Consider the following 120,384-nt stretch of genomic DNA (forward strand, 5'->3'; position numbering starts at 1 on the left):
GAGACGGGAATTTTAATCAAAGCTAAACAAATGATTGAGACGGAGCGATTACAATTACCCACGTATCTACTCACTTAATCATCACAAACTAAGATCAACCCATATATTCGAATGATCTAAAAACAACAATCCTAACCCAAAAACTACAAAATTATCAACAAAAACAACTCAATCTACAAAATATGAGCTAAAAATGACACAATTCATCGAAAAAAAAAGTACCCTTTTCAAGATTCTTAACATTCTTAGAAGAAAGAGTGATCCTAATCTTATGAAGTTGCTCCAATGATTCTTCCATCCCTGCTTTCGCTGGCTTCGCGTACGCCATTTTCTTTTACTTTGCTTAACTAATTCAATAAAATCGAAACAATTAAGAACAATTATAATTGGGAAAACAAATTAATTAAGAAATTAGAGAAAAATGGGCTGGAAATCTGGAATAGTTACCAGTATGAGAAAAATTAAGCTCCGGCAGCCACAAATCTGTGTTCAAATTGAAATGTTGGAGAAAAAGGAGGAATTTTGGTGCATAGTTTTTTTATATGGGGACTTTATTTAGGGTTAGGGTTTTAGAAATTGGGCTTTTTTTGTTTGTGGTTATGGGATGGGTTAGTGATTTGGAATGTGGGACTATGTAGGGGGTTTATTGGTTATTTAGCCCGTAAAATAAACGGGTATCAAATTATCACAAATTCTCATTTAAGACGGGTATTATTCGTCTAAGTTTAAGACGGGTCAAATATATACCGAATCACTCCACTTGTTGCCTCCATCACATCAACTATGGTCAGAAGAGAGGGTTTCTTGGTTTGTTAGAAGGTCAAATGAGGAGTTGGTCGGTGTTATGTGATAATGCCAAAAGTTTTGTCTTTATTACCATTATGTGGTAGTATTTGACCCCTCTTAACTTTAAGACGGATAGTGCTCGTCTTAAGCAAGACTTACTCCGAAATTATAGGTGCAGTCCGTATTTTGTTCTAAACCTGTTTTATTTATGGGCTATGTTTATTGGTTGGGGACGATAAGATTTGAGCTAGGATAAGTATGAAAACAACAACAACAACATCAGAGCCTTAATCCCAAAATGATTTGGGGTCGGCTGACATGAATCATCTTTTCGAACCGTCCATGGGTGAACGCACGCCTTAAAATGCGAATAAAAAAAGGAAAGATGAAAAACAAAAAGGAAGAACGAAAATGTAATGGAAAGTCAAGGTGAACTTAGGGGTTTTTAAAATCGAATTCCGTCTTTCTTTTATAAAAACTTAAAATTTAAATCGAGAGAAAAGATTAAAACGATTTTTAAAAACCGAAATAGAGTTAAAGATCCGGAATGAACCAGGTAAAATTTATAAGAAAGTGGTTGGTAAAAAAGTGTAATAAAGGGGAGAAAAATAAATTAATTAATTACGTCCAGTATGAAAAATTCGGTGAAATACTAGCGCATGTTATAGCAATCTGTCGTTTACGTCACTTGGAAAGAACTATTCCCACCTAGTCGATGTTTTGTTTCCTGTTTCCTTTGTCATTCTAGTCGGGTTTTGTTTCCTTTTCCTTATTTGGAAACCTGTGCGTGTGAAAGAAATGTAGATTCATATACACTTTAAACATACTCATATATGTCTAAATTAATTTGTCATAAAATTAAAACGGATTTTATGCATGCAAACAATAATATAAATAGAAGAGAAATCACATCCTTACAATGGGTATTTCGGTTTTATGGGCACAAGAGAGATCACCTTTCTCTCTTGTTCTTGAGCTTATCCTTATGGAAGAACAAAGATCTAAGTATAAGATCTCTCCCCAAGCTTTATACCCAAGGCTTTCACTTAATTTGATTAATATTACAAGAACTAGTATAATATTAATGTGGTAGAAAAATTGAACCAAAAACATTTATAAACACATAAATGTTTCGGTTTTATGGAGGAAGAAGAAGAGAGGTATTTGTCTCTCTAGAATTCTATATTTTGGATAAGTAGTTAGAATGAATAATACACACATTACATTATGGTGTATATCAAAAATAAGAAGAAAAACCAAGTGGTTTTTCTTCTCTAAAAAACCGGCCAAGAGGAGGTGGAAAGGAGCCAATGCATGGGCTCATTTGTCTTCACAAGGTGAGTAGGCATGCATGGCTACTTTAGCTTTTCATCATTATGTTTTCTATTTAAAATATCAACACAATTTAACCCTAAAACTCCTCTAATATTTCGGCACTTATACTTAATATGGAGTCCATATTATTTTTGTCAATTGTCAATATGTCACATGTCACATGTCACATAAATTTGTTATGTATTTTTAACACATTAAAAATCAACGTATTAATAAAAATACGTCACATACAAAAATCGACTTAGTAATTTCATAATTACTTGTGCCAAAATATTTTACCAATTTATAAATCACAACAGATTGTATTTATAATAATTCATTCAATTCCGATTGTTTCTTTAAACAATAATTTCATCCGAGTAATGATACAATTCAATTACTCGGATCAGTATCTCATTTAATCACATTTCAATTTGATACGTAAATTTTACTTCCAAAATCGTCAGTCAATTTTCAAGTAATTTAATTAACTCGCAACGTTATACGATTAATTAAATAATCAATTAAGAGTATTGCCCTTTAGGTATGACCTAGGGGGTCAACTGATCACCACCGTCACACGACAGTAATGTCAAACTCTAGTCAGCCAATCATTACCGATATATGTTGACCAGTTGACAGTAACAATATTACTTCCCAATTGTATTCTTTAAAATGAGATTTAATAATGATATTTAAATCATGTGATCGCACTATTGTTGAGGACACATTTCCCAACAGCGTGGTCTTTATTCAATTGTGTGTGGAGTAGAGTGTTGAAGCAAAAATGGCAACAACACCAAGCACCTAGTTACCCGATTTTTGTCCTTCACCAAAATCGAGGCCCAACTCCAATTCCGTCTAAGTACACGTGCCATTTTTCGGCCTAAGACTCTTCTATGATGAGTTTAGAGCCTTTTTGTCTAGGATCTTATGTCTTGAAGAGGGTTAAATCAGGTGCGACAAGGTCAATCAGCCGGATGGTCCCCCAATGGACACGGTTTGAGAGAAAGGTGCAACCGTCGCTTTCAAGCTTTCTCCTTTTGTCTAGGCAAGCTCCAAAGGATCTTTTTTCTGCAAGTTTGGGTCTTATACTCCTTATGGACGAGCCCCACCAGCTGCCCAAGAAATCCTTATAAGATAAATAAGCAAAGCATGCCAAAAGGAAGCTTGTACAATTAGCAACAATCCTCTTTATGTCATTTGTCTTGTAGCTTTTGTAATTTCAGCTTTGTAAGGTCATATGAGCCGTTTTTCTTGGAGTATTAGGAGACTCTTTTGAGCCCTTAGATGCCACTTTAGATGTAGGGCTAGGATTGCAACAAAGACTCTATTTAAGGAAGCTCTCACCTAATGTATTTTTCAGATTTTGATGAATGAAAATTAAGAGTGACCACCATATTACACTTGCTCTAATGATATCCACAATTGAAATATTTTATTTTTAAAATTCCCATTGACAAACTCAACAATAAGAACCACCATATTACACTTGCTCTACGACTATTTTTCGTGTGAAACATTACAGATCATTGGATGTCTTTTTACAAAATTAAGATTTATAAGGATTTTCTTACATTTGTAGTTTCGATAGGGTAAATTCTGATCTTAAAACACAATCAGTTCATTGAAAACTTTAAGCACCCTAAATTATATAGGGAGTACATCTTAGTGGATACATGTCATATACCAACAAATATATAAGGATGTAGCCAAGATATAAATGCAGTCGGGGTCGAATTTTAAACATTACTTTGTAAGTTTAGAAATGTTTTTTTATTGTTGTTTAGATACAAGTACATATTTTTAAAAAAAAAACAAAATACATATTTATTTGCGAACAAAAAATCTACACATACAATGAAAAAGTAAACATTAAAGTTCGCCAATGAGGATAATATTTGTTGTCATTTTGAAATATTGGACTTTCAAAAAATAAAATTTAAATTTACAGTTTAGCATAAGTGTCTTTTTTAAAGTAAAGTTACCCATCCGTTTTACTTTTATTTAGAGCAGTGCCTTGTGACACTATCCAATATCCACGGGACAATAATCGAGCCTAAATTTTGTAAGAAGTAAAAACGAATAGGCCGTCGAAGCCCAAAGTGTAAGAAGTTTTATCAAATGAAAAAACTTCAATATAAAAAACATGCTTGGTTGAATAAGCAAACCTAAATTTGATTTCTACAAGCCTAACAACTTAACCACTATACTACATGCAATTTGTCTTAAAAGCTACTCAAAATAAATCATAAACCTACATTTATTTAACCTTCATAATAATTAAGTAGTATAAGCAAAAGCTTACATGAAGGCTGAGTTGACACAATAATATTTTGAAACTTTATTATTACAATACGTTACATGGACAATCATAGGTCCATTGCTTTATGGAAGAAGACCAATATTAGAGACAAGAGTAGCATAGTTTGGGTCCGTATCCTTGACGTTGGCGTGAACAATGATCTTAGCACGTAGGGAAGCACTATTTGAATAAGTTAACCCCTTGTCCAAGTATTCTTGAATTTTTTCAAAGTCCAGATTATCATCGATGATTTGTTTTGTCTCACATGCAACAAATGCCTACAGCAAAACAAAGTACCAAAATTAGAATGGGTTAATGGGAGACAAAATGATTAATCAACGTAAAATCATCTGAACGACTTTTCTAACGTGTTAAGACTAATTAAAGAAATACTCGGAAGATTTTTTTTCTCTAAAATATGGTATAAATGAGTTGACACTACATTTTTTTCAATTATTTATTTATTTTTTTTAAGTTTCTTTACCCAGACTTTTAACGTGTGTTCTTACTTTTTAGGGCACACATTTTAAAAAAAAAATTCAAACTTACCCTGTTGGGAAATGTGTTATCAGCAGGTGCATGCCATGCTACAACCCAAGCGCAATCCACGTTTGCAGCATTTTTTCCAGTGTACACTACAGCCGCTTTGGAACCAAAAGAGTTTCCATTCCAATGGGTAAATATGGCATGATCATTGGGAGATATTGTCGTCGGAAAGTGCCCAACATCGGGAGAGCCTGACCAATTATGGGATCGATGTAGAGTCATCAGGGAATGGGTCTGGTTATTAATCGTGGCTTGGGTGCCATTCTGAGACTTTTTCACCGTTTTGTCGCAAACCGAGACATTCTGCTCTTGCATCGTAGCCATACCTAGCTTTAATGGTAAAATCACACATGCACATAAAATATTTGTTAGTAGAAATCATTTGTTTTCAAAATACCATTAGTAGTAAACAATCAAATAACTATTTATATATAATTAAAGATCATGAACTTGGTCTAATTCTATGCACCTAAAATCATTTTACCTTATTATTTGTGGAAGATTAAAAAGATATGCTTAGCTTGCACTAACCATACGACAATCCAAGTCACTTATATAGTGTCTTGGCTCTTATCTAAGTGTAATTAAGAATATTATAAAGTAGACTCGGATTCCAATTTACATCTATAGCGTAAGAATTTTTTAATGGAAGAATGTGATTCTTCTCTTTTTCAAATAGAATTTCTCGTGGGAAACTTATCGATTACCATTGGTCACCATGTTGAAGATAATAAAATTCTCCATTCATCTTATACTTTCCCATTTTTTTTTTTCAAAAGAATTATCATTTCATTTCAAAAATTTGAAAGGAAATTACAAAGTTTTGCAAGACTAACCATTAGAGTACAAGAAATCAAGACTAATTAACCACTAATAAGCTTTTAAGAACATAGCCACTTGCTTAGTAGAGAAAAGTTCCAGACAGAAGTATCTTTAATGTGGAAACCTCCTGCAGATGATGGAGAGGAGATCTCTTTCCAGCTCTTGAAAACCTGTTTCTTTTCACAAACAAGAATGCCCCTGATTTTTTTTTTTTTTTTTTTTTTTACAGATTTTATTAATTTTCTTAGTAACTTACCGAGGGAGTAAGATGCTATTGCACCAAAATTTTCAATCCCAAAAAGTATAGAATTGAGGAGCTGAATTTTCTCTCTATATGACAAAAGATGGTTAGTGCAGTGGTCAACAGTCTTCTGAATTTTAAGAATAAGAGAGTCAAACATTGCAGAAGTGAGCCTTTGGATAATGATGAAGTGGACTTGCAAGCCCTTCATTATGGTAAGGTTTTTCCTCTTATTAGCTCTGTTTTGTGTGGGTTATATTCTCTTATTTATACTGCTTGAAGAACGGATCTTTCAGAATTCAGCTGGTTTGGGATGGGCTGTCAAAAACAATGACAATATTGGGGCTGTCATTTTCACTGGTATGAAGTCAAATATCTATGCAGAGTCTGCTACTCAAGCTGAAGCCTTATGTATTCTGGAACCTCTTAAATAGGCTAGGAGTAAAAAGCTTCATATATGTATCTACTAGGATTGTTTGCCGGTCATTGCTCAAATTTTGGATATTAATCCGGTTACCATTAACACCAAAGTTATTTAAGGGATATTGTAAGCATAGGTTGTTATTTTCATTGTCTTTCCTTTAGTTATGTTCCTAGAATTTGTAATAAAATGACTGATAGACTAGCTAAAAGAGCCATTGTCCACTGTAAAAAAAAAAAAAAAACTACATAGGAAAGCAACAAATTACACTTTTATAAACCAAAATTACAATTCAGAAATATATTTTCCCCCCTTGAATAAGTTCTTCATTTGAAGACAAACCATGCATGGGGTCGAATATTGTGGAGTGCACCTAGCTTTTAGGGCCATAATTGCACAAACCTAACTTATGAGTACTTAGATCAACTGTTTAGAGGTTGTTCTACTTTAATCAAAGGTTTTGGGTTTTGATATTTGAGAATGTAGCATTATTAAAACTCATGAGGGAGAGCTTTAACGGCTCAAATCCGGACCATATCGGATGGTCTACTTACAAATAATAACAACACATACCCAGATCACTAGTAATCAAATAAACTGGAATTAATCAAGAAATTCATTGTCTACCCATCAATTGATGAAGGATGAAATCATTAAGCTACAACAACCAAAGATTAATTTATTAAAGCATCAAACAACAAATAATGTTACGTGAAACCCTAACGTCATCATGATACTGACTACAGATGGATCTAAAATCATTAAAAAAAAGGTTATTTAATAGGAATACTCCAAACTATGAGTGGTCTTCTCAAAATACTCCAAACATCGTTTTATTTCAAAATATAACCAACTATTAAGCCTTATTCTCATAATAGTCCCAGGTGACCTACTACCTGTTAATCAGGTCATCTTGTAAAAAACACTCATTAATATCACCTTCCTCACCATGAACAACCAAACATCATTATCACCTTCAAACTCCAAAAATTAGCCGACAACAATCAACAATGCCATATATTGCACAATTATAGGCTCAGAACAAAAAATATTTTGTAGACCATTAAAATGTTCTTATCATTGTCAATACAAAATTTTAAAGTTATTATTTAAAAACTTTGTTTGATACAATACTTATCACAACTAACAATACACATGACAACAAATTTTGACACCATTATTTGAACACCATTAACCATCATTACAAGCAGCACACAGCTACAAATCACCAACACCATTACCAATGGCCTTCTTCACCTTGAACCACCTGTTGCGGTGGCGAAGTGGTCAGATCTTACTTGAGATGATTGATTAGCTATTAACTTAGTTAGAGTTAATTAATGATGATGAAAAAGGAGGAAAACTTTAGGAGAGAGGAGAGAAAAAGGGGAAGTTGCAGGTGCGGAGGAGGAAGATGAATAAAATTACAGAATGTACCAAGAGTAGGACGAAGCAAAAGAGTTGACCTGCTACTTCAGGTTAAAAAAACTGCAATTCTATTAGGAGATAAAGGGCGTAATAGTTGAGTATAATACGAGTTAAATTGTACTTTGGAGTAATTTTAGAAGACTAGCAATAGTATGGAATATTCTCATTAACCTCGAATTTATAGGTTTTTGTTTTTATGTCATATTTCTCTTATATTAAGAGTTTAAAAAATAAACTGCTATTCATTTGTGAATTTTAGCATACGCCTTCTTATATGTATATAATCAAGTTTAAAATAAAGTAGACTTTAAGTCCAATTTTCTTGTAAAACATCACTAATCATTGGATGTCTTCTTACAAAATTAAGCTTCGTTAGGGATTTTCCCTTTTTTTGGCAGCAGTAAAAAAAGTGTTTACACAGTACAAATCTGACTAGAGTCGGATTCTAATATTTCATTATTTGAATAAGACATTAAATTAAGGATGGGGGTGGGGAAAACAAAGTAGGCTTCTTGAGCGGACGATCGGAGTTTGTCAAATGTTGAATATTTCTTTTCTCTTCTTTATTAATTGAGCTTCGGAGGAATACCTGCCACAAGACACACTTACGCCACGAATACGTAGAAATTTATGGGAGAAAGATCTACTTGAAGAGCAAGTAGACAAGCTGCGTCTTGGAGATTCATCCCCTTGGCTATAATCCTTCTTGGGAGTGATTATTCTCCTTTTCTTATTCTTTTTCACACGATGATTCAAAGGGTACCTGCAAACAAAGGCGTACTAGAGCCGCACCGAAAATTATCAAGCGAAAAAGAGAACATCTTACACTTTTTAGGAGAAGTTGAGAATAAGGATGATTGACAGTCATTAGAAGTTTAGAACCATCCTGAGTTTTAGGGCAAATTAAAGTGGCACTGTCAGACACATGAGGAATAGGCAGGCTTGAATCATGACCGGCAACCCTAAAGGGTACTTGGAGGATTTGGATATCCGGAGGCGTGGTGTTGTCAAATAAGGAGGACGCACTCGAATTTACGCATGGAACAACAGGTTTAACGTTGATAATATCTAAGGGAGTCATGTCTTCTTTCATGGTTACCATCGTCTTAGATTTCCTTCTTTTAGGACACCTCCTCCTCTTCTTCTTCTTCTTCTTCTTCTTCTTCTTCTTCTTCTTCTTTCTTACATATTTCTTTTGTATTGCCTCTCTTCTTAGTGGTCTCAATATATTAAGGATCCAAAAAGTAGCGATTGACAAATCCTTTTTATGATAAAAGCTCAATTGTTTATCTTCAAGGAGTTTTTGATAAAATTGTCCAAGGATCCTTAAACGGAAGTATCTGCCACCCTTTTTAGAGAACGAAAGAATTGACTTAATAGAAACATGCTCATTATTCTTTAAACTACTGCCCAAATCCATGCCACTATTACTAAGAGCATCCATCACCTCCAAATTCATCCTTTCATTATACTTACTTCTCATATCCGATTCCACACTACGATTACTTTGGTCATCCGATACCTCTATGTTCACACTCTCGAAATCCTTAAAACTCATAAAATATTCTGAGGCACGAACCTCCTTCTTACCGATCTTATCCACGTCAACCACATGAGCAACCTCCAAAACTCTTTTACCATTATCTTTCATGAGAAGATGGGCTTTTACCACATCTAATTCCCTTATGACATCCTTAGCTTATTCCTGGGTTCTACCATCAATATCGCATCCACTTCCGAAAACCTTTTCAATTTCATAAAAGCAATTGTCCTGCGAAATAGAGCCTTAACATTCCGAGGAAATGTATCCAAAATCATGAAACACAAATCCACAGCAGCGTGATTTTCTTCAAGTTTAATGGCACATGCAGCAAGATTGGAATTAAGGAAAATAACAAGGTCACAAACAGATTGAACATCTTCGCCTCCAATAACTCCAATACTCAAACTTAGAAGTTTACAAGCTTCGTCGTAACAAGCTTATATTTGTAGTTTCGTTGGGAAAATCCTTAAAAGACAATTAGTTTATTGAAGGGTCTAATCAGGATTATACAAGTACATCTTATTACATACATGTAATATACCAATCACAAATTCTCATTATAGACGGACACTATCCGTCTATACGTATAGACGGATACCATTTTCCCTCACAAAATATCCATTTGCCATAAAGTGGGAAGCACATGGGGGTGCCCCACCTTGTCCCCCTACCCATTTTATTAGAGGTCTTTACCCGTCTGTTCGCCCCACCCGTCTATACCAAGACCTATTGTATACCAATAATTAATATATTTTTTGTGTGATTTTAATTTGTACTTTTAGATGAAATATATCTTTTATGTAAATCGTTCATTTCTATAATTTGGTTGTTTGTAGGGAGAAAAGCTAATCGAGTCACACATGAATTGGCACGTCATGGTTCAACGTGCATATGAAAGGTCATTTGCTCCGAGAATTTACCACTTTATGTAGTTGAAATCGTGAATTTCGAGTTGAATGAAATGATATAATCCCAATTTGAGAATTCCAAAAAAAAAAAAAAATAGAAAAAAATAATTAGTCCCAAATATATGCCAATGAAATAGACAAATGAAAAAGTTCTTATACCATAATTGTTCTTATTTTATTTAAGGGTTATTTAATATGAATACTCTAAACTATTATGCTCTTCTCAGAATACTCCAAACTTTGATTTAACTAGCAATATACTCAACTATTACCACTATTCGCTTTTAATAGAATTGGATCATTTTTAACCTAGAGTAACAGGTTAACCTAACATGGGACCCATAACTTATCTTCTTCCACCCAACTTTCCTCTACTGCTCCTGCATATACCCAACTTTCTCCATGTCAAAATTTTTGATGCCTAATTCCTTCAATACACTTATACACAGTAAGAGGATTATACATCTGATGTATTACCTCCAATTCTATAGTTTTTGAGTATTCTAATCAAGTTTTTGAGTTTTATTTTAAAAATTTTGAGTTTTACTATAAAGTTTCTGAATTTATTCACTTAAAAATTAAGCTCTAAAAAATTACTTCCTCCATTCAACTCCACTCTACCTATTTGTATTTTGCACAAATATTAAGAAGGGTGGGGTTGGGTGGAAAATATTGTAAATAAATAATGAGGTATAATGTAATTAAGTGGGGTATGAGTGGAATATGGTGGAGTTTGATGTAGAAGTAGTGGGGTATGAGTGGTAAATATTGTAAATAAGTAATAGAGTATGAGGACAAAATGGTCATTTGGCATTCTTTTTTAGGAAATAGGTAGAGTGGAGTTGAATGGATGGAAAAGGAAAGTTGGTAGAGTGGAGTTGAATGGAGGAAGTACAATAAAACTCAAAAATATTACATATTAGTTTAGTTAAATTTGAGTTTTGACGGAAAAATTATTAAAATCTAACTTATAAACTTTAATATGCTCAAAGAAATATAAATATGCTCAAAAACAAATAAAGTTTGAGGCAATAAACTCAAAAAAAATACATATATGCTCAAAAAATAAAAAAATTGGATGTAGTACATCCGATGTATGTTCCTTTTTCTCACTTACACACCACGTTAACCCCTATTTCAATTACAATGTAAAACTCCAAATTCATCTTCTCCGTCATACTTAACTTTCCTCCTGCATTTTTTTCAGTTTAAATCCTCTTTTAGTTCATTATCATCTCTCATGTTCAAACCCAGGATGATGCCAACCATTACTTTGACAATCAAATGTTCGTTCTTCACCTTTGCATCCTCTCCTCCCATGCTTCATCTATAAAGAGGTCACCGCCAATTGTGCCTCGCCTTTTTAATGTTGCCGTTGTGTCTCAATTTCCTGCTGTCGACCAGTTCTGCTCAACAGTCCTGCCCCTTATTATCTTAACAATAGTCCTGCCGTTGACCGTCGTGTCCTCTTCTTTATCATGCTCAACAATCATGCTCTTTGCCATCGTCTTGTTACCCCTCCACCAACATTTGAGATACATTTCTAAAACCCTAGATCCCCAAATCAAGTTGGGGGTATATATTAATTCGGGTTTGGGGGATCGTAAGTGGCGTCATTATGACGGTCGAGAGTTGGGCTTAGGCGGTCTATGATTTAATTGTGCGTAAGTGGTTTTCGGCGGATAGTGGCGGTTGTGGTGGTGATTTAATGATGATAAATTGATAATGGCAGGGTGTGTATGGGTGGGTTTGTTAAAGATAATAAGGGGTGACTTGCTAAATAGGTAGCCGGTTATCCGAGTATAATCTAAGAAGAGGGGGCTAATACTATAGTTTATTGTGAGTTAAATTGAGGTTCAGAGTATTTTGAGAAGGAGAGCAATAGTTTAGAGTATTCTTGTTAAATAACCTTTTATTTAATGATTTATTTATTAAGTAGTATAATTAAGCAAGTAGTGTACATGCACTGCGAGCTTACATGAAAGTTTAGGTTACACATAATGTTTTGATCCTTTATTATTACAATACGTACATGGACAATCATAGATCCATTGTTTTATGGGAGAAGTTTAAAATCACAGACAAGAGTAGCAATGTCTGGGACTGTGTCCATGATGTTGGCCTCAACAAAGATTTTAGGATATCGTTTGCCAAAAGAAGAACTAGTTGACGCCACGTCCAAGTATGGTTGAATTCTATCAAAGTTCCAAAAATCATCAAAGGATTCTTTTGTGTCACATAAAACAAGTACCTACATTAAAATAAAGTACCAAAATTAGAATGATTGAGGGAAACATATTGCAACTTAACAAAATGTTTTGATACAAATTTTTAGGTAAGACCGTTGTTCTAATTAAGTTAAGATGACAGAAATAACAGATGTAAATAATAAAGCAAAAATTAAAGAAGGCCAGATTGTTAACTAATGATGTGATGATTTAACTTAATTAAGACAATTTTAAGCAGGTTTCGTGATTTAATCAACGAAGGATGTGAGGACCATCTCAATAAAGATCTTAAGATGATAGTTAAGGTTCAATCAAAGATTCTAATATTATATACTAACGTAGGATCTCCTTTTTTAAATATGTGCATAAAATAAAAATAACAAAATCACACTTGCCCTGTTAGGATGTAGGGGTGGTGTGTTTTCTGCAGGTGCATGCCATGCCAAAACCCACAAGCAGTCCACATTTGCAGCATTTTTTCCAACGTACACTACTGCTCCTTTAGAGCCAAAAGAGGTTCCCTTCAAGTGGGTAAAAGTGACGGAATCATTAGGATATATTGTCGTCGGAAAAGTGCCATCAACGGGAGAGCCTGACCAGTTATGGTATCGATCTAGAGTCATCGGGCAATGGGTTTGGTTAGTCATCGTGACTTGGGTACCATTTTGAGCCTGTTTCACTGTCTTGTCGCAAACCGAGACATTCTGCACTTGCATCGTAGCCATATCTAGCATAAATTGTAAAATCACACATGTACATAAAATACTTATTACTAGTTGAAATCATTTACTTTTAAAATGGCATTAGTAGTAAACAATCAAATAACAATTTAGGTCATGTTCTTTTGAGCCAAATCGAGCTTAATTGAACTAATTGACCTGTATGTACTGAACTGAGTGAAGTAAACTAAAATGAATAGAACTGAAATAAAGTGAGCTGAACTGAACTAAAGTGAGGTAACGTGAATAAGAGTTGAATTAATTTGAAAAGAACATGACCTTATAATAAAAGAACATGAACTTGGATTAGTTCAATGCAACCTAAAATCATCTTACCTTATTACTTGAAGATTGAGAAGATGTGTCTTGCTTGCAGTAACCATACGGCAATCCATGTCGTTTATATATAGTGTCTTGGTTGTTATCTAAGTGTAATTGAGCATATTAAAAAGTAGAAATCAGAATCTAGTTCCTACTGTCACTTGCTATAAAAAAAGAAGAATCATATTCTTCTCTTTTTCTAATAGAATTCCTCGTGGGAAACTTATCGATCACCATTTGTTTATGCTCGGTCGTCAATTCCCTTGCGATTGAACATTTACCATGTTGAAGAACTTAAAATTATCTTAATTTACAAAGTTATATTAACCCCATTTCGTATTTCTTTGGTGGGTTAGAAATTGGCTAATCGAAACGAGTGAAAAAAGTAACAAATAACACGTTATAAGGCTTAATCCTTGGTATCGTTGATGCGGCCTGCTTGTGCTTGATCTCAATCTTCTAATTTAGTCACAACTAGTTTGGATGCCCGTGCGTTGCAACGGGGTAATTAACTTAGTAACAAAAAATTAGTTATAAGGTCTTAATATTTACATCTTATGTCTAATCATTTATTTAGATATGATCAAAAGTCAAAACATCTTGTTTAAGAGACGTAAAAGTTCTTGGGTTGATACTTAAGTTCCAATGATGCCTCATATTTATAATCATAAGACCACCACATCTTATGTTAATCTTTCGATGTGGGACAATTCTATTATTTTTATATAATCCCACATTATTTTTCAATGTGGGACATATAACATACTAAGAAGTACACAATTTTATATATGTACAAATTATATGAAATCTATACATTAATGATAGCATTTTTACCACGAATCAAATTATGTTATTTCCATAATTTTCTTCATGATATTTTTTTGCCAAATGAAATGTAAAGTTTTTATATAAAAATTAGAAACATCACTTGAATATAATATAGGAAATAAATATTATAATAATTAAAAGATTTTCCACTTTATTTTTTACATCAAAATATATTAATCATAATACTTTCCTAAATCAATTTTTCGGATCACCCCACCTTATGATAATTTTCTGATGTGGCACAATTCAACTATTTATATGTAGTATATTTATCACACCTACATTAATTTTCAATGTGGGACAAATAACACACGAAAAAGTACACCATCTTTTTTGCATCTATTTCGATATCCAGCCCGATTTAATAATGAGAAAATATTATGCTATCTATTTATATTCGTACATTTTTTTTCATTTTTTTGTCATAATTAAAATATGTACAAATCATATGATTTAAATAACATTTTTTTCCTAACACAACTTTTAAGATGTAATTGAGGTAGCAATAAAATGTATAAACAAATTCAAAATATTTCCTTTTTCCGGTGCGATTTTGATTAATGGTTAAAAATTATGATGTGTTTTAGTTACTCAAATGTAATGGGACATAATAATTACCTATATTTGAAAGTTAAAAAGATTTAATTCTACTATTTATCAAAGTAAAAAAAAAAAAAAATCATTATTGATTTGTTTATGGATTCAAGATCTTTTTATGCAACACTTGATTGTATTATAATTCATAAATTTTCTATTTTAGTGCAGAGATTATCATTATATATGACACATTAATAACCAATTAATGTATATTTATTAGCACCCATTTTATTTTTTAATTATAATTTTGTCTTAAATAAAGTTATTATACTATCGATTGTCTTAAAAATAAATATTATAATATCACTAATATAGTAATATATAATCGCTTTTATAAATATCTACGTGATTAATATTTGTATGGTATTATTGTAAAAAAGGTTTGTCGTTAATACAAACTCTTATAAGAACTCTCTAAGATAATATTTAAGCGATTAAAAAGATTTTGAATTGATACCCCTAAGTTTCAAATATGGCTCCTATTTATAATCATGTGATACCCCATCTCTTGATAATTTTCTAATGTGGGACAATTCAACTATTTATATGTAGTATAGTTACCACACCTACATTATTTTTCAATGTGGGACAAACAATATACTTAGAAATACACCATCTTTTTCGCACTTAATTCGACATCTAACCCAATTTAATATCTAATTATATAATTTTTCAAAAAAAATTTATGTTATTTTTTTGCTAAATGAGATGTATATGTTTTTATATAAAAATTATAAACATCACTTGGACTAAGTATTAAAAATATAAATATATATATCATACCGTGGAGATAATGAAATACTCTCAAGAGCTCTCCAAGACCATGCTTAAGATACTCAGAAGGTTTTGGGTTGTTATTTAGGTTCTAAGGATGTCTTCTATTTATAATCATATGATCACCCACCTTATGCTAAACTTTCGATGTGGGACAATTCTATTATTTATACGTAATATATTCACCACACCAACATATTTTTCAATGTGGAACAAATAACATACTTAGAAATACACCAACTTTTTTGCACATAATTCGACATCTAACCCGGGTTAATAATAATGAGCAAATACTATACTCCTTCGATTCAAGACCAAATACAACATTCATTTTTTTACACTATTCATGAACGAATAGAATCTTTATGATTCCTTGTATATGTAAGACAAAATGTGGTTATCTGTGATTTTATTTGATTCACCTAAGTACAATGAGAATACCAAATTTTTAAATTTTTTATAATGTAAACTTAAAGATATTTACGTTGTAATTTATGTTTTGGAAAGTGTGTAAATGAAAATGTTGTATTTGGTCTTGAATGGAGGGAGTACTATTTATTAATATTCATATGTTTGTTTTTAATTTTTTTTTATCATAATTAAAAATATATACAAATAATATGATATTATATACTAATGCTAGCATTTCTTTTACCAAGAATCTATTATAATATAATTTTCATAATTTTTTTTATAATACTTTTTTGGGAAATGAGATGTATAAGTTTTTTTTATAAAGATTATAAATATCACTTGAATATAATACATAATATAGAAAATATATATATCATACTGTGAAGATAATGATATAAACTCTTAAGAGCTCTCCAAAACAATACTTAAGAGACTCAAAAAGTTTTGGTTGGTATAGAGGTTCCAATGATGACTCCTATTTATAATCATAGGATCACCCACCTTATGTTAATCTTTCGATATGAGACAATTCGATAATTTATACGTATTATATAATCAACACACTAACATTGCTTTTCAATGTGGGACATATAACATATTAAGAATTACATCATCTTTAATATGTGCAAATCATATGAAATCTATACTCTAATGAAAGCATTTTTTGCCACGAATCTAATTATATTATCTTCATAATTTTTATAACGATATTTTTTTGCCAAATGAAATGTCAAAGTTTTTATATAAAAATTAGAAACTTCTCATGAATATGAAATAGGAAACATAGATATAATAATAATTAAAAGATTCTCCACTTTATTTTTTATGTGGAAAATATTATTTATGAAACTTTCCTAAATTAATTTTTGATGATGTGGACGCTCTAAAATTGCTCGAAAAAACTCTCTTTTATGTATATACTAGTATTGGTGCCCGGCTTCGCCCGGGCTACCTCTACTTACCATTAAATTTTTTTTTTCATAAAATAAAATTACTTACAGTTGCATAACCCATAAATTTATCATTATTATATTTTTTTTATGACATACCCTAAAATTACGATGAAATAAATTTGGAGACAAATTAACTACTCCCCCTATTAATATTTTACTCTTATTAATAAAATAATAGTAATAAGTAATAACATTCCGGTATTTGCCCGTAATCATTGTTATTTTCACTACTCCCGCCGTAATTATTGTTACTGTTACTACTGCCGCATTAATATTGATAATTTCACTACTCCCGCCGTAATTATTTTTACTTTCACTATTGCCGCATTAATATTGATTATTTCATTACTCCCGTTGTTGTTTCTGCCACTTTCACTAATTTCGCTGATAATATTGTTACTTTTACTATTCAAATGAGTGATTACAATCATATAACTACATCCAATGTTACTACAATTCTTTTCTTTACTGACAAAATTACTTTTACTACTTAGACATGCAATTTTAAGAGGATTATATATTTATATAAATATATTACATATGTGCATTAAATCAAATCGAAAGAATTATGCAATATTATATATTATGGAATCTAACTTGAATTATTTATAACCTATTTATATTATATTTTTGTATGTTAAATAATTAACATCTCTATACATCTAATCAACTATAAAGTTTAATAAAATTGCATAGATTTTAAATTTAATATATAATTTTATGATGATAATAATTAATACCATAAGTGTGCATGTTTATACTAATTAATTATTTTATTTTAAGGAAATTGACCATCTTCTAGTCTTCTATAAATATTTAGAAAAATTACCAAACATCTTCTTTCTTTTAGTCTCCTTGAAATTAACCAACTTAATTAATTATTTTATTTTAAGAAAATTGATCGCCATCTTAATGAATTATTTTATTTTAAGGAAATTGACCATGTTTTAGTCTCTTATAAATATTTAGGAAACTACCAAGCTTCTATATAATTTAATTTTAACCCAAACTATATAATATTTGCATTGAGATCCCTTAATCGGGTCCATCACACGGTGCTAGTGATTTAAAACTATATAGTATAATTAATTTGTATAACTTTCTTTAATTACATTGAAGTCCCTTGGTTTCTGGATTTAATATATAGTATTGATTGATATAGATTTTAGCAATTTTATTATCAACAAGTTAATAATAGGATTGCTCATGGTATAGCCACCGCTATACCTTAAGTTAAGCAATCTTTTTCCTTCTGACAAAAAAAAAAAAAAAAAAGTTAATTTATCAACATACCCGATAGCTTCCACAAATACTATCCTACAACTAGTTTTATAATAGCTATGTACAACCGCGTCAAAGTTATCGAGCTCTCACACAAAGTTATTGAGTTATTTTACTAGTTATTGAGCTATTTTACGAAGTTATTGAGCTTAATAGTTATTCTGTTAAGCTCAACAACTTTGTATCATAACTCGATAATTTTGTTAATATAGCTCGACAACTTTGTAACAAAGCTCCACAACACTGAATAAGTTGTATATACAACCGGTTGTATAATACATTAAGTGGATAGCTTCTTAGTACCTTAATTTGTTTGACCCTTATTTAATCAAAGACATATGTACACGGGTTTGATATTAAAAATTAATAGATTAATTTGGTCATGTGAATTTATCAACATTTAACTAAAGTCCTCTAAATATCAGTTTACGATCATTGTCCATTTACAAATCCTTGTTTTTACCACTGTACCTTTTTCGTTTGGAAGCATGGCAAGCAGCCATGTAATCAAGTTCGAATTTTCAAAGCCGAGAAAATCTCGGTGAAACACAAGTATAAGTATATAATAGGATTAATAGAAGTCTTAAAGCTAGTAGTCTTAATATTTGTATTTGGGGAAGAGGAATGGTCACATCTTCACCTTCCTAAGCTTTACCCCTTCACCTTCCTACCTCTTCACCTTCTTGGCTTCTATATAAAGCCTTGCCTTGAAGCTTATGAAAGACACACAAAATAGAAGATTATTGTGCTAATTATGTTTAACATGGTATCAGAGCCTCGTTCTTGAGGTCTCTATAAACCGCTTCCGCATTCTTACCGGTGGGTGGCCGAAAATTTACACCCACCGGTAGGATTTTCAACCACAAATAATAATTTCTGTTTTCTAAAAAAAAAAAAAAAAAAAAATCGTCCACAAATGGTGATGTCAATTTGACAATCTCCTCAAGCTGATGGCCAAGCTTATTCAACGCATCAGCATAAGCATCTTGAATGTTCAAGTTCCCAATAGCATTTGTCAGAGCTCGTCCTTGCAGATACTCCATAGACAAGTAGTATGTCTGTTTTGGATCAGTCTTGTGAAAGTGAGCATAGGTCTCGTTCCATTGCTGAGTTAGACGATCACGAACACTCTCAGCAGTGGCATAGAACGCCTGCTCAGGCTCAAACTTCAAAGGGAAAAATGAGGGGTGAATTTGGCATGATAGTTGATATTGGACGCTATCTCAGTTGGTTCTTCGGACAGTGGATGTGCCTCAGCTGGAATTTTTGAAGCAATTCCATGCTTCTGTACACCATTCACCGTCTTCTCAGTTCCCATTGACAGCAGTCAAAAGCTCTTTTAATTTTTTGGAATATGAAATGGCAGTCAAGCAGGCTCTTCGTGCCACCAGTAAGAAATGCACCAGAGTCGAATCGATTCCTAGTTTGGTCTGTGCATCAAATAATTTACAAGATAAGCGTAAGCCACCTAATGCTGAAACCCAAAATACCCTTGATTTTTCCACTGACGAACCAGGGAACAACTCTGATAGCTTAATGCAAAATGTCCCTCCCGTCTTTCCTGAAAATGAAGTGATTGATGTACCACCTATTACTATTGTACCCTCATCAGAACCGAAAAAAACTGGCGAGTTACGCACTGAAAAAACTGGCAAGTTACGCACTGAAAAAACTGGCGAGTTACGCACTGAAAAAAACTGGCGAGTTACGCACTGAAAAAACTGGCGAGTTACGCACTGAAAAAAACTAGCGAGTTACGCACGAAAAAACTGGCGAGTTACGCAAGAAAATTGTCTGGCGAGACCAATACGTACTGAAAAAACTGGCGAGTTACGCACGAAAAAACTGGCGAGTTACGCAAGAAAATTGTCTGGCGAGACCAATACGCACTGAAAAAACTGGCGAGTTACGCACGAAAAAACTGGCGAGTTACGCAAGAAAATTGTCTGGCGAGACCAATACGCACAGAAAAAAAATTGGCGAGTTACGCACGAAAAACTGGCGAGTTACGCAAATGAAAAGTGTCTGGCGAGTCCTATACGCAATGAAAATTGTCTGGCGAGTCCTATACGCACCCCTTACCACCCTGTGAAGATGAGAAGATTTTCCGAAGAGAGATCGAGATGAAGATGTTTTTTTTTATTGATTATGCTTTTATTGTAATTCTCCAATCGTAAAGTTAAACTTATGTCTGATCGCCTTTACGATTGCGGGAGGGTAATAGGATTAATAGAAGTCTTAAAGCTAGTAGTCTTAATATTTGTATTTGGGGAAGAGGAATGGTCACATCTTCACCTTCCTAAGCTTTACCCCTTCACCTTCCTACCTCTTCACCTTCTTGGCTTCTATATAAAGCCTTGCCTTGAAGCTTATGAAAGACACACAAAATAGAAGATTATTGTGCTAATTATGTTTAACAGTATATAACATAAGAAGACGTAGGATAAATTGCGGCACCATTCGGGGTATTTTGTAAGACCTAGAAACGGTAGGATACCGGAAATAATTTTTAATCACATATTAATAGGTCGTATTAGACTATCAGCGGACGATTTATATAAAATAACAAAGACAATGGCCTTTAGAATTTATTTATTATAATTAAAGACGAGAATTGACAAACAAAGAAAAAAAAAACACAAGAACAAAAGACGTATATAACTTGACACATAGAAACTTAGAATAAATGTAGATCGTGATCGTGCATGGTTGCTCTAGATTCTAAAGGCCGGAATGCCGGATCAGACCGGAGCAGAAGCATTTTCCCCATGGTTAGCGACCTGCATGCAAACCAACGAACAACTTCTCGAGTAAGTATATGAACATTTACATTTTTAATTTATTTTAGTTTTATCTTGTACTATCTATCATTACTTTAAAAAAAAGGTAAATAAATAATTGAAACGGAAAAATGTATAAATTACTAAATTGATAGTAGTACCTGGGAAGGTGTTGGTCCAAATAGAGTAAAACCAATACTCGGCTTCAAGTTGTATGAAGTAGGAGACATTCTCACAATCAACAATGTTGTATTAAAAAATTAGATTTAATTATATTTTGTGTGTTGTGGTAGTAGTATTTGGAAATAACTCATTTGTGTGCCTCTATTTACAGAGAAACAATATAGCAGTACTTAGACTTGGCATATGGGTCAATTGAATTTGGTTATTTTGGTTTTACATTCGATCGGGTTATTTTGGGTTGGGTTATTTGGATAATAATCAGTTTGAACTTTGAAAGAATAAATATTTGGATCGGGTAATTTGGCATTGGAACAAGTTCGGGTGACGGGTCAGGTACTTGAGTGTAGAGGTGGCAAACGGGTCAATCGGATCAGTTTCGGTTCGGGTTCTTTCGGTTTATCTTTTTTTTCGATTTCAGTTCGGTTCAATTCAGGTTGAATTCAGTTTTTACTTTTAATCGGTTGTAGATATTTCGGGTTGATTCAGGTTCGAGTTGGGTCAATATCGGTGCAAATAAGGTTCGAGTCGGGTCAATATCAGAGCAGATGAGATTCGAGTCAGGTCATAATCGGATCAGATGTCAAAGGATTAGGTCTTTATTCAAAAGATTGGATATAAGACGAATAATTTTTTTAAAAAAAGAAATAAATAATGTTTTTTTTTTGCATAACTACGGTATAATATTAATTCATTGACGTCAAAGGGGTGACACTCATGTACAAACAGACACCCTAAATGTGACGCTTAGGTACAATCGGGTCATTACGGGTTTCAATGTTGAGTTTCTGTCATCAATGTACGGGTTGAAATCGGTTCAGGTATATATCGGTTCGGATTAAAACAATTCAGGTTGAAACAGTTCGATTCATTCGATCTTGGGTCTATTTCGGATATTACAAATTCGGTTCGATTTCGAATCAATTCAGGTCGATTCAGGTTTCGGGATAAAGTTCAGTTATACCTTTCGGGTGTATGGTCAGGTGTCGATTCGGGTATTTTCGATCGGTTTTTCGGATTCGGTATAATTTTACCAGGTCTACTTGAGTGATATCAAATTATTTGAACAGTGATATCAAATTATTTGAACAATAATTCCAGAGTTCATCTTATCTATCAATACTACTAGCCACAGGTTGCAAACCACGTGAAATTGGCTTAATCTATTAACTCCACTAAGCTGGCACGTAGGCCATATTTTATGGGGCTTAATTTTAGCTTACTTCAGTCATTTTAGCTCTATTCAATTCAGTTTAGCTTTTCTATTCACAAATTAATTCTTAATTCAGTTAAGTTTAGCTACAATAAGTTAAGTTCAGTTCAGCTCAATTAAGTTAAGCTAAGTTCAGTTCAATTCAAACAGTTTCAGTCCAAACGAACAGGATCGTAGAGCTGATTAGGGGCAGTCCAGGTTAATCTTGACCCCTGGACGTAAATCGGGTTGCATGTGGACGAGCCGGGTCTGTTGAAACCCAATTTGATAATAATGATTGTTGATAATGTCTAAGACGAATATCTCGTTGTTTATTTAGTTATGTGGCTCTTAATGTTTTAATATTATATCTTGGAAGCTCTAATCGTGAATGACAAATTAATCTCATTGTTTATTTACTTATGTGCTTCTTAAGTTTAATTTTATATCTTGAAAGCTCTAATCGTCAATGAAGATGACATGGAATTACTTTTTTCACATTTTACTCTTTCACATCCATATTTTCATTATCTTTCCATATCATACCCTTTCTACTAAACTTAAACAAATTAACTCTGTACCTTCTTCCCTAAAACCGAATCAATTTCAATAATGGATCATAATTCTGCAATTAGTGAACTAATTTAGTTGTTTAGTAAATTAATAATATGATTTGTTAAAATTATTAGGGTTTATTAATGACAATTAATATTGATAATTGTTTAGCAGTTATTATCAATTAGGTATTATCAATTAGGGTTATGATACTAAATTCTTGCAAATTGAAACAAAAAATCCCAAAGATAAACCTCGTGCAAATTGATTAAACAATTGGTCTCCCTTGTGACGGGTTACCATTTGTGACGGATATTTTGTGAGATAAAATGGTTACAAAATGGGTTAGTGGAGAAAGGGGACCACGTGAATAGTGTTGCAGAGAGAGAAAAAGTGGGTACATTGTGAGGTAAAATGGTATCCGTCTTGCCATTAGCGGATATGGAGATATGTCATGTCTTCAATGAGAATTTGTGTTGATTAAATAACATCCAAACCTCCTGCAAGTATTGTTACCTACAATTATACAACATTATGAACACATGCTGCCAAAGTAGCAAAGTATTTGCAGGAACCAAAATTGTTTAAGGCCGACAAAGTAGAAAAAATTTTGCAGGAGACGATACGCCCTTAAGGCCTTAACAATATGAAAACATGCCGCCAGTTAGTATTTTTCTTCTAAGTCGGTAATAGCTCTACCCGAAACATCAAAGTAATTTGAAGGAAACAAATTTGGGGAAGGGAGAGTAGAGGGAGGGCAATAATGGGGTCAACCGAGGTCGTCCGGAGTGAGGCGAAACGGGAAGGGAGTTGAGAAAAATCATTTGGACAAGGGAGGGAGGAAATGACAAGGGCATAATGGTAAAAAAAAACGTATGTGAAAGAGTAAAATCCGTATGTGAAAAAGCACAACCCATGATTAAAGATGAAGAATATTATAGATACAGTTATGGTGTTCTCAAAGATCGTTAAACTCGTATAATAAATACTAAGTGCTTCAAAAGTACTATTTAGTAAAGGATATTTTAATTATAAATTATAAACAAATTGGTTACGGAGGATGAGAAATGAGAGGATTTTTTTAAGATGGGGGGCAGTAGTGGAAAAAAAAGCGAAAGAGTGCAAGATGTACTGTAAAAGTGTAGGATTCAGTACTGAATATTGTTACGAGGTCTACTCTGTTCTTTGGTCCTAAATTCAGTTAAAGGTCTTGACATGATGTAGGAAGACAATCAATTGGCACAATTTAAATCTCGGGCTTCAGGTAAACCGAACGAACCGCCTCTGTGCATAATTGCACATCGTTTACTCATAACAAAATTTTAGCAGACGTTTTAAGTACATAGTAAAGTCCGACCAAAAAAATGGGATACCAACATTGGTTCTCAAAGCAAGACGGGGGTGTATCAAGCGACGTCAACCAACTCGACATCGAAGACCAACCATGCATTGGGTGGAATCCCGGGTTGTGAACCTTCAGGGCCATAACTGCATAAAAACGGATCACCATTAATCAAAGAAACTAGAATTTATCAAGACATTCATTGTTTAACCTAAAATTGATGAAGGATGAAGACATTAAGATCATGCTGATGGATCTAAAACATTAGAACACGATAATTCCTTCAAACGTCCCATTTCCAAGTTGTTAATGTGATTACACAAAAAATAATGACTAACATAATAAATTTCTCAAAAAAAATGTCTATTTCATCAAAATATCATTAATAACATCATGCTGATGGATCTAAAAAGAGTAGTTAGTAATGGATTGAAAATCTAGAGCTCATTATAAAAAAAAAAAAAATAAAAAAAAAAACAAAAGATTATGAATTTTTCAAGCACTAAAGGTTTACGGGCCGAGGACCCTGGGTAGAGGTGGCAATCGGGTCAGTCGGGTCGGGTTTGGGTCGGGTCACATCGGGTCGGGTCATATTGGGTTCGGGTCATATCGGGTCGAGTCGGGTCGGGTCGTTATCAGGTCGGGTAATTTCGGGTTAAATGATGTGTCGGGTCGGGTCGGGTTTGGGTCGGGTTTGGGTCGGGTCCGGTAACTTAATCGCATTACTATAATTTTTTACCATTAAATTTAGTTTTTAACCTATTATTTGGTTTAATTAATTCATAACTAAGTCAAACATATCATTCTAAACACAAAATCACTTTCATTTTGATCAAAATTAAGCTTAATAATTGTCGGGTCATCAATTTAATCGGGTCAGTATCGGGTCGGGTCAGACTTGCCAGGTCTAACCCTGGGTACTATATATAGAACTGACCAGCCCTGACCTCGGCCATTTGGCCATGAGCTAATAATTGTTGCTGACATTGTATCAAAATGGTCGCAAAATTCACAATACCCTTTAAAACCATTACTTAACGGTTATGATCGAGTGACAACAATATATAAAATCGCGGATACAACAGCAACAGAATTGAAACACGTAAATCTTACTAATTTAAAAAAAAAAAAATATGTAAAAAAAAATCGTGTTATAGTAAAAATCATCATGAGAAAGTGAAGTTATTGGATAATTCTTACCCCATTGCAGGTGGAATGGTAAGCCTTCTTTTATCTCCAACACGCATTCCTGAGAATCAGACGGTATATCACAAATACGAGCATAATACAATTGTAACCTCAATATAAAAACAACAAAAAACACAAAGGACTAAAGGATTCTATCATACCTTCGACACCGACATCCCACCCCTTGATCACTTGTCCAACACCTAAGCAATGAAAAACTATTAGGAGAGACACAATATAAACTTGTCCAACAGTATCAGACTAAGGCATGAGTTTCACCTAGACGGAACTTTAAAGGACTTCGGCCAATGTTAGAGTCAAAGATTTCCCCAGTCTTCTTCAGCTTTCCAATATAGCGTACACTTATCTGCACGTTCAAGTAAGAAGATTACAATGATCACACATTCACACAACATACTTCATTGTTCACAGCCCCATAGAGAAGCCTTCTTGCGTCCTTTTCATGAAGTGTCACATCTTAGTAGCCTAATTCTACACGACCGCAGACAACGAAATTTATTTAGTTCACAGAACGGTAAATTGCTAATTTGAATCAGAGAACGTTTTTTAGACCGGAGAGTATCATCATAAAAACATTTTTGTTACATATCCAAGAACATCGTTTTGCAGTAACTAGACATTTTTTTTTCTAAGTTACCTTCTTTCCAGGTGATGCTCTTTTCCCGGTTGGGTTACCCATTTCAATCTCTTCTACAATAAGCCCATTAGAGTAAGTTCGAGCTTTGGCTGGCTTATCCTTCGATTGCTTTGTATCCTTAACAGCTTCAGGCGTCTTTTTTTCTACCTTATCCCCCTTCTTTACATTTGCAACTTCACCAGCATTTTGGTTTGTATTTGCCACCGTTTCATCTATCTCCACCTTAGCCTTTTTCTTTTTCTTGTTCTTCTTCTTTTTCTTCTTGTCCTCAGACGCATCTCCATCAATTGCATCATCACCCTCACTGGTAAAAAAAATCAGGAACATAAGCCCACAGATACGGATCCGCCGGTTAATTAACAACGCATAGGAAACACTCCATCATCATTAGCTATCACGTAGTAACAAAATTGAATTGGCAATTTGCCACAGGGCAATTAGTTAACCCGTGGAACAATTCCTTAAACCAAATTGCAGAACCACAAAGTTCATACAGATCACCCGTTCTGAAAGAACGAGTCACCAACAGGAAGTAGAATATATAAACATATCCAAGCATGTTAGCAGATAGCTGTAAATTTCCAACAGTAACACCTTGCTTCGAAAAAGGATTTGGAAGGGGAAGGGGATGGGGTGGAGGGGTTAAAATTTCTTCTGTAGGTAGGGTAAGAGGGAAAAAGCTCCTTCCAACATACGAAATATTTGGATAAAAACACCATTGCATCAATCTTCCGTTTGTAGGTAGGGTAAGAGGGAAAAAGCTCCTCTTATGGTTGAAATTATTCTGAATGCACAATGAACCTTGCCTCGCAACAATTTAGTAATGACTATTGAAGTAGAGAATAATCCAACTAACCTTTTTGGTTCTTGATCTTGATCCATGGCATCAATCTTCCGTTTCAAATTGGTAGCAGATTCAACATCATCCTCTTTTTTCTTTGTCTTCAGTTTGTCTGCTGTTTTACTTCCTGTGCTTGCTTGAAGTTCAGAAAATCTAGATTTATCATGACCTGACGAAGATATCGGAAACCCATCTTCATCTTCACTCTCCAACTCTATGTCACCAGTATTTCCCTTGACAACAACTTGTAGTTGTGCCTTCCCATCATCCGTAGACGTGGGTAACTCTTTCTTCTTCTTAACTTGTTTCTTTCCACTTTTTTTACTTACAGGTTCATCATCATCATCCTCTATCTCCTCGATAACAACTATAATTATCAACGGAATATATCAGAAACATGGAGGCTTTCTTGATTCAACCACAATAATCAACATGCAATCAACATATTATGATACCATTTTTGGTAACTAAAAAATAAGAAATCAATTATCCATGATTCACAATTAAGTACGTTGAGAAACAAATACAGCACCTACAACATTACAGAATGAACAGAGGGCTTCTAAGCGGGGAAATATGCTTCGTCACTCGAAACAGCAGGCCACAATAAGGCCATCAAACAGCCTTAGTACTTAGCAACATTACGATGAAATTTCTAACAACAGCCAACCCACTGCACAATCGCAAGTAGCAAACCTGCTACATGCAACATAAATTTGTCCAGATAATGTTTCTGAATATCCCTACAAAAAAGAACACGTGGTACAGCTATGGGTTGTCACCACATGAAGCCTTTACACAGTTGAGACAACAGCTAACAGAAGAGGACATACAAAAGCTTCTTTTTAGTGGAGAAAGATTAGTAACCAAGTCGTAAAGCTCTGGTGCCAAAAAACACGGGAAGGGAAAAGCGGCCTCAAACAGAAGAACTGATTTGCACGCTACAACAACAACAACAACATTACCCCAGTGCCTCAATGGCTCCCGCAAATTGCGGGGTAAGGGGGGGTCGGATGTACGCAGCCTTACCCTTGTGTTAGCAACACAAAGACTATATTAATAAAAACTAAAATATTTCATAGCGTAAGATACCTCCTTTGTTGCGAGCAGGTGGTGGATGCATGGGCATGTCATCATCATTGATGAAATCATTCTCATAATCATCTTCAGACTCAAATTCACTATCTTCTGACTCGGTCTCAGCAATATCTTCTCCACAACAATCACTAAGGATCCTTGGTTAAGGAAAACTTTTTAGATTTTGTAATCAATAAGACAATAACCCTAGAAATGACCTGATTTCTGTTCGAAGACAGCCATGTATGGCATCTTAACAAGTCCAGTCATATTAGCAGACTTCAACAATGCCTACCAGGCAGCCTTACAAAAGGCCACTAACTAGACAAGGGTGAGGGTGGCCAATTTCGAATAAGAATTCATTAGGTAGAAAATAAGAAATATAAAAGGATACAGTTCGCAATCCTCATCATCATGCTGCGGTCTTTGAACATAGCCAGAGAGGTGAATGCTAGTTGGCCCCTCAACGGAAAAATTCACATCTTCCTCCTCGTCAAATTCAAGGTTCAATGAGAAACACTCCGATTTCCCCGGCAACAAAGTGCAAAGAAAGATTGGCTTCTTATCTCCCACATTAACCTGAAGTGTGCTCTTCTTTGATGATGAGCCAAGTCCCAATGTCGCCTAACAAACAGCAAACAAAGAAACAGCTTATGCACAGAACTGACTCATCAAATCCCAAAACTCACAGCAGGTAATTCAATCACTTTCTATAATGACATGAGCCAAAGTTACAGCTTCAAAAGCAAAACAAATTGACCCACAGCACAAAATAAATCCATTGGACCGTGAACAAACTCATCTGGCAGGAGCCAGATGTAAAAGCCTAGTAAGTTCATCATAACGAAGGCGAGTAGGCACTCTTGAAAAGTGGAGTCCCAATACCCCACAACTTTCGATACAATTCCGTAAACATATTACAATATATATTGAACTTTCACTAATTTGGGTATGCCTCCATATACAAGACCTCATTATCTCACACAGTTGACACAGAGTACTAATTACTAAAGGTTCTTGACTGGAATATATTAACACTTGATTTTATCTCAAACCCCACACCGTATTTTTTCCAGCTATATCACATTCATACAAGGTAGATAGACAAGCTTTCAAGATGACATTTCAATTTTGCAATTTGAAAACCCGTCCGCCTCCAAAGATCAAATCTTTTCCCAATTTCCCCACAAAACAACACAATTCATATATCCCTATAACTTCTATACAATCATATACTACAAACCCAGATATATCACATTCATACAAGGTAGACAGACAAGCTTTCAAGACGACATTTTGATTTTGCAATTTGAAAACCCGTCCGCCTCGAAAGATCAAATCTTTTCCCAATTTCCCCACAAAACAACACAATTCATATATCTCTATAACTTCTATACAATCATATACTAAAAACCCAGAAAGCAAATTCATACAACAAGAAATTAATCACCCTAACAACAATATCAGACCTAAGTAAACAAAACCCACAAGGTAAAAATCCAACACTAAACAAAAAAACCAGTAAAATACCTGAGTTAATATAAGGGGCCCACCCAATTCTTCACCATTCAAAGTGAAGGGTTTTCCTGGTTTCACTTCAACCCCTGAAATTCAATCAAACCAACAAAATTAAATAAAATTAACCCATCAATTTACAAACAAATTGAATATAAATAACATTATAAACTTAGAAAATGATGCAAAATACAAACCCCAAAATGTCATTTTTGTTGAAGAGTGTAGAAGAATTTGTTGGCGAAAATTATGAAAAGTTGAATGTCCAAAGTTCTAAAACCCTACTTGAGCCCTAGTCAATTTTTTTTTATTTTTTATTTTTTTTATGGATTATTTGTTTAATTTTTTATGGCCATGGATTTGATTTTTTTTTGGCCCATTAATATTGGCTCAGTAGATCCACATAAGTACTAGGCTACTAGCCCATTAATAAATCTAGATGCATAGTGACCCGATCCGATACAATACGAGCTTGACATGGCGGGTTTGGGTTGAGACAGTTTCATTTGTTTACTTTTATATTCTTTCTGAAAAATAGTTTAATCAAGGGTAACCAAATGATTGGTAATAGACCTTTAATAGGGTCGGGTTTGGGCGGGTCAATTCACGTTCAGTTTATTCGAGTTTGCAAGAATTTGGGTCGGGTCGGGTCATTTTGGGTTCGAGTCATTTTCGACTCAACTATTACAAGTTATTTATGGATAATAATCAGTTTACAATAATAAACATTTAGGTCAGGTACGGGGCGGAACAAAGTGGTCGAGTCAACTTTATCAGGTCTAATTGGTACAACGAATATTTCAAAAAATCGCTTTATTTTCTCTAACATAACTACTAAAAGAACACGATTTATATTATTATCCTGGTCATGTTGATAAGTAAGGAGTATGTCTCATTATAAAAAAAAATTATATGTTTCTTCATATATATGAATTTTTAAGTTTTACACCTATAAAATAATTTCCCTCATGCAAAGAACAAGTAATTAGTTAACTTTTCATGCCATATACATTGTGTAATTGTTTAGTGTTTACGCCCTTGTAGTGAAAGCAACATCCATGACAACGAACACATAACTCTTTATTGCATAATTAAAATTGCAGTTGTGTGTCATCTCACCAAGACTTAACCCATTAACATTACCGTCATATTTCCTCCGATCCACACCAAATGTAATATAGAAAAAAAATGGGGTATTTAAGAAAAAGTGGAAAAAGTAAAGGTAAAGAGAGAAAAAAAGAGGTGAGCCATGTAATTGAGGGTTTAATTGTGGGATGGTATGTGGAGTATGTAACGACATTTTGTGTAAATATGAAATGGGTATAAGAATAACTAGTTTTAAACCCGTGCAAAATTGCACGGGTATGTATTTGGGCCGGTATTAATGTTTTTTGATGTATTTTTTTTTTTTTTTTTGCATTTCTATTGTACTTATCTAGTTGGTCTAAATCAGCGATCTACATAATTAATGTTTAAACTTGTTACAAATACTTGTTCACGTTCAATGGTTTAAGAGGAAATAACAAAGGATATATTTTTTTTAAAACATATCGTATTATCTAGTTTTTAAAAATTATGCATGTAATTTATTCGCATTATATGTAATTCAATCCCGTAATTAAATGTACTTCCTTCTCGTAATTATGTATTTTTTTTTTAAAATTATGTAATTCATTTATTTGTAATTAGTTTCATTTATTCCGATTTGTAATTCATTCCGCTTATATGTCATTAATTTCATTTATTCGGAATGTATAAAATTATTTCATAGTATTATTTCATAGTATTTCTTCTAAGACGGAATTTGTCGCATATTTGTATAGCCGAAATTCTGAAGAAATAAATACATTGCACACTAACGGGTGCCACCATAACATGTATTTCCAAAAAAAAAAAGTTGAATTAATGACGTGGCACGCCCTGGATTGAGTATTGTCTTCTGAATTAATAAAGATAAGATTTAGTAATGTTGTGGGCCAAATAAGATATGTTATCTTTGGTGTGGATCGTCCGTTTTAGGTAAGCGTTACCTTTGGTGTGGATTGGAGGGAGTACTTCATTAATCATTATATATAACTTCCATAGCACACATTTACAATACTTTAATCAAAAGTAAATAAATAATTGAGACGGACAGAATAACTAATCCCTGTTTTTATGTTTGTATATATAAGCTCTACATTTCTACACTAAGAAAACACAACAATCAATTATTCACAACTATGTTGTACACGACCGTAGAGTTGATAACTCTAGCAACATCAAACTATCACTTCCTCTTTTGTTTTTGCAATGTTATAATTATTTTTCTTCTCATAGGGAGGAGCTCGAAATTGAGCATTTCAAGCTCCGTCCATAATTATAGGGAGGTCAGATGTACGCCGCCCTCAAAAAATGTGGACGTTAGAAGCAATACCCATCTCATCAAAGATGTTATTCAAGAGAGGGGAAATGAGAAGGATTCCGAAGATTGCAAGAAGGGATATGATAAGGAAATTGCGAGACTCGACGATGAAGAGGAAGAAGAAGATCAAATTGTAAGTGATGATGAACTAAGGAAAAAATTTGAAGAGTTTATTAATAAGGTTAATAAAGAATGGAGGGAAGAGAATTTAAGGATTATCCATGCATATGAATAAACTTACAAAACTCGTTACTGTGTCAATTATTTGTTTACCCTTAATTAAAATACATCTCACTTAAATATAAAAGGTAAACAAATATTGAAACAGAAAAAGTATTTTAGAATCATGGTGGAATTTACAATTTCATATATACATGTAGATAATTATACTTGTAGCTAATACACATAGGCATATCACATATGTAGTTTAAAGAAAGAGTCTTCACTTTATTGAGATAATTTGTGATTAGGAGTATAATGGTGTGAATCTTAATACCAAGTTCTTTCGATACAATATTTTAATTGTTTGTGGTATGTAATAATAAGTTTATTTCCCTGTTCTTTTATTCAGGGAAGATTATTATTATTAATTTGCTTCATTTTTTTTTTTTTTTTTTTTTTTTTTTTTTTTGACGTTTGGTTATACATTCTTAAATATGCGAGACAAATGTCATGTGCCATTCACTTCCATGAGAGGATCGATAAAATATTGTTTACAATATTTTCTAAGCTGAAGTAAATATAAGTCGTAGATTACTTTTTGGAGTTGCATTATGGCCTTCCCTTGTTAAACGAGTTAATATCAATTCACAAGTTTGTCTACCTACCTAGCTAGTTTAGAATCTTTAGATCCTCCAATTTTTTTTTTTTTTGAGTAAAAATATGTATTCTTATTTCTTATCGGTTAAGGTTATCAGGATACTATGCCTATTCCTAATCGTACTAACATTTACACTATTTCATATTGGAAAAAAATGTATTAAATTTAATTATTCAAACATCTAATAAACCCTAACTCATCCTTTGCACCCAAATGCTTATGTTGTTGGTGAAGTGGAGCATATTTGGTAAGGAAAACAACAGTACCTGAAACAAACTCCACCAAACCACCAAGTGCAAAATAAGCAAATTTATTTTCCTTCCGAGTCATTTGTTTTTTTTTTATTACTTTGTATAAATGTGTATTTTAATCAAATATAACGAATTAGAGAAAGTATTTAGCGTTGTAAATACGACACCTGTTTTGTTAAAGGTTATGTTCTCCGACACAAAGTTTGCCATTGCACTTTTGAGATGGTTGGTGAACTATCTATTCTCCCAAAATTTTCATGTATTGTTACTTGGAAACTTGGAGAGTTGGAGTAAAGCATAAGGTCACTTTTTTAGGCAAATGTAAAGTTATTGTAAAATAATGTGCTAATTTGCATAATACAAATTCTCATTTAAAACGGGCATATTCATTAACCCCAAATTAACCCATGCAAATAACTTCCATTACTTATCTTGTTTGGCTTAAAAGTGCATCAATGTATTTTGTTGACGGTTTTACAATGTTTAATTGTGAAACGGTTTTATGAGAAACTTTATTCTACTCTAGAGAATTAATATAAGTAAAATTTCTTTTCCTAGTGAAATATATGTCTCCAATCTGCAAATTGTTGGCAAGTTAGGTGAAAATTAATTATAGAGAAAATATATTGATGAACATCAATCTATCATCTATGTAGCTTTGGCTTAAGGTCATGTACTGCAGTCCCAACTGCTCATTTATGAAGGTTGATGTAAAATGTTTCTTGTGTCCTAGTTTCGTCCCTTAATAAAAGTGAAAAGACAATTGGGAATGATATTTTTAGATGTACGAAAATTTTATGAGTTGAAATTTACATCTCATACAGTTTTTCTTTTAAATACGCATAATGAGCATAAAAAATAGATAGAATAATAAACAGAGTTTAAATAGTCACAAATTCGAATTTTTTTGGCAAATTGGTGTTTATTAGCAAAATAATTAGGGAGTTGGGGTTGGTTTGAAACTATTTAGACTTATGGTGTCCACGTCATCAGTTTTTATTTTTTTTCAAGTTTTTATGGTATGCCGCTAAGTTTTTTAGCGGCTTACTATTTTTTTTTTTTTTAAACTTTTTTTTTTTTTTTTCTGAAAAAAAAAAAGTGAATAGTAAAGCCGCTAAGAAACCTAGCGCTTTACTATTCATTTTTTTTTCAAAAACCGTCACCTTCTAACACCGATGATGTGACCTATTCTAGAAATGAATAACCACCAAAGCCGCTAAGAAAGTTAGCGGCTTCCCTATTTCTCTATTTTTCATGTTCTTTATGACATTTATTATCTAAAAAATGACAAAGAGACAAAGCCGCTTAAGAAACTAGCGGCTTTTGCCTAAAATTTGGAAAAAAATGAAACCGATGACGTGACACCATAAGTCTAAATAGATTCAAACCAACCTCAACTCCCTAATTATTTTGCTAATAAACACCAATTTGCCAAAAAATTCCACAAATTCTCATTATAGACGGGGATATCCGTCTATAATAAGAGATGGGTCGGGTCCCTCTCACAAAGAGGCAAGTGGAAAACCAAGTAGGTTACCATTTAGCCTCCACTTGCCTCTTTGTGAGAAAGATCCGACCCGTCTCTCATTATAGACGAATATCTCCCGTCTATAATGAGACTCGCTGTTAAATAGTCAAATTATGAATTGAGTGGTGCTTGTGTTTTTAAAATAAATATCTAATCAACCTTTTTGCGCAAGAACTTGTACTAAACATCAAATGCTTTAATACTAATAGAGAAAGGATAATTGATAAGGATATGGCTGCTTCCTGATTGGATATGACATTATCAAAAAAACTAAACCCAATATTTAAATTATGTGTTTAATTGAAATTTTCTAAAAATTGAATTTGGTTTTTCTACTTTCAAGTTTGGTATATTATTTATCGTGCCTGCATAACATTTTGTTCAAGATGTCCTGAAATATACAAATAGTACGAGTAAAGTTTGATCTTTGTATATAACCCAAGAATTTCAAATCAAAATGTCTAAGATAAAATATTACTCCGTAAATATCACAAAATCTCATTTGTGACGGCACGTATCCGTCACTTTGGAGTGACGGATATCATTTTCCCTCACAAATGACCCAAATAGAGGAGAGAGGGAAGTACATGGGAGTGCCCCCACCTTGTCCCCCCTATTCGTTTTGTGAGTGACATTATCCGTCACTTGCTCCGACCCGTCTTCAGCAAGACTAATTGCGTAAATATATAGGGAGAAAATCACAATCATTGTTAATAAGTTTAATCTAGCCAATATTATGTCATAAATAGTTGCTATATACCCCGTATGTAATTGGAGCATTTTTAAAGCCTCAAATTCACAAATAGATCATTTTAGCCACTTTTTTTTTATGGCTATGGGCCATTTACATGTTTTTTGGACCCGTTTTACACAATATTAGTGTAAAATCGTTTTACAAAAGACCAGTTGTATTTACTCCGACTTGTAAATCTCAAAACCGAGTTATTACCATACTTTACATAGACTTGTAAATCTCAAAAGATGCACAAAATTTACACTTATCCAACTATTTTGTGTAAAGACTTGAAATGTGAATGCAAGACTTTAAAAAGTTGGTTGACTTGAAGTTGCATATTCTTGGAGCTTTCCAAAGAATAGTATATTACCCAAAAGCAAACAAACAAATTCCCCAAAGAACATTCAACCTTAAAGAAATGAGTAATTACCAAATAATCACATGTTAAACTATCATTAGCTTCCACACTACACTTGTTTCTTATAAACTTCCCTTAGCTTTCGGAACAAAGAGCTTCTTTAACACACCTTTCCCTTTTCAATTAGCATTCCTTACATATATAAGACCATCCCAAACAACATAATCCTTCATTCTCCAACTTAACACTTCACTTCTTTCTCAATCTCGCCCTCGCCCTTGCCCTTGCCCTTGCCTTGTTTCTCAACTCCTCCGAAACATGTTAGAATCCGCGGTAGAAGTTTTAGTTCAAGCTACGTCAAGTTCTCACTTCGTCTTTTGCTTTTGTAATGTGATCATAGTTCTTCTTCTCATTGATCGCTCTAAACGGAATTTGAATGCTAATTTAAGCGATTGCTATCCCTTTCCGGTGGCTTTAGAGTCAAATGTTATAGTACAGAATGATGACTACAACAATTATGCTGAAGCAACCAAGGAAGAAACTACTACTACTACTACTTCTACTACTAAGTCCACCTTGGAAGTAGTAGTGGAAATAACGACAACGAAAGAAGATGGTCATAAATGCGAAGACAATAGTGAGGTGAAGGAAGATGGCGAAAGGGAAGCAACCAAGGAAGAAACTACTATTACTTATGCAAAGTCCACCCCAGAAGTAGTTGCGGAAATAGTGACAACAAAAAAAGATCATCATAAATGCGAAGACAATAGCAAGGAGAAAGAAGATAGCGAAAAGGAAGAAGAATTAGAAGAAGAGGAAGAAGACAGTGAAGAGCTACGGAGACGTGTTGAGGAGTTCATTAACAAGATTAACAGAGAATGGAGGGCAGAGAGACTACGGACGAGCTACGAATATGACCAAGAATGAAGATGGCCTCTACGCTGTCGCTAAGCCAAAAACCCACTTTTTTCCGTTCTTTGACTACTTTGCATTCAACATCATAGACTGACTAGTACTTGTGTTGTATATGATGGCTCATGTTAATAAGTTAATTAGAGAAAGTTTGTTGAGAATAAATCATGAAAAATAGATGTACAAACTCACATTTACCATAATTAGAGTAAAATCTTCTCAACAAACTTTCTCTAATTAACTTATTAACATTATTCCAAAAACATTTGGACGGAAGAATGTGTAACACTGACATGCCTGTAATTTTCTGGGAAAATGGGAAAATAGAAAAAACCCTTGTGGTAAGAAGCAAAATACTACGCTTACCGGACAAACGCCGAGACTTTCTGTGAACCCAACTAAAAAGGTGAAAGTTTTGATTCAGATACGATGTAAAAACTCAAAGGGCTAGCCAAAAAACTGCAATTTCAGATCCAATTTTGAAGTGACAGAATCCTCGCCTTCGTCTTCATCCATGTCCATTTCTGGCTCCAATAATTTTGGTTCCGGATTAGGCGCCAATTTTGAAGTGACAGAATCCTCGCCCTCGTCTTCATCCACATCCATTGTTGGCTCCAATAATTTTGGTTCCAATTTTGAATTGCCAGCATCCTTGTCCTTGTTCTCGTCCATTTTTGGCTCCAATTTTGAAGGGACATCATCCTTGTCCTCACCCACATCCTCATCAAACTCGCCCTCGTTATCATTACCTTCCTGGTGATCTCGGTCAAAGTTGAAACTACCCAGCAATACCTAATAATTCAATACAGACATTACCATAAGATGTATCCAGGTCAAATCACTTCATTTTCGTTGTTCTTTATGTCCGACATTATAGGACTTAGATAAATTTATAAAAATCAAAGATCAGTTTTCCAGAACACATTTTCTCATGTAAGACGGTAGCTTAATAAGGTTATCATGAGACTAACCTGTATTATAAGGTACTTATTTTTTTGATATTACTATGGGTGGGAATCATAGTTCAGTTCGGTTGGTCTCACAAATCACAGTATAATGTTTCTAGGAAACTGTCAAGCAATAGCATCTTTCTAAACCAACATATATTCAGTGTAAAGGTAAAAGGTGGAGCGAATGAAAAAGCGACTATGAATGTTTACCTGAACAGGGGTAGCAGCAATAAGTAAACCAGCAAGTATCCCACCCAGGACACGGCCATCTGGTCCGACTAAGAAGACACTGACGCCTCCAGTTCTGGTACCCGGTACACCATCATTGAAGGTGATAAAAGATCCCGACAAAGATATAATATCAAATCGACCCTGTATATCAAAAAGGGGTAGATTTAATACACACAAACGGGAAAAAAAAGAATAACAAGGATCCGGACTCTTCAGTTACATCTAGATAACTAGGTTCCCTTAGAAAGATGTAACCGAGTTTTTACATCATATCAGTGAAAAATACAGGCATGTCAGTGTTACACATTCTTCCGTCCAAATGTTGCTTCTTACCTGACCCTGAGGATCCGGTGGACAGGATCCGTCCACCTAGTTATCTAGATGTAACTCGGACTCTTCACCTGACCCTGAGGATCCGGTGGACAGGATCCGGACACGGATCCGGACACGGATCCGGACATGGATCCTTGACGGATCCTTCTATGAGAAATCGGTGTGAGAGTGTTGTTTTTAAACTCTGTTTTGTACAGCAGCCCTATATCAAGAGTGATCTTGACATGAATTTTAATGCTCTAATAAAGTCTTCATTCATGTTAAACATGAAAAAACTACTTTTCCTTTCTTTTCTTTGACTTTTTTAACTAATAATCAATTTATTTTCAAATAAATAAAACATTAGCCGAGTCCAAATTCAAATTAGGATCCTCGTATCCGAGTCCTTGTTTTTTAGATTTCAAGGATCGGACCCTCGGATCCGTGTCCGTGTCGGATCCTCGTATCCGAGTCCGAGCATCACAGGTAAACAGCATTTGGGCATTTGATTTAGTCTTTTTTCCGAAGGTTCTTCGTAGGATGGTAAAGGTCTAGATCATGTTCGATCCAGATCCGTGGAACACGAGGTCCAATTTAATTCGGATCTGGATCTGAACCCGATCTTGGACTTGGGATCAGTGAGATTTTGATTATTTTGTTGGAGCTCGTAGATCTCAAATATGAGATCAAGAGTCAAGACATCTGTTTCACCGTCTATGAATCCAGATCCGACACGGATACATAGGACCCAAACTTTACGCATCCGAATTCGACCCTCGGTATCGGATTCAGACATGGATCCATAGGGTTTATAGGATCCAAGTCATTAAGCGGATGTGAAGAGGGTCGAGGATCCATTGTAATCCTTACGAGAAACACTATACAAAGGCACAGTAATATGACAATCCATTAAAAATTATAAGAAAAAGCTGGCGTACTTCATGTGTTGCAGTGACTCCAGAACAGCCAGGCTGACGAATAGTGACCTTTGATATCGAACCAGTAGCAGAGAGAACACATATACCAGGCATTTCTTGCTCAGAAAATGATGCGATCTTCATTGCGATATCCTGATGCCATAGAAGTATGAGTACCTTAGCATAATAGATAAATAACTATCCAGATAAATGAAACTTGCATTTTATTGTGAATAATTCGGTTAACATCTAGATAACTAGGTTCCCTTAAAAAGATTAAACAACCCTCCTATAGAAGTATAAGAGCATATAGTGAGAATTTAGACCAAAGTTTAAAGAGAATATTAAGCTGAACGCGAACTGTGTTGAAATGATAACATACCTCTCCTGCAGGCACAATCATCATATAGGGTGCGATGCGAGTACCACATAACAGAGGACCTGAATAGTTTTAAACCAAATCCAAATGTAATCCATCATTATCTCAACCAAATTCAAGAAAATATAAGAACACCAGATATTCGGTGACAGTATGGTCATGGAACACTTGCACCTGAGAGTCTCAGATCAATAAATTTTCAGAAAAAAAGGGAAAAAATTTGGAATTTTATCAGATTCAATCTCATTGAGACATTAAGTTAACCATTGAATTAAATTTTACCGAATTGACCACAATCAAAATTAGATTTTGATTCAGTGATAAATTAAGCCGTTCTCAGGCGCAATGAGACTCCACAAAAGGAATTGAAAATTTTGCACAAACTCTCACATTACACCAACACACAACAAAAGGCAGACTGTCAGAACAAACAATTTTCTAGAAAAATGAAACAATGCTGTAAAGCCAATTATAAAGCAATAGCTACCTTGAAACATACGTAGTGGTATAACCATTGTTTCTAGAATTTGACTAGTAGTACAGGATTCTAAATCTTTGATATAAGTACTCTAATTTCCCAGTGGTAGGTGTCCTATATATAGTCAGAAATGTGGAAACTTCATCAATCGTTCAACACAAACTGGGTAAGAGATCAAGAAGATCCTCAAAGAGGCGATAGCTTAATCAATTGAATCCCGTCAATATTATTTGTAGAAGAAAATGTACTTGACGTAACGTATCAGCCTTCTAATGATATATCCAAACAGGGTATGTTCCCGTTGCGTTCAAAAAATTGAAATATAGCCGTTACATTTTTTTTCGCCAACATAAAAGAAAGTCGAAATTAATGCCACGGTAACCGATACCTCAAAATACTTCCGATATTAACGATATTTCCACGAGTTAACCCATACTACCTGATACCGGCTATTTTTTTTGAAGAGAAAGGTATATAGGCACACTTGTATATGGTGGGTACGTATCTTTAAAATGGAGGTCATAACATAAAGAACAAAGCCGTCTAACATGAAAAATAACTTGAATTTTTACACTAAAAATTAGTGTAAAAACAACATATATGATGATTTTTTTTGGAATGATTCATGACTCGACAGTAGTCCATTGAAGAGCAGTATGTACATTCCAGCACATCACAATGCCGATACTGCATTAATACATAACCTCGCCCGGTTTCCTCTTTTTATCCAGATTATTTGACATTTTTCATTTCCCATGAGATTCCAATGCACAATTTTACAAACCAAAGTTTAATATCTATGAAAAAATAAGGCTTGAGAAAGAATGATAATTCCTTTTCAATTTTCAAGGGTAATTATCATGAAAACTAATATTGTAGCATTTTCAGTAATCTCTTAATCTTTGTGCAGCATCCTAACTCCTAAGACGACTTAAAACATGAAACTAAGGAAGTATTACGTGCAATTTCGTTCAATTCTAAGATCATTTTGAAATCTCCATAACTAGCTTCCAGAGGAACATGTATGACATGTCTTTAAAGAAATTTCAAAACCGACAAACAATGCATTTAAAATCATAAAGAATACATTATGGTCAAATATGGTCAGGTTATCCTTATTAAGCAAACAATTACACCCCAAATGCAACCATCCATCCTGATTGTAAATTAGCCAGGATACACAACAGCTTTCACTTAGTTTTAAAAGCGAGACCCTTTTATGGATTTTAGAGAGGTTAACATGTAAATGAGAAACAGTCAGAAATATAATTGTAAATTGAAGGACAACTCAAAGAATTAGAAGAAAAATAATTATGAAATTGCATAGCAGTAGCCAGTATGTCTTGCTTGGTGCATTTTATCTATAGTCTATACTGTGTCTAATCTATAAGATGTACGGAGGCGTTTTGGCTAGTGCCACACGAACCCAATTGGGAGCTTTTTGAAACTAAGCAAATCTGGTAACCCAGGAATATACAATATCAGCATCTCGATTCAAATATAATATCTCCGGTCTAACTCTAACACAAACATGATCACATTTCTTGAAAAACAAGAATATAATAAAGGCCTAATCATGGTACCATCCTGAAATCTCCCACGGCTAACAAATTCAATAACTACTTTGAAAGATTCCTAGAACAACAACAACATCAGAGCCTTAATCCCAAAATGATTTGGGGTCGGCTGACATGAATCATCCTTTAGAACCGTCCATGGGTGAACGCACACCTCAAAATGCGAAAAAATGAATACTCTTACTCTACTCGAAAGCCAGACCTTTCACATATCATTAACATCAATATGACATATAAAGAGGACGATATAGACCCGCCTAAACACAAACACGAAACTGTATTTACGCTCTGTAACAAACTACCAACAGCATTAGCAAACTTATGTTCAGGCTAATACACTAGTCATAAGACTGAGTAATGATCACCAATATGCAAGCAGGGAAGTTCCATCATTACCTAGATTTTCAAACTCATAGCTTAAGTGCCATCTTTATTGATTGGAAAGGCCTGGCTCAAGCTGAAATCGACAAAGCGGACCTCGGCCGCACCCATCAGGCATTCAGGCCAATACCCTCTTAGGCTTAGCCCTATTCCTCTTCTTCTACTCCTGAGAAGAAAGCTGCCATGAATTTAGCTAAACTCAAATCCCACAAACAGCAGTAAAACTCAAAATCTAATTCAAATCCAACAAACAGCAGTAAAACTCAAAATCTAATTCACTAAAACTACCTTATAAATAAAGATGGAAACTTGATCATATATCTGCAAATATAAGGCATTTAATTTAAGATCAAAACCCTAAGAATGTGAAACTTTAGCAATTACAATCAAAATCAAATCAATAAATAATCAAGAAATTAACCAGATTAAGATGGAGTACAGTTATCAATTGGATAGAAGTACAGAAATTATTGAAATCAAATTAGGAAAATTTCTTACTTGAATTCAACAGACTAAAAGATCCCGCCTTTTTGTATCACCCTATTTATTTGCCGTCTTTGATTTATTTGCAAGGTCAAATACCAGTCATGTTTTGAAAAAATGAGCGGTACCACGTAAAATTCGGAAAAACCCGGAGGGGTAGGCGACTAGTGCGTCAATCGAGATAAACGGTGTGAAACGATTGAGTCAAATCGGTTGAAATAATTTATTTTTTTTCCTTTTATTTTCATACTCCCTCCATTTTTTTTATTTAACCCCATTTCTATTTGCACGATTATTAAGAAAATCGATTAAAAAATGGGAAAGTAATGAAGGAGATGCAGCAAGTGGACCTTGTTAATAATAGAAAATGGATTAAAGAATAAAAAAGTAATGAAAAAGTAATGACAAATATTATAAATACACAAGTGGGATAAGGATACTTTTGTCATTTGGATGTCTAAATAAGAAAAGAAGAGAAATGAGGTGAAAAGAAATAATTTGCCAAAAAGAGAAAATGGGGGTGAAAATAGGAAAATGGAGGGAGTAAAATATAGAGGAAGGATTAGAGAGTCGTGAATATGAGCACGTACTCTCATTACATAACCCCAAACCTGTTCGGATTCGGTTAGAAGTATCCTTTACGATTGCGTGTCTAAATGGCAGATTCGTCTATTTTATGAAAAGAAAAGAAAAAACAATTATGTTTTTTGGTCTAAAATGAAGTATCGTAGTGTCCTACCCACACTGGAGTGTCGAGTGTAATATTGAAGTCTCCACGGAATGTAGTGAACACCAAATCACCATCTTATTCAACTCTCTTCGAGCAACTAAGCCACTACCCACACCCAGATCAACCACCAGAATTGCCTGCCGCTGTCGACCACCACCACCACCATCTCCCAAAACCATTCTTGATCCCTGATCACCACCGCTTTCCCCCCAACCATTACCTCCAAGTCTCCAACAGGCAACAATACGAAATGATGATCAATGAACCAGCAGAATTCTGAGTCCATAAAGATTCTGAGAAGAAAAAGATTAAAATCCTTTATCAACATGAGACAAAGAAAAGTTCAGTTTACTAAATGCTCTATTACTTACAACTTACTACTTACAAATATCCAGATTCAAGAACGAACAAACAACCGAAAAACATGTTGTACTAGTGCAGGAAACACGAAAAACCCAAAATTTAGTTAAATGGAATCGTTCCCTGCAAAGATTTTTACATTGTTATAATTTCTATTGCTCTCTCTAAGTTTGTATTTAGGGGGGCAAAACCGCTAAAAAGCCAGCTTCTCTTTCCTCGAATGAGTATTCTATCTCTTCACTATCCTGGTGTGCGAGTGCCGGAGTTTTCAGAAAGTAGTTTTAGTTGTCTGATGATGGAATCGTCTTTGAAGGAGGCTGGAGAAGAGTGTCAGTGTGTCACTAGTGGCTATTTTATCCTTCTTAGTGACTGTTTTGTTGCTGTTCTTGTGGAATATTCTGCTCATCAGAATATTCTCCATTTGCTGTAGATGACGAGGTTGAAGATATGAGCGAGAATGGGCTTCTAGCAACAGCAGGTTCGGATTCACGACCATTAAATGAGTAATTTTTCATGGGGAGATTAGCAATGTCCAACGCTCTCTTTGCTACAAATGCAACAAAAGGAACATTACTTTGATTTGCAGCCATAAACAGTTAAACCGTGTAAAAATACAAAGAGACTGTTTCAGGATGACTCGTAATGAAAACTGAGTTGCCTACAGTCAGCTGCTCGCAATACAAGAATCATGAAAATTATAGGAGTCATTTTGTTTTATTCAATAATATTTCAAAGCCAAAGAACAAGGAGTCTCCAGCTCAGTGAAACTATATGATGCAATTTCAACATGTGAACAAAAATCAATAGATGTCCCTGTTGTTCAGGAAGTTACACCAAGAAGGAGGGCCGACAGGGCTCGACACAAGTTTTCCCATGATGAACACTATAATGTCAGAGCATGAGATAAAAATGATGCAAGGGCAGGTGTTGAAACTGTTGCAACAGCAAGAATAATATAACTGACAATGGATTATAAAAACATACCAGTTGATTGTGCTGCAGAGTCGTCATTGTTCTTGGAAGGACGGGAATTTGGTGTTCCTCTGTTAGACTGAGATGAACTCGGTCTAGGAGTCTGAAGCGTACTTCCTCCAGCAGGAGCTCTTTTATTGCCTCCTCCAATCGATATTCTAGATGATTTCTTCAGATTCTTTAGAGAGCTTGGTTTAGAACCGACAGGAGCTTCTTGTTCTGCGGTAAGTTGCCCTTGAAGTTTCTTTTGTTCCTGAATCAGTGATATTCCTTGTTAACTTCCTTCTCAGATTGACAATATAGCAAAAACAAACACGCATAACGAAAGTAGAAAAAACAAATTGAGCTTAAATCCTTTCAGTATACCCGGTGCCGTTTCTTTTCTTGGTCCTTTTCCTCTCTGACAGTGATGTACTCCTCCACCACTGAAAGCAAAGGACTCTGATAAGAGACAAACAAAATATTTAATCGCAGAGTTGAATCCTGATAGTCACTAGACAATCTGAGAGAGAACATTATTCAAAGGCAATATACTTGATACTTACACCATCATACAAGAATGTGTCCGCTCTTTCATTCTCCCAAGTTATAATTTTTGCAGTCAATGTCTCCGCCATCCCTGTGTAGCAAAATAAGCATAGTTTTAATAAACTAGCTCAACTAAAGGATTGCAGTGAAAATTTAAGGCTGTAAAACAATCATTGATTTAATTGTTACAAACATATATGGATTAGCCAGGAAAGCATATCCCTTGTACACGACGAAAGGTCGTGATTTCATACGTATGTCTGACTGTCTACAGGAAGAATTTGTACAGCTACACCCCTGTTATCTAACTAGAGGTACTTCAAATCAGAGACCTTCAACCAGCCAGCCTATCCGGCTTTATCTGGATTACCGGGGAACCAAAACTAGAATATGCCAATTTTATGTTGATACAACAAGGGAAAAAGGACTCATTATCATACACTCATACAAAATTAATCACATTGTTAAATTTTAAAAGTGTGCACAGTAGAACAGCTTTATATATTGAAGCTTTCACTCTCTTTTAGACAACCACAGCCCCAAATGTTGATACACCAATTCTATGTTGATTCCTCGAGCATGGTTTTTGCATATTAAACCTTTCACGCTAATTTAAGCTACTACTACTACCGATAATAGCTGTTCCTAACAGGTCCTAAGGCATTTTCACCATCACAAATGATGCACACTCAAAATCTCTCAATGGTACATTAGAATACTTCTTTCTGTCCCTGTGTCCCAGCAAAAAGTTTATTGCTTTTGGTTCATTTTTCACGTACGCACATGCAAGTAGACTAGGGAGTTCCACAATCATTCTCCAACCTCCGCCACATAAAATACATGAAAAGAAGACAAAAACTATTGGAGGCAACCATGGGAGTATACTATAATGCATCTCACTTATAGGGAACAAAGTAGTTTACACCTTATGCATAGTGATATGGTGCTTACCAGGAAGCTTACTAGCCAAAGTACGGGCTTTTTCTGCACGCTTGAGTATGAGATGAGAACCTTTTCCAGTATTGTAGCGGTTTTCATCCTGAAGTAGCATTTGTAATTTGTTGTAAACCAATGAAACAGGTGTAGCATTTAGTAGCATTTGTAATTTGTAAACCAATGAAACAGGTGTAGGGGCATAAGATAACATTAATCCAAGCTATACCAGATTGTATTCTTCTAGCCACTCCTCTTCCTCACGAGCAGATAACCACTTCTCAACTTTCTCCAGAATTTCCTTGCGGCTGAATGCTTCCTCTTTTACCTTGCCGATATCTGATTCAATTTGTTCGAGGACAGAAGCAGGGTCCACAGCTCCTAAAGTCAAGGATTATACATTATGGTAAGACAGGAAAGGGAGATAAACAAACAAACAGATATATATTGATGTAGAAAATGAGATACCTGATTCTATTGCCTCAATGAGGTGTTCAGTTTCGGTATCAGATTCAAGAACCATATGTGTCTTCCGACAGATTTCCTCCAGCTCTGCCCTCTTCCCGAGGACCAGTTCCTTCAACTTACTTGATTTCAGCTCTTCCAACCTGCAAACTTCAGCCTCAACCTGCAAAATAGCAATATGGCATCTGAGTTTTCGGAAAACTATAATCCTTTGTTTAAATACAAAAAGAAGATTGAAGGGGAGCAGAGGGAGAATAGAGAAATCGGAGTTTTCCTCTAAATATTTCCTATGTTGAAGGGATATCTTTTTAGTTCCCCCTTCAGATCCCTCTGATCCAACTTGCTAACTAAATAAGGGTATCTGCCCCTTTCCCTCCAAATCCCCCCATCCAAACAAAGGGTACAGTTTTTAAAACAAGAACATCGAGACACTATCTCTGCAGCATACGTGTTTAATGAAGTCTTCTGAGAGCATGTTGGCTCCTGTTATCTCATCTTCTGATGCAGCAATATTACAAGTGACATTTTGAAATGCATGTTGCTCCTCAACTGGGGTATCCATTAGATTCCAAAGCTCCAATAGCATGGTTGCAAGATCTTGGAGCTGTATTATTGTAGCGGGGAGTGAAAAAAACAAGCAAATAAGATCCTGAAGAATAAAACATGAGAACAATTACAAGAAATTGTTTGGAAGAGAAGCGTTATATGTACCCTTTGCATCCTTTGGAGTTTTTGCTCCCGCAACCTCACAATGGCACACTCAAGTTGCTGAAGTGTTTCAGTACTTATATTACGTGTTTCTTCTGCATCAGCTAAGCTGGGATGCAGTTCTCCTATTGTTTCCTTGAAGTCAAATCCAAGGACAGAGCACAAAGAGCTCAAACCACTTAAATGTTCAATTACCCGCCTAACACGATTTCTCTGCAAATTAAAGGTTGCGATCATAAGTTTTGCAGAAACTGTTTCCTAGACAAATTACCAAGCACACCAACAAGACCAAAAGGCGAGGGAACAATTAATCAGTTCAAACGCACCTTTTCCTCTTGTACGGACTGTAACTGTGTTTGCAATTCTTCAAGCTTTCTTAGTGAAAGTTCATTTTCATTTACATCTGCCTTGGATAAATCGACACCTTCTGATCCATATAATTCAGTTGATAACTTCTGAATTTGTCCAATGACCTCAAGAAATTGTTTTTTCCTATCTATTTTTCGATTTCGCATATGTTCTAGCTGTGGAGTAATGACACTAAGCTCCTCCTTTAAGCTACCAGCCTTTTGGTCACCCTGAAATGGCAAGCACAAACGAGTAATTTCATTCTCATCTCAGTAGTAGCTACCATGAATCCCATCAAAATCTTATGAATCTAAACTTGTAGTTAACATACCAAACTTCTTGGCAACATTCTAAAAAGTTTCTAAAGCTCCTAGCAAGGTTGCAAACACGTACCACACGCTTACCTGCCGAAAATGTACTGGCAGCTCTCCAATGGCAGAACAAATGGCTGCGAGCTCTGCCTCTGAATCAGCAATAGCCTGTCGTATCTGAGCTCTACAACGGTTAGCTTGATCAACTTTCCTCCTGTATACATCTAGGCACTCTTGTTCAAGCTCAACTAGCTGCTTATCCCTAGTGGCTTCAGATTCGCCAACATCATCCCATATTACCTTATAGGCCCGTATACAAAAGGAACAAGATCAATCTCCAATGAGAAAAATAATAATGTAGATACATATAAGCTGACACTATACCTGAAGTTCACATAGTAGAGATTCACAAGTAGATTCTATTTGTTGAAGAGGATTCTTTCGAATATTAGCCATCTTTAAATGCTACTTTAACCACAACCAGCTATCATCAATCTACAGTAGGATTGCAAGTAATAATTAGCAAAACTGAACATAAACAAAATGATAAATTCCCGCTTTGTTTACTTGGATAATTAAAACATACATATTGACGACTAAAGAACAACACAGTGAATTTAACTGCTCATACTTATTAACCTGGTAGAAAAACAATCCAATTTCCATGAAAAGTTGATGAAACGCGTTAAGCCACTAAACAATAGTGAAATCACCAAAAAAATTTACCAACAATTCGCACTACGACTGCAGATAGTGAATCAATTATAAGTTATAACACTCCGTCTGTCCCAATCATCTGTTTACTTTTTATATTCTTTGTGAGAGGTATTTTAATTAAAGGTAAACAAATGATTGGGGAATGACCTAAATTTTGTTCTGCGTACACCCAATTATAACAGCAATTGCTTAGCTATGCCTAATACTATAAATCAAGTTACTTACCATCTTATAACCCTAAACCCCTAAACACGACATACGAAAACTTAGACGAATGGCATTGTTGCAGATCTTACATTACACATAAGGACGCACCAATGACCTTAAAAATACAAATTGTGTGTCACGTCACGTGTAAGACCGTCTAACACAAGAATTCATTATCAATCGGCGTAAAAATACTCACAACTCTTAATGACATTGAGCAACGCATTAAAATTTCCAAGAAACACAATTCCATCAACAATTATGCCTACAGGCTACATGTAGAAAAGAACAATCCAACAACAAAATCAAATTACCAAAACAAGAAAATTGAAGATATAACAAAACATATCTAATAAATCACAATAATCAAACCTAATTTCCGATAATGTTTCGAATAGCTACGCCAAGAAATCGCGATGTTACGGAAAATCCCTAATTATAAAATATGAGGAATTAGGGTTTCTGCGATTCGAAAATAGCTGAATTGAACTAATTAATTAATGGTTTAGTCGAAAATCGACATCAATAACGGTTGGGGAAAGGAATTAAAGTAAAAATAGCAATCGATGATGAAAAAGCAGAAAGCGAATGAATATGTTACCTTGAAAATTAAGAAATAATGTTGCCGAAAATCGGATGATGATGATGATGATGATGGTGATGGAGGTCCAGAAATGATGAATGATGATGATGATGATGAAAGAAGAGAGAGAAGGTGGTTAGGAGAAAGTCGACCGTTAAAGGTGTGAGGAAGAGCCTCAGGTTGTTAGGAGTATAACAGAAATACGAGGGAAACGCTATTTTATTCTTATTATTGGGTATTTTCTTACTCATAAAAAATAAAAATATTAAGGTGTTCAAATATTTTTTATAGATTGACTAGATGCACTCGAAATCGACATTTTTACCTATAAATAAATATTGAATGTTGGGAGGACTATTACTTTCTTTATTTCATTTATATTGGCCATGTTTGGTAAATAACATATTGACCAAATTTCAGCATATTAGAGTGATTTAACATGTTTGACTTACAAATATGTTATTTAGAGCGTTTGGTTAATGACATATTGAAATAACATATTGGGGGTCCAATATGCTATTTTGCAATATGCTGCACCTACCAGCATATTGGGTTAGCGGATTAGAAAGAAAAAAAATTGTCTTCTTTACCCCTTAAAAAATACTAACTTTCCTTTTATATATTTAATAAATAATTTATCATATCCTTATTTGTCATTTTACAAAGCATGTAAACAATCTGCTAATCTAAAATCGGCAATTACCAAACACCTCTAAAACAATTCTGCTAAATAAATCTCTAGTCAAACTTGTTAAATCATTCTGCTAGTCAAATCTGCTTTCTAAATCTGCTTCTGCTAATATTAATCCGTTGTTTACCAAACAGGGTCATTGTCTCATTTGAATTGAGTAGTTAATATCGACTATTTTTTTTTCTCGCAATATATAAGGCTATACCTACTATTTTATAAAAATAATTATTTAAATAGATGAAATGTGAAGAATTTAACTATGTAATTTTACGTATATTTAGAGAGACTACTAATGATCAAAATTTAGAGAGTAAATAAGTCCAGATTAACTTGTTTGTATACTTGATTTTAGATTAGAATTTGGCCCAGCAATAGCAATAGGGGTTCTTATTTTTGAGGTTATCAATAAGAACCCAAAATAAAAAGTTCTTCTATTGCAACTATAAGGTTGTTCTTAATTTTAAGAATTAAGTTCTAAAATAAGAACTTGGTTGTTTATACATGGAAATTTGAGAACCAAACATGACTTTGAAAATTGTGAATACCAATTACATATTTAATGAAATGTGACATGACAAGATAAGAACTTTATGTAGAGTTCTTCTATTGCTATTGCTCTAAGAGATTGTGATACAGTCATACACTCCCAGTTTTGTGACAAATTAAAGTTTGTGCTATTCTTCACAAGTGTTAAAGTCTTGGTATGGAAAAGGTCATAAATGTTAAGGATCACCTAAATCCGAACAAAAACCCAGTTAACCCGTTTCCAAGATTTATACATGCATGTCCTAGTACACGCATCACAGTAGAAGTAATAAAGATCTGGCCTTGCTAAAAAGGAGGAGTTCGGATTCACCCATACAAAACATGAATTATTAATTACTACTCTCTCCTTTCAACACATTTGTTATTTGTTAATCATTATTATTTTTTTGAGGTATTTTAATCAAAAGTTAAACAAATAATTGAGGTGGTGAGGCGAACCACTAAATCAGTAATAAGACTTCGTAATTCTTGACTCTTTTGATACTCTTTGAAAGACTTACCAACTACAGTACTCTTTGCTACATCCCCGCTGTTTTAACTGTTTCTTCTTACAGTAAACTTCAAGAACAAGACTTTAAAGTCATAATCGTAATATATTAGGAATTCAAGGATGAAGGATTGTAACAAATAATTACAATTACTATAAAATTACTGCTGAAACATTAAAAAAAAACCTGAATTAATAATATCCTAATTGGAGTAAGACGATATTAACCACTAATCACAATCGGTAATGAAGCTTATCAGCCTTGCATTCGGCCGCAGAAAACAAAGTCTTGGACAAAGACTCAAGTTCGAGTCCCTTGAAATCAAACGGACAAGAATGCAACTCTGGGTACCTGTGGGATCCACAGTACACCTCCCCACACTTGCACTCAAAACCCGTCAGCCCAACCCGTTTCTTGCAACAACCACACCTCTTCTTCATTGTCTTGCCCTCATTAGCAACCTTAGTTTCCACGTCGTCTTTGTTGTTGTTGCTACGAATAATAGTAGTAGTATTAGTACGAGTTTGTTGTTGTTGTAGGGGTGTTTGCTTGAGCGAATCTCGGAAACACTTAGAACAAAGATTGTTTTGGGTTGGATTCCCAAAGAATCCGCATCCGGTTGCACATAGAGGTGGATCGTTCATGTTACTCATCTTCTCCTTTGTTTAATTAATTAAATCGCTTGAAAAATACAATATATGATGATCGACAGCGTACGCTTTGTTATGTGTAGATAATTTTGGTGTGAGACGTGCTGTGTATATATATAGAGGTGAACTTTTTTTCTTGGAATACAAGTTAGTTTCCTAATTCAATCATGCCTAGCAAAAATAGGTGATTTACGCTATACTAGAAGTTTCTTAGCTGAAAGCTAAAATTATATTGATGAGGTAAAAATGTATTTATACAAGTATAAGAGTAGATCTAAGTTGAGGTAATTGCTAAAACTATAGAGATTTACAAGAGATATTATATCCTAATAAACTAGGTATAAGAGATAATAATAGTGTGAACAAGATATAACAAATTAGGAAAAAGAAAGTACAAGACGTAATCCTATTATGAATTCGAATATCTTCTCAAATATTAGAACTTTCATAGCTGGGCGCTAGGTAGCACCAAAACGGACACGGACACGGACACCGACACGACACGGACACGGCATCTCATGAAATTTATGACACGGGACACGTCATTTAAATTTAATAAAATGTATATTTTATAGTTATTTATGTGCGATTTTATTTTTGAAAAAGTATTTGAATATTAAATTTAAATAAGTGAAGTTAAAACTTGACGTTAATTATAACTCATTCTCATTTCCAAAACCAAAAACCAACTTATAATCAATCTATTTCGACATCTCATTACAAGTCTAAGAGCATGTACAATAGAGAGGATTTACCCTCCTCTTAGCATTCTCTCTCATCTAAGAGGAGGTCCTCTCTATTGTGGAATAAGTATGGAGTATCCTCTTAGCAAGAGGATGAAGAGGACTTCCTCTAGTTTTAGAGGAAGGAGTACATTGGCCCTTGTGCCCTTCAACCAATCAATTATACTCCCTCCACTTACCTATGTTCACCCCATTTCCCCCTTTTGGCAAATTACCTATCTTCACCTCATTTCTATTATTTCCTTTATTAGTAAAGTAAATGACTAAAGTGTCCTTGTCCTACTTATGATATTACAAAATGTGCCATTGCTTTATGGGCCTAATTTTCTGATTAATACACTAACCCATTAAGACTAACCCAACCCAATTCTAATTAGCCTAATGACTCCCTCCATATTACCCAACCCATTACCCCAACCCATTACAAATTTCCCTCGTCAAAAACCCTACATCCCCATCTCTAGAATCTTCCGCCATTCTTCTCCTGCCTCACTAAAAAAAACCCTAACTCTCCCTATTCTCTCTCTTTGCCATTATTCAGATCTGGTTTTCTCACTAAAAAACCCTTACTCTCCCTGCTGCCTCTTCTTCTTTTCTCATTCCCTCACTTCCTCTCCTACTGTATTCTCTTTTTCCTTTATTAATGTCGAAAAAAAATCCTCTTTTACATTATTCTGATCTTCATGGCTACATTGTTCAAGATACGGAGGATGGGTTTGACGGTTGTGATGTTGATCCTTCTGCGTTGTTCAAGATCGAATATAATGAAGTACTTAATCAATCGTTTTGTCTGACATATTCACTACATAAGAACAAGGTTAGGTGACATCCTTTATAATGTTGTGTTTATATTTTTCATTGATTGATTCTGGGAGCATATTCATAGATCGTTTTCATTGATTGTTTCTGGGAGTATTTTCATACTCTTTATAATGTTCTGATTATATTTTTTGTTACATGCAAAGGAGAAAAAGAGAAAGAAGGAAGATGCAGAGGAACACCAGAAGGAAGTGAAGCAGAAAGTGGCTTTGAAGGAGGAAAAAGAGATCGGTGAAGGGGCTTTGGAGGAAGGGAGTCCGGTTGAAGAGAGGGAGTTTGAAGATCCGGGTCAAAACTCCCAAGATCCGGGTGATTTAGGGAGTTTTGTGGATACTGTTCTTGAACACGATGATTTTGTTGATGAGCCTGATTCACCTTGTACAAAGTACATGAATGCTTATCTGAAAAGAATGTTTAAGTTATAAACACTCATCTAAAAGGGATGATTTAAGGCAAGAGGCACACTTATTGCATCTAAGTTTGCTTATTTGCCATTTACATGTAAATGAGTAAGACATTCCCTAACTATTGCTTCATCTGCAACTAAATTTCTTGGTAAAGTTCCTGCCAACCTTTGTGCTTTTTTCTTCAGATGTGGTACCTTATAGTTATTGTGCCCTTTTAGCTTAATTATCTCCAACATACATGCTTGTAGACTAAGCCAAACATCACTTAAGCATTGTGCTGGTTCTTCATCCCAAGCGTCCAACACATTGGACACCAACTTATCAACTGTGCTTGCTCTCTTTTTTGTTTGCAATGACCGTATTGAGTTAAAAACCCAAGTCTAACACATTGAGATCCGGGTGAATTTGGTGGTTGTTGTGTCAAACTAATGTTGAAACCATTTGAGTTAGCTGCCATTAGAAAGTCAATGTCATTACCCTTTATATGTGGCTTTGCATTATCCTGCTGGATGATGATTTCCTTGTTCATTGATGCTGGCCATTTATTGTGAATGGCTGGGATCACCTTATTTATTAGCATATCCTTAGTCACTTGTTTGTTTATTGAAGCCACTGATTTGGTTTCAAGAGTTCCAAACAGTCTGTTTTTTTGAATTCCTTTTATTTGGATCTTGGAAGGTAAATGGAAATATCCCTATTTTTCCATCAAACAAAAGGTTACCATCTCCATCATAAATGGGTCTTGAAACGGCAGCCATAAACATGACTTTAGTGATGAAACTTTTGCTTTGACAATGTCTATAAGGATCAATTTCTTCACTCAATAGAAAAAACTTAGCTCCATCTTGTGTGATATAGAACCATTTCTCATCAATATGGACTATATTTCTCATGTCCTTAAACTTCAAAGAGTTTGATATCCTATCATAACTCAACTTTGAAAGTGAAAATATTAACTTGTTGAACATGTTCTCATCAGTCAGACTTGAGTGCAATGCTGATGTGTGGCTTCGAAGTTTGCCTTGTTTAACCCAATTGAATATTGTTGTTGCTGAGACACCAATAGCTTCACCAAATGCATGCAGTGATCCCCTTTCTCCCATTGGTGTAGCTAATATTCTGTCTATTGGTACTTCAAGTGTTTCCCTCCCTTTTTTACCTTTAATTCTGGAATTCAGCTGCAAAGCTTCACCATCTTCTCTTTGACGTTTAGCAACCCTCCATACTTCAAAGATAGTTTTCCTGTCTACACTATATTTTGCTGCAAGAACGTTCATTGAGCCTCTTATTGGTTTGCCATCCTTGCTATTCTCGAATAAATAGCATCCTATTCTATGTCTATCATCATTTGATAGATTTGGGCCACGCATTTTTTGATTAATGTTGGTAAGTTTTTTTTCTATTTTAAGCTTTATTTTTGCCGCTGATATTTTATCATTGAACTTGTGACTAACAAATTTTTGAAGTGCAGATTATGGCAGAGAAGAAGAAGAAGATGGAAGAGAAGAAGAAGAAGAAGAATATGTAAGAGAAAAAGAAGAAGAATATGTAAGAGAAGAAGAATATGGAAGAGAAGTTGTATAAATATGTAGGCTAGGTTAGTTTTTGGAAGAGATGTACTGTAATATGCTTCACTGGAAGTTTATGTAATCAGACATTTAGGAACCCAAGGTTTTTGGGGGGAAACATTTATGACAATTTAAATTTCCCACTCCTTGTATTTTGGAGGGAAATGAAATAATTGAAGTGTTGTTAATTAACTTAACCTTGTATTAAGCCTTTCAGTTTAGAAGCTAACATCAAGCCCCACTTGCATGCTATTGAATACTCCCTCCATTCAACTCCACACTAACACTATACCATTTTCATCCATTCAAATCCACACTACCACTTTCCTTATTTGGCAAATAATATCCCCATTTTATCCTAATTAAAACTCAATATTTACAAAAAATGCCATTGTTGGCCCACATTAATTTTCCATCAAAACCTACCCTAACCCAATCCAACCCACTAATAATTCCCCTAACCCAATCCAACCCACTAATTACTCCCTCCAAAAAAATCTGAGGCCCACCCCCATATACCCAAAACCGTTCAAAAAATCCTAGAACTACCCACATTTACTCTATCCCCTCAACTACCCATTCCTATTTACTCCCCTCTTCCAGATCCTTCCCCATTAACCCTAACTCTCCCTCAATCCTCTCCCTCTCTAAATTTTCCCCATACACGCCGCCTCCTCCTTTTTCTCTCTAAATTTTCAGATCTGAGTTTCAACTTATACAAATCTCTTCTTATCAGTAATTATTCTCAAATCTTCATCTTTTTTCATGATGAAAAAGCCACATGCAAATTGTTCCAAAGAGTGCTTGCAATGCGTTCTTGATTGGTACAGTTTTGGTTCATCAGATGATGAATTTGATGAATCGAAATCAGTCCTTAACTCACCTAATCCTAACCATAATGAGTCACCTCCTCCTAATTCACCTCCTCCTACAACTTGTGTCCCTGATTCTTTGAGTCCGGATGATTTAGGGACTCAAGTTGGGGAAACTGAGTTTGACGATCTTGGTTTCTGTGTTCCTTATACGTTTCGCCATGAAGAGAAACGTGAGATTGAGGTCGGTGCTGTTGTTGATGATGTTCGTAGATCTCCTGTTGATGATGTTCGGCTATCTCCTCCGAGATCGCCTCTGAAACTTGTAATGGAGCCGAAATCACCAGCCTCAATTAAATATGATGCCATGGTCACAAGATACACTGAGCATATGAAGAATAAGAGGGTAAAGGTCGAAGAGACCGTCGACGTTCCTACTGTGGACGTTCCTGTCAGATTTGTTGAGTCAGTTGCCTTCAAAAACTATGAGAGGAGAATGATTGCAAAATATTCTTCGAAGCCAAAATAGGGAGGTACTTGTCCCATTCTCTTATATTTGATTTTTTTTTCGTTCATCTATTTTACTGCTGGTGCTGTGCTGTTAGGAATATGTTAGGAGTGATGAATTTTGTTTCAACTGGTTTGAATTTTGCATGTATGTTAAAGTTCCTGTATTTTTCATTTTCAACCTTCATTTGTATTTATTCTGTTTGTTAAAGTACAGACTGTCACCCAACACATCTAAACAAATCCGAAAACGCCTTAATTATAAACATTTCTCTCATTTCATTTGTTTACTTAAACATAAATTATTGTGTTTTACAGTATTATTATCATTATTTTAATTTTTTGATCACATCTCATTAACATAAAGAGAGGGAGACGAAGAAGCAGAGGTGTGTATGATATGTACCCATCTCATTTGCTCAAATTTCTTACAATTTGAGCAATTACCCACTTTAGATCTCCCAAAAATACCCCTCCCCACAAAATTTGATCACATTTTAGAGTTTTGAGTTTTGGGTAGCTTCAATGGAGGCTACTGGTGGAATTGTTGCTGGAACTTACCAAAGAAAAGAGCTTGTTAGGATTCGTCTGTTTTTCTTTCATTTTCGACTGGTTTGAGTTTTTCTTTCATTTCCCTACGTTGCCTGTTTCTAGCTGTTGATTTCTGACTGTTGATTTCTGATGTTCAGTTGCCTGTTTCTACCTCAGTGAAGTCCTCCATTATGGACTGAGAGTTGGCTCAATGATATAAATACCTTACTGGTTTGAGAGCTAAAAAAATTTGAAACACTTGTTAATCCTAACTGGCCATAATTTGAAGTAGTAAAGCCACCACATGGTCTACCATTGAATGAGTGTGTGTGCTTGTCCATTTAAATTGCAGTAATAGCTCCATGATATCACCACCTTAATGGTTTGAGAGCACTGTCTGTTGTTGCCTGGTTGATTACTGTTTTTTTGTGGACATAGCATGGTCTACCTTCTATGGGTGTGTGTGTTGGAGGCATTACCACTTAACATAATTCAATGATGAGGCCTATTAGGCCTGAGAGTTATGTGGCTCAGTGATGATGAAACCTTAATGGTTTGAGAGCACTTTAGATTTTATGCATTGACAGTACCATAGTGGCCATTTTGTTGAAATTTTTAAGCCACCACATGGTCTATAAATGAATGTCTGACTGTGTGTTAAACATGATCAACCTTCATTTGTGTGTGTAGGAAGGCTTAAGACTTGACACAACTCAATGATGAGGCCAATTAGGCCTGAGAGTTGATGTTTAATTTAGCTTAAAACTGAAGTTAACTTAAAGCTTTGAACTAAACATTGCATTCTTCACATACATTTCAAAAGTTTCATTGCATTAGAACGTCTTGCATTACATTGTACATAATTTGATTACATCTTAAACATATCTTAATATAGAAATGTTTATATTGTAAACAAATGTCATAAAAATTGGACATCCTAATTCATTACTTAGATATTCTAAACAACTATTCACATAACATTGTTTGACCTAATTCATTCCTAATTCACCCATCAAGTACTCTAGGCCTTCTGTTTGACCTATCTCTTGTAAAAACCCAATACTTTCCCTGACCAGTTCTTCGTTAACCTCCAAATTTCTTGGTAATATACCAAGGGCAGCAAGATGATCCTTACCCATGTGGGGAATTGCAAAGTCATTATGACCTTTAGCTTTCATTATGGCAACCATTACTGACTGAAGTGTTAGGAAAACCTTGTTGAGTTTGTAATGATCATAATCAACATATGCTTGCATGACTGAATTGACTAACTCATCAACTGATTTGGCTGCTTCTTTGGAGTGTAAGGATTGTAATGCTCTAAAATAACCAAGATCATTAACATTTAAATCTGGTGAGTTAGGAGGTTGAAAAATTAGCTGAATATTGAAACCTTCTGAATTTGCAACTGCCATGAATTCTGGGTCATTGTTCTTGATGTGAGGCCTTGCATTATCTTGTTGAATGTAAATGTTTTTACTTGCTCCTTCAGGCCACTTTGTCTTGATAGCTGGTATGACTTGTTCTATGATGCATTCTCTTGTTACTTGTTTTGTAATAGAGTCAATAGGCTTTGTCTCCATTGTACCCCTTGGCCTGTTTATACTTGACCTTGCTGCTGGTTGCTGTTTTGTGAAAGGGAACATTCCAATTTTCCCATCAAATAACAACTCCCCATCCTCTGAATAAATAGGTCTACATACTGCACACATAAACATAACTTTGGTTATATACCTCTTGGATTGACAACTCCTATGTGGTAGCTCTTCCCCGTCAACCACATAAAATTTGTGACCATCATAAGAAATGTAAAACCACTTCTCATCCATGTGGATTATATGGCTCATTTCTAGAAATTTTATTTTTGTGATTGGCATTGCATTAAGATCTACAAAATCTGCTGCAACATGTTCAACTATTAAGCACTTCAAAGCATGTTTTAGCCTTTGGTACTTGTTTGCATCCGTGAGGTGAGGATGGAGTGGGCTTGAATGTGCTTTTAATAAACCTTGGCATACCCAAGAGTGGACTGTCCCAATACTTACTCCAGTATTTTGTGAGACTCTTTCCATAGTGTCTCTTTGACCCCATTCCAATGTTTTTATACGTTCAACATCAGGTAGTAGTCTTTTCCTATTCTTGTTACCCATTCTTTTGCTCTTGACATCTAATGCTTGACCCACTTCCCTTGTTACTTTTGCAAGTTTCCAAATGTTTGAGATAGTTTTGTCCTTCACACCAAACCTGAGAGCAGCTGCCTTCATATCACCACGGGTGAGCTTCCCTTGTTTCGATTGCTGAAGCAAATAGATTGCCACTTCATGCCTGGAATCTTCAGAGAGGCATTTGGCACCCATTGATTGAAGATTGTGTAATTTTTAGCTTTTGGTTTTGTAATTTATGGTTGAGAAGGACTGTAATTTTTATGGAGAACTTTTTTTTTTCAGACTGTATTTGCTTCTCTAACAGAGAAGTTGTAAAAATTTGTGGTGTAAATATTTGTGGTGTAAGCAGTTTCAGTACTTAACTAAGACAGGTTTATCCATATGCAAATTGTGAGTTGATGTTTTTTGGGGGGAAACTGAAAAAATCAGCTCATTTGGTGGGCTTTTTAAACACTTGTAATTTTTGGTGGGAAGTTTAATCCCTAATTGTATTGGTAATCCAATCTACTTTTCAACTAATAAAGCAGATTTTTGATAAACCTATTGTACTTTTATTCATTGTTTATTTCTTTCTTAAAACTTGTGCAAATTAGATAGTGTTAGTGTGGAGTTGAATGGAGGGAGTACTTTTTCATTGTTTATTGAAGACCCTTAATCCTTGTGCAATATCAAATGGGGTGAACATAGATAAGTGGAGGGAGTATCTAATTTCTTATATTTTTTCTTAATATTGAAGGTTTATGTGTAATGGTTAATTTAAGAGGAAGAATGAGACTTCCTCTCTATTGTAGAAAAATATAGGAGAAAAATAGAGGAAGATGATGTAAATGTTGAAAAATGAGATGGATAAAAAGTAATTGAGGTGTCAAAAAAATAGAGGGGAAAAACAAAAATAAGAGGCCTCTCTATAGTACATGCTCTAAAGAACATCATTTACCGCTAAGTCAACTTATTTCCCCACCAAATTCAACCATATAACAATTCACGCCATTTACCTAAAATTCAACTTGATTCCGTTTGAAGGTGTGTCCAAATACCATGGACACGGCTCAAAATATCGTGGATACGTGTCGGGCACGTGCCCAAATAAAAGATGAAAGTTAGACACGGCTTTACAAGTGTCCGACACGTTTTGACGTGTGTTCGACGAGTGTCGTGTCCGACACGGAAACGCCGATTAAGAGGAGTGTCTATGCAACCTAAGCTGGGCGTAATGTTTTGATGTTATTAATTACTTTTCTTCATATATATATATATATATATTTTTTTTTTCACATTTGTATTGCATGAGTCTAAATTAGTTATTTAATATTATCCCTCCATCTTTGTAGCAAAAAAAAAATATTTTTCATCCATCTCATTTTTATTGTCCCATTTTCCTCTTAAATTTATCCCACTATTATTATCTTGTTTTTTATTTTGGTAAGGAAAAGTTGTAAATCGTCAATATTGCTTCTAGATAATTATTTAGCTACCAGCCTAGTACCATCTTCATCCCAGTAAATATTGTTCTCACTCCCTTTAATTTATGAGATACTCCGTATATATGATTGGTATTTCATCATCTTTTCTTAAATCATCTAAAAATGGAGAGGGGATAATAAAAATAGCAGTTCGTTTTTCTTAAGACCATTGCTTTTGGTCTGAAATAAGACGGGTAACATGTCATCATTTTACAATAAAATGTTGTTATTTTCTGATAACATGTTACCATTATTGTTCACATCATTTTCAGGGTAAAAAATGACACCTCTAGTCATAACATTTTGTGAATTAATTGGTTACATTTTCTTAAAAAATGGCAATATTTTATTCGTCTGACAAATAAGACCAAAAGTGTCCGTCTGAAACAAGAATTTGTGTAAAAATAGGATGAAGGAAGTATTATTTGTTTTGGGTGATTCCGAGATTCGATATCATCTGGTGGTGCTATATCATTATCAAATAATAAAACGGATTAAATATCATCCCACGTAAACATCAAATCGTCTTGCTTGTGACGGTCACAAGCTTGTGACCTCTCATAACCTTTCTACCACTTGCCTTCTCACTTGCTTTTTGTAAAAGGTCACAAACTTGTAACGGAATAGTGCCGTTACAAATGAGAATTTGTGCGTAAATATATCTAACCCGTCTAGAATGAGAATTTGTATCTAACCTGATTTAAATGAGAAGTTGCCTTTTGTTTCTGCAGACACACAGTGTGCTAAAAGTCTACAAAAGAACCAACACCAACCACACAAATCTACTTTTCCACACACACCACAAAATATCAACGAAAATAATGGATCTCGGAACAGTGTTATCCGTAGCGCAAACCCTGTTCGCCGCCTTGCAATGCAAGGAGCTCAAAGACATTTGCGTTCTTTTCGGATACGAGTCGGAACTAGAAAACCTCAAGCGCACCGTGTGCACCGTAAGAGCCGTGCTCAAGGATGCGGAGGCCAAGCAAGATGGTCTTGCGTCATTGTCCAATCAAGCTCAGTTATACATTGACGAGCTCAAGGATGCTGTTTACGATGCTGATGATTTGTTGGATGAGTTCATCACTGTGATCGACCAAAAGAAGGAGCTCATAACCCAAAAGGGTTCAATACTTCGAGAGGTTCGTCTTTTCTTTTCTCGTTTCAATCGTCTTAGTTTCGCTCGAAACATGTCGAAAAGTGTTAAGAAGATTAGGATGAAGTTGGATGCCATTGCTGTTGATTATGGTAAGTTTGGGTTTAAGATTGACTATGAACCTATTAAGGTTAGGAGGGAGGAGACTTGTTCTTATGTCAATGAGACTGATATTATTGGTCGAGATGCCGATGTTCAAAAACTATTGGACATGTTGCTATCTTCTGAAGGTAATCCTAATGGTTGTAATTTCGTTAGTATTGTGGGTATTGGAGGTCTGGGTAAAACCGCGCTTGCTCAACTTGTGTATAATGACCCGAGAGTGAAGGCCATGTTTTCGTTGAGGATGGGGGTAAAAGAGAATCTTATTAAAATCTTGAGATCGGCTGTGGGTGATAATAGATGCGATGGTTACTCACTCGATCAGGTTCAATGCCAACTTCGGCAACAACTAGCCGAAAATAAGTATTTACTTGTTTTAGACGATGTATGGACCGAAGATCGTGAGGAATGGCTTAAGTTGGAGAAATATATTAAGGGAGGTAAAAAGGGAAGTTGGGTTGTGGTAACTACTCGTTCCATGGAAACCGCTAGAATTGTGGGGAATGGTCTCAAGCACGAGTTGGAGGGGTTGTCTAGCGACCATTCATGGCATTTATTTCAGAGAATGGCATTTGGGCAAGCAAATCCTACAGAGGAATTTGTCGAAATAGGTCGTGAAATTGTTGAAAGGTGCGCTCGTGTCCCTCTTGCCATAAGAGTTGTGGGTAGTCTTTTATATGGTCAGAGTAAGAGTAAATGGCATTTGTTTCAACAGAATGGATTGGCTTGTATTGCTGGCCATGGCGACAAAAACGGCATCAAATCTATATTGAAACTGAGTTACCATCATCTGAAATCCCCATTTAAAAGTTGTTTTACTTATTGTGCAATCTTTCCTAAGGATTACGTTATAGATAAGAAGATGATCATAAGCCTTTGGATGGCGCAAGGCTACATTGTTCCATTTTGTGAGGGTCAAAGCATAGTAGATGCTGCTGAAGACTGCTTTTTGATTTTGTTACGGAGATGTTTCTTCCAAGATGTAAAGAGGAACGTGTACGGTGAGATTGTCTCATTCAAGATGCACGATCTTATACATGACATAGCACAAGATGTGGCAGGAAAAGAAATCTGTGAAGTGCGCTCTAATCCCACCGGATTAGACGATGAAAGAGTTCGTCACCTGTCAATTGTCGAAAAGAATTTCAGAAAAAAGTTTCCAGCTATGACCCACATTCGTACTTGTCTTCGAGTTGATTGGGAAGACACGGAATTACTCATGGGTCTGATACTAACAAAATGTTTGCGCTTGAGATCTCTAGACTTGAGTTTTTTAGAACTCGAAATTTTACCTGAATCAATAGGTAACTTACTGCATTTAAGATATTTAGATCTTTCATGTAATCATATGCTTAAGGGACTCCCAAAATCAATAACAAAGCTACATAATCTACTGACACTGAAATTAGCTGATTGTTTTGAATTGCAAGAGTTACCCAAAGATTTGAGAAAGCTACATAAACTTGAGATCTTAGATATATCAGGATGCGGTGGGTTGAAGTATCTGCCTTTGGGTAGTTTGAGCAAACTGTCTTATTTGCACACACTGAGTAGGTATATGGTGGGGTCGACAAATTCGACGGTGAAGGAATGTTTTGATCAGCTAGAAGACCTAAAGAGTCTGACTAAATTGAAGGGTTCCCTTGAGATTAATATCCAAGCGCCTAAAAATGCAACATATGTTAAGGAAGACGATAGGGGAGGAGCATACATACGGAGTAAGGAGCATCTCACTCGTATTGAGCTTGCTTTTAATCATGATGAAGGTAGCTACGAAAGTATCGAGTATGAGGAAGCATTGTTGGAGGAGCTCCAACCACATTCTAATCTCATGGGGTTGACAGTGGAGGAATTCAGAGGCGTGACATTGCCAAGTTGGGCGAGGGGAGATAACTTGACAAGCTATCTCCCGAATCTTGTCACATTGAAAATTGTAAGTTGTGAGGAGTTGGAGTGCCTTCCTGAATTGGGAAAACTGTGTCATCTGAAGAGATTACTGCTGGTGGATTTGCCAAAATTGGAATATGTGGAGAATGGATATAGCGAACGGGAACCGTTATCATTTCCCTGCCTTGAAGATGTTTTTTTACAAGGCTTGCCAAAGTTAGAAGCCTGGTCACGAGGATCTAAGGTAATCAATGAGGACGGAGTTGGTGTTGAGCCACATCAATTATGGCCTCGATTGAAAAGGATGAAGATAATCGAGTGCCCGAAAATGTCATGTACTACTGCGGAAGGCCTAATATGGATATATGATTCTCTTCAAGATTACGCCGATGCCACCCTGTCAAGGTATATCTCAAAATCTTACCACATATTTGATTTGATCTTGTAACCGCACCTTTTTGAAATTTGTCGAGGAGTGATACTACATTCTACGGGGAGAGGTATCTTCGTACCAGAAAAAATCTCCTAAAATATGTAGGGAGTTAGAACTTACAAATTACTAACTCAACTAAATATATAAACAAAAAATACTAATTTATTGAATATAACTTTCCTCACATATATTTCTCCATTATTTTACTCCTTACTAATTTGAAAGCTACTGTTTAATGACCTTGATTATTTTAAAATTAAGTTACAGAACATTATTGAATAGGTGTTCGAAGTTCAAATCCGGGTGTCACATAATTCAAAAAAAAAAAAAAAATGAAATATCGCAATCCCTTACGGAGTTACGGTCTCTTGATACGTACTTGATTCTAAGCATTAGGTAGCCTCTAAATCTTTGTTATCTCGAACTCTAGCAAAATTATTAAGTACTCATCATCATAAGTGTAACAGAATCTGGGCGCTTTAATAGGCCTTATGATTAATATAAAGACAGTTGTGAAATTAATGAATAATTTACATTTGTTGTATTTTGTGAAGGGGATAAAACAAATGTAAACTATTGACTGAGACAGTGGGAGTATATATTTTTTGTATGAATCATATACCTACCCTTCAAATATGGACAATTTACTTACACATGTCATGCTTTTAAATTAGTCATTTCAAATTATTTTGTTCAATTAATAAGATCGTCTTGCATAATAATAATAATAGTAATAGTAATGGTAATACTAGTACTAGTACTAGTATTCAAGAAAGCTTTTTTTCGAGTGATTTTAGAGAGTCCAGCTTTCACGAACTACTAAACATTAATTAAATAAAAGTTTAATAAACATGAAACTATTAAATTCAATCTAATTCTACCGTTTTTGAATCAGTTAAGGAATAGTATTATGGGGTTATTGGGTTTCAATTGATTTAGGAATATCTAAGATAAAATTTCTTTAATAATAGATAGAATTTTAAACGTTTTTAATTAACAATCTACTTGCTACCTCTTTCTAAAGAGCATAAATATGATGTTTTCAGACTCTCTTCATCCATAAATTTTAATATCTACGTTTTTTTTTCATGTTTATTAGTTTATTTGTCTTCAAGCTTTAAGGCATAGATGTTGATTTTGTCCATCTATATGATCAAATTGAGCATCTATAACAATTTATTGTACCTTTGTGTATTTAGTTTCTTATAGGGGCTCGAATTGTTTAAAGTGTGAATCATACTAATTGATTTCTCCTTATCGCGATCAGTTTGATGTGCGAGGCCCAACGAGAGATGGATACAACAACAACAACAACATCAGAGCCTTAATCCCAAAATGATTTGGGGGCCCAACGAGAGATGGATAGAATAAAAAAAAAAGAAATTGAAAAGGTATGCACTATATGTAGGGTTTATTTTTGCACATTTACCGTTTTTATTATTTGTATTGTTTTATAGGAATAAATTACGTAAACTTGGCTTGATTCTCCACTCTGAATTTTGACTCACACACGATTCTTAATCTATAAAAAAAATCATTCATTTATTACTATTAATGAAAAGAGTATACAAATGGACCGTCTTACAATGTGAGTCCATCTCACATAATAATGCCTCCATTCATTGTCTTAGCAGAGTAAGGCATCTTGAGACGAAATGTTCGTGTGTAAAAGGCTATTATCGGAAGAAAACATTTGCAATGTGATGATATACAGACTTTGACAAAAGGGTAACTGGATGATACTTGTGCATTTAAAAGAAATTTTATGAGATTGGTTGTTGTCTTGATACTTGCTGATTACAACAAGGCTATAAGATGATGATCATCTTGTGAGAGATGGTGATGATCTTGAGCACAAGAAGATAATTCTGTTTTGTTTGTTACGGAGTACGATATTTAATTTCTCTCTTTTCTGTTGATCAATTGGGTGTACTTTGGTCTTTTTTATATACTCTGCTCTTTTAAGTTGTTGGAGTAGTTACGGCGTGATATTGATTTGTAGGATTCACTAGGATTGTGAATGTATATATGAATGTTCTCGCTCTAGTCTAAGGCATCGTTTGATTACCCATTGGAATACAACTCCATAGGAAAATAGAATTCATGGGAATTAAGTTCCCGCATGAAATTCCTAGGGGGCCTAGGTAATCCAACTCCTCCATTATGGAGGAGTTGGAAACTCCTTGGAATATTGAAGTCTTTATTTAATCAAGAATTTGTTTCTCCAATTGACGAGGATGAACCTTTATATGTTGGGAAATGATTTATCAAAAACATTACTGTAAAATACGAAGTATATTTTTCCAAGGTAATCATTTACGGAGTATCTAATGAGCAAGATAATTATGTTGAACAAATTCATTTATTACATTGATTAAATCGCATGAGGTAAAGTACTTCGTGCTTAATTGCTTTTAGCAACTACTATTAATTAATTAGCTATACTTACACCTTAGCAACTACAGTATGAATTAATCACGGAGTATTTAGCATTTACAAGAAAATCATTCTAACTCACCCTATACATGAATCAGGTGTTCTATTTAAGTACTTCATACATACTATCACTCTTTTGTAGTTAACTTTACATATTCTAATTTACTTCTTAATCAAAGTTGACATACTATCAATTAGATGAGCGATGTATATATTGCCTTTCATATTTACGCTTCATGGCAACACTTTGTGATTATAGTTAAGTTAATGGATTACAAATTACTCATCAAAAACCTTCACAGTATAGAAAGGTAAATAAATGAATGAGACACCTTAAAACGGATATTAATATCAAAACAGATCAGTATCATACCACGCACTTGAGCGTTTAAGAGAAATCTTTCTCTTTTGCCTATGCATCCTGCTTTCATTTTATTCATACTATTTGTCCCGTTTTATACTTAAGACCAATACACCCATCTTTAGTGAAATTGTCTAAAATAAAATAAGTAAACAAATGTCCGACTCTGAGGGAGTACTTTGTTTGTAAAGATTCATATAATATTATCAACAACTTATATTCTAAATCTGAATTTTCTCAAGTTTATAAGTATTGCGATTATTGTAGATTCATAAATTTGAAGATATTACAAATAGATGCACGGGCATTAAATCTTAGTATATATATAAAAAAGAGAGTTTCTTCGAGCGATCTGAGAGCGTCCACATCATCAAAAATTAATTTAGGATACTGTTTACGACGAGCTTAAGGATGTTGTTTACGACGCTGACGATTTGTTGGATGAGTTTATCACTATGATCGACCAAAAGAAGGAGCTCATAAGTTATGAGCTACGAGCAAAACTAAGACTATTGAAACGAGAAAAGAAAAGACGAACCTCTCCAAGAATCGCACCCTTTTGAGTTATGAGTCATAACTCAAAAGGGTGCGATTCTTGGAGAGGTTCGTCTTTTCTTTTCTCGTTTCAATAGTCTTAGTTTTGCTCGTAATATGTCGAAAAGGATTAGGAAAGCCAAATTGTTACCAAACTCTACCTTGAGGAACAAGATAATTAAGTGAGGGAACCCTAATAAACCCACTAAGATTTATTCACTATAAATATAAGGAAGACAAACAAGAGAAGGGATCCCTTCATTCACACCCAAGACGGCGTATACCACCTAACTTTCCTCCTGTACACAACCCACGCATAAAACAAATTACCTTATAAACCATCCAAAGATTCCCCTTAATCATTGGCTAATGATTACCTCAATTACTACACTATGAACACCATGCTAATAACCAACGTACGGACAGTACAAACCCACAAAATAGCCCCCGACCCCGACGAGTATACTGGCAGTCTCGTATACGCACCGGACTAGTTGTCCGTCGTCAGATCCGAGTTCGTCGTATATTGTACTTATACTCTGATTATCATATAGTGGAATATTGGCGGGATTCCGACTCCCCCGCGGTTGTTTCCCACATCGGGTTTTCCGCGTCACCAAAATCTCTTGTGTCATTATTTCCTTATTTCTTCCTTTACTTTGTTCATATCGTTACTCTGTCCTAATTACATACATATTCCATCACAAATCACATATAACTTAACCTCCGATATGAGGCTAAAAAGAGCGGTCACTTTAACCCTAATTGGTAGAAATTTACCAAAACACCATAGAATCCGCATCCGGTTGCACAAAGAGGTGGATCACTCATGTTGCTCATTTTCGTTCTCCTTCGTTTTAATGAATTAATTAAGTCGCTCAAAAAATATCTCCCTTGTTACTTGTATCGCTATCAGTGATATTGATGTTATACGATTATACGAATATATATGCCAATATATGAAGACCTAGTCTGCGTCGTTATGAGCAAATATTTGATGTGAGACGTGTTGTGTATATACGGAGTATATATAGATGTGAAAGTTTTTCCTAATTCAATCATGCCTAGAAATAATAAAAGGTGATTTAGGCTACTCCTCCCATCCCGGTCAATTGTTGTCCTGTGATTTTGGTACAAAATGATGCGAATTTGCGGAAGCGGAATAACAGAAAATTAAAACAAAATGATATTTGCCTTGAATTCTTATGTCGAATTCAAGTTAATGCAATATTTGCTATTGTTAGACCTATAACAATAACAATGGGGACCAAACTCAAGACCTATTGAGAATGATCGTGAATTTACTCAAAACGCGTTGAATAAAAACAAAGGATTTGTCGCAGCCATTTTCAACTTAAAAACCAGTTTTTCTAAATAAGGATTTGTCGCAGCCATTTTCAACTAAAAACCAGTTTTTCTAAATTTCTGGTTCATGTTTTATTGCTGAAATCTTAGACCTTATATAGGCAAATACTCGACCTCCCAAGCCAAGTGAAGAGTTGCCAATTACTCTTTCACTTATTACAACAATTAACTACTCAAAATGAAAAGACTCAACATAAATACAATCTTTACTACATATTACTACCAGCTTTATTTTGTTTGCAAAATAAGATAAACTTATTACTTAACTAAAACGTATTATTGGACCGTGTGACCAACTCCTTTGGACCGTATCCGTACTCGTATCATCCGCCCTTTCTTCAAAAAGAATCGTCCCGATTCTTGAACCTATGATATGGGTTATCAAAAGCCGATCAACCCTCGAACTACCTTGCTCGAGTTTAACCTTTGAATTCCAATCGCAATCGGAAATTCAACCAACATCTTGACTTTGACACGCCGTAAGACCGTTTGGGACCAAATTTTTTTTTTAATTTTTTTTTTCTGGATGAATAGTACCATGCCCGTGAACAACATTTTTTTTTTGTCCCCCTTGGAATAAAAGTCACTAGAAACTCGCCCCTGAGATGCAAAACCGATTAACCCTCAAACTACCTGCATGAGTTTAACCTTTGAACTCCAATCGCAATCGGAAATTCAACTAACAACTTGGCTTTGATACGCCTAGGACCGTCTAGATTTAAGGAAATCAAGAGCCGAAGCTCTGATACCATATGATGCGAAATTGCGGAAGCGGAATAACAGAAAAATAAAACAAAAGGATATTTGCCTTGAATTCATGTGTCGAATTCAAGTCAATGGGATATTTGCTATTGTTAGACCTATAACAATAACAATGGGGACCAAACTCAAGACCTATTGAGAATGATCGTGAAGTTACTCAAAACGCGTTGAATAAAAACAAAGGATTTGTCGCAGCCATTTTCAACTAAAAACAAGTTTTTCTAAATTTCTGGTTCATGTTTTATTGCTGAAATCTTAGACCTTATATAGGCAAATACTCGACCTCCCAAGCCAAGTGAAGAGTTGCCAATTACTCTTTCACTTATTAGAACAATTAACTACTCAAAATGAAAAGACTCAACATAAATACAATCTTTACTACATATTACTACCAGCTTTATTTTGTTTGTAAAATAAGATAAACTTATTACTTAACTAAAACGTATTATTGGACCGTGTGACCAACTCCTTTGGACCGTATCCGTAGTCGTATCACAAAACCAAGAAAAGAAGGGACCAATTATCAAATGATAAGTGGACCAAGTTAAGTGTGAAATATCAAATTACTCATCATATGCATTCTTTAAATAGAAAGGACAACAATTGACTGAGACGCCCAAAAATAGATGTTCCGGGTGTAATTCCAGAGCAAGTATAGTCACCACCCGTGGCTTGTTGAATGATGTCTTGAGTAGGATTCTCCTTTGGTCTTAATCGTTTCTCTCGGTCTCTCCTGCAACAATGAACGAACTGAGGGCTTGGCTTTGTGCCAAGCGTACTCACTCCGACGCTCAAGTCAGCAAACTTAAAGGATAAGTTGTTACTTGGCTGAATGTATAATGTAGAGAGATAAGGAACATATTACCAGATGAATAGCGTATTTAGGTTTAGTTGTGTATTTTTGGGATCCTTTCCTCAATGAAGTTTGAGGAGTATTTATAGGCTTTCACCTTTTGTCACGTAGTGGCCAAGTGGCTAGCAGGTGGAAAGACTGATCTACCCCTCGGCCGAGGGACCTATGGCAGGCCGGCGGTCCCTGTTGACTCACCGCCGAGGGGTCTTGGATGTGAGTACGCGGGTGTGTGTCCCGGCTGGCAGGTTGTCATGCCGAGACCCAGGCTGACCGGCCGATGGGCTGCATCGGCTAGGCTATCTAAGTCGTTGACTTGCTGTGGATATCTTTGACCTTGTTCAATATGTTGACTTGGTCAGCGGTGCAGAATATGCCCCATCAATTTGCCCCCAGCGTAGTCTATGCCGTGGTATGGGCTCCGATGTACGTTTAAGCGTATATTCTGCGTAAATAATTTGCGGGAAATTTCCTGCATCGGCTTCTTCTGCGTCGGCCTCTTTTACCTCGGCCTGGTCTTTCTTAGGCCGCACCATATCCCCCCTCCACATGGATGTGTAAAGGGCATCCGATGTGGAAAAGAAAGTGACGCTGGCCGAGACCAGGATTAAGTGTGCCGGTTGCTTTTGATTGCCCCCGGCCGGCGCTACTTAGCTTGGTTGACCATGTGGCCGGCGGAGAACAGATGCTTGGGAATTTGTTGAGGAAGGTGAATAGGCAAGGAGGTATGAATAGGCGTGTTGAAGACGCTTGGTCACTGTTGCATTGATTGACGTCTAACTGTTGCAACGATTGACATCCCGTGGTTGCATGTCCGACACGTGTCTGCACGCTGATTGGTTGACGCTTCATGGGCTGTTCGCTGATTGGTCCTTCTTTATGGGCTTTTCCCTATAAATAGGGCAGTTAACGCGTGAAATTGGCCACCAATTTCATTCTCTAAAATTTTCCTCTAAACTTTCAAGGGTTTTCTTTGTCTTCTAATTCTCAGAGTTGTTACTCCGGCGAGTGTTTTCTTTAAGGTAAACAAACAAACTTTCCCATTTCTTAATTTTGTAAGTCTTTATGGTAAACATGTCTTCGCCGACGCCGGCCCTAGTAGGCCGGGCCGGGGGTTCCCCGTCGCGTCTCGATGAGGGGGAGAAGTTGGACGCCCTCCTGATAAGGCCTGGGGGCCCCAGGTCTCCTTCTCCTGAAGTCGATCCTCGAATTTTGGAGGAATGGGAGGATGACTCTGATGTCGATGATGACGCAGACGATTTTGGCGATGATGTTGAAGAGGCTCGTCCCAAAGAGGTGAGGCGGTACGTTATGGACCACGGCGAGGTCTGCAAGTTACGTGTTGACCGAGCTTGGACACATAAGTTTGCCAGTTGTTCTGGTGAGAAATTTTTCGAGGGTCACTTCTTCTTCGGCAGGGGGTACAAGATTGTTATCCCTGAGGAGGGTCAGGCCGTCTGTTGCCCTCCGCCGGGCCATACCGGCGTATACATGCGACACTTGGAGTTTGGGCTCCGGTTTCCGCTGAATGAGTACGTCATGGCCATCATTAAGGCTATGAACGTCGCTGTGGCCCAACTGCATCCGTTGGCCATGAGGACGATAGTCAGCTTTGTGTGGCTTTGTCTCTTCAAGGGGGAGGCTCCGACGGTGAATTTATTCCGCCGGCTTCATTATCTCCAGCCGTCAATCGCTGGCCGCGTCGGTTGGTACAGTGTGCACACGGAGAAAGGTTATGTTTCCGGTGACAAACTTACTTCTTGCAAAGACTGGAGAAACCGGTGGGTGTATGTTAAGGTGCCGGATGACTATCCGCTGCCCCTCTCCTTTCAGCACCAAGTGAATTTGCGGTGTGAGACTAAGGCGGAGCATGACAGATGGGTCAGCCGGAAGAAGCTTAAAATGGATGCCAGCAGGGTCCTTCTTACAGAGGATGAGAAGCTGGCGATGAGGCTTTTTGAGGCGGACAAGGGTGGGGTGTCGAAAAAATGGATTCCCCCAACGCAGATCATTCTTCAGGATGAGCCGCTTTGCCATGTCGGCCTCATACCGGCCCTAGCACAGGGTGAGTGGGGTCGGTGTGAGGCCCATCACCGCTCTTAATGTTCCTGTTTTTCGAACTTCGGTTTATTTCTTCTACTTAATTCTTGCTTTTATTTTTTTTCGCAGACCACTTTGGACGGGACTTGTCTGAGGATATCCTCCGGAGAATGGGGCTGCACAAAGACAAAACCGTTGCTAACCTGCACCCCAAGGCTCTGGCCCATGACCGTAGGACGTCGCCGAATGATCTTATGGACCAGCGGCTGAAAAGCTTGAATGCGGTGGAGGCCCAGGCGAAGGTTGTTAGCAACATGCCGCGCCATACTCGAAAAACAAAGCCTTCGGCGGTGATGGCGTCGACATCGGCTCCACCATCCATCCCCCCTGTTCAGAAGGAGACGGTGGAGATCGTTTACATCTCTAATGGGGATGACTCTGACGAGGAGGAGGGGTCTCCCCTTGTCCGTAAGAGAAAGCGGACATGCCTTCTATCGCCGTTGCTTCGCTGCCGACGAGGAGATGCGCCTTCGTCCAAGAAGGCCAAGCACGGATCGATCTATCCGGTGGCTCGATTTAGCCGGTTCATCGCGCGCCGATGACAGCCCTTCGGCATGTCGATGTATGTTGATACGATGCTTTCTTTAAATTTTGTAGATCGGCCGCGATCGTCCGCCGCTCTTGTTGGGCGGCAAGTGGTGGGGAAGTGCAAGCCGGGTGATCAAGACGTCAACGTGAACCCTTTGTCCCTTAAGGCTTCCCTCTCCCGGCCTACAGCCGGTGATCAAAATGTCACCACTATTTCCTCATCCCGAAGGAAGGTTTCCCTTTCCCGACCGCAGACAAGCGATCGAAACGTCACTGCTGACTCCTCATCCCAGAAGGTTTCCCCCTCCCGGCTCGTGGCGAGAGGTGCGAGGCTGCTCGAGGAGCTGGCGAGGTGGAACGAGCTGGCCGGTGCTCGCATTATAGAGCAAGAGAAGGCCGTGGCTCAGTCCGCTCTTGAGCTTGATGCCACTAAGAAGGTGGTCGCGAAGGCGAGGCTGGATCTCCTTAATGAGCAAAGGCTTAGGGGAGATGTCGAGAAAGCGCTCTTGGCTGAGAGAAAGCTTAGGGAGGACGCTGAAAAGGAGGTCCTTGCTGAGAGAGCCAAGGCCGAGGCCGCTGCGGCCGAAAGTTGCAAAGTTCTTTGGAGAAGTGTGACCTTGTTCGAGGCATGCCGACCTTTATCTCCAAAGCAAAGGAATGAATTTAGGGGCAAATTTCGATCCGGGGAAGGTGATCCGGAGCAAGGAGGCCATCATCAGGTAAAAGGAGGACGACATTGAGATGCTCCAAACCAAAATGGTCCCCGACCGTGTTCCGACCGGATCCGGCCGAAGCATTTGCGCGGGGAAGTAATTGAGAGCTTTTTCCTCTTGAAGGTTCCTTTCCGTGGGACGATATGACGAGTGTTTGACGATAAGCTCGAAGCTAAGGAGAAAGCCGTGGAGGAGAGGGTCAAGGAGGCGGCGAGAGTGAAGATAGAGCAAAAAGCGGCCGAGGAGGCGGCAGCTATCGCTGAGAAGGCTAAAGCGGCCAAGGCGGAAGCCGATTGGGCAAGGGCAGTTGAGGCTGCCGAGGCTAAGGCTGGGGCTGCTGAAGCTGAGGCTGCTAAGGGAGCTACTGGGTTGCCCCTTGAAGAAGGTCCGCTACCGCCGCCGATGGCAGCAACGCGGACATAGGGAGATGATATCCGTAGCCTTTTGTCTTTTGGTTTGTCCTTGTAATTTCTTGTAATTCGTTGAACATTTTTTTAATAAGAGCTCGTTTCTTCGCTTCTCCGCCTGGCCGAGGTTTTTACCTTACCTCTTTTTCTTGCGCTAGTATTTGAGCCTCAACTGTACTTTTAGCGTCTCTGTCTTCGTCTGGGTTGTCTCCTTACGTTATTAATTGAGTGTCTCTTTTGTTTCCGCCTCGGCTTGGCCGAGGCAGTCTAGAGCGCGTATCTCAATCGTGTTAACGCTTCTAAGGCATTTTGATTGCTTTGCGAGTATCAACTGCGATGGTCGTGATTGCCGCTCTTGTCGGTGTGACAGTGTGAGCCAAAGATTCGCTTCTTCATGAGTCGGCGTGGCGTCTACCACTTGGAGTGACTGCGACGGCGTCCAACCTCTTGGGGTGACTGCCGTGGCGTCTACTACTTGGGGTGACTGCGACGGCGCCTATTTCTTCATGAGACTGCCGTGGCGTCTACCACTTGGAGTGACTGCGACGGCGTCCAACCTCTTGGGGTGACTGCCGTGGCGTCTACTACTTGGGGTGACTGCGACGGCGCCTGCTTCTTCAAGGAGGCGCTGCAGTGGCGTCTACCACTTGAGTGATGCGACGGTGTCCAACCTCTTGGGGTGATCGCCGTGGCGTCTACTACTTGGGGTGACTGCGACGGCGCCGCTTCTTCAAGGAGATCGCCGTGGCGTCTACCACTTGAGTGACTGCGACGGTGTCCAACCTCTTGGGGTGATCGCCGTGGCGTCTACTACTTGGGGTGACTGCGACGGCGCCGCTTCTTCAAGGAGAGGCGCCGTGGCGTCTACCACTTGAGTGACTGCGACGGTGTCCAACCTCTTGGGGTGATCGCCGTGGCGTCTACTACTTGGGGTGACGCGACGGCGTCTATTTCTTCATGAGACTGCCGCTCTTGTCGGTATGACAGTGTGAGCCGACATCTGCTTACTGATAAAGACTGCCGCTCTTGTCGGTATGACAGTGTGAGTCGGCGTCTGCTGACTGATAAAGACTGCCGCTCTTGTCGGTATGACAGTGTGAGTCGGCGTCTGCTGCTTCCTAGTGACTATGGGAAGAGCGAACATTTTGATGGAAGACTTGGATGATTTTTCATTTAGGTAAAAACACGCGTCGGGGTGCCCACAGCTGTTTTGGACACCTCCGCCGCTACATAGAGTATTCCCGAGATTACCAGCGTCCTAATGGCCTATCAAAGGGACAACGTCCTAGTCAGCCGCTAGTTACATCCATGAGGTCGCCCTCCTGTTGTAAGGATAGACTTTTCCCTTTCTCTGATTTCTTTGCCACTTTGAGGGATTGCATGTTGCATCCTCTGGCGGCTATCTGGACGTTGACCACCTCATCATTCTCGTCTTTGGAGACGAGCTTATGCGCTTCCCCCCGGTCCGAGACATACATCAGCGTTAGGGCCCGGATGGACATCACTGCGTCAGCCTCACTCAGGGTGACTCGGCCTATGAGAACGTTGTAGGCGGACGAGCCGTCGATGACCACGAACTCAGCCAGGACATTCTTAGCCGCATTCTTTTCGCCGAACGTCACCGGAGTCTGATCGACCCGGTGGTACCGGCCGGCCCCGGAGAAGTCGTATAGTGGGTTGGTGCGGGGGCTCAAGTCCTTGACTTTCGGCCGAGGCCGAGGAAGCACTCCCGAACATGATGTTCGTGTACGCACCTGTGTCAATCAGGCACCTCTTGACCAGGTGGTTGGATATGTCCAAATTGACCACAAGTGGGTCGCTGTGTGGAGCGATGACTCCTTCGTAGTCCTTCCTTCCGATGGTTATATCGGGGATGCTGGGAGCGGGGATCGCTGTGTTGGGCACAAAGTTGATGGCCTGATATAGCTCGTTCAGGTGCCGTTTGTGCCCGTGAGCGGACCCTCCGTTCTCGTTGCCCCCGATGACAACATGGATCACTCCTATCCGTTCAAGACGGATTTCTTACCCGAATCGCTTCGGCGTCAGTCTTTTGGCCTTTGGCAACGTACTTGCCGAGGCTCCCCTTCCGGATTAGCTCTTCAATGGCATTCTTTAGATGCCGGCAGTCGTTGGTTAAATGGCCGGTGTGGCCGTGGTACTCACAGTACTGGCTCGTGTCACCGTCACTTTTTGGCTTGGGGGGTCTCTCCCACTTCTGGCCCTCGCTTTTGCTCAGGGCAAAGACCTCGGCGGCGATACGACGAGAGGGGTTTTATCACTATACCGCCTCGGTGGTACGTTCCCGAACTCCACCCGGCGCCCGCCGAGTCCCGTCTCCTGGCAGTTTGTCCGACCGTGACCTATTATTCTCACGGCGTCTTTCATCGGACCGTGACCCGTTGTTGTCACGGCGTCTCTCATCCGGGTTGTCCTCCCGGTGACTCTTCTTTTCTGAGTGCTCGGCCTCGCTGGGGCCTACCCAGGTCTTGTGATAGTCTTCTACCTTGATGGCCTGGTCGGCCATCTTCCTAGCGGCGTCCAAGTTCAGGCCTCCGCACTTGATGAGCTCATTTTTCAAGTCTCCCCTTGGGAGGCCTTTCATCATCTGGAAGGCCGCTAATTCGGGATTAATTTCCGAATCTGCTGGACCTTTCCGTCGAACCTCTTCACATAGCTTCGTAGAGACTCGCCCCCCTCCTGTTTGATAGTTAGGAGGTCCGATGTCTCCACGGCCCTTCTCTTGTTGCAAGAGTACTGGGCTAGAAAGGCGTCCCTTAGGTCGGCGTAGTAGTATACCGAGCCGTCGGGAAGCCCCTTGTACCAACTTTGAGCCATCCCATGCAAAGTTGTTGGGAAGACTCGGCACCAGACCTCATCGGGCTGCTCCCATACCGACATGTAAGACTCGAAAGCCTCCGCGTGGTCTACCGGATCACTATCTCCTTTGTATGATAGGGGTGGCAACTTGAGCTTAGTTGGCACCTGGACTTCTAGGACGTAGGCGTTGAGGGGCTGTCTGACCACGTGTCGAACGACACGCGGCGATCGGCTCCTTGCATTCCTAATCCGGCTCCTCTCCTCGTAGCGGGAAGGACTTCTTCTTCGACTCGGACTTCTTCTCCAACTCTGCTGAGTCGGACTCCTCTGGTTCCTTTGGGGTAAGCCTCGTTCGTGTTGCGGGGACGCTGTCCTCCCATGAGTGCGGGAAGGACTTAGGTCTACCACGCCCACTTTGGGCTCCCCCGGCGACTTGGCCGGGTCGGCTTCTCCAAAGGTGCTCGTTCAAATTTCTCGGAGTTACGTTTTGGGCCCCGGTCTCCCGGGCGTTTTCCGCCGCTCTTGTCGGCGTGATGTGTGAGCAGCGTATTACTAATTAGGTCCAGGACCATTTTCGGTTTTTGCTATGTCAACCACGTGTCCCATGATGGTGACTGGTTGATCGGCGCCGACGTGTCGGCATTATCGGCATCCCGAACTCCGGTTGGATTACTCCGCCGGTGGAGGGCTGCACGACTCCAGAATTGTTGAAAGTATCATCGTGGTAGAATGCGGTTTCATCGGTCACGACTGCGTCTTGTTGTTTTGACATCTTAGCTTTTTGGGTGGGTTTTTGTTGTTTTTTTTTTGTTTGGGAATGAATGTGACTAGCTTCTAGTGTCTTTCCCCACAGACGGCGCCAATTGTTCCGGGTGTAATTCCAGAGCAAGTATAGTCACCACCCGTGGCTTGTTGAATGATGTCTTGAGTAGGATTCTCCTTTGGTCTTAATCGTTCCTCTCGGTCTCTCCTGCAACAATGAACGAACTGAGGGCTTGGCTTTGTGCCAAGCGTACTCACTCCGACGCTCAAGTCAGCAAACTTAAAGGATAAGTTGTTACTTGGCTGAATGTATAATGTAGAGAGATAAGGAACATATTACCAGATGAATAGCGTATTTAGGTTTAGTTGTGTATTTTTGGGATCCTTTCCTCAATGAAGTTTGAGGAGTATTTATAGCCTTTCACCTTTTGTCACGTAGTGGCCAAGTGGCCAAGTGGCTAGCAGGTGGAAAGACTGATCTACCCCTCGGCCGAGGGACCTATGGCAGGCCGGCGGGCCCTGTTGACTCACCGCCGAGGGGTCTTGGATGTGAGTACGCGGGTGTGTGTCCATTTGGCAGTTGTCATGCCGAGACCAGGGCCGACCGGCCGACGGGTCGACGCGGCTAGGCTATCTAAGTCGTTGACTTGCTGTGGATATCTTTGACCTTGTTCAATATGTTGACTTGGTCAGCGGTGCAGAATATGCCCCATCAATAGAATAGGACAACAAATGACCGGGAGAGAGGGAATACAGGGAATATAAAGTTAGGTTGCCTTATTTTTGTCTATTTTCTTATCTTGATCATATATATATGCATGTGGATTCCGCGCATAAATGCGCGATATTTATAGATCATTGATTTATAATGTATTGTAGTATTATTTATAAATTTAAAATTGTCATATTCTTAATTATTCATATTTTAATATGAGAATAAAAAATTGAAATGGAAAACTAATCAAAAAAATTGAGTAAATTCATGAAATGTGTATATTAATGAAATTTCTTACCACAAAATTAATGATTTCAATTTATAAATTTTCTCAAATAATTTTAATTTTTTTTTTGTCACAAAATTAATAATATCAGTTCATAATTTTTTATACGAATTAAGTACGTGGTAAGTTTTTTTAATACGAAGCTAATAATATTCATTTATGGGTTTTTCATATACTAATTTTAGATTTATACTAATTTTGTTTTATTTTAATTAAAAATTAAAAATTAGTTAAAAATTATTTTAATAACCACGCCCGTTTGTACACAACTATGGACGTCCCGCTTGAATAAGTTCGTAAATAAATTAGTAGTCCGTACCATTGCTATTCGTGAGCATGTGAATGCAAAACCAGTAGATACTTTTTGTTTTTGTTTTTGTCGCATGTATCTTTTCCCTAGAACGGATCTAGTTCTCATTGACCAAACCAACCATTTGCCTACAAATGGATCTCGCAACAGTGTTATCGGTGGCGCAGACCCTCTTCGCCGCCTTGCAATGCAAGGAGCTCAAAGACATTTGCGTTCTTTTTGGATACGAGTCCGAACTGGAAAACCTTAGGCGTACCGTGTGCACGGTAAGAGCCGTGCTCAAGGATGCGGAGGCCAAGCAAGATGGTCTCACGTCTTTGTCCAACCAAGCTCAGTTATATATTGACGAGCTCAAGGATGCTGTTTACGACGCTGATGATTTGTTGGATGAGTTTATCACTGTGATCGACCAAAAGAAGGAGCTCATCGCTCAAAAGGGTGCGATTCTTGGAGAGGTTCGTCTATTCTTTTCTCGTTTCAATCGTCTTAGTTTTGCTCGTAACATGTCTAAAAGTGTTAAGAAGATTAGGTTGAAGTTGGATGTCATTGCTGTTAATTATGGCAAGTTTGGGTTTAAGATGTGGTTCCACACCAACTCCGAGATCACAGATTACCTTAGGTGCTCGTGACCAGGCTTCCAGGCTTTGGCAAGCCTTGTAATATACTCCCTCCCATTCAAACCAAAGGTAACATTACCTTTTTTGTGGTCAAACTTCGAAAATTTTGACCAAGAATACTGCTAAAATTATGAAACTTTGAAAGACAAAACTTATAATATATATAGATAGTTTTGTTATGTAAAAATCTTTCAAAAAAGTTTATTTTTTGTACGAAAAAGTTAGGTATAAATGAAGAAAAATACGGTCAATGTTGAATAATTGAATCAAAATAGTCAAATTATGTTAGCCAAATAATTTGTTAATTTGGTACATGCAGTTAGAATGGGTTTAGCATTATGAAAGATTCTTGGGTCCTCCCAGAGGACAATAAGTATATCCTCCCTAGCGAATAATCTTTGTTCCAAGTGTTTCTGAGCTTCCCTTAAGAAAGCCACCCTACCACAAGAACAAATTCGTACATCAATTACTACTACTACTACTCCTACTCGTACATACGTATAACAAAGACAACGACATTATTACAAAAATCAAAATCACTTACATTGTATCGGAGGCATTTGGCGATCTTTGCTTTTGACTCGAAAGAACTTACGTTGCCAAAGGCAAGTGACAATCTTTCACATTATTGCACATTCTTTTCTGAAAAAATTATAAATAAATAATCATGAATTAGAACATAAACATCTCAGAAAATTAGGTAAGAAAGTATATACTCCCTCCGTTCCAGTGATATGTTTACACTTCCTTTATTTCCAACGAAGGGAGTACCTAACTGTATAATTAAAAGAAACTTATGATCATATGTTAGATTCGCACATGGGTATGGGTTGCGCCCTCCGGGTGGAAAAAAGAAGTGTCTGTCTACTTTATAAGTTCAAGGAGATAGATAGATATCTTGATACTGTATATTCAGAATTTTAACTGACTTTAATGATAAACGTTAGATAGATTCATAGATAGAGTCAAATTTTTATGCTATTTTAAAAGTTTTATCATAACTTTATTTTAATATTGATAATAATTTAACTAAACGCTATTCCACAAGAATAAGTACTAGTTTTTTTATAGATGAATCATCTCAACCAAAATCTTAAGGTGATGGTTGAGCTCAACTATTATAATTATTCATACTAGATTTTGTGCCCGTGCGTTGCACGGGTTATAATATTGGTTCACCTCTAATTATTATGCTAAGTATGATTTCTTCGATGCATACAAATTAGCCCGAAAATTTGCATATTCAAATACAAATTAATTACACTATTGAATCCTTCCCAACTATTGATTATTTATAAATAAATAATATTGTTTGAAAATATGGAATGATGAACTTAAATTTATAATGTATAGAAATATGTTAAGAGAATAAAATTCTAATGGTTAGAAAATTACAGAACAAAACTTAACCAATATGAACAACCTTGTTAAAATTAATTTACGCCTCCCTAAAGCTTGTTAATTCTTAGTTTTATACCGGAAAATGATAGTCAAGATGTTTATACAAATTATTAGTAGCCATGGATGTCTTCTTTGTGATGAAATTGAATGGTTACATGTGGTAGAAAGAGAAGGGAATAACAATAAGAAAGGATGTATAAAATGGGATTTGTTATTGTTTACCATTGTAGATTGACTGCTTGAGTAACAGTCACAAGCAATAGTAGAATATGCTGATCCTCATTCATGTACTGATCTGTACTTGCCGGTTTTGAATTTTAGTTGCAGTTCCGTGTAGCCCATTTTTTTCTACTGATTTTCGGAGACAAATGTAGATCCCTCTTAATAATTGATTGCTTCACTTTTGAGGTGCTTGTTAAAATGATTATTTGATAGCACGCTAATTGTTTTAACTTTAGCCAGTGTTTGTATTATGTTATGTGTACATAGATCATGTCGAAATTGATAATTTCTACCACAGACCGGTTATTTGGTGAGGTTATATTAATTGAGTTGGTTCTGCTACGTCTAATCAAGCGATACTATCTCGTTTGGGATATCTTCATCAGCAAAGTTTCAAAAAACTCTTAACATAGTAGCATTGCTGCTACCAAATAAAAACCCATTAAAGATGATAAAAATCCATCAGAAAGTTTTATCACTTAAAAATATTCTGGAAGAGTTGGATGGAAGTACATCCTCAAGGAAGATAATTCAGATATCAAATTCCTCAAGTTTATGTTCAAATAAAAATTAGATCAGAATAAGTATGTGGTGACTTGCCCATGCGATATATGGAGTATTTTGTATCGAAATCAAGTATTTCGTACGTTTCCATCTATATTGACATTTGACTAAAAATATCGGAAAAATATCAGGTTAAAAGATAAACTTATAGGTAAACAAATTTATTGAATGGGGAGAATATAATCCTAAGATCTCTCAAGTTTTTATACCTATAGATATCCTAATAGTATCAAAATAGATAATGCTATAACAACTTCAATACACATACATGCCCGTTTAACCCTGCGTTTATAATACTCTTTGTCAACTGGAGTTCATCAAGACACAAATTGTTTGATATATCTACAATTAGACATGATTTAAGGTAAGACTAAATGCAAGACATGACTTTGGTCTTAGCACAAAAGATTACTTTATCTTGTACGGTATAATATATTTTGTGCTAGAGCAACGATTGTAAGGGAGTTCATAATGAGATAGATAGTAGCTTTGAGTGATTGTGCTCTTGAGGGACTCACACTTTTTAATCTTCTCCCATTATACAAATAAAAAAAGGGACAAAAGCCAAATAATCCAATTCAATATTCTATACTAATACCCAGTGTTATGTTAGGCTTTTGAGAGGAGTATAAATTACTACTTCAAGTCCTAACTAATTGTAATAGCATAGATGAGGAATATTAAAAAAGCAATCGAATGATACATACGGAGTACAAAAGAGTAAAAAATAAGAAAAAATCCTACCAATGAATAAAGCGGTTAAATGCAAAAACCAGTTTACAATGGGAAAAAAATGACCTTCTTTAAACTTTGTTATTGCTACATCCATGAACCATGATTATAAGTAACTGTGTAAGAAGAAAACATGTATCAATACTATATATTAAATCCATAAACCAAGGGATTTCAATGTAATTAAAGAAAGTTATACAAATTAATTATACTATATAGTTTTAAATCACTAGCACCGTGTGATGGACCCGATTAAGGGATCTCAATGCAAATATTATATAGTTTGGGTTAAAATTAAATTATATAGAAGCTTGGTAATTTTCCTAAACATTTTTAAGAGACTAAAACATGGTCAATTTCAAACATGGTCAATTTCCTTAAAGTAAAATAATTAATTAAGATGGTCAATTTCCTTAAAATAAAATAATTAATTAAGATGGTCAATTTCAAGTAGACTAAAAGAAAGAAGATGCTTGATAATTTTCCTAAATATTTATAGAAGACTAGAAGATGGTCAATTTTCTTAAAATAAAATAATTAATTAATATAAACATGCATACTTATGGTATTTATTATTATCATCATAAAATTATATATTAAATTTAAAATCTATGCAATTTTATTAAACTTTATAGTTTATTAGATGTATAGATATGTTAATTATTTAACATACAAAATATAATATAAGTAGGTTATAAATAATTCAAGTTAGATTCCATAATATATAATATTGCATAATTCTTTCGATTTGAATTAATGCATACATGTAATATATTTATATAAATATATAATCTTTTTAAAATTGCATGCCTAAGTAGTAAAAGTAATTTCGTCAGTAAGGAAAAGAATTGTAGTAATATTGGATATAGTTATATGATAGTAATCACTCATTTGAATAGTAAAAGTAACAATATTATCAGCGAGATTAGTGAAAGTGGTAGAACAACAACGAGAGTAGTGAAATAATCAATATTAATGCGGCAATAGTGAAAATAACAATAATTACGGCGTGAGTAGTGAAATTATCAATATTAATGCGAAGAGTGACAAAGAAGATGAATTACGGCGGGAGTAGTGAAAGTAACAATGATTACGGGCAAGTAGTGAAATGTTATTACTATTATTTCATTAATAAGAGTGAAATATTAATAGCGGGAGTAGTGAATTTGTTTCAAAATTTATTTTATCGTAATTTTAGGATATGTCATAGAAAAATATATTAATGATAAATTTATAGGTTATGCAACTTTAAGTAATTTAATTTAATGAAAAAAAAAATTTAATGGTAAGTAGAGGTAGCCCGGGCGAAACCGGGCACCAATACTAGTTAGTATAAATGGACTAAACCTACAAAATTATTACGAAAATAAATTATGCATCATATATCATACTCCGTATATATTGGCTCTGTTTGGTAATCAGCAGATTGATATTAGCAGAAGCAGATTGGTCAAGCAGATTATAAATGACAGATTGGATTAACAGGTTTGACTAGTATATTTCAATTAGCAGATTTAGTAGAAGTGTTTGGTAATTAGCAGATTTTGGTTAATAGATTGTTGTATCTATTTGTAGATTGTTGACGAATTCATACTTCACAATCTACTAATGTGAATATGCTGGATAGAGCAGCATATTGAAAAACAGTAGATTGAGCTCCAATCTACTCTTTCAACATGCCATTTACCAAACACTCAAAATAGTAGATTGGTGAGTCAAACATGCTAAAAGCCTTGAATATGCTGAAAATTTCTCAATCCGCCGTTTATCAAACACCCCCATTATGGGACATGTAATCAATAATGAATCTATACTCAATCAATATAACAAAAGTTAAAGAACATATATAGAATTTATCTTGGCATGCAACTATTTAAAGGTAAGGCAGTATTATATACCTGGTGAAAGTCAAAAACCTACAAATAAGCAAAGCAATTAAAAATAATGTAAATTAAAACACATGTACTCCCTCCTATTCACAATAAATCTCTCATTTCATTTTGGCACAAATATTAAGGAAACACACTACCCCACCATATAATTAAATTTGGACCACACAAATACACTACCCCACCATACAATTAAACTTGGACCACACAAACACTTACCAAAAAAGGAAATAGGGAAGTTATTGTGAATAGACGGAAAAGGAAATAGGGAAGTTTATTGTGAATAGGAGGGAGTATAATTTTAACTACAAATATTGTAGGTTTCATCCAAACAAAAAACTAAATCAGAAAAGGAAAAGTTAACAAACTCAATTGATAAGTCGATTGATAACCATATTTATATGCAAGGTTGGCAATGCTAGTTGTTTGATAAAACTCTTATTTATCCTTAAACTTTAATTTATTAAAAAATGATTATTGTTTATTAGAAGATAAATATTTACGTGAGAGTTTTTGTAGTATAAGAATACTAACTAAATATCGGGTCTTGTAATTATTTTTAATGACAACGGGGTCAGTATCTATATGTTGCTGAAGGTTTTTTAAATATGTCTGTTTTAATCTCTATCTTATTTAAATTTTATCATTAATATTTTTTTTAATTTCTCTATTATTTATCTATTTAACGTGTTTCATTAAAGTTGGAGTCTCTAGAATTGCCTGAAAAAAACCTCTTATATATATATACTAGATTTAATGCCCGTGCGATGCACGGGCCACTTGTTATAATCTTTTGTAACTATTTTCATTATATTTGAACGATATTGATTATCAAACATTAAAAATGATTTATCCGTGAAACTTAGTAAGATTGTCCGTGATAATTTTAATTACACTTAAATTAAAAAAGCGAATAACTATATGTTTCTTTTATTAATCTAACTGAGTTTCCTCGGGAATAACAATCCTAGTTACTCCAAGTTCATGTCAACTACATCTGCGCACTGATCTAGTGGACTACAAATCTGCGGCTCTAGTGTATGTGGAGGTAGGGGTGAGCAAAAATATACGATACGGTTTTATAATAAGGATACGATACGGTATACGGTTTGAGTTATACGGATTTCCGTATATACGATACGAAAATCCGTATATACGATACGGTTTTATAAAAACCGTACCGTATCCGGGTCGGGCAAAAACGAAACCGTATATACGGTTTCTGACACGGTTTGAAGTTTTTGTATAAAAAAAATTAAAAAAATGCAAAGTTCCTCTTTCAACTCCACTCTTTTAATGTTTTTTACGACTTTTTTTTAATAACTTATCTCAATAAACAAAAATCAGCCCTTTATAAGAGGTGGTCATGTTAGAGGTAATTATTAACTCTTGAATAATTACAATGTTTAATTGGGCATTTGTCACCAAACCGTATCCGTATATACGGATTCCGTATACACGGTTTTTCCGGGTACTCGAAAACCGTATATACGATTAAACCGTATCGGATCCGTATAGTGATTTTTGCGATTTTTAAAACCGTATACCCGATACGGTTTTCAAAACCGTATCGGGTACACGGTTTTGCTCACCCCTATGTGGAGGGTCAATAGCATCATTAAAGTTCATCCCTTGGTCGAACTTGTATGCATATGAGTTGAAATTTAGCTAATATCGCTAAAAGCATTTTATAGAAGTATTTCATAGTTAGATAAAATTGGCGTTGGCCTCACTTTGGAAGTCCCGCTAAATCAACCACAAAACTGTGTTATATACGTTGTTAACCTCGTTATTACAAATTATATAAACCATGTTACGTATTGGAGTATTGAGTAGTAAGGGTAAGGGTGGCTAGCACATTAATTGTTATGAAAATCTCATTAAGGCCTGTGATTCATCTTTTAAATAATCGCAATATTTCGTATAATTGTTTTAGCACCATCAATATTTTGATTGAAAGTATATCTAATTTTTAAATTCTTGTCAGCGATCGATCTCATGCTTTGCGCGGACTGCATCTTGTGGGTGTAATTAGGCCGGGAGACTAACATCTGCATTCGACAACATGAAGACCAAAACCTTAGCGTAAATCTCGACTCATCGTCAAACCAACAAATAGGCTAGCACACTTCTAATAATGACACATTACAATAACAAAATCAATACAATAATTTTTCTTTGCTATTTCTTTACGTGGGGCTCCTCTTATATTAGTTACAAAATAATCTTTTATCAATAAGTATTGTGTTATCTTCTTAATTTTATGAAATAATTGCATTACAATGACAACAAATTTAAGAGAATAACCGATATATATAATTATGTTTGATTTTTTCTATAAAATAAAATAAAAGTACTAACAATTGAACCAACAAGAAGAAGATACAGAGTAGTATTTTACCCATATTTTGCAATATAAATTTTGTGAAACCTGAATTACTATTTATCTTTTCTAGGAGTATTAAGAGTATAATTTAGAACATGAACCAAACTAATCTAAAGTCAACACATCCTTTTATTTTAAAAGACCGGTTCATAACACTAACGACACTTTGCAGTTTCAACAAAGAAGACTTACTCGTTAACACTATTTTTGCATGTTCAATGTAGAAGTACCATACCATGGTGTGATATCTTTTTTCGATATAACTTGTGTATGCTCTCCATCTGCGTGGATCAAGTTACATGCGTTTTCGAGTTGTTGATGATCAAATAATGGACCAACCTATAAAAACGCAATATCATTAGACACAATTTAGTACAAAACAATCAAATTATAAAAGAAATTATTACTCAAGTATTAAAAATAAGGTAAGTAACATGTAAATTCATTGATAAATGAAATAATCAAAAGCAAGAGTAACATGATTTGTGTAACGAAGATCACACGAAAATAGAATGTAAATAACACATTAAGTTCTGATTAAATAAAAAGTTAAAAGAAAAAGTAGTGATTTGGGAAATTAGGCGCATGCACAACAATTTATATAGCAATGAGTAACATGGGTTTCGTACGATTGTAATTACGATAAGATTTTATGAATTAAAGTAGAACTCATTAACTTAAGTAATTATTTTGACTCAACTTAGAACTCGTAGGCAGTTCTACGCTATTTGATCAATTAGTTTAAAAAAATTTATCTATTACTTGTGTTTTTTTATATATAAACTCTATTTCTTATCATATTGTTATAGTAGAACTCTATTTTTTATCGAGTAGTTGACTTTATTTCTTATCTTATTGTTATTATTATGATGTGATAAAATATTATATTCTACATCTTGATTATTATCTCTAAATATATCTGCATTAAAAAAAATATATTAGGTAGTTCGTTAATGTTGGAGACTCTAAAATTGCTCGAAAAAAGCTTCCTTTATTAATATAGATATATATATATATATATATATATATATATATATATATATATATATATATATATATATATATATATATATATATATATATATATATATATATATATACTAGATTTAATGCCCGTACGATGCACGGGCCTGTTAGTAAAATTTTCAAAGTAAAATCTCCATTTTAATAAAATTGTGTACGCCTTTTAATTTATTTGTTTTTCTCATCTTTCTATTTGTTTTTAGGTGGCCTCCAAAATGGTACTTTGACTGTAGATTCCGATTTGTATATATTAACATAGTATTTCATGAAATATTTTTTTCATATTATATATGTAAATATTTTATTTTAATCTAAAACTTGTTTTTTCTTTTAACTAATAAAAAGTCAAAAATTGCTTCCTTTAACCCTCAAAAACGTATGGAAAATATGTAAAGATGAAAAAATGAGAGAATATTTATACAACCTTCGTATCATATCACAAATTCTCATTTATAAGAGAAAAATAAAATGTATATATATTAGCAAAGGGCTTGTCTTTTATCTTATGCAAGTAGCATGTGTTTGACCCGTTTTAGTCTTAAGACGGAATCTCCGGGCAAAATCCAGGGATTTTCTTACAACATTCCTCGCCATAACATAAGAGCGTAAGGAAGAGTCGTTTTGAAGGGTTAACTTGCTCAGTCTCATATCGACCCTAACCTTAGTCAGTCCCATAACCTCATAATGATATGGTGCCACCCGGTGGCGCCAAATTTCGGCGCCACCCTCTCACATGTACCCCTTATTATTGAGGTCCCCACTTATTTTATGGGATGTATCTATTATTTTGTGGGTCCGCATTTATTGCATGTGAGAGGGTGGCGCCATATCATTATCCATCTTTTAATCAGCCAAAGCGTCCTTCTCATTAATATGCACTTGGAGCAGTTTCCTCCCTCTCTCGTTTTTTACTTGTTCCTTGGAACGAAGCCGATGCCGAACTAAATAGCCTCACGGGTAGCAGGGTAACATGATCATCGTTATTGAATATCACACTATACGCATCCCTTTTCTTTCTCATAATAATTGAAATTACTCGTGGTTAATTCATCGCAAGATTCTTCAAACTTTATCTCCTCTACGTACGTTTAGATAGTGGTAACACAAAATTTCTTTATTAATAGATTTGTACTCGTACTCCCCATGTTTTATATATAGAACAAATTTGGTACTCCATGTGGGATCACTTATGTATTAGCAAAAGATTTATCAATTGAAATTTGGTAGGGTAAGAATATTATTCTACGTACTGCATGCATGCGAGATTTTTAATCTTCTTAAATTAATCAAACTACTTGTATACTCATACAAAAGAAAGACTACTCAGACAAAAGAAAGACGGTTGGTCTTATTTAAGACCGTTTCAACTTAAAAATCTCTGAAACTCCTTTTATTTCCATCTTTTTTTTTTTAATTGAATGTGAAAACCGTTTTCACGTTAAGACGGTCTTAAGAATTATGAAAAATAAGCACGACAAATTAATGTGTCAGCTCTCAACCACTAAATTGAAAAGGAAGATAATTGTACGTAGCAAATAAAAGTATATAACTCAAATAGTTGGCTTTTCAGCTTGAAAGGGACTTGGAGAGAACAGTTTGTACCAATATTAAGTATACCTAATAAATTGTTTGAACACTGTTCATCCATGAGCTCAACCATCATGTTATACGCTTACTCTAATTTTATTTGTACCTGCAATATCAATGCACGTACTATTAATACATACGATAACCCTATATAATTGCTAAATACAACTTTGTTGGAATATGATAAACACGCATAATATATACTTTATCTATGTAACACGGTTATGCTTTATCCTTCTATAAGAGAATCAATACACAAGCGCAACATAATAATATAAATATAAATGGAACAATAGTGAATTAAATTAAACAAATCAGTGCTCCATAGGAGAAGAAGATAGATAAGCAGGGAAGAATTTGATTTGTGTGCGCTTATATAGTGCTCCATATGCACATCTTTGCAAAGTTGTTTGAAGTATTTGTGGTGTAATTAAACTTTCTTTCTTTTCATATTGTGATTAAGTTTCAGAGTCTCCGTCAAATATTATCACTATCCCAATTCTTTTTTTTTTTTTTTAATATTAAGTAGTTCATATAACATGGACTCTCTAATATCGCTCGAAAAAAGCTTCCTTTATTAATATAGATAGATACTAGATTTAATGCCCGGCGATGTCGGGCCAATTTGTAAGATCCTTTGATTATGCAAATGTACCGTCAATTTGTAAGATCCTTTGATTATGCAAATGCACCGTTTTTCAGTGGGATACCGTCTAATGACTATTTTATTTCACCTTTTTTATATGTATATTAACTTTGGGGTTTAATAATTACTAAACTTTTGAGTGTCTCATGCTCTTAGCCGAACATGAGGAGAACTTCTTTGACACCTAAAATTAAAAGACTGCTATGAGCCGATGACCTAAAATCCATTCTTTTCTTTGAATACAAAATCCATCTAATGTTATGTTATTATTATATAAACTTGAATAAAAATTTTATACGTAGATGAATAGATGATATCGATATCGATATCGATTAGGAGTCATAACCTCGTATATATTATCCTCACTCAACTATGCAAGCATATATAAAACTCAAGGTTTGTCCGACGAAGCATATTAGGAGGTATAATCTCGAAGGATATTAGTGCAACCTGAACTATATTCTAGACACCTGCAAGGTAAAAGAATCGTATTAAATTGAAGCGGTTGATAACGGAATCGAAACAGTGTATATACACATCTCTTAAGTAAACAAACAAAGACAATAACATGAATAAAAACAATAATAACACATAGCATGATAAATAAATAAATAATACGAAGTAAGCACTATTTTTAAGCACACATTAGATAACTAAGGAATTTATAATTTTATAACTCCGTATAATAAAAAAAAAATCCAACCTTAATGACGTAACTTTTTTTAGAAACAATTGAGTGTACTCCATGGAAAACTGTAATCAAACAACAAAAATTGTGAGAATGTGAGATTAATAACAAATAACAAATACTATTATTCTATATGATACAATAGCTATGAATAAAACTTTAAAGAATAAATAAACAATTTCAGGATGGGGAATCACGTAAGATGCACAATAATGACTTCTATTTATAGTAAATGATACATCAAATCATATGGTAGTTTAAGAGTGGTATAACTCTATCTCTTGGCATTTCCAAAAAAAAAAAAAAAATCTACCTCTTGGCATGTTAGATAAGTCGGATTAGGTAGTTCATTAGGAGTGCATTTACAGCTATCTAGCATTAGCTAATTGATGGGGTTCTACTTCTCATAGAATTGGACAGGGCATAGATTTCTTTTTCAATTAGATTTATTTAGCATTATTTATTATTTATTATTTATTATTTTTAGGTGTTTTGACAATGTTGGAGACTCTATAATTGCTCGAAAAAAGCTTCATTTATTAATATAGATAGATAGATAGATATTGATTACTACGTTCCCTCACTGAAATGTCCATTGAGCTTGAAAAGTGGTTAGTGCACAGGCTCTCCCATACCACCCTGATAGCATGATTCATCTCAACCAAAACATTAAGATGATACTAGTTGATACCCAACTATTATATTAAGACTCCCACATTGCTGGAAAGTCATTTGTTAAAGTTGGATTTTCTTTAATGGCTCGAAAAATTCCACTAAAAATTCCCCTCGACGAATTTCTAAAACGTGGAGTCTCGAGATCAAATCAAACATGTGGTAGGATTTTGAGATATACCTTAGGTAGATGTAATGTAAACTGTGCGTCGGATCATTTATCCTTACGCCTTCGACAGGAGTCCATGACATTTTGGGGCACTCAACTATCACCATATCTTTCAATTGAGGCCATAATTGACGTAGCTCAAAACCAAATCCATCCTCATTGATTACATTAGATCCTCGTGACAAAGCTTCCAACTTTGGCAACCTTTGTAAACGAACATATTCAAGGCACGGAAATAATGACAGTTCCCGTTCGCTATATCCATTCTCCACATATTCCAATTTTGGCAAATCCACCAGCTCTAAGTTCTTCAGATGACACATTCTTCCCAATTCAAGAAGGCACTCCAACTCCTCACAACTTACAATTTCCAAAGTCACAAGATTCGGGAGATTGCTTGTCAAGTTATCTCCCCTCGCCCAACTTGGCAATCTCACGCCTCTGAATCCCTTCACTGTCAACCCCATTAGTTTAGAATGCGGTTGGAGCTCCTCCAACAATGCTTCCTCGTACTCGACACTTTCGTAACTATCTTCATCATGCTTAAAAGCAAGCTCAATACAAGTGAGATGCTCCTTACTTTGTATGTATGCTCCTCCCCTATCGTCTTCTTTGACATATGTAGCATTGTTAGGCACTTGGATATCAATCTCAAGGGAACCCTTCAATTTTGTCAGAGTAGTCTTTAGGTCTTCCAGCTGATCAAAACATTCCTTCACACTCAAATTTGTAAACCCCACCGTATACCTACTCAGTGTGTGCAAATAAGACAGTTTACTCACACCCAAAGGTAGATACTTCAAACTATAGCATCCAGATATATCTAAGATGTGAAGCTTATGTAGCTTTCTCAAATCTTTGGGCAACTCGATCAATTCAGAACAATCAGCTAATTTCAGCGTCAGTAGATTATGTAGCTTTGTTATTGATTTTGGGAGTCTCTTAAGCTTATGATTACATGAAAGATTTAAATATCTTAAATGCAGTAAGTTACCTATTGATTCAGGTAAAATTTCGAGTTGTAAAAAACTCAAGTCTAGAGATCTCAAGCGCAAACATTTTGTTAGTATCAGACCCATCAGTAATTCCTTGTCTTCCCATTCAACTCTAAGACAGCTACGAATGTGGGTCATAGCTGAAAACTTTTTTCTGAAATTCCTTTCGACAATTGACAGGTGACGAACTCTTTCATCGTCTAATCCGGTGGGATTCGAGAGCACTTCACAGATTTCTTTTCCTGCCACATCTTGTGCTATGTCATGCATAAGATCGTGCATCTTGAATGAGACAATCTCACCGTACACGTTCCTCTTTACATCTTGGAAGAAACATCTCCGTAACAAAATCAAAAAACATTCTTCAGCAGCATCTGCTATGCTTTGACCGTCACAAAATGGAACAATGTAGCCTTGTGCCATCCAAAGGCTTAAGATCATCTCCTTATCTATTACATAATCCTTAGGAAAGATTGCACAATAACTAAAACAACTTTTCAATGGGGATTTCAAATGGTGGTAGCTCAGTTTCAATATAGATGTTATGCCGTTTTTATCGCCAGGAATATAAGCCAATCCTTTTTGCTGAAACAAACGCCATTTACTCATATTTTGACCATATAAAAGACTACCCACAACTCTTATGGCAAGAGGGACATTAGCGCAACTTTCAACAATTTCACGACCAAATTCGACAAAATCCTCCGTAGGATTTGCCTGCTCAAATGCCATCATTTGAAACAAACGCCATGAATAGTCGCAAGACAAGCCTTCCAACCGGTATATGAGACCATTCCCCACAATTCTAGCGGTCTCCATGGAACGAGTAGTTACGATAACCCAACTTCCCTTTTTACCTCCCTTGATAAATCTCTCCAACTTAAGCCATTCCTCACGATCTTCGGTCCATACATCGTCTAACACAAGTAAATACTTATTTTCGGCTAGTTGTTGCCGAAGCTGGCATTGAACCTGATCCAGTGAGTAACCATCGCATCTATTATCACCCACAGCCGATCTCAAGATTTTAATAAGATTCTCTTTTACCCCCAATTGATTTTGATCTTGATCGTTTACACACGCCCACATCCTCAACGAAAACGCGGCCTTGACACTCGGGTCATTATACACAAGTTGAGCAAGAGCGGTTTTTCCCAAACCTCCAATACCCACAATGCTAACGAAATTACAAACATTATGATTACCATCAGATGGTACCAACATGTCCAACAATTTTCGCACATCGGCATCTCGACCAATAATATCACTCTCGTTGACATAAGAGCAAGTCTCCTCCCTTCTAACCGTAAGAGGCTCATAGTCAATCTTAAAACCAAACTTACCATAATTAACAGCAATGGCATCCAACTTCATCCTAATCTTCTTAACACTTTTTGACATATTACGAGCAAAACTAAGACGATTGAAACGAGAAAAGAAAAGACGAACCTCTCCAAGAATAGCACCCTTTTGAGCTATGAGCTCCTTCTTTTGGTCTATCACAGTGATAAACTCATCCAATAAATCGTCAGCGTCGTAAACAGCATCCTTAAGCTCGTCAATGTATAACTGAGCTTGGCTGGACAAAGACGTGAGACCATCTTGTTTGGCCTCCGCATCCTTGAGCACAGCTCTTACGGTGCACACGGTACGCCTAAGGTTCTCCAGTTCCGACTCGTATCCGAAAAGAACGCAAATATCTTTGAGCTCCTTGCATTGCAAGGCGGCGAAGAGGGTTTGTGCCACCGATGACACTGTTCCGAGATCCATTTTCGTTTGTTATTTTGGGTGTTTGTGTGAAAGACCCGGATTTGTGTGATGGTGTTAGTAAATTTTGTTGACTTTTATCTCGTTTTCAATGAATGTGAAGTAGAGTAGATCCGTCGTATACTCTCGTGTGACACACGCACATGGCCGACATGGTTGCGCAACTTTGTATAAAACAAAAATAAAATGAGATGCCACATTAGCGCTAGACCCCAAAATTTGACTCGACCCATAAATCTGATCAACTGATCCATTTTATTTGGGGTTAAGATCTTGAGAGGGCGGTTGTTTCGTTCGCGCATGGGTAAGGTTTTGAAATCAGCAATTATATTTGAGTGGTATTGGGTTGGAACTCCATTCCTCATACCTTACGTTTGTTTCAGTTGTAAGACTTTCTTCCTATAATGATTGAACCAAACACCCCCTTGAGATTTTGATTGAATGCCCCCGGAACTGTTTGATCTTTACCCAATGAATTTGACAAATCTTATCTATATAAATGCAGAAGACAATACTCATTGTACAGCGCGCCATGTCATTAATGCATTTTTTTTCTTTTTTTTTTCTTTTTTGAAAATCCATGTTACGGTGGAACCCATGAGTGTGCAACATATTTATTTATTCAGATATTCGTCTTTTCAAACATGCGATAAATTCCGTCTAACAACAAATTATAAAAATCATATTATGACTAAAATCTTCGAATTAATATTATGATAAAATTTTATACATTTCGTGTAAATAAAATTAATAACATATACGCAGAATTAATTACAAATGCGAGTAAATGTAATTGAATTACATAATTTTTAAAACAAAATTACACAATAAAATTACATAATTTCAGGAAGGAATTACACTTATATACGGGATCGAACATAAAACGGAAATGAATTACATGTATTTTTATTAATATTATTGTACCATGCAGAAACAAAATCACAACATAAGTTTTTAAAACTACAGAGTACAAATTTTTTTTTTTCAAAAAATCAATCATGACGGAATATTTACTTGGAATATAAAACTCGGCATCTTAACTATCAGCCGCGCACACCGAAATTAGTAAGTGACAATGATATAAAACCGAGTTAATATAGTCTTCAACAAGCATTTAAAGCTATTTTTAATTTTTTTTTACTCTAAAAAAATAAATAAATAAATTTTATTTTAATTTACAAGTGATTAAAAAAATTTTAATAAAATTTTTTTAATAATTTTTTTAATAAATAATTCAGAATTGTTATAAGAAATATTGTTTAAGTAATAACAACACGATAAGGTAAAAGTCGAAAAACTTTAAAATATGTTTTTTTTAGAAAAAATAATCCTCTCAGATCTGTATAGAAAGCCGTTCATCACTGAGGATTTATGTGCTTGGAGCAAAGATTTTGGCAATCTTACTATCAGTCTCGCACTCCGAATTCGGAAGATGACAATGATAGGCTACCGAGTAATTTCTACTTCTACAAGTACGAATGATAGGCAACGTTATTATCGTCATGATAAACACATTTGGACCGTCCAATCTTGAAATCTGAAACTGCATTAAATTCAGATAATCAGCTTATTCTGAGATAATGGCATATGCAGTTATATATGTCATTGCAGCAGTTACAGCAGTTACAAAGAAGTGGAGTTGTGGGCTAATGGTAGTAGTGGGGAATTTAGGGTTTAGTAAGAGGTTATATTGGCTTATAATCTTATATATAGAACTGTAAACATTCAGAGTATCTTATCTTTATTAATTCAGAAGACAATACTCAATCCAGGGCATGCCACGTCATTAATTCAATCTTTTTTTTTGGAAATACATGTTATGGTGGGACTCGTTAGTGTGCAACATATTTATTTCTTCAGAATTCCGGCTATACAAACATGCGGCAAATTCCGTCTTAGAACAAATATTATGAAATAATACTATGAAATAGTTTTATACATTCCGAATAAATGAAATTAATGGCATATAAGCGAAATTAATTACAAAGCGGAATAAATGAAACTTATTACAAATAAATGAATTATATAATTTAAAAAAATAATAATAAAATTACATAATTACGAGAATGAATTACATTTAATTACGGGATTGAATTACATATAATGCGAATAAATTATATGCATAATTTTTAAAAATTAGATAGTACGATATATATATTTTTTTAAAATATCCTTTGTTATTCTCTTAAACCATTGCTTGTGAACACGTATTTGTAACAAATTTAAACATTAATTATGTAGATCGCTGATTTAGACCAACTAGATAAGTACAATAGAAATGCAAAAAAAAAAAATACATCCAAAAACATTAATACCGGCCCAAATACATACCCGTGCAATTTTGCACGGGTTTAAAACTAGTACTATTCTATAACAATTGTATAGTAGCATTATACAACCAACGTATATCTAACTGGGTTTATATGTAAATTTTTTGAGCTCTAAAGTTTATGATTATAGATAGATGGTAATGGGTCGTGTTGGATCGGGTTTTGCAAGATCCAAACCCGATCCACTTACTTATTGGATCACCGATCCATATCCAAAATTTTAAAATACATATCCGATCTATTATACTTTTTTCAAATCCATTAACTGAATAATTTTTTTATTAAGATCGGGGTAAATCTAAATTATTTTATAAAATAGTGCTAGTTTGAAACTACTTACCTATTAGGAGTATGATCATTTGAACAATTTCTTTGACTTTTTTAAAAAAATTGTCTTTATACCCAAAATACCCGTATTTTTATTTCGCGTATTCAATCAATAATAAGCTCTTCGTTCTCATTACTTCGACCATTTTTGGTACTCAGTAGATTTTTTTTAACAAAAATAAATTGGTCAAGCAGATTGTAAATGACAAATTGGATTGACGAGTTTTACTAGTATATTTTATTAATTAGCAAATTTAGTAGAAATGTTTGGTAATTAACGTATTTAGGTTAATAGATTGTTGTATATGTGTAAATGGTTAACAAATTCATTTTCTATAATCTAATAAAGTGAATATGTTGGAGGAGCATCATATTATAAAACAGTAGACGATTTAATATTAATGTACTATTGCAAACAATTTTTTGCATTTTTCATTATAATTGTTGTTTTGATTTAAAAATGAATGTATATTTATCTAATGTAGACTAATTGCGAAAAATGTTATACACTCAAATACTAAAATGATGTAAACATAAAATTGTACAAGCTTATTCCTCATTCAGATATGCCTGTGTAATTTTGCACGGGTTTTAAACTAGCTAACTAAATATTTTGTGAATCTTTCAACATTTAGGTTTTTTAATGTGTGCTCTAAATCACATGTTAGAAAAACTGTTATAAGGTAGGTATACTCCATGCCTGTTAGGTTGTTATGCCTAATCCCCTTTTACTGCTAAGAGGATAAAATCTCTGTTAGTTTTCCCTCCAAAATGCACCTACTACCTAAATATAGAAACAAGTGAAAATTTCTATCATTAATTTATTATCTTTTTTAATGAATATATTCTTATAGTTAAACTCTAATATTTTAATTATGATTTTTTTTAATTAAAATAAAATAAAATTAGTATTAAATTATACTCCCTCCTATTCACTATATTCATCCCCTTTCCTTTTTGCACAAGAAATAAGAAAGTTAATTTGGACCACACAAAACACACTACCCCACCTGCAATTGAATTTAGACCACATAAATCAACCCAAAAGAGGAAATAGGGAAGAAAACATGAATAATCCGAAAAGGGAAATAGGGAAGATTATAGTGAATAGGAGGGAGTACTAAACTATAAGTTGCTAAATTTTATAGTAATGCAATAATTATTACTTTAGAGAATAATTTGACACATAATTACTATAGTTACCAGCAATAGCATCCAACTTCATCCTAATCTTCTTAACACTTTTTGACATATTTCGAGCGAAACTAAGACGATTGAAACGAGAAAAGAAAAGACGAACCTCTCCAAGAATCGCACCCTTTTGAGCGATGAGCTCCTTCTTTTGGTTGATCATGGTGACGAACTCATCCAACAAATCGTCAGCGTCGTAAACTGCATCCTTGAGCTCATCAATGTATAACTGAGCTTGATTGGACAAAGACGTGAGACCATCTTGCTTGGCCTCCGCATCCTTGAGCACGGCTCTTACGGTGCACACGGTGCGCTTGAGTTTTTCCAGTTCCGACTCATATCCGAAAAGAACGCAAATGTCTTTGAGCTCAGAGCATTGCAAGGCCGCAAAGAGTGTTTGCGCTACCGATAGCACTGTTCCGAGATCCATTATTATTTTCGTTGATATTTTGTGGTGTGTGTGGAAAAGTAGATTTGTGTGGTTGCTGTTGGTTCTTTTGTAGACTTTTAGCACACTGTGTGTCTGCAGAAGCAAAAGGCAAATACTCATTTTAACAAACAGGCTAGATACAAATTCTCATTCTAGAGGGGTTAGATATATTTACGCGCAAATCATCATTTGTACCGGTACTATTCCGTTACAAGTTTGTGACCTTTTACAAAAAACAAGTGAGAGGACAAGTGGTATGAGGGCTAGCTATGAGAGGTCATAGGCTTGTGACCGTCATAGGAAAGACGATTTGATATTTACGTGGGATGATATTTAATCCGTTTTATTATTTGATAATGATATGGCACCACCAAATGATACCGAATCTCGGAACCGCCCAAAACAAATAATACTTCCTTCATCCTACTTTTATTGTCCCCTCTCTATTTTTAGATGATTTAAGAAAAGATGATGAAATACCAATTATACGGAGTATCTCTTAAATTAAAGGGAATGAGAACAATATTCACTTCCAAAACCTAGGCTTATAGCTAAGATTATATGAAGAAAAATAATTAATAAAATAACTAATTTAGACTCATGCAATCAAATGTGAAAAAAATTATATGAAGAAAAATAATTAATAAAATCAAAACATTACGCCCAGCTATGAAAGTTCTAATATTTGAGAAGATATACGGATTCATAATAGGTTGAGTCCAACATATATACTTCTAGAATCTACATAGTATAAAAGTCAGGTCTTTTCTTGGCTTCTGATTGGCTGCAGAATTTTAAGGAGTGAATTAAATGTAGGGCCCCCCATGATTGTTAAGTTAATTAATTAGTCTCTCCCCTCCTTTCTCATCCTAATTATTAGTTAATTTTGCTTTTGTCTCTCACAAATAATTTACAAATATTAAGCTAATAAAGATTCATTCAACGTTAAAAAGTTGCAAATAATTTTTACAAATTATATTAATGATAAGTGCACATCAATTATGTGCTCATAAAATTAAATTGAATAAAATCTAAATTTACCATCATATAATCTCATTTAAGAATTTATGGCAGTATAATAAGTAATAATAACATTAAAATTACTGTAAAAATTATTGTGTTTGTTGTGAAAAAAAGCGTAAACTTTAATTGACAGGATAATTAATGTGGAAATCTTTAAATCTAACATTAGATTTAGTGAGAAAATCTTATCAATTAATCGTGAATCATAAATAAAAAATATAAAGTTCCAATTTTTCTTTAAAATGACTAAACAAATATTGACAAAAAGATTGCATCTAGCAATTATTTAGCTAGATTTAACAACCTTTTTTCGAAAAAAAAGGAATTCTTGAATAAAAAAAATACGAATCCAACAATGCATAAATATAATGATAAAAATGATAGATCAAGCTAAAATTAATGTAAACAATACTTTAAATCATCCAACAAAATTAAAAAGAATCATGCTTAAAACATACTTACAAATTAAAGCTCTATTACTTACAAAAGAATCACTAGATTGACATGCTTGGACACATTTTTTTCGTTACAAAAACAACAATTTTGATACTTGAGAACTGAGTTTGAAGCCAAATATGTAACGACGCTGAGACGGTAGACGAGTTAGAGAGAAGACGTAGTGGTAAGGATGAAATGAAGGTTGAGAAAATTTAATGAGAGATGTGTGGAATGACACGATTTTTTTTTGGGTTTATTCTCCATAATGCAAATGAAAGATTCCAGTGTATTAATTAGACTTATTGGAGGCTTTAGGGTTTTAATAAGGAGAGTAATAGATTGGAGAGGGTAAATTAGCTTCATGCAGTTATGCAACAAGTTGAGTGTATGGGCTTGGGTTTATGCAACGAGTTGGTGCAAATATTTTGAAAATTAATTTATATATAACATTCATATTTAATCAATATTCATTTTTGTGTGTTTATACAGAAACACCCATAAAATTTAATTTATCGTTAAATGATAGTATAAACGTCACGCAAATTCTCATTTAATACGACATTATCCGTCTTACGGGTCAAGTATAATACCACTTGAGTATATATATATATAAGCCAAATATGTTTTTTTTATCCTATGCATTCTTATATACACAAGTGATATGTATCAAACCTGTCTTAAGTTTAAGACGTATAATGCCGTCTTAAGAAAGATTTATTGTAAAAGTCATATACTCTTTTCATATTACCTTTAACGTTAATTAAATTACATGTACGTTGAATCTCTAATTAAAGACTTATTTACATTGTCACGCATTCACATTTAATAACGCACATTTATATACTCCTATATCCAATGATAGCACATGTTATTACACCGTGCATTTTTTGCACGGGTTTAAAACTAGTAACTTCCAAAACCTAGGCTTATAGCTAAGATTATTCACTAAAACTTAGGAGAGACGGTCTCTCACTAAGTTATTGAGAGACCAATCTTTCGTACCCTTTTATTTGTATTTCGTACCCTTTTTATTGTTGATCGTGACATAGTAATTCCGTACCTATTTACATAATAAATGTACCCATTTTATCATTAATCATGATTTGTACCTATTTTATTTCCTTTAGTACCACATTTTCTTAAAATTGTACAATGGTCTCTCAATAAAGCTTATTAAGAGACCGTCTCTCACGAGACCTACACAAGATAATTTTAGGCTAGAAAATTTCAAGTTTTTCCTAATTTGATAGTAAAGAGAGGAAGCTAGCAGGAAAGTAAGGTTTCGGTCCACATAGACGAGAGATGCTAGAAGGTTACCTAAGCTAATACTCAGTTTGGTAAGGCATTTCAGATACCTGATTTGGTTAAAATAGCTTATTTGACCAAAATTTCAGGTACCTAATTTTTTTGTAAGTGTTTGACAAGTAGTTTATTTAACCAAATAAGTTACCTGAAATGAAATGCTACCTAGAGTAGAATTTGAGATTTCAGGTACCTGATTTGGTTCGATTTTCCGTTTTTACCCTTTAAATCTATACTGTTAAATAATTATCATATCTTTTTTACGTCATTTCATCAAAATCAGTTACCTTTTCAGTTAATTTGCCAAACATTTTCTTATATAATCAGCTAGCTTATCAGTTCCTAATTTTCAACTACCTTATCAGTTACCTTTTCAAATTTCAGCTAGTTTTTCAGTTTTCAGCTACTTTTTCAGGTTTCAGCTACCTTTTCAGTTAATTTTATCAAACAGAGCCTAAGTCTCAAATACACTGGTGCCTACATAGTTTATCTCGGGCCTAATCCCTTTTTCTGGAGCTCTAAGAAGCAACGTATTATTGCTCGATCATCTACAGAAGCTAGCTAAGTACCCCTACTCCATTGCAAACACGGGTGTTGAACTTTATTGGTTCGGAAATATACTTTGTGAGCTTCTTATCAAGCTACTCGTCTCCAACTATTTTATGTGACGATGTAGATGCTACTCATCTTAGTGCTAACCCCGTCGAAGCATTTAGCTCTAGACTTTCATTTCATTTTTGAAAAAGTGCAATCTGGGTCTCTTTCTGTCACAATTGTTCATAATGATGATCAATAAGCTAATGCGCCAACTAATTTAAACCACTACCCCCGTCTTTAAATGTTATTATCCAAGATCAGTCTCAACTTTCCAGAAACTTAGATCTGAAATTTTTTTTCCTTCATTTCCTTTTTCTAGCATTTCATATCTCCTTCTTCATAATCATCTTTCATCTTCCTCTTGTTTATGATTATGTAGATTGTTTGTCTCTTTTTAGTCTTTTAATTGAATTTTTTTTCAGTTTTCTTTCTTGATTTTCACTTTCTCAAAGACTAGACTTTAAGTTACTCTCCATATTAGCCTAGGAGAGTTCTTTTTAGTCATATGTCTTAGCTAAAGAAGGTTTAAATCAAGAATTAAAGAGTATTTCTTCAAGAACTTATGTTCAATTTGTTTGATTGTATCACATCTTTGTTGATATTAGAATGTAAGTATGATAGAACCTTCTTTTTAGATCTCAATAATTCTATTGAAATCAGTAGTAAGGGATCTGTTTTAAGGGATTTGTTCTTGAGGTGAATTTGGGGAAAGTGGTATGAGGGATGGCTTGCTGTTGTTGAAACAGTGAGGAGGGGATGTTGAATTTTTTACACGATTATACATCTGTATTTTCTTCATACTCTCCGATTTTCCTTGTTTCCAGCTACTCCGTTTGATTGTTAGAAGACTCTCTCTTTAAGTTCTTTTTATTTTTTTATTTTTTATGGGCTTTAAGTGACATTCTTGCATTATAAGAGTTTCCTATTGATGCCCTTTCATTTATTCTTGTTACCTGGTATGTCGAAAATCTGTGATTTTCTTCTACCATTCTCATCCGCAAGGATGATATAGGTTGATTTTCAATCAATCTAGTTTTTTTACCTAAAAAAAAAAAAAATAAAAAAAAAAAATAAAAAAAAATAATCAGTCCCTTTGGCAGGTCATCTATCCATCTTACGGGGGACATGATAAGATTACGTCTTGTACTTTTTTTTTTCCTATTTTGTTATATCTTGTTCACACTTTTATTATTTCTTGTAAATCTCTCTAGTTTTAGCAATTATGTCAACTTAGATCTACTCGTGTACTTGTATAAACACATGTTAACCTCATCAATATAATTTAAGCTTTCAGCTAAGAAACTGAATTTTTTGGTTAATGAGTGTTCATTAGCAAGCTAATTAGAGAATTATTGTTAGTTTCAAACTATTTTGCTTAATAGTGTCCACGTCATCACTTTTTATTTTTTTTTCAATTTTTATACAAAACCGCTAAGAAACCTAGCGGCTTTACAAAATATAATCGTCCAAATATTTGTATCAGTTTTCTTAAAAATAAATAAATGAAAAGCAATGCCGCTGAGATTCTCAGCGGCTTATTCCACCAATTTCCAACAATTTGCATTATTAAGTATACTACAAAACGGCAATACTGATATGGTAAGCCGCTAAGATTCCTAGCGGTTTTGCCTTTTATATATAAGAAAAAAAAACTAAATGAAGCCGTTAGGTTTCTTAGCGGTTTCATATAAAAATTGGAAAAAAATAAAAAGGGATAACGTGAATATTATGGACCCAAATAGTTTCAAATTAACGCTAATTACCTAATTATTTTGCTAATTAACCAAAAAATTCGAAGAAACTAGTAGTATAGCGTAAATCACCTATTTTTGCTAGGCATGATTGAATTAGGAAACTAACTTTCCAAGAAAAAAAGTGCACCTCTATATATATATACAGAGCACGTCTCACACCAAAATTATCTACACATAACAAAGCGTACGTTGTCCATCATCATATATTGTATTACACAAACATCACCGATAGGCGATAGCAATACAGATCGAAGAGGTATTTTTCAAGCGATTTAATTAATTAAACAAAGGAGAAGATGAGCAACATGAATGATCCACCTTTATGTGCAACCGGATGCGGATTCTATGGAAATCCAACCCAAAACAATCTTTGTTCTAAGTGTTTCCGAGATTCCCTCAAGAAAGCAACCGTAAAACAAGAACAAACTTGTACTAATACTACTACTACTACTATTTGTAGCAACAACAACAACAAAGACGACGTCGGAACTAAGGTTGCTAATGAGGGCAAGACAATGAAGAAGAGGTGTGGTTGTTGCAAGAAACGGGTTGGGCTGACGGGTTTCGAGTGCAGGTGTGGACAAGTGTACTGTGGGTCTCACAGGTACCCTGAGTTACATTCATGTCCGTTTGATTTCAAGGGACTCGAACTTGAGTCTTTGTCCAAGACTTTGTTTTCTGCGGCGGAATGCAAGGCCGATAAGCTTCATTATCGCTTGTAATATTAATTAGCGTTTCATAATATCATTTTCCAGTGATTGTAAACATTTTTTTGAGTTCCTTGAGCCAATTGAAAAATTATTTGATTACCTTAGATCCAATCAAAGACGTTGGGTTTTGAGACGAAGCGCTGTTTTATACCGTTGTACGACATCAAGGCTAGACTTCTGCACTGATTTTTTAAATATTGCACTGTACACATCAGCTTTCCAATCTTGAACAGAATCATATATAGTTAGGCCTTCTACGTGAGCACACGACATTTTCGGGCACTCAATTATCACCATCTTTTTAAATCGAGGAACAGATAATGGATATGGCTCCATCCCAACCCTAGGATCAATGATTACCGATCCTCGTGACCAGGCTTCCAGCCTTGGCAACCCTTGTAAATGAACGTGTTCTAGGCAGGGAAATGATGATAACATTATTCCTCGTTCATTATATCGGTCCACTACATATTCCAGTTTTGGCAAATCCACCAGCTGTAGTTTCTTCAGATGACGGAGTCTTCCCAATTTAGGAAGGTACTCCAACGCCTCACAACTTACAATTTCCAAAGTGACGAGATTTGGGAGACAGCTTGGCAAGCCATCTCCCCTCGCCCAGCTTGGCAATCTCACGCCTCTGAATTCCTTAATTGTCAACCCCATGAGATTAGAATGCGGTTGGAGCTCCTCCAACAATGCTTCCTCATACTCAATACTTTCATATCTACCTTCGTGCTTAATAGCAAGCAGAATACGAGTGAGATGCTCCTTACTTCGTATGTATGCTCCTTCCCCATCGTCTTCCTTGACATATGTTGCATTTTTAGGCGGTTGGATATCAATCTCAAGGGAACCCTTCAATTTAGTCAGTCTCTTTAAGTCTTCTAGTTGATCAAAATATTCCTTCATATTCGAACATGTCGACCCCACCATATACCTACTCAGTGTGTGCAAGGAAGACAGTTCACCTATGCCTGACGGTAGATACTTCAACCTTACGCATCTAGATCTGAAGCTTACGTAGCTTACATAGCTTTCTCAAATCTTTGGGCAACTCGTTCAATTCAGAACAACTAGCTAATTTCAGTGTCAGCAGATTGTGTAGCTTTGTTATTGATTTCGGGAGTCCCTTAAGCTTATCATTACGCGAAAGGTTTAAATATCTTAAATGCAGTAAGTTACCTATTGATTCGGGTACAACTATGAGCGCTGTATCACTCAGGTTTAATGATCGTAAACGCACACAAGTCGTTATAATCAAACCCGCGAGTAACTCCTTATCTTTCCTTCCAAATCCAAGACAGCTACGAATGTGAGCCTTAGCTGAAAACCTTTTCAAGAAGTTCTCTCCCACGACCGACAGGTGACGGATTCTTTCATTCAATCCCATGGGATTCAAGACCACTTCACAGATTTCTTTTCCGGCCACGTCTTGTGCAATGTCATGCATAAGATCATGTATCTTAAATGAGACAATCTCACCGTACACGTCCCTCTTTACATCTTAATAAATCTCTCCAATTTAAGCCATTCTTCACGATCTTCGGTCCATACATCGTCTAAAACAAGTAAATACTTATTTTCGGCTAGTTGTTGCTGAAGCTGGCATTGAACCTGATCGAGTGAGTAACCATCGCATCTATCATCACCCATAGCCGATCTCAATATTTTAATAAGATTGTCTTTTACACCTAGTTGACTTTGACCTTGATCGGACACACAAGCCCACATCCTCAACGAAAACATGGCCTTCACTCTCGGGTCATTATACACAAGTTGAGCAAGCGCGGTTTTTCCCAAACCTCCAATACCAACAATGCTAACGAAATTACACCCATTGTGATTACCTTCAGAAGATACCAACATGTCCAATAGTTTTTGCACATCGGCTTCTCGACCAATAATATCGCTCTGATTGACATAAGAACAAGTCTCCTCCATCCTAACCTTAATAGGCTCATAGTCGACTTTAAACCCGAACTGACTATAGTTAACAGCAATCGCATCCAACTTCATCCTAATCTTCTTAACACTTTTTGACATGTTTCGAGCAAAACTAAGATGGTTGAAACGAGAAAAGAAAAGACGAACCTCTCGAAGTATTGCACCCTTTTGGGTTATGAGCTCCTTCTTTAGGTCGATCATGGTGATGAACTCATCCAACAAATCGTCAGCGTCGTAAACTGCATCCTTGAGCTCGTCAATGTATAACTGAGCTTGGTTGGACATTGACGTGAGACCATCTTGTTTGTAGACTATGGTTCGTTTAATCAATGAACTAGATCCGATCCGTCCTAGATAAGACGTATATTACATAGACTAACCTGCTGCCCACAATCAAAGAGAGCCGTTGGCTCTATCATCCAAAGACAGCAACAAATAATCTACCTCCTCTGTTTTAGCAAGGAATTATTTTCCTTCTGTATATAGCGGATTCATTCGATTGTATATATAGCATTGTTTATACCTCTTGTAATACACAATTATCATTGAATATAATCTTTACTTTACAATTCATTCTCAATATCTCAGTTTAACATGGTATCGAGCTAGGTTTCGATATTTCTTTCTTCTGCCGTCTTTCTCTCTTCTTTCTCTGTTGAATTTTTTTTTTCTTTTCAAATGACAAACTCTGAGGTTGTGCAAACATCAACAACCCAGACCCCATCTTATCAAATGGTTCACATTGAAAATACCGGCCAAAGTATCACCCCGGTGGTTTTCAACGGAAACAATTATGATGATTGGTCTCGATCGTTTCATCTTGCGCTCATGGCTAAAGGCAAACTCGGGTATATAGATGAAACAATTTCTAAACCCGAGGCAACGGCTGCAACTTTCGATGCCTGGCAGTCGGCTAATGCACTAGTATCTATGTGGATATTCAACACGATTGATCCCACACTTCGTACTCAGATTTCTCTCCGTCCGGAAGCAAAACAGGTTTGGTCGGATATTAAAAATCGCTTTTGTCAGGTTAACGAATCCCGTATTTACCAATTGCAGGCTGATCTCTTAGCATGTCGTCAAGGTCCGACTGAGTCTCTCGTTAACTATTTCGGCCGAATGACAGCAATCTGGAATTCTATCTCTGAACTTGACGCACTGCCGTCATGTTCTTGCAACCCTTGCAATTGTGATTGGTTGTCAATTATCACTGCTCGACGAGAAAAAAAACGGGTACGTGATTTTTTAATTGGTCTTGATGACCTCTTTGCCAATACCCGATCACACATCATTGGTATTACCCCTCTTCCCTCATTAGACCTCGTTTACAATCGACTTCTTCAAGACGAGGGAGTTCGTCTTTTAACAGCCAATAAAACAGACCCCACCTCGTCTGTTCCTATGGCTTATGCAGCCCGTGTCCACCAAGGCACAAAGCATTCTGGCGGGGGAGGGGGAGGGCGTGATAACCGTCGCAACTCGTCTGAACCTTCGAAATACTACTGCCCTGCTTGTCGAATATCAGGCCACAGCCTGAAATTTTATTACCAGGTCACGGGGAATTATCCGGAATGGTGGGGTGACCGACCTCGTCCTCGTATTTATCTTGACCAAAATGCTACTGACCTCACCAACGCCGTATTTGTACCCAACCCCCGTAGCAAATCCTCTACTGATAAACCAAAACCGGCTGCACCTGGGTCCTCTTCTGGTTCATTTCCGAAAGCTCTTATGGCGTCTGGTAAGCCACCTACTACTGCTGCTTCTACATCTCGTGCTCCCTTGGCTCAATTCGATAAACTCGATCTTAATTCCTTAACTCCACAAGAACTGGAAGAGCTTGGTAATTTGTTGCAGGCACGAAACAATGAGGTCTCGACTGACCGTCTCAATGGTAATATCCCTTCTTTTACTTGGATTGTTGACACAGGGGCATCCCATCACATGTCGGGTTGCCTTTCTTTTTTTTCGAATCTGAGGAAAATTACTCCTTTATCCGTCGGATTACCCAACGGAGATCTTACCATTGCCACCCAAAGCGGTGACATACATCTTTCATCTCGTCTTGTCTTACGCGACGTTTTATATGCCGCAAATTTAAACTGTAACTTACTCTCTGTTTCGAGTCTTTTAAAGGATATGTCTTTAACAATTCAATTTTCTCACAATCTTTGTCTCATTCAGGACCGTACCTCGAAGACGGTGATTGGGGCGAGTGAACAGCATGAGGGACTTTATTACCTTCAAAGTGTCAGGAACGACAAAGTACGCGCCTGTCTAGCTGAGTCAGCCAATTCCATGGAACTCTGGCACCGAAGGTTGGGGCACCCCTCTTCAAACATTTCCCGTTTTTTACCTTTTTTTAAAGCATCTCGGACATTGGACAATTTTCATAGCAAAACATGTGACATTTGTTTGCGTGCAAAACAAACTCGTACTCAATTTCATTCAAGTGCAAGTCATGCTAGTTCTTCTTTTGATTTAATACATTGTGACCTTTGGGGTCCTTATTCCGAAAATGCTTCTTGTGGGTCTAAATATTTTCTTACTATCGTCGACGATTTCTCTCGTTCTACATGGGTCTATCTCCTACGTAATAAAAGTGATACCAAACAAACTTTATTAAATTTTTTTTGCCATGATAGAACGCCAATTCGAAAAGAAAATCAAGATTTTAAGAACCGATAATGGTACAGAATTTCAACCCCTCATTTCCTTTTTTACGGCACATGGAATTCTTTTTCAAACCTCTAATGTTGACACCCCTCAACAAAATGGTCGGGTGGAACGGAAACATCGTCACATTTTAAATGTCGCCCGTGCACTTCTATTTCAAGCTAGTTTACCTTTGTATTTTTGGGGCGAATGTGTCTTGAGTGCCGTTTACTTAATAAATCGAACTCCGACACCTCTTCTGAATGGCAAGACACCATATGAAATGATCTTTGATAAACCTCCGCCTTTTGAAAATATTCGCATTTTTGGTTGTCTTGCTTATAACAAAACTTTAAATCGGTCCCACGATAAGTTTGCCTCTCGCAGTCGTAAATGTCTCTTTATCGGATACCCGTTTGGAAAGAAAGGTTGGCGTCTTTATGACTTGGACACCGGTGCGTTTTTTAATTCACGGGATGTTATTTTTATTGAAACCGAATTTCCCTATAAAGGGCTTAACATCCATGATCCGGATCATGGCAACCCTTCATTTCTCCACAATGACTTGTCACCTGTCGATCACACCATTTTTATACAAACCACACCCATCGACTCCACACCTTCTCAACCAGCTTCCCCTACCACCGCTGCCCTCAACACGGACACCCATCTCACTGAAAACGCTACCCCATCTTCCCCACAGTCACCCAAAACCACGACCCCCACCCCTGTTCCTTCGTCTGACCCCTCGCCACAAATGGGGCGAGGCCATCGCACTAAAATCCCAAATTCCAATCTTAACGGGTTCGTGCTCTCCAAACCACGTCCCTCGCTGCACTCGCTCATCGCCCCATCATCGTCATCTGGTACCGCTTTCCCTCTTTCTCACTATCTTAATTATGCTAAGTTTTCTCCTAATCATAAAGCTTTTTTGTCGGCCGTGACTAAACACCACGAGCCTAATTTCTTTAAAGATGCAGTTAAGGTACCCGAATGGCGCCAAGCTATGAAGATTGAACTAGATGCCTTCGAGAAAAATAATACTTGGACTCTCGAAACTCTCCCTCCAAACAAGAAAGCAATCGGTTCCAAATGGGTCTACAAAATCAAGTATAATGCCGACGGGTCCATTGAAAGATACAAAGCTCGTCTCGTCGTCATGGGAAATAGACAAGTTGAAGGTGTGGACTACAATGAGACGTTTGCACCCACAGTCAAGCTTGTCACAGTTCGCACTTTGCTTGCCATCGCTGCCGCTAAACGCTGGGCTCTACACCAAATGGATGTTCACAATGCCTTCCTCCACGGTGACCTCCACGAAGAAGTCTATATGACACCACCTCCCGGTTTTCACCCTTCCACCGCAGGCCAAGTTTGTCGGCTCAGAAAGTCGCTCTATGGCCTTCGCCAAGCACCTCGATGTTGGTACGCTAAACTCGCTTCCGCTCTTGTCAAATATGGGTTTAAACAATGTCTATACGATCACTCATTATTTTCTATTTCTCGCCCCAACACTGAGGTTCACATACTAGTCTATGTCGATGACTTGGTCATCTGTGGGAACAACACTAGCTTTATTACCACCTTCAAAGAATATTTAAGTAAGTGCTTTCATATGAAAGATCTTGGGGCACTCAAATACTTTCTTGGCCTCGAAATAGCCCGTCATAGTTCCGGCATTTTTCTCTCACAAAGGAAATACGCCCTTGATATATTGACAGAAACAGGCCTACTGGGAGCTCAACCCACTCCCATACCGATGGAACAGAACCATCGGCTCGCTCTCTCAAAAGCTGAGTTTATGAATGATCCTCAACCATACCGCCGCCTAGTTGGCCGTCTCGTCTATCTTACTATTACACGACCCGAGTTAACATACTCGGTCCATATACTGGCCCAGTGATAATACCATATTTCATCGTATTTTAGTCCATACTTTATCTCTTATTTGATCAATTTAATAAATCGATTAAGTTTTATTTAGTCGTTTTAGAATAAAATAGAATATTAGTTACTGTATATTAATTAATGTCAGTTTATGTTACTTTTTGAAATTTTGATTTCGTTCTCATATTTTTTTATCGTGTAGGTACCGAGTTACTTGAGAACAAGTAGTTGAGACGGAATTAAATTGAGAAGTTGGAACTTGGGAAACGTCATTAAAGCAAAAGTCAAGCTTGTCATGTGCGTTTACCAAAATCACAAATACCACTTACTTTCTTCATTCGTCATTGTCAATTAACATTGACCAAAATGCAAAGCTTCATTGTCCAAGTACCAAATCCCTTAATTTACCATCGTCAAGCTCCATTAATACACCTTCATCACCATGACCCAACTCCCTTCTCCTCCATCATCAACGACCTGCTCGTTCCCCTGCTCACCCCCACTACTCCACCATCGCAACTCTTCAAATTCAGCTTTCATCACCATTAACAACCTCACTCACCTCCATTTTCGCGTGCCCCGAGCTCGTCCACCATACCAACAGCTCCCCTGCATCACCTCCTCATCAACCTCCATCACCGTTCTCTACCTATATCAACTCGACAACATCCGTCACCTCCACCACCATAATCCGCCATTTTCGACCTCCCTCCTTCATTCAACTGCAACTCCGGCCACCAACACCAATAACAACGGCATCAACAACCACAGCGGCAACGAATCCAGCAGCGGAATGAGGAATCCGACAGCAGCATTCAACTTGATATTATAATTGTATTCCCAGCCGGCTGCCCGTCTGCCGCCTACCCGGCTCGCAACACAATCGCATCAAAATTGCATCCCCAGCCGGGTCACCGACCGCCGACACCCCCACCGGCTGGGAGAACCATTATATTCACTTGAAAGTTCCAGGGAATTCCCAGACGGTCACTTGACCGGTGGCCGGTGGGCCGGCTCCCAACCCCTCTTTGCGTGTTTCCTTCTTTTCACTTCCTTTTTGTCCTTTTGTTTGAGAATGTGTCGTGCAGTTGGAAATTAGGGGGAGGATTATTATTTATTATTAATATTAGATATTAGACTAGGAGTATAAAAAGTCACATTACCACATTACACAACACACATTACTACTTTAGAAATTAGACTAAAAATTAGATTAGAAATTAGTCTCTCCTACTCTTTCAATATTTATAGAACCCTAAATATTTCCCTCTCAATATTTCTTCAATTAAATTTGTAATCATTCCTTAACTAGTTTAATCTATCTCTTGTTTATCCAAGTTCTTCATTCCATCAATTCAAGTTCCCATGTTATTGGTATAATTCTTTACTCTTATTTCTCTCTTTAATTTCAATTGTTTACATTTACTTTCTTCCTAGTTATATTTTAATTGTTTGTGTTTGAATTTCTCTTTTGGTTGCTAGATTATCATTTTCCTCTCTTATTTATCTTTTCCTTGTTCTCTTTTGTTGTTTTCACCCAAAGATTGAATCTTTGGGTTTGTTGTGTCAAAGATTGTGTCTTTTGGTTTAATCTCTTCCCATCTTAGCTTAATTTGTCTATTATCATAGTTTTATTTAATTATTGCATGATTAATTGTAGAATCCAATTTTACATCATGTTTACACTTAAAGAATCCTCCTTTATTGCTTGTCTTGCTAAATTAACCATGAATAGCGAGTAGTCTTTTCACTAGGGTGCGATTAGACCCTAACATGAGTAATTTATCTAATTGAGTTCATTAAATTAGTTGTTGAGGAGGGGTTGTTGGGTTTAACCAAAGGAATTGAATTGTTGTGTCTATTTGGGAGTAATTGTCGGTTTTGACCTTTGTCCATCAACGGGAGTTGGTTAGGTTGGGATTGATTACATTGCCCCTTTTTGGCCGTGTGCCGACTTGGGTTGAGCCCGGGAGGGAGAACCCAAGTGGGGTGCCTTTGTTTTTCGGTTTGAAGTTCACCTTCGGGAGAAGGGTAGGGATGACCGGGAGTTTATCGCGGGCTTAAGCCCTTGATCTTGATGAGAGGTGAGCGGAGTGGGCCCACTTTGGTGAGCCTTGAGTCTTGAGTCGGGGGAAATCGAGTCATGAGCCCGGGAGGGAGTTGATTCGGTATCACTAGTGTCCTACCATGAGCCCGGGAGGGAGTTGGTGGGCGAATTAGAGGCGTCTCCACCCAATACACTTCCCCCTTGACTACTAGTTGAAGGAACTCGTGATTAATTACGAATGTCGGTGGTTTAGTCGCGCCCTAGGTCCTTAATTAATTTGAGTAAATCGTATTTGTTAGCTTGCTTTCTCATTCTATAGTTTAATTAGTTTAATTTATTTCTTGTTATTTAGTTTAGTCCTTTAGATAATAATTCATCCTTGTTTTCTCCGACTTAGCTAAGCATAAGAATTTAGACAATTAATAGTCACCCATGCTCCTTGTGGTTCGACCTCGACTACCCTACTACATTAGTTGAGTAAATTGTTTGATTGGGGGAGTGCGACAAAACCCCACTATCACCCAGTTTATGCACGCCCCTACAACCGATCATTGGCAAGCTGCTCTAAAGGTTGTACGCTATATAAAGAACTCTCCGGGTCAAGGTATTTTACTTCGCTCCGACAGTAACCTATGCCTGAACGCTTATTGTGACGCCGACTACGCCACATGCCCAACAAGTCGTCGGTCTCTCTCGGCATATCTGGTATTCTTGGGCTCCTCCCCCATCTCTTGGAAGACCAAGAAACAAGCTACGGTCTCTCTATCATCCGCTGAATCCGAATACCGAGCTATGGCATTCACCGTCAAGGAACTAAAATGGCTCAAAGGTCTGCTCAACTCTCTCGGCATTCCCCATACTCAACCAATACAACTCAAATGTGATAACCAATCTGCTCTTTATATAGCCCGAAACCCCGTCTTCCACGAGCGCACCAAGCATATCGAAGTTGATTGTCACTTCATTCGCGATGAAATTCAAAACGGTGTTATTGCTCCAAGTTATGTCCATACCAAAGCCCAACTCGCGGACATTTTCACCAAAGCTCTAGGACGGGAATCATTTGACAACCTACTCTCCAAGTTGGGTGTCTCAAATCTACACACTCTAACTTGCGGGGGGTATTACGATAGACTAACCTGCTGCCCACAATCAAAGAGAGCCGTTGGCTCTATCATCCAAAGACAGCAACAAATAATCTACCTCCTCTGTTTTAGCAAGGAATTATTTTCCTTCCGTATATAGCGGATTCATTCGATTGTATATATAGCATTGTTTATACCTCTTGTAATACACAATTATCATTGAATATAATCTTTACTTTACAATTCATTCTCAATATCTCAGTTTAACAACGTAGATACTAGAGCTGTCAAGTCTGACCTGACACGAACCAGAATAAACTCGACCAGACAAAACTCGAGAATGTTGCAAACTGAAACTGACTCAATGACGACCGTAACCCGACCTGATTAAATTAATAACCCGACAATTATTAAGCTTAATATTGATGAATATAAAAGTGATTTAGTGTGTATATTGATACGTTTTGACATTCTAATATAGTGACAACAACAGCAACAACATCAGAGCCTTAATCCCAAAATGATTTGGGGTCGGCTGACATGAATCATCCTTTAGAACCATCCATAAGTGAAAATGTAATGGAAAGTCACGGTAAACTTACAGGTTTTAAAATCGAATTTCAGATTTCTTTTATAAAAACTTAAAATTTAAATCGAGAGAAAAGATTAAAACGATTTTGAAAACCGAAATAGAATTAAGGATACGAAATGCCTTAAAAGTGAACCAAGTAAAATATATAAGAAAGTGGTCTAATATAGTGACAAATAGATAATAAGTTATTTGAATGAAAATCATTTATGAATGAAATTGGTAAACAAATGACCCGGACAGACGAAGTAAATAGAGTAGTCATGCATGTAATCTACGTAGTGAAAGTAATGAAACGATAAGAAGAGTATCTGATTCTAGTGTACTACTCCTAAAGGCAAAAGTTTTGATTCTTAAAGACCTCGTCCATAAACTTCTTCCTCGTTCACGATTATTTACATTATTAGTGGAATAACGGTAGATAGAATAAAGAAACAACAAAGTGATCGAGCGTTGTGGGATAGCATTGATTCGCAACCTAATCTAAATATCTAATGAATCGTAATCAATGGTGCAGCGAGTAAGGTAAATAGACGCTTAGTAATTTTTGCTTTAAAACGAAGTATTTGTCTTAAATCTTGGGGGTTGCATCGACCTTTTTTTTTTAAAAAAGACTTTGTTCATCCGATTCAATAATGTCGAACAACGAACAATCTACATCAAACGCTAATTAACTACTTAATTTATTTCTCGTCTAATGTCTATTATTATTCATTGTACCATTTTCAATTGGTTCAACGAACTTGAAAAAATGTTTACAATCACTGGAAACAATCTGTGGATAATAAATCTGAAACTAAATATCCATATATTACCATATATGAGTTATTAATGTGTGCCTAAGGGCACACGTTAGAAAAACCCATATATTAAAAATGATATTATGAAACGCTAATTACAAACGATAATGAAGCTTATCGGCCTTGCATTCGGCCGCAGAAAACAAAGTCTTGGACAAAGACTCAAGTTCGACTCCCTTGAAATCAAACGGACAAGAATGCAACTCAGGATACCTATGAGACCCACAGTACACTTCTCCGCACCTGCACTCGAAACCCGTCAGCCCAACCCGTTTCTTGCAACAACCACACCTCTTCTTCATCTTCTTATTCATCTGAGTCTCACTCCCACTTTCGACAGCGACCTTAGTGACGATGTCGTCTTTGCTGTTATTATTTGTACGAGTAGTAGTAGTAGTACGAGTTTGTTGTTGTTGTAAGGCAGCTTGCTTGAGGGAATCTTTGTAACACTTAGAACAAAGATTGTTTTGGGTCGGATTCCCATAGAATCCGCATCCATTTGCACATAGAGCTGGATCATTCATGTTGCTCATCTTCTCCTTTGTTTTCTATTAAGTCGCTCGAAAAAAGTCTCTTTTGTATTAGGATGCCAATTTACGAAGACAGCGTATGCTTTGTTATTCTTAGTAATAATTTTGGTGTTAGATGGGGTTGTGACTTGTGTGTATATATAGATGTGCAATTTTTTTTCTTTGATTTCAAGTAAATTTCCTAATTCCATCTTGCCTAGGAAAGATTATGATTTAGGCTACATATTAGAAGTTTCTAGAACTTTAGTATTGAAAAAAAAATAAAGTTAATAGAATTTGCCTTATTTTTGTCTATTTCCTTATTTTTGTCTATTTCTTTATGATTACGCATTTAAGGTAGTATCTCAAAACTTATAGTTTTTGAGCATATACATATTTTTTCTGAGCATATTACCATTTATAAATATAGTTTTGAGCAATATTATATTTTTTTAGTGTAATGTTTTAGTAAATGTGCTCAAAAACTATATACTAAAACAGAACTCGAAAACTTTAAAATAAAACTCAGAAAATAAACAAAAAAAGGTACTACCTCAGATGTATAGTCTATGAACTGGAATAGTAGTTATTTTGAAGTTGTTAAATAGAAATAGTAACGGGCATAGAGTATAACGTATGTTAACATATAACGATTTTTCTAACATGTGTCATAGGGGGGCACGCATTAAAAAAACAAAATGGGAAGTTCTATGCCAAGTGTTCTTGGAAGTTAACCCCGCCCATTAAACTTTATCGGACTTGGATTAATTGATGGTAGTCGGATCAACTTTTAAGTTTCGGCCGATGGTGTTTCGTTGGACCTAATACTATCGGGTTTGAATCTGAATCTACAAATTCTAGAGTTGTCGAATATGAATGCGGCCGGGTGCTGTCATGAATCTTGATATGGATCTAGCCGTATACTCTGCATTGACGAGATCAAGGATAATGTGCGGATTCAATCCTTAACGGCATGTTCCACAACTTCAGCCAACAGGCAACTACGCAAGAAGGCGGAAAAAGGAGAGGAAAAAAAAAATAAGCAAAGTCAATTCATTAAAAAAAAATATATCATGTATAAACGGTGGCGCATGCGCATCAGAGACATCTCCCTGTATACTATGGACAGGAGTAATAATTTACAAAAAAGTTTTACAGTGGTAAGTATCAAGGGATCAGATTTCACATTCATAAGGAACTTCGTCGCAAGTGTCCGACGGTCACAATTTCAGGATGTCGGACCCAGCTACCATGTCTTATCACAGCCAAAGTCGAGTTGAAAGTAACAAATCTTACAATTTGGTATTTTTAACACCTTCAAATTCACGTCTAATGGTTTCAAGCATAAGCTCATTCCATGTATCAATGGGACCCGGCATACACCAATGCAAGCAATCTTGCGGTGGTGGCCTCCCGTTTGGACCCCGCTTTGTGACCTTATTTGGGTTTGTGCTTCGGTATGGACCTGGATGACCATCATGCCGATACCCAAAAGCCTCGGTGATGTCCATCAACTTCAATTTGGATTGGTTTGTCTTCTTTTTTACGGCCTGGTGAAAACCCGACAGCTGTTTCTCGTGCATGATCTTAGTGTATTGAGGCTCCATCAATTGACCAGGCAGAATAGGCCTATCTTTCCCTGTGCACGACCCACCCGTATTCCACGCACCATGTTCATAATGATCGTTAGTGGACGGGTGATATTGCGAGCTGTTTTTTGCCCAAACCATTGAACTAATAACTCAAACAAAGATTTGCGTATTATAAGGGAAGTTAGAAGAAGAGAACGGTTATGGTTTAAAGCCAAAGTATTTACAAAAATGGTGTTCATTTCAAACTATTTACAAGAAATGGGTCCACGTCATCAATGGACGAATTTCGCACGACATAACAATATATCGTGGTTGATAGCAGGGGACTTCAACGAAACAAGATCGTTAGATGAGCGACATGGAGGGGATAGTAACATGGCAAGGAGGTGTGATAATTTCAATAATTGGATAGAGAATTATGACCTTATTAAACAAGCCTTTACGGGGGCATCTCATACATGGGCTCGAGGTACCTCCGTTGAAACTCGTCACAACCTTGAATCCTACCTCATACCACACTCTCATTCTTTCCCTAAAAATTTCATAAGAAACGACATTGGTTTAGATCTATTGTCCTATTGATATTCATCTTATTGCAAGTTTGTAAGTATTAAAGTCGTCCTTGGTTTTTTCTCCACAAAAATATTTTTTTTTATTCCATTTCCAAAAATAAGCGCTTCAGATTATTGTTACTGGACTCACTCAAGAAATGGAGAACACTACGTTAAACAGGGGTACAGTATCGCAAATCATAGGCTCATTGAAGAGAAAGGGAACTGAAAAGGATAAAACAAGACTTTTTTACGGGGGAAGAATGTTTATAAAAAAGAGTTTATGGCACTTTAAGGGTCCTTCGAAATGGAAGATATTGATTTGGAAAATTATGACTGACACACTACCTGTGGGAGCGGAAATACAAAAGAGGAACATTGCAGGTCAGTTTCATTGTCGGTTTTGCGAAGATGAAGGAAGCATTGAAACCACTGACCATTTGTTCAGAGATTGTCCTATATCTTCTAGATTATGGAAAGCATCATCACTAGGAATAAACACCTATAATGATAGGTGTGTGACGGTTATGCAGTGGATTGTCAATTGGCTTCACTACTTTTCTGGGCACAAGGACAATGATTTCTTGGTTTTTTCCTTCATTTGCTTAGTACAGGCAATTTGGATAGCAAGAAATAAAATTATCTTCAATGGTGAGCAGGTCAGTATTATTGGGATTATTAAAATGTATGAATCAGAGCTGGGCGCTTCTCTTGATGCTCTCAATTCTGTAATGGATTCGACTCGGTCATTACGTTATCTGGATAATGACAATGAGCGTATTATTACAAGAATAAAAAAGGGAGAGTGGAACAAATTTTTTGGGGATTCGTCCAATTGTGAAGCAAGATTCATCTGTGTCGACGCTGCTTGGAAAGATGACCTCTTAACTGGAATTGGATGGAGTGTCTCTTCTTTAGATAGTTTTTCTTCTGAAAGTTTCGTTGGAAATAGATTTCACTACTCTACACTAGTAGAATCAGCGGAGTAAGTAGAGGCAATTGGCATTAGGCAAACCCTTATTTGGGCGAAGGAATCGGGCTTTCTTCATCTGGTTGTTTCTTCGGATTGTCTACAAGTCATCTTGCAGATCTTTGGGGTCGTTTCAAGAAGTCACTGCTGTAATGCTGTTATCTTGGATATTTTAGACTTATGCCCGTTTTTTTCGTTGTATAAGCTTTCGTTGGATAAAATTATGTTCACGTCATTTTAAACAAATATTAATTGATTTGAAACATAAAGTATATTGAAATAATATAATTTGAGAACTTATTGTTGATTGTTGTATTATTCGAATAAATTTTATTTTGATTAATATATTTCACCAGTCACAAATTTATTTATAAAACGTTGATCATGAATCATTAATTATCACTTATTAATTTTAATTGAATTGTTATATATTTTATTTTAAAACATTGAAGTTAAACCTAAAAAAAAAATTGAGAAAAAATTATTTATAAGAGAAAATATTGAAGGTGATATATGAATTATATTATTTTTCTTCAATTATAATCATAAAATTTTAGAACAAGCCGCGCGAAGCGCGGGATACTACCTAGTATATATATAAAACTGGGTTGAAACACTGTGGATGCGCCACGTGTCAACCCAGCCTTAAATACACGTATTAATTACAGCTGAAATTAAATAAAAACATAATAAATGCGGTATAAATCTCAGCAAAGTATTAATTATAGTTTAATAAATTTTATCATAAATTTATATTAAATAATTACGGTGATTTGATTCAAAATTTACTAAAAAAATATTTTGATAAAAAATCTAAAATGTAAATAATTAATTACGTTCATTGTGAAAAATGTTTTCAATTGAGTATAATTTTCATTATATTTATTGAAATATTTATTTTGATATTTAAAGATGATTAAAGTGAGTGTCTCACAATGTTTTACATTTACGTAAAAAAATATTTTGAGAAAGTTATAAAACTTAGACTATTAAATCCATTAAGAAAAATATATTTGGAAGAGTCATTGTATATATTAAAAAC

General features: G+C 36.0%; 13 protein-coding genes and 1 long non-coding RNA gene across 20 annotated transcripts in view; 3 read left to right on the plus strand and 11 right to left on the minus strand.

Annotated features, from left to right (window-relative positions):
- LOC141656556 (small ribosomal subunit protein uS10z/uS10x-like) overlaps positions 1-606 on the minus strand; it is a 5,557-nt gene extending 4,951 nt beyond the window's left edge. The window contains exons 1-2 of the mRNA XM_074463495.1: positions 448-606; positions 223-347 (exon numbers count right to left, since the gene is read on the minus strand). Of these exons, the coding sequence (XP_074319596.1) occupies positions 223-328 (106 nt within the window). The 5' untranslated portion in view covers positions 329-347; positions 448-606. The remainder of the gene's footprint in view (positions 1-222; positions 348-447) is intronic.
- Positions 607-4,339: 3,733 nt separating this feature from the next.
- Positions 4,340-5,518, minus strand: LOC141656557 (jasmonate-induced protein homolog). Of its 2 annotated transcripts, none has more exons than XM_074463496.1 (3): positions 5,436-5,518; positions 4,955-5,281; positions 4,340-4,683 (listed from the first exon to the last, which is right to left on the minus strand). In XM_074463496.1, the coding sequence occupies exons 2-3, from the start codon at positions 5,273-5,275 to the stop codon at positions 4,489-4,491; spliced, it is 516 nt and encodes a 171-aa protein (XP_074319597.1). In that variant the 5' UTR covers positions 5,276-5,281; positions 5,436-5,518; the 3' UTR covers positions 4,340-4,488. The 2 variants fall into 2 exon arrangements, with proteins under 2 accessions (XP_074319597.1, XP_074319598.1); XM_074463497.1 differs by having other exon boundaries at positions 4,955-5,277; positions 5,436-5,487.
- A 15,486-nt stretch (positions 5,519-21,004) lies between these two features.
- On the minus strand, positions 21,005-21,510 carry LOC141656558 (uncharacterized). The gene is made up of 2 exons (XR_012548527.1): positions 21,371-21,510; positions 21,005-21,209 (listed from the first exon to the last, which is right to left on the minus strand). It is a non-coding gene; the product is annotated as an uncharacterized LOC141656558 (long non-coding RNA).
- A 2,871-nt stretch (positions 21,511-24,381) lies between these two features.
- On the minus strand, positions 24,382-30,079 carry LOC141656559 (peptidyl-prolyl cis-trans isomerase FKBP53-like). Its single transcript, XM_074463498.1, has 10 exons — positions 29,955-30,079; positions 29,773-29,846; positions 28,637-28,866; positions 28,258-28,391; positions 27,181-27,532; positions 26,325-26,628; positions 25,946-26,033; positions 25,828-25,869; positions 25,679-25,727; positions 24,382-24,624 (listed from the first exon to the last, which is right to left on the minus strand). Exons 1-10 carry the CDS (start codon positions 29,965-29,967, stop codon positions 24,543-24,545), a joined length of 1,368 nt encoding a protein of 455 aa, XP_074319599.1. The 5' UTR covers positions 29,968-30,079; the 3' UTR covers positions 24,382-24,542.
- Positions 30,080-36,103: 6,024 nt separating this feature from the next.
- On the plus strand, positions 36,104-36,883 carry LOC141656561 (uncharacterized). Its single transcript, XM_074463503.1, has one exon. It carries the CDS (start codon positions 36,173-36,175, stop codon positions 36,779-36,781), a length of 609 nt encoding a protein of 202 aa, XP_074319604.1. The 5' UTR covers positions 36,104-36,172; the 3' UTR covers positions 36,782-36,883.
- A 225-nt stretch (positions 36,884-37,108) lies between these two features.
- Positions 37,109-42,719, minus strand: LOC141656560 (AT-hook motif nuclear-localized protein 1-like). Of its 4 annotated transcripts, XM_074463499.1 has the most exons (7): positions 42,490-42,573; positions 42,280-42,312; positions 42,007-42,157; positions 39,559-39,617; positions 39,198-39,329; positions 37,927-38,088; positions 37,109-37,558 (listed from the first exon to the last, which is right to left on the minus strand). In XM_074463499.1, the coding sequence occupies exons 4-7, from the start codon at positions 39,580-39,582 to the stop codon at positions 37,214-37,216; spliced, it is 663 nt and encodes a 220-aa protein (XP_074319600.1). In that variant the 5' UTR covers positions 39,583-39,617; positions 42,007-42,157; positions 42,280-42,312; positions 42,490-42,573; the 3' UTR covers positions 37,109-37,213. The 4 variants fall into 4 exon arrangements, with proteins under 4 accessions (XP_074319600.1, XP_074319601.1, XP_074319603.1 ...); XM_074463500.1 differs by lacking the exons at positions 42,280-42,312; positions 42,490-42,573 and adding an exon at positions 42,640-42,719 and having other exon boundaries at positions 42,007-42,169; XM_074463502.1 differs by lacking the exons at positions 42,280-42,312; positions 42,490-42,573 and adding an exon at positions 42,640-42,719 and having other exon boundaries at positions 42,007-42,215.
- Positions 42,720-43,532: 813 nt separating this feature from the next.
- Positions 43,533-49,637, minus strand: LOC141656562 (65-kDa microtubule-associated protein 3-like). Of its 2 annotated transcripts, none has more exons than XM_074463504.1 (13): positions 49,355-49,637; positions 48,214-48,324; positions 47,923-48,129; positions 47,497-47,748; positions 47,174-47,383; positions 46,911-47,066; positions 46,466-46,625; positions 46,227-46,378; positions 46,016-46,103; positions 45,082-45,155; positions 44,903-44,977; positions 44,549-44,789; positions 43,533-44,111 (listed from the first exon to the last, which is right to left on the minus strand). In XM_074463504.1, exons 2-13 carry the CDS (start codon positions 48,283-48,285, stop codon positions 43,927-43,929), a joined length of 1,872 nt encoding a protein of 623 aa, XP_074319605.1. In that variant the 5' UTR covers positions 48,286-48,324; positions 49,355-49,637; the 3' UTR covers positions 43,533-43,926. The 2 variants fall into 2 exon arrangements, with proteins under 2 accessions (XP_074319605.1, XP_074319606.1); XM_074463505.1 differs by lacking the exon at positions 49,355-49,637 and adding an exon at positions 48,416-48,468.
- Positions 49,638-51,294: 1,657 nt separating this feature from the next.
- LOC141654738 (putative zinc finger A20 and AN1 domain-containing stress-associated protein 8) lies at positions 51,295-51,714 on the minus strand. The gene has a single exon (XM_074461855.1). The coding sequence runs from the start codon at positions 51,712-51,714 to the stop codon at positions 51,295-51,297; it is 420 nt and encodes a 139-aa protein (XP_074317956.1).
- A 2,589-nt stretch (positions 51,715-54,303) lies between these two features.
- On the minus strand, positions 54,304-55,050 carry LOC141654739 (uncharacterized). The gene has a single exon (XM_074461856.1). The coding sequence runs from the start codon at positions 55,048-55,050 to the stop codon at positions 54,304-54,306; it is 747 nt and encodes a 248-aa protein (XP_074317957.1).
- Positions 55,051-58,087: 3,037 nt separating this feature from the next.
- On the minus strand, positions 58,088-59,455 carry LOC141654740 (uncharacterized). Its single transcript, XM_074461857.1, has one exon. It carries the CDS (start codon positions 59,453-59,455, stop codon positions 58,088-58,090), a length of 1,368 nt encoding a protein of 455 aa, XP_074317958.1.
- Positions 59,456-61,364: 1,909 nt separating this feature from the next.
- Positions 61,365-66,414, plus strand: LOC141656564 (putative disease resistance protein RGA1). 2 transcript variants are annotated; one of them, XM_074463508.1, is made up of 3 exons: positions 61,365-64,276; positions 65,572-65,695; positions 65,936-66,414. In XM_074463508.1, exons 1-2 carry the CDS (start codon positions 61,431-61,433, stop codon positions 65,630-65,632), a joined length of 2,907 nt encoding a protein of 968 aa, XP_074319609.1. In that variant the 5' UTR covers positions 61,365-61,430; the 3' UTR covers positions 65,633-65,695; positions 65,936-66,414. The 2 variants fall into 2 exon arrangements, with proteins under 2 accessions (XP_074319609.1, XP_074319608.1); XM_074463507.1 differs by having other exon boundaries at positions 61,366-64,276; positions 65,939-66,414.
- A 24,597-nt stretch (positions 66,415-91,011) lies between these two features.
- LOC141656563 (disease resistance protein RGA2-like) lies at positions 91,012-94,611 on the minus strand. Its single transcript, XM_074463506.1, has 2 exons — positions 91,859-94,611; positions 91,012-91,070 (listed from the first exon to the last, which is right to left on the minus strand). The coding sequence occupies exons 1-2, from the start codon at positions 94,609-94,611 to the stop codon at positions 91,040-91,042; spliced, it is 2,784 nt and encodes a 927-aa protein (XP_074319607.1). The 3' UTR covers positions 91,012-91,039.
- A 9,694-nt stretch (positions 94,612-104,305) lies between these two features.
- LOC141654741 (zinc finger A20 and AN1 domain-containing stress-associated protein 1-like) lies at positions 104,306-104,722 on the plus strand. The gene has a single exon (XM_074461858.1). The coding sequence runs from the start codon at positions 104,306-104,308 to the stop codon at positions 104,720-104,722; it is 417 nt and encodes a 138-aa protein (XP_074317959.1).
- Positions 104,723-115,815: 11,093 nt separating this feature from the next.
- On the minus strand, positions 115,816-116,244 carry LOC141654742 (zinc finger A20 and AN1 domain-containing stress-associated protein 1-like). The gene has a single exon (XM_074461859.1). It carries the CDS (start codon positions 116,242-116,244, stop codon positions 115,816-115,818), a length of 429 nt encoding a protein of 142 aa, XP_074317960.1.
- Between the last annotated feature and the right edge of the window lie 4,140 nt (positions 116,245-120,384).

Source organism: Silene latifolia, chromosome 5 (assembly GCF_048544455.1).
Source record: "Silene latifolia isolate original U9 population chromosome 5, ASM4854445v1, whole genome shotgun sequence".
NCBI lineage: Eukaryota > Viridiplantae > Streptophyta > Magnoliopsida > Caryophyllales > Caryophyllaceae > Silene > Silene latifolia.

Excerpts from the sequence above, each read along its gene's own strand:
- LOC141654739 (XM_074461856.1), bottom strand. The coding sequence starts at position 55,050 with ATGCGTGGCCCAAATCTATCAAATGATGATAGACATAGAATAGGATGC.
- LOC141654738 (XM_074461855.1), bottom strand. The coding sequence starts at position 51,714 with ATGAGTAACATGAACGATCCACCTCTATGTGCAACCGGATGCGGATTC.
- LOC141656560 (XM_074463500.1), bottom strand. The coding sequence starts at position 39,582 with ATGATGATTGTGCCTGCAGGAGAG. Across the intron at positions 39,330-39,558 it reads TGATTGTGCCTGCAGGAGAG|GATATCGCAATGAAGATCGC; the intron begins GTATGTTATCAT and ends CTATGGCATCAG. Across the intron at positions 37,559-37,926 it reads TTGCTGCTACCCCTGTTCAG|GTATTGCTGGGTAGTTTCAA; the intron begins GTAAACATTCAT and ends TTGAATTATTAG.
- LOC141654742 (XM_074461859.1), bottom strand. The coding sequence starts at position 116,244 with ATGAATGATCCAGCTCTATGTGCAAATGGATGCGGATTCTATGGGAAT.
- LOC141654741 (XM_074461858.1), top strand. The coding sequence starts at position 104,306 with ATGAATGATCCACCTTTATGTGCAACCGGATGCGGATTCTATGGAAAT.
- LOC141656559 (XM_074463498.1), bottom strand. Across the intron at positions 26,034-26,324 it reads GAGCATCACCTGGAAAGAAG|ATAAGTGTACGCTATATTGG; the intron begins GTAACTTAGAAA and ends TTGAACGTGCAG. Across the intron at positions 25,728-25,827 it reads GTGGGATGTCGGTGTCGAAG|GAATGCGTGTTGGAGATAAA; the intron begins GTATGATAGAAT and ends TCTGATTCTCAG.
- LOC141656561 (XM_074463503.1), top strand. The coding sequence starts at position 36,173 with ATGTTAGAATCCGCGGTAGAAGTTTTAGTTCAAGCTACGTCAAGTTCT.
- LOC141654740 (XM_074461857.1), bottom strand. The coding sequence starts at position 59,455 with ATGGGTGCCAAATGCCTCTCTGAAGATTCCAGGCATGAAGTGGCAATC.
- LOC141656564 (XM_074463508.1), top strand. The coding sequence starts at position 61,431 with ATGAGAAGTTGCCTTTTGTTTCTGCAGACACACAGTGTGCTAAAAGTC. Across the intron at positions 64,277-65,571 it reads GCCGATGCCACCCTGTCAAG|TTTGATGTGCGAGGCCCAAC; the intron begins GTATATCTCAAA and ends TATCGCGATCAG.
- LOC141656562 (XM_074463504.1), bottom strand. The coding sequence starts at position 48,285 with ATGGCTAATATTCGAAAGAATCCTCTTCAACAAATAGAATCTACTTGT. Across the intron at positions 48,130-48,213 it reads CTCTACTATGTGAACTTCAG|GTAATATGGGATGATGTTGG; the intron begins GTATAGTGTCAG and ends CGGGCCTATAAG. Across the intron at positions 46,379-46,465 it reads CATTGAGGCAATAGAATCAG|GAGCTGTGGACCCTGCTTCT; the intron begins GTATCTCATTTT and ends CCTTGACTTTAG.
- LOC141656563 (XM_074463506.1), bottom strand. The coding sequence starts at position 94,611 with ATGGATCTCGGAACAGTGTCATCGGTGGCACAAACCCTCTTCGCCGCC. Across the intron at positions 91,071-91,858 it reads TTACATTACATCTACCTAAG|TTTTCCATGGAGTACACTCA; the intron begins GTATATCTCAAA and ends GTTTGATTACAG.
- LOC141656557 (XM_074463496.1), bottom strand. The coding sequence starts at position 5,275 with ATGGCTACGATGCAAGAGCAGAATGTCTCGGTTTGCGACAAAACGGTG. Across the intron at positions 4,684-4,954 it reads ATAACACATTTCCCAACAGG|GCATTTGTTGCATGTGAGAC; the intron begins GTAAGTTTGAAT and ends GTTTTGCTGTAG.